Below are 144,179 nucleotides of genomic sequence, written 5' to 3'. Positions count from 1 at the left end.
TCATAAAGCTATTCTTGACAAAATCTTGAGAGACACTGCCGTTCCTACTAATCTAAACGTGGACCAGTTTCAAGCCATGGTGGGATACCTTTCCATTCCACATTCCCTTACATTCACAGAAGCTGATGAGGCCTTTGTAAGTCAGCCACATAATGCACCATTACATATTGAAGCCTTCATACACAAACATCGAATAAAGCGAGTCCTGATAGATGGAGGAGCTGGTCTAAATATCTGCACATTGAGCACCATTAAACAATTGGGATATTCCGATAAAGCTGTGAATTCAAAAAATCAAATCACCATCAAGGCATATGATGATGAAGAGCACTCATCCAAGGGCACAGTCACCTTACCTCTAAGAATTGGGCTAGTTACAAAGGATGTGGTTTGTCAAGTACTTGATCTTGATCTCACATATAATATATTGCTAGGATGTCCTTGGATTCATGAAATGAGGGCAGTCCCATCTACATATCATCGATGTATCAAGTTTCCTCACAATGGAGTCGAGGTAACAGTTAACGGCGATCCTAATCCGTTCATATATTGCAATAACTTGAGATCACATACTGAGACCATCATTCCCAGTAATCGTGAAGCTGTTTCTTCTTCGGCATACATTGATCCTGAGTCATTAAAACCTTCGACATCAAAACAAGGTGAACTTAAAGGCAAATTTCAGGACAAAGGCATGGGAGAATACACTTTAAATCAGACCATGTATTTACGACAAGTCATGAACTCTCTAAAAGAATATGGAAGGCCACATCCTAACAAGCAAACATTCATCATGACGCTCAAATGGGACCCTACTACCTTTCAAAGATGGGGCGAATTGGAAGAGGAAGGCTTATACAAAATGCTCTACAAAGACATTGAAGATGACACACAAGATCAGATCAATATACCCTGTGAGAAATATGGCAAAGGCTTCAAGATTATACAAAAATTTGGGTATGATGGAAAAAGCCCTCTTAGGTTACGCAAAGAAGGCGTTATGGAGCCCTTACAACCTGAATTGACTGTAAAAAGGGAACGCTCAAAGGGACTTGGTTTTCTGACTTCCAAGATCCATGCTAAAAGGACAGAAGAGGCATCACAAATCAAAATTGCCAAAATTCAACAAGAGGATCGCTATTCCACAGACTCCAACGAATGGGAATGGGGTTCAGACAAATCCTCCAGTGACTATGAGCTCACCGAGACATTCAGAGAGCCAGATGAACCCACAGAAGAGGAGGAATTTTATAACAAATTCAGAGTTGGTCAAGAAACAACCCATGAAGAGTCTATACAGTCCTTGTCTCAAGGTTCTAGGTTGAAATCACATAGGATGAGAACACCTGTTCCAGAATGCGCTACTAGTAATGATAATTTGGATTCGTTCGTGATCAAGACTGATGAGGAGAGTGCCATCGATGACCTCAATAATTACCTTGACATACCCGAATATAACCACATCTTCACTCTTAGCCCCGCTAACTTCAAAGACATTAACGGCCTTCCCCTTGTTCATCACCAACTCATTGACTGGGATAATGAAGGCCCTGCACAGTTGGATACATTCCAAAATGATGAAGCTTTTATTGATTATCTAGGCATATGAGATGATCTTCCCCCTGGAGACCATAAAGCGGGATACACCATAGAACTCAATAGCGTGGCATATTTTGGTGAGGGTGTCGGACCTTCCAGTCGCAAAAATGTGAAAATAAGAACAAATCAAGGGTCTTATGGCGAAAACCACACTGTGGCGCTATCTGATTCCAAAAAAGTAAAAAGAAAGGACGTATCTGAGGGTGAAAACCTCTCTGAGGTGCCCGAAGATGGAAGGCTCGACATTCTCCCATCATCATATGAAGAAAAATCATCCATGTTGGTAGAAGAAACTATCAAAACAAACATCGGTACAGAAGAGGTTCCGCACAACATATTCCTAGCTCAATCATTGACAGGGTCCGAAAGGTCAAAATTCATAAGTTTCTTCAAAGAGCGACAAATCAACTTTGCATGGTCATACGCTGATATGCCCGGATTGGATCCGGATTTGGTAATGCATCATCTGACGGTCAAGCCGGGGGCAAAACCAGTAAAACAGAAATTAAGAAAAATGCATCCACAAGTGGCATTACTAGTCAAAGCAGAGCTTGAGAAATTACTCGATGTCGGATTCATACGCCCAATTGATTATCCAGAATGGATCTCTAACTTGGTACTTGTCAGTAAACCAGCTCGCAGCATCAGAATTTGCACAGATTTCAGAGACATCAACAAAGCTTGTCCAAAGGATGACTTCCCATTACCAAACATTGACTTGATCGTTGATCTCACAGCAGGTCATGAAATGCTATCATTAATGGATGGATTCTCTGGCTATAATCAGATAAGAATTGCACTCGAGGATCAACACAAAACATCATTCACTTGTCCTTGGGGAACTTTCTGTTGGAATGTCATGCCCTTTGGGCTAAAAAATGCAGGTGCTACATATCAAAGAGCTATGACTACTATCTTTCATGATCTCATGCATGTAACTGTGGAAGATTATGTTGACGACCTCTTGGTCAAATCAATAGACAGAAATACACACTTGGACATACTTTCAGTTGCCTTTGATCGGTTGGAAAAATACAAAGTTAGATTAAACCCTAAGAAATGTGTCTTTGGAGTAACCTCCGGGAAACTCCTAGGATTCATTGTATCCAAAAGAGGAATTGAAGCGGATCCAGCAAAAGTCAAAGCTATCTTGGAAATGCAACCACCAAGAAATATCAGTCAACTTCGATCCTTACAAGGCAGACTCCAGTCCATACGAAGATTCATAGCACAACTGGCGGATAAGTGTAATCCTTTTCAGCACCTGCTACATAAAAACATCAAATTCAAATGGGATGACAACTGTCAACAGGCTTTCCAGACGCTCAAAGACTATCTCCTAAATCCACCAGTTCTGATGCCACCAATTCCAGATCAACCACTGCTACTATACATATCAGCTACTCCGACAGCACTAGGGGCACTCTTAGCACAACAAATTGCTGGGGGCAAGGAAAAAGCAGTATACTATATCAGTCGCACATTGGTGGGATACGAGCTAAACTACACACCAATTGAGCGTGCATGTCTCGTCATGGTCTTTGCTTCACAGAAATTATGACATTACATGCTCACTCATAAGACTAAGTTGGTTGCAAGAATTGATCCATTAAAATACCTTCTCAATAAAGCAACACTTACTGGGCGACTGGCCAAATGGGTAATGATATTGAGTGAATTTGACATCAAGAATGTGGACAGAAAAGCAATAAAAGGACAAGCCATCGCAGATCAATTAGCAGATGCTCCCATGATAGATGATGTTCCTTTAAATTCAAAATTTCCAGATGAATCCATTTTAACAGTGTCACATGCAAAAGCCATGGCAACTGTACTTCGATGGCTCATACACACAGCATGGGGCAGGAGCTAGCATCCTCTTTATAACTCCTCAAGGGGATTCTATACCAAAATCGTACCGCTTATCATTTCCTTGCACTAACAATATAGCGGAATATGAGGCATTAACAACAGGATTACGAATTGCAGTTCAATGGAAGATCCAGAAATTTCATGTTTTTGGAGATTCCCAACTTGTTATCCGTCAAGCAACTGGTGATTATCAAACAAAAGATGAAAACTTAATTCCTTATAAACAAATGGTGGATAATCTGAAACAGCACTTTACAGAGCAGAATCGCGCCGCAAATGCCATGGCTACAATTGCTTCATTGATTGATTTACCTCCAAACGAGACCCGCTATGAGTTCTTGGTGGATAACCTTTTAGTCCCTTCATATGAGATAATGCCTACTAAGATGATATGTGTTGTCGGTCCCGAATCCCAGTTATATGGTTCCATTTTCACATACCTACGCGACAATACTTTACCTCCTGATCTATCAAATAGCCAATGTCGTACTTTCATTCGCCAATCCTCTCGATATGTCATTTTAGCTGATATCCTATACCGGCGAGGTCTAGATGGCACTCTTCTTAGATGTCTAGAAAGCGACGAAGCTCAGATTGCGTTACGTGAAGTGCATGAAGGGATATGTGGTCCACATGCTAGTGGTCCTACCTTGGCCAAGAAACTCATTAGGACTGGATATTACTGGCCCAATATGGAAAAAGACTCATATCAGTTTGTCAAGAAATGTAAGCAATGTCAAATTCATGGAGACCTCATACATGCGCCAGCACAAGAACTACAACCACTTGCATCTCCTTGGCCCTTTTGTCAGTGGGGACTCGATCTCATAGGCAAGATTCACCCTCCTTCTTCCAATGGTCATAAATTCATTATCACTGCCACAGAGTATTTTATAAAATGGATTGAAGCCGTGCCTCTCACACAAGTTACGAGAAAGCAAATTGCTGCATTCATCCTTAACTATATCATTTGCCGATATGGTATTCCGGTTTCCATTATCACTGATAACGGGCGTCCCTTCAAAAATCAAGATGTTCGCGAACTCTATGACCGCTTCCATATTTCCCATCGTTTCTCCACACCATATTACCCCCAAGGTAATGGCCAAGCTGAGGCGTCTAATAAAACAATCCTTAAAATCCTCAAGAAGACAGTTGACGATGCTGGCCGTAATTGGCATATCCAACTCAATCTTGCACTCTGGGCCTACCACACAAGCGTCCGTACACCTATAGGAGCTACACCCTATTCACTAGTCTATGGTTCTGAAGCCATCTTGCCTATTGAGGTCGAGTTACCCTCTTTACGGGTCTCTTTGCAAAACATCATTACTGATGAAGACTACAGGGTCTCTCGCTTACAAGAACTAGAATTGCTAGATGAACGGAGACAAACTGCTTTTAATCATCTAAAGGCTTACCAACAACGAATGAGTCGCAGCTACAATCACAAGGTCAAGCCTCGCACATTTGAGGTAGGTGACTTGGTTCTCAGAGAAAACCCCAAGAATCAGCAAGACAGAGAGAAGAAGGGCAAGTTTGAACCAAACTAGCTTGGTCCTTACATCATCACAGCAGTATATGGCTCTGGGGCATATCAGCTCTCAACTACAGAAGGTGAACCTTTGGAGGATCCTATCAACAGCATGCACCTTCGCAGGTTCTACACATAGCTCGTCGGAATATCCTAATTCAAAAATACAAAAAAATCAAAAAATTCAAAAATACAAAAAAATTTATAAAACAAAAAAATCGTTACTTGGTGAAAACCTGGCAAACAGGCGCCTTGTGACACAAAAAACATTGAAAAATCGAAAAAAGTAAAGAGAAATAATTTCGTCCAACGGTGAAAACCACTTCGGTGGCACCCTGGGCAAGTACCATGGTGAAAACTGGGTCACCAACGCCATGCGTAGAGACATTGCTCCTCCCTCCTTCAGGATTCATTTTCATCCTTCACTTTGCACACACTCACAACCTATTCATCCATAATAAACTTACCCATTCCCATCATGGCTTGTTATTGATCTACCTAAGATTGGTTAGCCATTCATAATAAACCTCCCTTTTCACATCCCTTTCCATCCATAATAAATCAGATCCTATCTGTGGCTAAGGCAAATCCTACGTCTAGTGATGGGTGTGGAACTAAGAACATCACATGTTTCAAGGAGTACAGTTTCTTCCAGCTTTCTTCAATCTATCCGGGCACAATTCGCAATAAAGCAACATTTGCATCACAGTTCCGCAATAAAGTTCCATCTTCTTCACAATAAAGTATCAGTTTCATGGATTCAGTCAATTTTAGATGAGACACAGCAGCAACAATGGGTTTCAACAGATCAGATCTTTCAACAGACTTAGACAACATATGGTTCAGTGCTATCTATCCTTTCTGTGAAAGTAAACATTGTGACCACAATCAAATAGACTTATACAAGTGACAAGAGACACTAAACTTGAAGACTACAGTGGATGTTGGTGTCGAGTCTTGGTTTTCTTTTGATTTTATCTTTTGGTGACATGTCTTTTAGCTTTTCTAGGATGTCTTTGACTAGAGATTCTATCTCTAGGATGTCTTTGACTAGAAAGGCGAGGATGGGGTATCGTCACCTATTTGCATTTGCTGTCTGTGAATTGTCTCTTAGTAATTCTATGACTTGTCCAAGGATATGAAGACACTGTGAGTCTAGTATGAACTGGGGCATTCCTTGTTTGTAACTGTCTTATCTCCATGCAAATAGGTACAATGACTTTCTGGGTCGAACATATGCCTCGATTGTCATAACCTACTTGCCATAATAAAGCTCAATGATGATAACGCACAAGAAGCTCTTTCACTTTCATATCTTATGTCTTCCATCCCCCTTTCTCGATAGACTTCCATCGTCCTTCTTGAGTCCGTGTAGCCTGCTATCACATGACTGAGTATAATGACACGCCAAAAATATTTGCATTTCATGTAGCTGCACCTGCATTACCACATATAAGCATTTCATACATACATATAGATATCACAACTGCATCACATCCTACACACAATACCTGTTAGCACAATTTACATTTGCATTATCATATTCATATGCATTACATACATTTACATTTGCATTGGCATAACATTTTAAAACATAAAAGAACAAAAATATTGCATTACATACATATTTGCATCCATATCATAAGCATCACATAAGAACATCTCATCACATAGGTACACATGCATATAGTTGCCGCAAAGATGAATCATCTCATATATATATATAAAGTGTCATGATACAATGATGTCAAAATCATATGGCTACAATCACCCGCAGGTGTCTACAATACAAAAGAATGGTACAACATTGATACAATGGGAGCCCTCTAAGGCTATGATGAACTCCCTCCCTCGGAGCCGCCTGGCCTCGATGGAATCTGAGCCCCTGAAGGACCCACCCCAGGATCATCCCGCCTGCCCCCTCTATCTGGTGGTGGTGGAGGACCCATAACCCCACTGCTAGATGCCTGTCTCCTCCGACTCCCTCCCGTAGCTGTCGCTGTGCGCGACGGTCTATGGAAGCTCCTCGCCCGCTGATCTGCTGGCACTGCACCGTAGTAGAGGTCCCTCCAGTATCCAATCTCCTCTCCTACTCGCAGGACATATGCATAGCCTACCCCTGTGTCCTCCGCCGCCTGCCTCCCTGCCCTCAGCGCTGTCTCAGCCTCTGTGTAGCGTTGAATCACCTGATCTCTCTCCCGCTCAATATCCCTGAGCCTCGTCCTGAGTCGGTCTCTCTCCCTCTCCAACTCCTGTATCTCATCTGCCTGACCCTGGCAGATCTCCCTGAGCTCAATCAGCTCATCCTCCTCTGGATCCCCACCCTCTGCCTCGGCCTGTGGCTCTCCCTCTGCAGGTGCCTGCCCCTGTATAGGTACCTGTACTGGTGCCTATACAGGTACCTGTCTCTGTGCATGCCTCTGTCCCTGCACCTGTCCCTGTCCCTATCTCTATCTGGGATCCTGTGCTACTGGTACCTGTAGGGGTAATCCACCGTGACCCCTCACCACCCGAGCCTGCCGCTCCTCTCCACCCTCTCTCTGAGGTGCAACTTGCCTCTCTCCCACTACTCCCCTCTGCCTCCGTCGGCCTCTACCCCCATCACCTCCACCATCATCATCATCATCTCCTCCTCCATCTCCATCCAGTAGCTCCCCTGGATCTATCAGTCGTGGGAATGGATGCTCCGCCCAATATGCTGAATACTCAGCATCCATCCCAGCATCGTCGACCTCTGGCCACATGTCCCAGGGTAGAGGTATCATCTCTATCAGCTGTGTCACTGCCTGATCATACGACAGTAGCGGCCCAAACTGTGCTTGATCCCTGACTGTACGGGCATACATACTCGAGCCTCGTGGCATCCTCTGAATCCGGCCAAACTGTCGGCCAACCCTGTCCACAAGCTGCCTCTCTAACACATAGGGCGTCCGCCCAATCAGATACCTGCTCCGGAAGGTGTATGGCAACTCCAATGCGTCATCCTCCCACTCCTCGCATCCTAGATACGGTCCCCAGATGACTACATCAATATCATCCAGCACTCGCCGCCAATGCTCTAACCTGCCAATTCGCAGCTGTGAGGTAATCATGTCGTACAAATAAACAAAGTTGCGTCCATGTCCCCTACCTCGGAAGTGTATCGGCCTCGTCACTGGCAGATGCTCATAGGCCCAAACTTGCAGTAGTGTCACCCTGCAACCCAATCCAACTGACCCATGGTATACAAACTGGTGAAGCTCATAATATAAGTGGGCCAACACACATGGTCCCTAAGCATATCTGGTGTGCTGCGTCACCAGTGTCTCCAATGCTCCACCCCAGCCCACTGCCAATCCCCGTGTCGCCCTATCCGGACACAAGAACCCACTAATCACTCCAATCACAGCTGGCAATGCTAACCCTGTGGCTGTCATGGTGTCCCATGCCACATGACCAGCCCTCATCTCTAGGCCGGGATCCTAAAACACCCATCTCAATGCCTCTCTGTCACCATCTCGATCATATGGACTCAAGTCTCCATCAATCGGTATATGCAGAATCCTGTAGACATCCTCAAGGGTGACTGTCATCTCACCCATCGGCAAATGGAAAGTGCATGTCTCAGAATGCCATCTCTCGGCAAGTGCATTCAACAGTCCCATGTTTGCTCGAAACTCAGGCACATACAGAATATGTCTCAGACCCATAGCCTCAATAGTAGCTCTGTCCTTGAAGGTCAGCTCAGGTCGCAATCTCTGCGTCGACGGGAATCTCTCCCGTGACTCCAGCATAGGCAAGTACTCCTGCAGTCAAGCAAATTAATCATGTCAGTCATGGTGGCATTCACTGTTCATCACAAAATGCTACTTTTTATCTAAATGCATATGGTTATCTATCCTAGTGACACTCATTGTTCATCACAAAGTGTTACTTCTATTCTAGTAGTACTCCCTATTCATCACAAAGTACTACGTGTGTGACACTCCCTGTTCATCACAAAGTGTTACTCACATTTGCACTCCCTGTTCATCACAAAGTGCTGCTCATACTTTGGGGTACTCTCTGTTCATCACAAAGTACTCTATCTTGGTACTCACTATTCATCACAAAGTGCCTTGATCTATCCTAGTCTTCCTAGAGGACCTGCTTGAGTGTATCCTCTCAGCAGCTTATCCAATCGACAGCGTATGTTCATCACAGAACTGTCGATTTGACCTAGAAGACCAAACTTGCATTTTTTTTAATACAAACGCGCTTGACTGACACAAACGCGCCTACAGACTGCACAAGCGCGCCTGAAAAACACAGACACGCCTGTAGGACATAGACGTGCCTAGGCGGTGCATAAACGCGACTATACATCGCAAACGCCCCTGCACATCGCAGACGCCCCTGCACAACACAGACGCGCCCGCATTCGACGCAAATGCGGTTCCAGACACAGACGTGCCTGGCACCGACACAGACGCGCCTATCGGACACAGACGCGCCTGGCACTGACGCAGACGCGGTTGCACGTTTTCAGACTTTTTTGGTACCCTATTCCTAAGTGCATTTATTGCTCTAACTAGCATGCATTAATGACAAAAATACATGCGTCAAAATACGAGGAGGTTTGATGGTACTTACCGGCTCTCCTGCCTCTGCTGGCCTCTGGAATCGGCGAACGCGGTCGAATCTGTGAACCAAAGTCATCGCTGCTGACTGCTCTTGCTCTTTTCTCGCTCTACACTTTGATCTCGTGATGGTGTAGATGATAATGAGGATGTCTTTTGCCCGTGGTCTATCTTATAGCCTACCCTAGCGCTCGCCTTCATTTTCCAAGTCAATCTTCATTATCCCGTGACTTTGTCACTTTATCTGATCAGTCCATTCTAGCCTTTCTTTCTTATCGAGAGATTGTCTGCAATCTTTTCAGACATTTTCATCCAATCTCTCGAGGGGGCATATCATTCCCATTCTGGGGCAACTTTGTATCAGTTCATCTTATCTTCTTTGAAACAACGTGACAAGCCGCATTATCTCAAAGAGGGGCAAAATGTAGACACCCAAAATTGTCATGTCTAATTAAATAAATATTTTATTTATTTAATTATCTAAGCCTAATTCTTCTATTAATTAAATAAATCCTTATTTATTTAATTAATTCATTTATCCTCTTCTAGCCTTATTTCTCATTTAAATAAATACATTTATTTATTTAAATTATCATTTTCCTAAATTAAATAAATATCTTATTTATTTAATTGATCCCACTTCTTCTATTAATTAAATAAATCTTTATTTATTTAATTAATTCATTAACCTTTTGTACCCATGACACATGTCATTCATCTCTTAATTCATACACTACCTACCCCTCTTATTATTTTATTATTTCTTCTACCTACCCTCTAATCATAGCCGACCTCCTTTTACACCTCTCAATCTTATCCCTCCATTTCATATTGTGTCTTCTATTTAAGAAGATGCTTTCTTCATTATCAAACCCTAATGAATCATCTTAAGGACTTGACTACACTAAGATTCTACTTGCAACCACATTCCGTTCTTTGTTGAGCTCTTGTGCACATAAAATCTGAGAGCAAATATATCAAGCAAGATCAATGGAGATAGGAAGGATGGAGATCAAAACCCTATTGGACATGTGATGGTATAATCTTTGTGATTTCATTTGATTTGCATTGTCTTAGGTAATCTTCATATGTTATGGTGGATCTTTGTTGATTGTTAGGCTAGGATTTTGTGGTTGAATTCATTTAGTCTTTCAATTTTGTTATTATTGTTATCCATTTTCACCATATACAATTGCCAATCAAGTTCACTGTTTGTAGTCAAACCAGTTCAAGAAAAGTTTTTGTACATGTACTGATTCACCCCCCCCCTCTCTCAGTACCGGTTTGGTACTCACTGTTCATCATTGTGTTATCAATTGGTATCAGAGCATCCTCCAGGTCCTCTATGTTGTAAGCTTAACCGCTTGAGGGAAAGATCCTATTATAATGATGAAGAGGGAAGGTCCAAAATTCAACAGAGATAACTTTAAAATATGGAAGGACGGAATGAAGATATACATCAGAAGAATGGGTGCTCAACATTGGAGCTATGTTGAGAATGTTTATGTTATCCCTACCAGTACTCTCACTGATGACCAAAAGAGAGAGATTTAGGAAAATGGGCAAGTCATGGAAGCCCTAATTAGTAGTTTATCTGACATTGAGTTTATTGATGTCCAGGATAAAGAAAATCCCAAAGAAGTATGGGATACTCTTGAGAATATCTATGGCGGTGATGAGCATGTGAAACAAGCTAAGGAAGAAAGCCTTAGAGGAAAGTTTGAAGACATGCGGATGGTTGATGGAGAGACCATTCAACAATATGGAATAAGAATCAAAACTATTGTTGGAGATATCAAGAGTGCAGGTGGTAAAATGGAAGATTCCACTATTGTTAGCAAAAATTTGAGATCCTTATTACCGGTGTATGCAATAAGGGTTGCTGCTATTCAGGAGTTGAGGTCAATAGACAAGACTAAGGTGTCCCTAGACTCCATCATCGCAAATTTGATAGCCTATCAGCTAAATAGCTTTGATGGCAATGTTCAGAAGACTGAATCAACCTTTAGAGCATCTGCTGCACCATCTAGAAAAGGAAAAGAAGCTAGTACCAGTGGCAAACCAAGACAGAGCAGAGAAATGGATGATGAAGAGATCCTGATGGAATTTGAAGCTCTTCTTGCCAAGAGACTTCCTAAGGGAACTGGTAAATACAGAGGTAAGCTTCCTTTGAAATGCTTCTCTTGTAACTGGATAGGACACATTATTGTAAACTCTCCTAATGGTGATAGCAAGGACAAATAAAAAAAGTAGAAGTTCAAAGGAGGAAACTGGAGAAACTTTTTTGTAGCAGTTGATGAAGGTGTCATTGATGAGGAATCAGAAGATGAAGAAAATAGGGATATTGTGTTTGTAGCAATCAAGGAAGATGTGTCAGACAAGAAGGCTCTTGTCTCCTGCTTTGATAATTCCAATGAGTGGATTATTGACAGTGGTTGTTCTCACCATATGACTAGTGACCGGAGTAAGTTTCTTTCTCTGGAAGAGTATGATGGTGGTGTAGTTTGTTTTGGTAATGATGCACCATGTATAGTCAAAGGCAGAGGGTCCATCTCTCTGAATGGAAAGAGCAGTGTTGACAATGTGTATTGGGTAGAAGGTCTAAGGCACAACCTTCTAAGTGTTGCTCAACTGAATAATAATGGACTCACTCTGTAATTCAAAAATGGAGTGTGCAAAATCAAAGGAAAGAATGGTGAACTGATGGCTACCGGTATGCAGACCAAAGGTAACCTATTTTAGATAAATGCTAATGTCAATACATGTCTTATGGCTAAGTTTGAAGACAACTGGATATGGCATAGGAGACTCTGCCATGTAAACTTTGACAATATTGTGAAGGCCAGTAAGATCAAGGCAGTTAGAGGATTGTCGATGTTGAGCAAACTGGAAAATCCTTTGTGTAGAGAGTGTCAACTGGGGAAAATGTCTTCCTCAACCTTCAAAGGTAAATCTTTCACTACAGACAATTTACTTGATCTTGTGCATACTGATTTGTGTGGACCTATGAAAACTAGGAGTGTGCAGGGAGATAGGTATTTTATGATTCTTACAGATGATTGCTCAAGAATGATGTGGGTCACATTCTTGAAGGATAAGTCTGAAGCCTTTGGAAAGTTCAAAGCTTTCAGAGCACTGGTAGAAAAGGAAAGCAGTAGAAGAATCAAATGCCTTAGAACTGATCAAGGAGGAGAATTCACTTCTGGTGAATTCAATAAATATTGTGAAAAGAATGGCATCAAGAGGGAACTGTCTACCCCCTGGAATCCACAACAGAATGGCTTAGCAGATAGGAACAACCGGAGTGTGGTTGAAGTGGCTAGAACCATGTTAATCCAAGGAAAGGTTGCTCACACCTTTTGGAGAGAAGCGATGAGCACTACAGTCTACACAATGAACCGGGTACTCATCAAGAAAGGAAAGGATAAGACTCCTTATGAGTACTGGACCGGTAAGACACCAGTGGTAAGCTACTTCAGAGTGTTTGGTAGTAAATGTTATATCAAGAGGAGTGAATATCAAAGCAAGTTTGATGCTAAATGTGATGAGGGAATATTCCTAGGGTATTCCACAAAGAGCAAAGCTCTCAAATGTTTCAACAATAGGACTCGGAGAATTGTTGAAAGCATCAATGTTAGGGTTGATGAAAACTCTGAGAAACCTGAGGAAACTGGCAAAGAGTATGTAGGAGATGAACCAGTAGTAACCTTCTGGGAACCGGTTGCAAATTAACCCAGTACCAGTAATTGTGCTCCTACACCGGTGGATGCTAATGCTGATGAAGATGAGGATGAAGAAGAAAAGCAAGAGGAATCTGTTAAGAATATACCTAGGTATGTAAAACTCAATCATGATCCAAAACAGATCATAGGAGACAAAGATGCAGGAATTCTTACTAGAAGAAAGGTCAAAGAAAACTCATGTATGGTCTTTGGATTTGAGCCTAAATCATTCAAAGAAGCACATAAAGATGAAGACTGGATCAAGGAAATGGAAGAAGAACTTGACTAGATATAGAAGAATGGTACATGGTCTTTGGTACCCAGACAGGAGCATAAAAATGTCATTGGAACCAAATGGGTCTTCAGAAATAAACTGAATGAGGATGGCACAGTGGTAAGGAACAAAGCCAGACTAGTATGTAAAGGATATGCCCAAGAAGAAGGAGAAGACTATGGAGAAACCTTTGCTCCAATGGCAAGATTGGAAGGAGTTCGTATGCTCCTTGTATATGCAGCTTTTAAAGGATTCAAGGTATACCAAATAGATGTAAAATCTGCATTTCTAAATGGAATACTTGAAGAGGAGGTGTATATAGAGCAACCAGATGGGTTTGCCCTATCAAAAGATGGTGACATGGTGTGTAGGCTACATAAAGCCTTGTATGGATTGAAGCAGGCACCTAGAGCATGGTATGAATGCTTGCACTCCCATCTTGTGAAGATTGGATTTGAAAGAACAAGTGAAGACAATAATATCTACTTGAAATTAGAAGGAGATCAGATTCTGATCTGTGAAGTATTTGTTGATGACATAGTCTTTGGTGGAGATGACAAGATGAGTCATGACTTTGCAGATGAGATGAAAAAGGAGTTTGAGATGTCACTCATAGGGGAGATTAAGTTCTTTATCGGACTGCAAATTCAGCAAATGAAAGATGGAATCTTTATTACATAGTCCAAGTATGTCAAAGAGGTGTTGAAGGCCTTTGGCATGGAAGACAACAAACCGGTTGGTACACCAATGGTGAGCGGTTGTAAACTATCAAAAGAGGATGAATCAGCATTAGTAAATGAGAAGGAATACCGATCAATGATTGGTAAGTTGCATTATGTAGTGCATAGCACACTAGGCATTGCACATGCAGTGGGTATTACCGCTCAATTTCAGCAAAGCCCAAGAGAATCCCACTTGGTAGCAGTCAAGTGGATTCTTAGATATCTGAAGGGAACTATTGACTATGGATTATGGTATCCATACAATGATGATTTCAATCTGAAAGTGTTCACAGATGCTGATTGGGCTGGTAATGTGGATGACCGGAAGAGCACAACCGGTGGTGCATTCTTTCTCGGTGGTAGACTGGTCTCATGGATGAGTAAAAAGCAGAGTTGTATCTCTCAGTCTACAGTAGAAGCAGATATGTTGCACCTTTTATGAATTGCACCTAGACTATTTGGATAAAGCATGTATTGAATGGCTTCAAAGTTCTTGTATCTGAACCGGTAAGTATATTTTGTGACAATACAAGTGCAATTAACATTTCCAAGAATCCAGTTTTACATGCTAGAACCAAGCACTTTGAACTCAAGTATCATTTCTTGAGGGAAAAGGTTCGGAACAAAGAGGTGGTATTGGAACATGTTTCCAGTAAGGAGCAGTTAGCAGACATATTCACCAAGCCTCTACCGAAGGCTACTTTTACCTATCTGAGAGGTGAATTAGGGGTGATGCCCCTTCAAGAGGTAATCTAAAGGTTTGTGCTCCACATCAGTCGGATCTTACTTTTCTATATCTTTTCAGGATTGATGTGTTGAAGGATGCTACTCCTCAGGGGGAGCAGTATAGTGGAAAAGGGAAGCTCGTGCCTCCACTTTGGCATTGTTGTCAAAGGGGGAGAAGATGTGAAGTGGAAAAGATATCTGCAGTATTAAGGAGAAGATGTGATGCAGAAAGAGAGATATCTTTGTATATTGCCATCAATGCCAAAGGGGGAGATTGTTGGCATATGTGCAGAATATGTTGACATGATGATATTGTGTTGTCATTGATGTCAATATGTTGAAAGAATGAACCGGTAATATGCTAAAAGAGAACAGGTAATATGCTGAAGAGTGAACCGGTAATATGATAGAGAGTGAACAGGTTTATTGAAGTTAAGCAACTAGCAAAGTGAGCTGGTATAATGTTGAGAACCGATATATGTGCAAAAGGTAAAGTGGTATGTTTGTCCAAGTGAACCGGTATATGGAATTTTTTCTATCAATGTTTAATATGGTATGACTACCGGTTGGTAATCTCAGCTTCAGGGTTTCTAGTTGAAGTGTTTTGAGCCTGTGTGATTCAACTGATGGCATTGTGTGATGAGTTAGCATTATAATGGAGATCAGATCATGTTGCCATGTCAGCCTCGTGCATGTGAAGGATCTTGCATGAAGGAGATTGATCCTATCTACCTCGGGAATGTGCGAAGTCTCTACAAATGGTGGAGAACGCGTGATGGGTTATCACCTCCAAGAAGCGGTGAAGAATGAACAATGGAGAATGTCTTGAGATTTGTTCAAGACCGTTGTATTCAAATGCAAAGTGTTCAATGGTTAGGATTGAACCGACTGAATTGCTCAACCTAAATGTTAAGGGTTTAGGGTTTATGTTACCGACCTATCTGTCTCCTATAAGGTTGATGTTGTGTTTCATGTTGAAGTTGTTGGCAAATGCTGTGTGTGTGTCTAAGTGCAAAGATATGCGATTCTTGCCAGACCAGATAAGAGGATTGATACCTGCAGAGTGTGTATGCAGAAGAAAGGAACTAAAGCGGGTCTGCATTGGCATTGAGTGCTATTACCAAATCATTGTAATACCTGTTGATCTCTAATCACTTCAACAGTTAGAAAATCCCTTAACAGGGTAGCTTTAACCAACTTGTTGTAAATCCTTTAACAGGGTGACTCAAAGCCATTGAGTTCATAAAATCCTCTAACAAGGTAACCCTTAACAGGGTTTAACCCTTAACCGGGTATTCTAGCCATCCCTTAACTGGGTGATCCCTAACAGGATTGGTTCCTAACAAAACCTGTTGTAACAGTCTTTAACCGGACTAGGCTTCTAACAAAGCGGACTTCTAAAGAGTTCAAAAACAGCTTGCGGGTATTCATCCCCACCGTGGTTTTTCCTAGTTGGATTTCCATGTGAAAAATATGTGTGTCATATGTGATGTCTTTTTCATGTGATGCTATGTTGCTTTCTGTCAAGCGGTGAATCATGTTGATCTAGCATGTTATTATATTTCTGATGATAGAATATATGTTTATGCACAAGGATAATGTGGAAATAAGGGTGTAGTTTGTGTGGTAAGATAAGTGTTTCCGATTTATATCTTTCACAGTCTCATTGTGCTTAACCGGTAGTATTTTGGTTTATGACCAGTTTTAGTGATTGCGAGTCAAGTTCACTATTTGCAATCAAACTGGTTCAGGAAAAGTTTTTGTACTTGTACTGATTCACCCCCCCTCTTAGTACCGGTTTGGTACTCATTATTCATCATTGTGTTATCATGCACATGAAACTACACACAAAAGCTTCCATTCTCTGACCAAAATACATACTGATAATCTCTAATTAATTCACAACCGAAAATTCACATCTCTTCTATATATGTATCCATCACTAAAAGGATCTCCTTAAATATCCTTCTATCTTCCACCATGTCGGCTTCAATGAAAAGTATTAACCTATCGACTGCCAGAACATAATGAATTTCAAACATAATCCCAATGATCATGTCGGTTACCATAAATTCCGTGAAAGAAATAATCGAGGCCATAAGATCTCCTAGTCGAGACCTAACCATTATCGGGTTCCAAATACACATTACCGAGATCAAGACTTAGCCGGTTGTGAAGAAAAATGAATATCGGTTAAGTGTAATGAATATCGATTAACCCAAACAAAGAATATGTACACCTGAAGATGAGTTCCCATGAGTTGCCATTAATGACAACCCAAAATTTCATTAACTCTTACTGGATGAGTGTCAATTACCAACAATCTCTCCCTTTGGCATTGATGGCAACACTCATGTGAAAAATGGTGTTGTCATTGAATCTGCCTCTGAATCTGCATGACCTTCTGATTTGTACAAGAATATTCATATACATCTAATGCTCCCCCTGAGAATTATATACATTTTTCACTTTATTCCTCCCCCTTTGACATTAATGACAAAGTGGGGTGCCCACAAAGAATTATGTACAATTATAAACATGTGTCGGTTCTATACAAGTTTCAAAATGTCTGCATACATAGTCTTCAAAAATGAAAAGTAGGTATCCCAACTATTCTAAAGGGAGTCAAGAATGGAGATGAATACATTCAAGATACTAGCATAATACTCAATTTCTTCTGATATAGTGGGATCCTCCTTCTGCATATTAGAAATACACTCAGTCTTATGAAACAACAAATTATCTAACCAAGGACCAATAAGACTCCGGAGCTCATTTGCTCTCTTTATTATGTTGTCCCTATCCTTCTCTAATTTCTGAATTTGATCCATGACTACCAAAATTGGACCATCTAAAGAACTTGTAAGATTAACTGTCGGGTTGTAAGAATTAGAAATCCAAATCAAATTGTTCCTACAATCTGACAGTTGCTTGTCTATAGGGGCTGTGAACTAACCAAAATCTAGACAATTCTTATATACACTACCTCCTTCTGCCAATGTTGCATCAATGAATTGCAGGAAAGTTTGGAGTTTCTCCTTGTCAATCTCAATCATTTGCAAAAATGTTAGCTTTTGGGCCTCAACAATTTTTTCCTTAGCCCCAATCAATGAAATTTTCAGTAAAGAATCATAATGCTTAAGAATAAAATTAATAATCTCCTCTAATTTACTAGATGAGCTTGCACTCTCTTGTGCTTGGAAATCTGGTACCAACCGGTTCAAAACTTCAAAACTGTGTTCAATTAATTTCCTGTCTTTTGAATCTTCCTAAGCCAACTCCTGGGTTGCCTGTGCTTGAAGTGTCGCTGCCACCAAAATTTTCTCAGCCGGTGAGATCTTGTGGTAGGGTTTGTCAAAACTGATAGAAAATTGTGACAATTTCCCTTTGGCTATGGCTTAAGTGTCAATTGCTAAGCCAGAAGAGACTTTTGTCACAACTTCGTTACCCTTGTTTGTTGGAGATATAACCTTAGAATCCTTTAACTCATGTGCATTGGTGGCTTCGCCATTTGGTGCCCTATCTGGATCCTGAACATCCTCTACAACCTTATTATCTGTATCCTTATCTACATTAGCCTTTGTATCCTCTACATTCTATACATTATCAGTCGATGTATCCTCTGCTGCAAAATTTGACTCACTAATCAGTACAATGGTAGCTGATGGAATGCTTATTAGACACAATGCACCATTGAGAGGGGGGGTGAATCAGTGGTTCTCAATCGTTTCCCTTTAATAATCCTATGTGTGCATACCGGTTATTAGATCTAACTCATTGCAGGCTTACTGGTTAGTGGGGAGACTAATCACAAATGCATTCACGCAAAAAGGGACATCACATAACACCATCATATACAAGGAAAACCCATGATGGGAAAAACCTCGCTAAGAAATGTTGTTGAAGACTACTACTCCAATGCAGCCTCACAATGAATCTTTGATTACACTCTTTAGGGCACCAACCCAAGGAACACCAACCCCTAATTTAGGGAACCAACCCAAGGAGCACCAACCCCTGATTTTAGGGCACCAACCCAAGGAGCTACAACCCCTGCATCGAGCTACAACTCAGTGATCTACAAAATATATCATCAATTACAAAAGTAATAACTTGTTACAAGTTAATCTTGCAACCACTACATTTAATCTCTCTACCGGTATCACCCTTTCTCTCCCTTATCGATTCTCTATTCTTCCTGTTACTCTACCTCTCTTAAGCTTTCAACTAGATCACTATCTTCTGCTCTCTACTACACTCTTCTGCTACTGCCTTACTAGATCAATTCTATCGGTTACCTTTCTTCTGCTTGTGCTCTATTGAATCTCCTCTTCACTTTCTTTGCACTTCAACACTCTCTACTGTCATCCAGCTGGTTCTATCATAGTCATTTGGCTTCACTGATACTCTCTTGCAGCTTGCTGGTTTCTTTAACCTTACTGGTTAAACCTCTACTAAAACCTATTGCAGGTTATCTCCCTTTTGCTTGATCTCTTTCATCCTCTGTAGATATCACACTTCGTCTACTTCCATATTTAGCCTTTGGCATTACTTGGCAACTTCTCTCTTTGAGGCATCATAGAAATTATGTCTTCGGCCTCTATATTTATGATTAGACATTCCCACCAAAAGTAACATTCGAACTTGGTGCCTTAGGGTTTCTCCCACGGATCACGAGGAACATCGAATCTAATCAGATCTCCTTCTAGAGATCGATCACCTACAACAAATAAATCAAGGTTTGCCAATCTTGTGGCTTCTAATACACATTTGCTAAGTTTAGCAAACATGGCCTTGTATGTCGACCTGCATCTGTCAAACACCATAAATGGTTTGATGATTTTCTTCACCAACTTTGATCTATATCCAGATATCTTGCATCAATCAGTGCACTCCATGGATCCAATCAGATATGTCCTGCCTCGAGCCGCAACCCTTCTGCAACTTGACCCATAACAGTCACAATCAACATTAAATGTCGACCAACTTTGCAACAACCTCATCGCCACGACACTTCACCGACCTCTACGAGCTTTTCACTTCAACTCCACATGGCATCCTTGTTGATATCCATCTCAGCTTAGATCTTTGTGTTGGTTCATACAGGATCGCTGATCAAACACACAACTTGTGCACACCTACTAGACATCTAACCCTACTGGTATGTCTTCTCTTAGCACCTTTGTCGACATCCACCTTAGCTCACTATGTTGAACCAACATGGTCACCGACCAATATCACACAATTGATGTATGCTTCATACTATCGGTCCCTTTTTGCCTACCGGGTAACCTTCTTGCCTTCTCCTTCCTTGTGCCAGTGGATCTTGTCAGCCCGGTCATCAATCATGTCGATCATCAGCAACAATCTTGGATGACACATCATGTGCATCTTCATTAGATTGAGATCACCTCACCTTTGTCTCTCTGTCCTCTTGAATGTATGTCGATATTCTCCTTGTTTACCGATTTGCATGTTTCTGTCTTCATACCGATAGTATGCATGATATCTTCATGCCAACTATCTCCATCTGTTTGTTGGCATTTTGTTGTCATTGATGTCAATTGGTATGGGATGACTATCGGTAGAACAAATGTATGTGCAACACTGTTATGAAGGAGTACAAGATGTGCCTTGTGTTGCAGAATACCGGTAAGGTAAGGAAGAGTGATCACTGGAGTCATCGGTACACAAGTTAGTGCCCGACTTGTGTGGATGAGATGGAAATGTAAGGTTACTGGTACCGTCACAGTGTATCACTAATAAGAAGAGTATGTCAACTGGCAAGTGAAGTGTTGACAATGAGCAGAATGCTTGGATAGTGTTTGTGATGAAGAGGCAGAATGTTACCTGAATCACATCAACACCGGAAGAGAAGAATGAACAGGTTACCGGTATGTTGTGAGGTCGTAGAACAATAGGACTCCCACTGGATGAAGATGTAATCACCATGGGAAGAGATGAATGACAGCGAATGTTCCCACACCGAATCACATGTGCCTATTTGAAGATGTGCTGCACAAACAAGGAAGTCACATGAGTACATTGCAGAAAGAAGATGGTGTCACTCCACCGGTAAGTGGAACTTATCTCCTATATTGCAGCATTTATCACCAAGGTTTTTCCCATATTGGGTTTTCCTCGTACATACTAGTGTTATGTGATGCCCTCTATGTGTGTTTGCATTTGTGTTGGTCTCTCCTCTAACCAGTAAGTCTACATTGTGTTAGTTCCCATAACCGGTACTCACATCTAGGTTGTTAAAGGGAAAAGTTGAGAACCACTGATTCACCCCCCTCTTAGTGGTACAATGTGCCTAACACCGTTATGCATCTGTGGCAACACCACTTTCCATCTGCATATCGGTAATTCCATGTGTGCGACTGCAGAGCCTCATTTTCATTTGACTGATTCTCTTCTCAGCCGGTTTTCCAAGAAGGCAAACTCACCATCTTAACTCTTCCTTTTCTGCCTTGGTAGCACAACATGTCTTCTCATGCTGAATTAGTGCACATCTCTGAATATATCCTATGGAGGCTTCCTCATCTTCTACATTAGTCATCCAGTCTATTACTGAAGCATCACATACTCTGTTACTCTTCTCTTCATCGAGTGGGAGTCTTGCTATTTAACATCCAACTCTTACTGGTGGACTGCACATGCTTCAACTCTGATGTTGATGTGATTCTTGTAACATTCTGGTTGGCAACCACTCAAAGCCAACACATTACTTTACCGGTCATCATACCATACCAGTCTCCAATGCATACCAACAACACATGCCAACACTGACTTGTGTATCGGTGACCTACAATACTTGACTATCATCAATGACAGTAATGTCAACACTCTCTCATATTGTTTGTATCCTTCTATACCAGTTGACATCGATGACAACACAATGCCAATAGTGCTTGTCGGTTGCTTAGTATCTACACTTGGTTGTTCTGTATCTACCACTTGCTTATCTTTTGGCAACTGAATATTCTAAAACTGAACAAAATCGGGACTTAATTCATAACCCAAACTCAAAAGAATCATTACCCAAATATCTATTGTTTCCTTCCAGATCTCCTCAAACCTTTCCAACATAAGGTTGTTCATTCTGTGCTTAGGATTAAATTCAGATGAGTCAGTTTTATTTATTAGATCTGCCATCTCTAAAGGGGTTATTGTTGGACAGAAATTAACTAATTTTTTCTCTTTTATCTATTGGTCCAGAGTCTGAGCATGTAATTTTCTAGCCTCTAACTTATCATACAACTCCCTAGGTATGATTTTCTCAAGTTCAATCAATGCCCTACTAGAAGAATCAAGATATAAAAGAATTGCCTCCTCAATTTGTGTCTTATCCTTTTCATCGAATCCATCAAAGAATGAAGAAATATTATCTAAGTTGCCATCATTAATAATTTGATGAATTATATCCCGAGCATCCAATTTCTTCTTAATGGTTCTTTTCTTTGCTTCTGGTTTGGGTTGCTCGTTAGATTTAGGTTTTTGCTTATGTACAATTGTAATTTTGGGCTTCCCAGGAGTCTCCTTAATAGGTTATTTCTTTTTCTCCTCCCTCTTCACCCTCACTACTCTAGCAAAAACTCCTTTCTTCTTAGGAAATTCTTTTATATCTTCATCTGATTATGTTTCCTTAGAAGAAATAGTCATGTACTATCGGGTAGCCTTCTGCTTCCTTTTCGTAGACTCAGTTGGTTTAGAACGAATAGGCTCAATGGATGATGCTTTATGAGCTTCCCTTTCCTCTTTCCTCTTTTGCTTCATCTCTTCTTTCCTTTGGGCTTCAAGGATTTTGACTTTCTGTTCAACTTTTTCCCTATCATGCCCTTCACCTATAAGTGTTTCAACTGCCACCTTAGTCATCTTCTTTCTAATTGCCAGTGCAACCTGTTCTTGGTGAACCTTTAGCCCTTTTCCTGGGTTGTGCCAAATTTTTCTTCTTTCTCATCTACTGGTGCTTGCAGCAAGTGTTGTGCATAGGCATCCAGTGTGGCTTCGTCCACCTCATACCCATTGGCATGATCCATATTATTTTGGTTTAGATAACTTCCATCATGCATTCATCTTTGTTAACCATAAAACATATTGTATCCTTATACTTTTCTACTATAGAATTTGGAATTCTAGATCTATTTTTATTTTTTTCTTGGAAGGTTTTGAAAAATGCCCATATATTTTCCTTACTTATCTTGTCTCCTTGCCTATCCAAAATTTGAGCTAGTTGAGTAGCTATCGAGTGGTCAAAAGCCCATTGAATCTTCCCATAACCAGGAATAATGCCCAAAAAGTAAAATACTAGACAGATAACAAAAGAGCCATACCAGAAAGTCTTTTTCTTGTCTTTCTTGATTTTCTGGAGGTTTGTCATGAGCTCTTTCAACATCACAGTGCAGAGATCGTAGTGTGCATACTCCTTTACCATCTAATGAGCAATCAAAATATTGTTGCCAAAGACAAAGTTTAGCTATTTAGATTGATAGACCTTGTAGCCAATTATCATCATGGCAAACTTGACATCAATATCTCTTACATCATCAACCCTCATTGATCGTCCATCAAAAGTTGCGTCAGTAAGTTTGTTGAGCTTTGTGTTAGAGAGCTTGCACCTAGGGATGGGTACACCTCCAATCTTGTGTAGACAAGTGATGTTCTTGATCACTTCTTCTATGATTTTGTATGATCGGTCCAACAAGATAAGTTCCCCATGAATACAGCTCAAAATGTATCTGACCCATTCTGCCTCATCAAAAGTGGGAAAATCCATGAGCTGCGTGAAACCCTTCCTCTGCAAGTGTGCAAATCCTGGTTTTAGCTAGTTGTTGGTGATTAGGTTTTCTGTGAAAACATAAGACAACTCATATCCTCCGAGCTCCTTAATATTGCAATGAATCTATGCCCTAATATCTTCAGTGTGAAGAATACCATAGCAAATGCTCGAGAATGATCCCAATGGTTCATCCAGGAGGGATTTGAAGGGATGCTTCTTAAAAATTGGATGGGGGCGGTTCTTGATTTCCACCACCAAAGGAGTGTCAATGCCGGATGATGAAGCCATGATAACCAAATACTGAAACTAGGGTTTCTGCAAATGAAAATACCTCAAGATGCTGTTGGGAGATGAGATTGCTTTTGAAAGAAAATTCTTGCACAAATCTCCTTGGACTCTGAATCGCTCAGGAAATCACTCGTCTGAGTGCTCGATCGTCATGTCAAGAAAATCACTTTACTTTTCCCTTTTATCGCCATTAACCCTAATTTTTCATTTTCATAAATGTTGTCAGTTAGGCTGACTGGTTCACATAGTCTGCGAGTAGGTTCTGGTAAACATCTAAAATTTCCTAAGTACCCATCCACAATCAGAATTCTTTGACTACAGATCTAATCTGGGGTATTTGCATGATCTTCAATGATTTTTCTACCGCCAAGGCAGAGTGCCTTAGTTACTGGTTGTGTTTGCTACCGATGCAGGACCTGATGACTCTACCGGGTGTTCTACCTATGGTGTATCTGATCTTCTTACCCATATTTTCTCATGTTGTTTCCTAATGTCTTCCACTTTTTCCTTTCCCTTCTCATCTGCATTTCCATTATTTGGTGGTAGGTTCTTACTTCTGCAATATTTAGCAATATGTCCAATCTTGTTGAATGCATAATAGACAATATTGTTCTTCTGAATTACTTTGTTAAACCCTTGATTTCCTTGATTTCCTTTTGATCTGCATTGGTTAGCCATATGTCCAAATCTACTACATGCATGACATCTTACATTTCCAAGACTGGTGAATGATGCATCGTTCTGATTATTCCTATTTATGCATTGACTAGCTATATGACCATCTCTCTCTCTCTCTCTCTCTCTCTCTCTCTCTCTCTCTCTCTCTCTCTCTCTCTCTCTCTCTCTCTCTCTCTCTCTCTCTTTTCCCCTTGGGATCTCTCTATCATTGGTATTTACTTTCTTTCCATCAACCACTCCATCCATATTTTTATGTATATATTCCAAGACATAGAGAGAGAGAAAGACATATTTGAAATTTCCAAAATGAAACTACAGTTGTCATAATGCAAATCCATTTGGCACACACCAAATTTAGCGCTCGCCTTATTTGGCATATGCAAAATAGAAATGGTGTGACCAGACCTTAAGTTCGGCATGCCAACCCTATTTGGCGCATGCCATAAGGCCCGATGGGGGCCAAAAATTTTGTTGTCACTTTTTCTATCCCCCATCTTGGTGCACTTTGTTGAAATCAGGGATCATTGAGAGTGGGGGTGAATCAATGAGCTACCGGTTAAGGAGTTTTCTGACTTATCTTTAAACCACCAGAAGCATAAACATGAAACTAAAATACAAAAACAAAAAATAACCAACCACAAAATCATAACACCGGGATTTTATGTGGAAATCGAAATGGGAAAAACCATGGTGGGATTTGAACCCACAATATTATTCTACTATGGGCAGTAGCAAAACAATATTACAATATGGAGAATGCGCAAGCATTCAGGCAGACTGCTTAGAGCTCACTACTTAAATACAATAAGGGCTACAACCCCAGGAGACTCACTGCCTTACTGATCAGTTACAATGATGAAATGTAATGGAAGAACTCCAAAATAGAATCTAACAAATGCCTAGATCAGTTTCGGTTAAGTGCCAAATCTCTAATTGTATCTACTCTGCAACTCTACTATGTTTCCTATCTCAGTCAGCTATCAGATCAAGAATGTGCAAGTGAAACTGCACTACAAAGGATTCTTTATCACCACTCACTCGCATATCAATAATACCACACACCAAAATATCTTCTACAATGGTCTTGTATATCCATAGTCACAAAATAGATCATTCACCAAGTCGGCCTGCTAATGTAATGTGTAGTCATATGTCAGCTTGACTGGATCACCAAATTGATTATAAAATGATGTCTCTATGCCGACCCAATCATCCTATACGTGATTGATGACACCGCAATCACCAGAAAGCTTCTAGACCAAACTGCTCCATTCAACTTAAAATACCAATTAACTGGCTACCAGTTGACGTCCGCTTTCGGATATCAAGATTCGTGATTACCATATGGGAATCTCATGAAGAGTTTTCATCAATGACAACCCTAAACCATTAATGAAGCATCAGAAGCCACTGGGTGAGTGTCCATTGCCAAAAATCGCCCCCTTTGGCATTGATGACAACACTCGTGAAAAATAGCTAAGTGTTGAAAACCTATACTCTAGATCAAAATAATTTCTAAGGCTCCCACTTAGACAAAGAATTTTGAAACCTTTAATTACACTCTTCTACTGTACATTTTTCACCTTTACTCTCCCCCTTTGACAACAATGCCAAATATGGGGTGTTCTCTAAAACTTATGTACAAAGATATTTACCGAAGGCTTTACAAGTACTTAAAGACATAAAAAAAAAATGATCTTCAAAAATCCTAGGTGAGTGTCCCACCCACTCTTCAAGTTATCCAAAACTGTGATGAATGCACTGAATGTATATGCATGAATCTCCACCTCCTATTTAGATGGAACAGGTTGACGCATAAACTTCATACAATCAACCTTATTACTCAACATGGTGTCCAACCAGGGGGCAATCAAATTCTAGAGTTCACCAACTTTCCTCAAAATTCCGCCCTTATCCACATTAAGGCTTGAGATCTGATCATTGAGAGCCATTATCCCCCCTTCTACATTGATGGTCAGAGCTACATTAGGATCAAAGGACTATGAAATACCAGCAAGTTTACCCTAGCAAACACTTATTTGCTTGTCTATGTCTACTGTAAACTTTGGCAAAATTAGACAAGACTTATATATTTTACCACCTTCTAATAATGCATTTGAAATAGTCTGCAGACTTTCATTCAATCTGACTCTGTCATTTTCTATCATTCTTCAGAATGTCTGCATTCTTACTTCTTAAATCTATCTAATAGTCGCTTATTAGTGGAATTCTTAAAAGAATCAAAATTTGTATTTACATTGTTAATCAATTGAATTAATTTTTTGGAGGGGCTAGAATTAGGATCTAACTATACACCCGAAGCCACCTTCTATAACACATCAACAAACATCAAAATCAACTTTTTGTCCTTGGACTCTAATTTGACCAGATCCTGACTAGCCTGATCGTGATCAACATCTGCAAGCATGAGCTTCTCAGCATGAGACATTTTTCCAAGATCTAGAGGACCATCAAGATTGATAGAAATTTGGGGTAGGGTCCTTATGACTTTGACTGGAGGAGTGTCAATTGTCGGATCAACAACTCTCTTCCCTTTATCTACCTCTGCATCACACACTTCAGTCTTCTCAAGCTCCTTCACTTCAACACTATCCCCTTTATCTTGTGCACCCGTGTTGCCACTTGGTGCAGTATCATCCTTTTTGAATCTTAGGGACTACTTCAGTACTCTCAACCACCAAAGGATTAGCACTAATATTGCCTTGATCTTCCAGATGCTCCTTGGTCTGAGTTTCACCCTTTTGGTCACTGGAGACACCTTCCTATACTTCTGGATGGGAAGTTTGAATTGCATCATGGTACAAGGGGTTGTTCTTCATTATTTTTCTCCAGCTATCCCCAGTCTCCTTCCTCACCTCTTCAACCCTTCCAATCATCAACATGTTCACCCTATTTCTACCCATGAATTCCTTTTTGTTAGCTTCCTCAATGAGCCTTTTGGCTTCATCTTGAGATCCATAGGTGCAAACATTAATCAATTCCCTTTCTTTCATTTCCTTATCAATTTGGCTAGTAGTCAGTCTCCTTGCATCAATAATACTATATAATTTTGCTAGAAATTTTTACTAGGTATGGAGTCCCCAGGGAGCTAGTAATTGATCAAGGGCCACAATTTACTTCTACTTTAATAACAACCTTGATGAATGACTAAAAAATTCATCATAAAAAGTCAACTCCATACCATCCCCAAGCCAATGGCCAGACAAAGGTCACAAACATGTAAATTGAGGCCATTCTCACAAAAATAGTAGGTCTCAATAAGGACTAGGCATCTAGGTTACCTGAGGCAGTCTGGGCTTATAGAATAACATGGAAGACAACTACTGGCTTCACACCATTTGAGCTACTTTATGGCAAAACAATTGTTCTTCCAATAGAATTTGAATACAAGACTTTGTGGACAACCCTTGACTTGGATGTAGATATTGCTAAAGCACAACAAGAACGTATTATGCATCTTAATAGCCTTGATGGATATAGAAAGCAAGATCTCCATCATACAGAGTTCATCTAGTAGCAGCGGGCCTGATGACATGATAAGCATATCATAAATAAGAAATTTTCCCCTAGAGATTGGGCACTGTTATATGAATCCAAATATCAAGATACTTAGGGCAAGCTACAGACACGTTGGATGGAACCATACGAAGTTGTTGAAGTCTTTGACAATGGTGTTGTGCGACTCACCATAATAAATCCGATCCATTTCAAGTTATTGGTAAACGGACATAGGCTTCACTTTTATCACAGGCCTAGTTCTAAATAGGAGTTCTTGCAGCAATTCATGGATAATCCAAATTTCAAATTTGCTATAGGAAACTTTGGTGGGCTTCCTAGTTCGCCACACGTTGAATAAGGTTCTATTTTCCAACTTCCTAATAAAGTTTTCATGTCCACATCGAAACACTTTCTTCTTTCTTCCGCCATCATTCCACCTCGTCTATATCTTTCACTTTTTCATTCGTCCTCATTTTCTTCAATTCTTTGGCTTTGTTGTTACACTGCATGCTTATCATCACTCACATCAACACTGGTAATTATTACTTATTATGTATAACAACTTCAGTTACATGTGCACATATTTTTGTACTTATTACTCTTAATTGAATTTAATATGAGTTATTTCCTTATCATTCCTTAATATAATTTATTTTCCAACTTGCTTGTATTGACATCCATTCCCATGTGTGGACCCATGTGAAATTTTGGTTTGGGGGGGGGAGTTATTTGATGATGTGTTTTTTTTTTTGCAAAGTGCGAAGTAGAATTATGCAAATTCGCACATTAGTCACCTTCCAAAAAAATTTATTTTGATCTATCCTAAGCTTAGAGTCATGCTTTTCCTTTGAAATAGCTTTCTTGTCACCTTGTTGTCTTCAGTTTATACATGTGATAAATGAAGTGCTATTATTAGCTTCGTAATATGTAAAGATTAGGGGTAGCAAGTTAAAAAAAATATTGTTAAGCTTCAGAAGGAAGGGAATCACCTTGTGTTAAGAGAATATCGAGTCTTCAGAAATGGGAGGACCACCAATCAGGCATGAACTGGTAGACCATGAACTTCTTCTTTCAAATTTAGACTGTGAGCCAGTATTTTAATCAAGTGGGTGGTTGGATTTCTTTCTGAAGCTCGACAGTCTTGACAATGTCACAACCTATGAGTTTGTATCCACATTTCAAGATAGAGAAGCCATGGTACGAGGGGTCAAAGTAGTAGCCACAAAAGAACACATAGCTGAGATAACCGGACTACTTGCAGTTGGAGAAAAATGCTTAGACACCTTTGATGCAAGAACAACAAGGGTTGAATTCACACTTCTGGGGGATCTTGCATTAATGGTTACAAGACAGGGTACAAGTAGGACATCTCTGCCAGAAGAATGGGCTCCTTGAGCAGTATACATTATTAAGTATCTTATCTGTGAGGGTTGTCAATCTCTTCTACATGTTGTACATTTTAAGCTTCTCTCTCATCTCTGCCATGGAAGACACATGAATGTTCTGAGTGTTTTGTACCACATGTTGAAGAAGATGTCTACGGAAACACAAAAAGGTAGGGAAAAATTTGTGTCCCACCATTGTTTGATTAAGTTATTAGTAGAGAGAAATGTACAAGAAACAAACCCTGGGTTATCTTGGGATAGTATTCTTAGAGGGGAACGAATTCAAAATTTAGGGTCTGTATCTCGACCCAGTACTTCTAGAAAGAAAAAGTTGAGAAAATAAATATCAAAAGCCTCCTCTTCAAAAGACCATAATGATCAATCTTTTTCTAGAAAAAGATGCAGAGAAAACATAAACCCTAGCACCCTTACCCCCTTCTAAAAAGAAGAACGAGGAGTTTGTAAAAGTTAAAACACCATTAATGGAAACATCTAAGGAGCAAGAAGAAATTTTTAAATGCAAAGGGTGTTTGATGTTGAAAAGGATAGTCCTCCAAGACCTAAATCCCATAAAAGAAAAACCCTCATCCGTAGTTTCTCCTGTAGCAAAAGAAAAAATAATGTGTTCCAAACCCTTTGATTTGCCTTTAAGGCATAGTAACCAGAATTTAGGAAAATCTAAAAGAAAAGTAAAGATAATTCCCCAGCAAGTGGTTATAGAAAGTGAAACTGAGTCAGATAACAATTTTGTAGGAGAATTGGTAAGGATGATGTACAATAAACCACCATCCAGAGTTCCAACTCCTCCATCTCCTCATTATTTTCCACTAGAAAATATAGGCATGAAGAAGAAAGAGGGGATAGATCTAACTGTTAATCTGAATGTGCGATTGCAAGATGGTACTCGATTACGAACTGAAGGGATGGTTGGTTTGGATAATCTTGTAGCTGCTATAGAGCAAATGGCTTTTGTAAGTCAACAAGAAATAAGGATGCACTTACCAATTCCTCCAACATTCATGTGACCATAATTGTTGTTTCAGATGTACCAAACAATTCAAGAGGAACGTGAAACCTGGTAACAAGAGAAGGAAAAATTACAAAATGAAATCAATAGGAAGAATAAGGTAAGGAAATTCTAAAATTGAAAGCCAATTTGGGAGAGGTCATGGAGTTAGTCCCTCAAATTGTGCAATGTCGGCCTCCACCCAGAGAATATTCTTTATACTTAAAAGAACTATATCTTTCTTATCAGTTATCAAGGGAGTTTTCTAGTTTATTTTCTTCTCTGCTAACTCCAATAGAGTTTTTATGTGCATATGAGACTTCAAATTTTGTTGACAAAAACTTACTTGTGAGTTATATTTGCATAATTATGTAGTTGTAGTTGACACTCATTAGAACCCTTTGTTATACATTGGTGATGTTCAGCTCAAGGCATTCATGTCTTACATCCAAAATCAAAATAGTTGGGGGCAAAAATTTAGGCAATACAAGGATCTGGAATTAAGTTTTCCATTGGAATTAAGAGCTGAGACGTCTGACTCAAACAATGTATTATACCAATGGAATCAGATTTTAAGTGACAACAAGAATAGAGACCTTATTTGACAAAAAGGGAACAGGTGTATAGAGAATATGAAGCAATGGTTAATACTTTAGCAAGCATGGTGTTTGGATACCTTACTCAATGATGGAATGGGTTGCTAGATGAGTTAAAGCAGTGGGAACCAGACTCTCTGCAAAACTACCATGCAATGTTGAAAAGGGTAATCGGGTACATCCAATTGGGAAGATCATTGCAGGAAAGGTGGATTCCTCTCATATTTCACCCTCCACTTTTACTATACCCTGTTCCAAAATGGAAGAACCTTTAGACATATGAAAAAGAAGCTGAGGATGCCAATTGGAAAGAAATAGAAGAAAATTAGGGTTTTTATTGGGATCCATATGTTTAGGCTACAGGGGAGACAAAGGTGACAAATTTCAAAAATAAAATATTTGAGGAACATGCAAATGCTTGAGGACAAGCATTAGTTAGGTTGGGGGGAAATGATGAGTCATCTTTTTAGCTATTTTATATGAATTTTATCTTATGTTAGATTTGTCATTTTGTGGCTCAGACATTACGGTTGAGATAGATATAAGCCTTTTTGTGTTTAACCTATGAACTTTCCTATCTATTAAACAACCTTATAAATGATATATTAAATCATATATGTTGTGCCTATTAAATTTTGTGTATACATCTGGAGGAGAGACCAAGTCAACAAAGGACATTTGTTGTTGATTCAAAGAATTATAGTCCTAATCAAATAGAATTGTTGAACCAGTCAAGCCAATAGTTGATAACTATCACAAATCTCCTAGTTGTGGTTGATGTAGTTGTTGCTTTAGAACATGTTTCGGTTTGTTGAGGAAATCTAGAGGAAATCTTGGCCTATATTTGTGCATGAGACTAAGTCCTAGAATGATTCATTCTTCTATGCTTTTATTTCCAGTAAAATCCATCCTCCTAGTTTGTTGGAAGTGGATCGACTGTGTAGTTAGTTAGTTGTAGAATCTCTTATAAATCCATCGGTTAGATATGGAGAATGTAATGCAATTTTATCTTACTTGAGCACCGAGTGTACTTTGTTTCATAATTGAAAATAATAAAGTGATTTCAGTTTTGTTATATTCACTGTCAAAAAGTATCAATGTGTTTATGATGCTTCTATAATCTTTAGATTTGGTTAAGATTCTGGAGGCTCATTAAAGTTTTATGAATTTACTTTTAACACCAGTCATATGATTTGAACATCCACATTAATCAACCATTCATTCTTATCTCTTCTAGCATGAAAAGCATTAGCAACAGTCTTAGAGATATCAAACTTAGGAACATCCTTTTCTACCAAAAATAAGCAATCACCATCCTCATAATCTGATTCATCATCTAAGATACCAACATCATCCTTAACATAATATGCCTTCTTATTGAATTTTCCCTTAATTTCCTTAAATTTTTGTCTATTTCCCTTTTCCGGACATCTAGTTGCAATATGACCAATCTTACCACATCTAAAACATTTAAAGGTTAACATAACTTTGCATTTGCTAGTGCCTTTCTTCAACTTTCTCACAAATTTTGTTTCTATCTCATCTAGGCTCTCTTCATCATCCAAACTATCTTCGAATGCCTTGAATGTGGTTTCTGAATTGTCTTTGTCCTTTCCAAATTTCCTTACTTTGAATGCAGTCAGGGTGTCAAACAACTGCTCTCTGGTGAATTTTTGTGGATACAAAGTTTCTTTAATCATTGAGATCTTGTCACTGTATCTTACTAGTAATGTCATCAAGATTTTGTCAATCACATCTTCATCATTCAAGGTGCCTTCGAGTTCTTTTATCTCATTCACTATGGTATTAACCTTCTCAAAATAGCTCACAATATCTTCTCCTTCTTCCATCTTCTCCTTCTTCCATCCTCGGGTTTTCATATCTTCTCTTAGTTGTTAACCTCTTTGTTAGCTTGACTCTCTCATTCCCTTCATAGATGTCTTTCAACTTTTGCCAAGCATCATGAGTAGTATTCAAAGAGATAACCTTAGTTAATTCAGTTTTTGATAATGCACCAAAGATAACATACCTCACCTTTTCATTTTATTCATAAGCTTGAATTTCATTTGGAGTGTTAAGACCATTTGTTGGTAGAAAATACTTAGTCTTTATAGCCTTCCAAGTATTGTATCCTAGAGAAACCAAATAACATCTCATCTTCACTTTCCAGAAGCTATAATTAGATCCTTCAAAGATAGGAATGGATAACTCGTGTGCCATCGGATCAGGATCTACCTCAAGCGGTTAAGCTCTATATCAAGGAACTACAACTTTAATACTGCGAGGGGGGTGAATCAGTTGATAATAAAAATTTATTTTAACCTTAATACACAAATCCAGAGTAATTAACACAATTATCAAAGAATGTGAAAGCACATGCAAGATACAGATCAAACACAAGAAACACCAAAATTTACATGGAAAACCCAAAAAGGGAAAAACCACAGAGAATGCTAATTCTCAATATATAAACACCAGTTAAGGTAATTTTTACAAAGGATGGCTCACTGCCAAGGTTCTCACTGCCCTGAAAGTCTCACTGCTGGTGGGCTCACTACCAATGAAGAAAGAAAGATACAGAGAATCCACCACAAAAACATAGTCTGCATTGTTGGAACTACTTCCAATAAAAATTCGCAATACTATACTCACACAACAACTAGATTTCTTTCAATCTTGCATGTCTTCAACACAAAAAGCCATATCTCAACTCATCAAATCATATTACTATAAAAACTATCTCCGAAAATCAAAATTCTAAATGTCGGATGAGACAAAGATCTAAAATAGGTCTTCACTAAATATTCTGGTGGTGGGAAGGAATGAGAAGTGGACCATATCACATTGTTCCACGTCGAACATATCAAAACACTACTTACATTACCAAAGTTGAACCCAAAATATATCTGCACACTATACATCCTCAATATCGGATCCAAGTCCTCAATCTTCAGACCAATCCGGACCCAAAGATATCTCTGAGAAACATATCCTGAGATACCAAACTCATCCGGTGAAATCAAGAAATCTCTAAGCGTACAACATACCTTAATCAAACACTTATGCTAATCATACCACATCTAGACCTAATTCAGACCAAAGGATTTGACATCAATGACAACACATAGTGTAATGCTAACAAAGAAGTTTTCAAAGACATCATCATACATTTGGATTCCACTTCCTACTAGTTCCTATCTAGATTGAGAAGCATTCTTGCATTTGTACTTGGTTTATCTTTTTCCCAAGGGGAGAAATGTTGTTTGTAGGCATTAGACTATGTTTTTTCTTCGAGAGCTCACTATTTCTGTAGGACATTATACATTATGGGGGGTGCTATGTAATCTCTCTCTTTGATTCCTATGGAGGGATACTTGATTGTATATGCATCATGTATGTAGTCCTTGGAGGTATCATTGAGTCCTCCATGCATTATCATTTCCTATTTTTTTATTTTCTCTCTTTTGGAGAGGACTTTTCTCCAGCTAGGATTTTCTCCTTTTCTTTGTTTGTGAGAGTTGCATTGATTTATACATTACCTAATCAGTCCTTGTTATTAGGACTCATTCATGCTTGTATCTTTGCATTCATCTTAGATTTTTTAGCTGCTCCCTACGTTCATCTTAAGGGGGGTGTTTGAGTAATTAAGACATTATCTAATTATTCTATTACTTAGGTCCTTTAATTAATTTACTCACTTAAGCTAAACTTAGTTGTTTTTTTCTTTTATTTAATTAGGCTAATATTAGCTTAAGTTTCCTCATTCATTATGATTGTGACACTTGGCACTAGGTAATTTAGTCTTCCTCTAAGGTTGCATCTAGGGTTTTATCTATGTGCCTTTATAAGCATACATTGTATTCATTGCAATCTATCCAATTACTTTAGAGGTTAATCTCAATATTAGATTTTTGTATAGATTAATCTCTCTCAATGTTGTATAGTATTAATCATATCTTTTTATCTTCAAATGTTATAGGTGTTTTGCTTGCAAGTGGTTCATGGGCTTGTGGGGTTGAATAAATAACTCCAACAATAAGTAATATATTAGAGAGCTATCGTGTGAAAATAATTAAAAGAAGTAGCCTCAAAATTATTAGGAAGCAAAGCTAAAAGGGTAGAGTCATGAGATTAGAGAATTTACTTTTGAGTTTGAGATTCACACACCACATCCAAAAGGTCTTTTTTCAAAATATCCCAAAATTATGGGAAAAAATAAATTCTTGACTAGGAGACTTACTTTTCTTCATTTGAAAGATAATCCTTTTTAATTCCTCAAAAATGATGGGTTCCATTAGTTGATGATTCATTTCAAAAGTAATTAATGAGGGGATATAATCTAGAATAATGGTTTCCTCCTACCTTGAAACTTGAACATTTTCTTTAAACAACATAGGGAAATGAGAAATAACTTCATCATTAATTTCTTAAATTGAATATAACTAAATACATTGAGAAGAGATAAAAGAGGAAACATTGCCACACCTCTCACATTTAATTGAATTATATAAATGAGGCTTTTGATCACCCTCCTTGAGTCAAGTGATCTTGGATTTTTTCTTCTAAAAAATCTCCTCTCTCAATTCTCATTCATGAAGCCCCTTAGAAAGAGAAACTCCGAGCCTATAATCTTTTTGTAGTGTGTCCAAGTTCTTTTATCTAGAAAGTAATATCATTCGATTTTTCTTACACTTATTATTTTTTATATCATTCAAATTTTCTTGCACTTATCGTTTTTGCCCAAATAATATTACCAAACTCAAATTTGTTCTATTGTTACCTATTAAAATTAACAAATTGAAGTCTTTTAAAGAAGGAATACATTACATTACCATAGGAAGGTTTGCCTTGCAATCACCAAATTACCATAATTTCTCTAATTGATTGGTGACAAATCCACATAAGTTGAAACTTAAATAGTGGTTTCTTACGAATTGATAAAAGAGAGGAATCAAGTTTAATGGGTTGATGATTAGAGCCACATAATTACAAAATTTTATAAGTAGCTATCAAATTATCCCTAATCCAATCAGATGATACTAGAAACTTTTCAAGATGTTTTGAGATGGAAGTTGCACCACATCTTCTATTATTCCAAGTATAACTACCTCCACTTGGTTTAACACCCACCATACTAAGAAAACAAATATTTTCACAAAAAAAAAAATGAAGATGATCAAGCCTATTCAAGCCCTCGAGTTTTTCATCAAGAGAAGAATAAGACTAACACCACCATTCAAAATCTAAGGAACAAAAGCAACTGTAAAATAATTTCTTAGAGCATTTTAGCTAGAGTTATGCTTTTTTATAGAGAAATATGCTTTTCTATATAGAGTTATGCTTTTCTATCTAGAGTTATGCTTTTATAGCTTAAATTTACTTGGTGATACTTTAGTTTAGCTTTATTTAGCTCTTTCGTGATTTACATTAGTTCTCCTAATTTTAGGATTATGACATTTCTTGCTTTCTATTAAACAAGCATTTATGCATTGTAATCTTCATTTTGTAATCTTTTCTTTTGGGGAATATAACATTCATTTTGTTGCTCTCATTTGTGGAAGGTGTTCTTTGTATGTTGTTTGATCTTGTAGGCTTGTGTTGCAAAATTCAACATGGTATCAGAGCCAAATATTTTCTTCAACATAGTATCAGAGCTCGATCTTTACTTCTAACATGGTATTAGAGCATGGATTCAACAAACCCCTTCTCAATATTTGAGGGTTTATTTTTTTAAAAGCATTACAGGGTCACCAAGTTTGCCTTCTTGTGTGGATCTAGAAGTGGATCTATTATTTAAGGTGAGTTTTGAAGGTCAACAAAAAATCTAGGCACTTTGGAGTGAAATGAACATCACCATTGTACTCAAAACGCCTAAAACCCCTAAGATTGGTTTTCGTTTCATCAAAATCTGAGTAGTTGAAGTTATAGGTCAATTTGATTAAGGACACATTTTACGAGGCACAAAATTTGTATGGTCGTACCTGCACCTACGTCATCCTATACTTGCATCATAAATTTTAAAAATTTTCTTTTTTCCTAAAAATTTTTTCTTTAAAAAATTGTCCTTTTTTGGAATTTTTTTCATTTTCCTTTTTTGAAAATTTCTATTTTTAGAAACCCTTCAAACCTTCAAAGTGCCAATTGACACGTAGTTGAATTTTTTGGCCATATGTTGGTCATACAAAGTTGAATTTGCACAAACAAGATATCATAAGAAAAATGGTTTCAACATCGATCTAGTGGTGTAAGTGATTTTGTTAAATTTTGCTCCATTTTTCTGCACTAGGTCTACAAAGTTAGAAGTTTAGTTTTGTGCTTGTGTGAACATATCTTGCACATCAAGACTCTAATTTTTGAAATCCAGATATCATTGGAAAGGTGGTTTAGTTCTCTATCCAAACTTGCATCTATTTTTTCCATACTTTGGACTTTGTATTTTTTATTCAATCTTTTGTGTTTTCACTTTATGATTGATTACTTGGTCATTTTGGCTCTTAGAAATTTTTTGTTTGTGTTGGATGGTTTCTTTTGGGTTGTTCTACATGTATTTCCAATATTTTGCCCTATTTCGACATTTTGAGCATCCTATTCATGTACTTCTTTGTTTGTAGATGCACTGAGATAAAGTGTCACTCTTGTGTATTATTTTTGGGGATTTAGTACAATTGTTGTGCCTTATTTTGTACATGCACTGTATTATAAAGTGTCATGGGGGTTTGTGTAGTGTCTTTTATTTTGCCATCATACCTGAATCTAATGAGTATCCCTCCATAATGACATTAAATCCTAGAGATTCTTGTCACATACATGTGTGCATTGATTGCATACCCTTTTTCAATTACAGGTACTTTCTTGTGCATATTTAGATGTTTTTTCTCCTTCATGCACTGCTTGGTGACACATAGTTTCAGTCGACCTATCATCTCTCTCCATTGTTAGCATTATGGGGGGGTTCTATTATTGGTGCTAATGGTTCCTTGGTTTCACTTTGGAATGAGATACATATTCAATATTTGTTTCTATGTACTATCTAGATGTGGTGACTATATTTCAGTGAGATGGAGATTTTAAAATATAGACACTCTTGCATTCCAATTTTGTGGAGGCAACCTTCCATCTTTTATTGATCAGTGTTCTTCAAACTATTAGCACTTGTATTTTTTACTAGTAGTTTACTCTTGCATGGTTGAGTAGTGTTGTTGGGGTCACTTGTGCAAATTCACGTGCCATGTATATCTTTGATTGCTAAATGTTTTGTCTTTGTTTTCCATCTGATTGTTCAATAGTGTCATTGGGGGCAATCATGTAGATAATTGTCTTCTTGATCCTAATTGTCATCCTATTTTTAGAGGAGTTTCTTCATTCAACACTATAGTAATTATCATTTGATAGTTGTCTGCAACTTCTTCGTGGTTCAAAAGATGTTCTTCAAGTTCCTATTCTTTTGGGACATTCACTTGGAGGCTTCTTAGACCTTCATTCTCCTTTTCTCTCTTTTGGAGAGGAGTTTTGCAATGCCCTCCAAAATACCCTAGAGAAAATAAAGCAAACTAACATACTAATGGAGATTTTTTATATAAAAAGTACATCTAATGCAACACATATCATCAACTATGCAATATAGATTAATCATCCATTAACACATAATCTTTATGAACATGAAACATATCACATACACTCATAAATCAATTATGCAAGCAGAATTAAACATAACAAATTATTAATACCATCTCCCCAGGGTGTCTCAATGTCACTACTTACTACCATCATAAGCAATAACAATCTAACCATTTCCATTATGACACTTGACATCCTTAATCATAAATCAAGCACATATGCAATACACTTAGTTCCTATCTTTCATGATATGCAATCTACTTAACTTTAACCCAATATGATATCCTTTTCTTTTAAATGCATCATTAAACCTTTCCTTCCTAAGATTCATTTTAATCACCAAAATCCAAATGTACCTAATCCTTATCCATTTCTCCTATCGACATGATCACAATTCACTTGCAATGATTATCCATTACATAATGCATAGACACAATTTTCCTTACTTAACTAATACTCCCATATCTACCCATTATTCCATAATTCTAGCATGATCATTTTCCTTTAATCTAATTCCTAAATGCATGATGCAATAATCATAAATTCCTTCGTTAACCAATCATCTTAAATGCTATACTTAACTTTATATCACAACCATAAGTTTAAATTCCATTAACATCTACATGATATTGTTATCAACTACATTTCCTATACTACAACAATCCTACTTACATAGATTCTTTTCCACTTTTAATCTACAAGCTCATCTAACAATCATATCAAACATGTAATGATAAACACATAACAACAGATCGAATTACATTATTTCCAATAATTAAGTAGTATTCGAATACCTTGAGATGCACCCAAGTCTTATTCTACTACTAGAGTCGTAACCTCATCCTACATTAACTAAAACAATTTAAATCATTTCCTTAAGGTTAACTATTCATCTTACCAACTACCCATTCATTCTTACAATTCAGAAGTATCCATTTTTCAAGAGTATCAACCTTTCAATAAGAACATTCATTCAATATTTGCATGTATCCATACTCAAAGATCATCCTATTGCAACATAATTAACTTACCATTACCTCATATAAATATTTCATCTTACTACGAGTCCTAATACTTATCCACTAAATGAAAGCTAAATAGCTACATTTACCTTATCATCTTAATTACCATATCTGATTTCCTATTCTTTTCTATCTTAAACAAGAACATAAATTCCTATTACATGACCTTGATATCAAAACTCATGAATCCCTTTACAAACCATTACAAGATAATCTACAACATATCTATTAACGTGAATTGCATTTCATTACAAATATAATTACATTTCAATACATCTCAATATCCACCTTACAAATTATAGGCCCATTCCTAAACATCATCTACTTTATAATTACATGATCATTTCAACAAGAGCACAACTCTCCTAATACATAGTCTCATCTACAACCTCCACAATATGACTACATTACATAACCCATGATATTAATCACATTCATCCGCTACATTAATCATCCATAAGATGCAATGAAGAAGAATCCACATCCATGCATAAGAATCCAATGAGAACATCCCAATGGTAGAAAGACACCAACCACCTGACCATGTGGAACCAAAGGAACCACCCCTCGTGCTAGGAGATGACACAAGGTTCCAACACACACTCTAGACCTAAGCTGACACCAACTTTTAAAGAGGATCACAACAACACGTACACAACAACCAATCACGTGACAACCACAAATAGAAATTCCCAAAGGCATAACAATATACAAGGCATAAATACAACAAGCAATGACACATGTAGAAGCTGAGTGTCATCACATGCTATCCTCAAAAATATAAAAACGTAACCCTTCAAGGCATAACCCTTATAGACATGTGGAGCCATCTCAACCTATGAGAGAATCAAGGGAGTTTGACTTGCCACCACAATGGCCTTTCCAAGTTTATCCTAAAACATCCTCCCTAGGATCAAGTCTTGGGGCTCAACTATTAATTCTTGATTAGGTGAATCCTAATTACCCAACCCATCTAATTCATTGTTAATGTTATCACTTGTTTATAATAATAAGTAAAACTTCCAATATGCCCTGGCAATCTAGATGAGAGGCTTATCAACTCACCACATATCTCTCATGAACTTTGTCATCACAAGGAAGCCCACTCCCCCTAGCATGTTCCAAACAACAATAACAATAAGGAAACTCTAATTTAACATTCTATAATGATCCATAAACAACATCACATAGTCATGAAGTATCCATAAACAATCCAATGCCAACAACATCAATAAACCAACAATGGGCCTCATATAAAAATAGTGCATCAAAAGCCATATCAAAATCAATCAAAATCCACTATAATCATAAAATGAACATCAATAGTAAGGCACATCAACTTACGAGACCAAGAGCAACAAATCTGTTCTCACAAAATGGCTTATCAACAAGTTGGAGATGCACAAAACCTCTATGATATGGCTTATCAACATATTGAAGCTTAAAAATCATCAAATGGCATCAAATTAGATAAAATAAAATACTAGAAAACATAACAAAACTTCAACATAAGTCTTTGGTACAAGAACAAATCTAGAAAACCAGAACAGACTGACAAAAACTGGACAAAACACATACTCTGAGCAGTTTAGCGCATATGTGATGCAAAACAACACATACCTTATGTTTTGCAGTGCCTTTACTAAGTCATACATCGCCTATGACAAATTAAAAACTGTATCCATTGAGGGATATAGCGCATATGATAATTGTTAGCGCATTTACAAAAACATTCAATGCATATGCAAAAACTAACAGTGCATATGATATACAAAAACTCACAAATACAAAGGAAAATATCGCATATACAGAAAGTTATGGCGCATTCATTGATTTAGAGCTTTTGCTCAAATAAGTTACATACTCAGAAAATTTTGCGACAAGGAATTAAAATCGAAGGCACAATGATAAGGTTCGAATAAGGGCTCAAAAGAGACGCCCAAGCAAAACAACGAGACTAGTATAAACATATTATAAAACCGTAATCAATAATGAGAGTAAATACAAATCATAGCTTCACCACTCTTGGCCTTATCTCTCTCAGGAAAAGATACAGAGAGCACTGGCCGACTCGAAAACACTTCCAAGATCATGAAAGCGCGATAAGGTTCTCAGTGCCAATGCAAATCCAAACTCAAACACAAGTTAAGAACAAAATCCATAAAGATAAATTCACAGAGCCGTGCGTTCATGACAAAACAATAATCACAAAGTATAAATAAATTTGACCCATAAAATATTTAACCTTCAACTATATAAAACCATAGAAATATATTTCCCATGCTCCCAAAAAACAATCTTTTCTGCAGACATGGAGAAAACAAGATTCAAAAATAAAATGCAAAGGAAAGATCCTCCAACCTAGAATTTGAAGTGATGGAAAGGAAATCCGATGAAGTGCAAATCAAATCCAAGCAAGCTTGAGACAAAATTCTTCAAGCTCCAAAATCCAAAATGCAACGAAATCTCCAAAAAGGTAACATGACACAATACACAGGCTACCAAATATAAAGGAAAAACCATTCAAACCCTAGCCTCAAAACCGACCAATCAAAATAAACCAAGATAATATAAAACTTACCTACCCAACATTACAATATATTTTATTTCCCCAATACATATACAACCAATAACAATTAACAGTAGGTAGGAATAATAATAAAACTCATTTACCCTTGTAGCAAGAGGATATTGATAAAATAATATAAAGTATTATTTATCGATGCGCAAAAAATAATAACCATGCTCTATTGAATATTATGGGCTAATAAATAAAATAAAGCCAAATAAAGCAATTGAACAATTAAATACAAATAGCCAAGGCTAATAAAATAAAAGTCAAATAAATAAATATAAAATAACCAAAGGTTTAAAATTAAAAACCACCAATAAATATTAATCAATCGTTAACATATAAAAGCACTATTCAACAATAAATAATAAATAAATAAATACATGAATACCATTTAAACAATAAATCAATAATAAATAAATAAACATTAAATCTCAAATAAATAAATAGAAGCCATTAATAAAATATAAATCAACATTAAAATATAAAATCACTATTAAACAATAAATAAATAAATAAATATTATTTAAACAATAAATATCAAATAAACAACAAACCAATAAATACCAATTAAACAATAAATCGATCAAATAATAATTAATTAAATTAAACTATAATAATAATCCACCAATTAATTTAATCATTAATACACTATATAAATCAAACATTAATTAATTAAATAAATAATCACATACTCACAAACCACCAAAAGACCACAACTCAACTTACTAACATGGCGAATCACGCCAAGACCACTGACAACCAAGGTAGACAACTTAAGCCTAGAGTATATGAGGGGAACACATGCCATCTCCGACAACTTGCCATTGGGATTAAAGACACACTTAGACCTGTGGAGCTAGGTGGAGTCGATGTTTGGTACTTGCAAATCCTGCATCCACCATTCCACAATACAACATATACAATAATATATCATAAATAAACACGCAAGTGATAGTGAATCACAATGCCACATTTTGCTCGCAATGAGTGATGTGACATCATCCCTATCCTGAAGACAATCATAGAACAACCAAACACGTCATAACACCAACTCATCACATATAATCAAGAAGTAGGGTTCGGATATCCATAATAACATCAAACCATGATCAATATAATCCATCAAAATAGAAATGCATATAAGATCTGTCAAGCATATGTCCATCGTATCACATGATCAATAATAGAAGTATCAACATCCACATATGTCATTAAATAACATATGTCCAAATAATGTCTAGAATCTCAATAAGCATCTAAAATACAAATATAGTCATAATTATAATCCAAAACATCAAATAGAAGCCTAGATAAGTCTATCATGAATGAAACAAAAGACAGGTCGAGGAGGGACACTACAAGTTTTCTCCCATTGAGTTTTTCTCCTTTTCTCTTATTATGAGCTCAATCTTTTATATACATAGGTACCTCATGAGACCTTTAGTTGTCAAGGCCCATTCTTACATTTAATGCATTTAGAGGTTTTTACTTCTCCCTAAGTTTCACTTGAGGGGGGGGGGTTGAGCATTTTAGCTATAGTTATGCTTTTTTATGTAGAGTTATGCTTTTCTAGCTTAAGTTCACTTAGTGATACTTTAGTTTAACTTTAGCTGAGCTTTACTTAGCTCCTTCATGCTTTACTTTAGCCTCCTAATTTTAGGATTAGGGCATCTCTTGCTTTCTATAAAGCAAGCCTTTATGTATTGTAATCTTCATTATGTAATCTTTGCTTTTGAGGAATATAACATTCATTTTGCTTCTCTCATTTGTGGAAGGTGTTTTTCATTTGTTTATTGATCTTGCAGGCTTGTGTTGCAAAATTTTGTGTTGAAAAATTCAACACAGTATCATAACCAAATCTTTTCTTCAACATGGTATCAGAGCTCATTCTTTACTTCTAACATCAACAAATTGAATAAGTGACCACGAAACATCCTTGCCAAAGAAATCCATTGGAATGTAAGCATTGGAGAATAAAATCTAATAACCGGATTAAAAAAAAGTACTAACCAAAGATAAATAATGCTTATGGGACAACTAATAAGAAGGTGTAACTCAATGAGGCTCCCACAAATAACTAAACCACCTATAGAACCTTGCACACTTATACATTGCGATTGGATATCTTTCAACATTAAAACAGACAATGTCACATTTCCTCCACAAATAGTTTGGTTTCTTGAAGGAAGATAATATTAGGTTTATGATTTAAATAAGATCTCGAATAGCCTTTTAACGATGACAGTACCCACACCCATATCATTCATGAAACAACTATCATTTTTGGAGGAGGGAAATATGTAATCCATGTTATGAATTAACACATATTCAATCAATGATTCTTTTGTCAACATCCTCTCTTCCTAAATATTTTTCTTCTTTTTAAGATTCTTTGATTGCAAACCTAATGGGGTAGGAGTTTTATTTTTAGAGCTAAAACCATTTATAGCTCTAGTAGCTATAACTATAAGACAATCAACATATTCATCAACATCGTTAACATTTTGAATAGAAACCATAGCATTCAAATGAAGCCCAACTAAATTAGTCAAATGATTTCCTCTAGACTCTTCTTGAGATAACACATGCTTAATATATGAATTTTGGAACTTTGATGGTAGAGGCTAGGAAATATCAAAGAAGAATCATGTCCTAAATATATAAATTTTTTCACCTAAAGAAGAATCAGTATGTTCAAAACTTTCTAGAATATCGAATCTATTACTTGACCTCCCTTTGGAAATTCTCTTTTTTTTGTCATCTAATGGTCCCTCCTTTATTACGAGATCACACAAGAATAAACCCATTGAAGTTAGACATATAAAAAATAGTTGGGGATTTCCCTTTCCCATTTATATTAGCCTACACCCTCAAAACACCTTGCTAGGAACAGAGAGCCTTAGAAACTTGTTTTGGACAATTTCATTAATTATGCCCATAATCATGACAAAGATGACAATGAAAATGAAGAACTTCATAATCCACCTATTGACTCCAATTCATATTTCCCAAATTGATCTCCAGTAAATCCAACAAAGGATTATTGAGATCAATCTCTACAAAGATGCAAACATAAGTGGTTACCTTTCTCTCAAGTATATGATTCTGAGGCCCAAGAGTCTTTTTAATAACTATTGTAATTAAGTGAAGATTCTTCAAAATTCTATAAGTAGTCAAAACAGATGAACCCATACTAGAAGTTACAATGGAACCTCCTCCAAAGAATCAAATCCAACATGCTAATGTTCAATAAACAAACTCGTCTGATTCTGAAACTATGACCCTCCCTCTAACACCTTATTTCTATCTACCATTCTTATGAAGACAACAAAGAAAAAAACATTAGCCACTAAGACAACCTCCATATCCCCCTCAAGCTACTAGTGGCTATGGAGTCCAATTTTCGGAGAAAGGCAAAGTAGCTTTAAAACCCATAAACTTACACATTAGTGCATGCTCTAATAAAGAAAGCACATCCTTGATTGTTGAGTTAATGATCACAATGAGTTGTTCATCCATCTATTGCAAACACCCATGCAAATGAGAGTGAGTCCCCATTCTTTTATCATGCATAGCTTGCATGAGAAAATTTATTGCATTAATATGCATAGAAGTTGAATCTTCATTAATTTGAACATCATCTTTAAATGCAAACAACAAAGGTCATCAAGACTCCCACTAGAAACATCGATAAAAGATCAAATTGCTCATGCAATAACAAAAAGTTATGAAAAGATATTCAAAAGCTATTGCAAAATCTAGTTTTGTCACATGCAACAACATGCAAAACCAAAATTCGGAGCTAAGCCCTTGAGCTGAAACTCTCCTCAATCAGAATCATGTCTACCATCACTTGTTAATTGCAATTGTATAAGCCCTTTTAATACTCATAACTACACATATTCCTTTACAATTTATTTTATATTCCAATATCCTTGTAAAAATATATCTAACTACAGTTGACATAACAAATAAACACTATTACGGTACTCAATAAACATAGTGATGATAAAGACGCAAATTAGAGCAATCATAAGAAACTTTTCAAATTTCTCAATAAAATTTTGGGGACAGTTATTTAGATAACTAAATATATATATTTAAAGTAGTTGTTTTCGATAATACCTATATTAAAAATTCTGATACCTATACTTGTAATGACCTGCTGACCATTTTGTCTGCCCTATAGACATTTTATTTCTAAAACATCGGCACCTTAATTTGCTACTTAATATTCTCAAAAACCAAATTAACACTATTATCATTTCTAAATCTAACCATATTCAGCAATTTTTTTCAATCATACAAAACAGTAAATATAAACACAACTGTGGTATGTTTAAACACGCCAATGAATATTCAACAAGCACACCGCGCAAACAACTCCAAGCCTCTTCTTTTCCCTCCCACTATCTTGTCCCATCTTAATGTCGTTTTCCTTGACAGATTACATAAAAAATTATTGCATTTGCTAATTTTGAAAAAAAATCCAGCCATACCCCTCACTGCAATGCACTTCTCCCCTCGCTGCCAGACAACCATCATACGGACAACAATATGCCATTGTATCAAACAACCCCCTTCATTTAAAACGATCGAAAATAAACACGAAAGGAATAGAAGCCTGTTTCCGTGGTCAATGGCTGCCTCCCGTTAAGCTATTATTGACTTTAGACCTGCAACCTCCCTCCGCGCTTGACTTTGTCTCACCCTTGCCCTTTTACCCTCTCGGTCAAAATCCAGATTCTCTACAATAATACCACTAATCTCATTACCTACCACTTTCATTTTGTGGGCCTTTTGACTTTTTTAATATTTTTTTCAATTAATAATCTTTAAGCTCACTTATATCCTTCTTCCCTTATTTACCCACAATCCTAATATGCCATTTGATCCTTCCTGGATTGGTCGCAATACATGTCGATAAGTTTCAGACATTTGGGCTTTGCCAATACTGTCTTATGACGAAAGAAAACACTAGGATCTGTGATTACTACTATGTTAGAGAAATGGGTTTTGAGTAGGATCATGAATCAGTATGGGAATTCAGTTGTAAAGAGGCATGGTTTGCTTTTGGGTGGATGACTGTGCCTGATCGGTTTATTATCAGGGGCCCATCCAGCTTGCTTTTGGCATTATCAAGGTAATGTAATATATCCACACTTTATGCTGCAATTTTTTTTTGTTAAGTTAATCCAACGTAACGTTGTCATAGAGATAATATGTGGGTTTGTATACGCATATGATTAAGATCAAAGCTGGGTAGAATTACTTTATTCTGATCAATGAATTCTCTATTGATTTCAAATAATGGGAACTTTGGTACGATTAAGCTCTGCGAGGGGCTGCGTTTTCTGATGTGGGTTACATCAGTTTATTGGGGTTAGGTTCTATCAGGGGATGATTCAGTGTGATTGGAAATGGCTACCCTAAGCTGTAGAGTAGAATATATAAGTTTTCTATTTGTAAATACGGATTCTCAATCAAAAGATCAAACCTGGGTCTCCAGCAAGGTACCCACCGACTTTTCTGTTTATTCAACTTCATATCTACACCCACAGAGTTGAGATAGACTTTCACCAGGATTAGTGAGAATGGAACTCCTAACTTCATATAACAAGCGCAGCTGTTGTTTCCTGAATCACAAACACACTTTCTATGGTCTAAGAATTGAATCTGCTCGTTCATCTGGCGTCTGAGCTCTAGCAGCTTAATGCCGCATGCATTCCACTGCAGAATTTCTCAGCATTTGATTTAAATTTCCCACATCGTAAAAGTACGGGTTAGTGTTTAAGCCTTGAGCCTAGCCAGCTCAATATTAAAACCAGCTGGGTATAATTCCTTGATTCAAACCAATTAATTCCAATCATTTCAGTTTTCAGATGAATAATTAGTTTCCCATGAGTCAAGGATGAAGCTTTGCCAAAAATAAGTTCTATAAGGGGGGTGATTTTCAGATGTGGGTGATATCTACATAGTGGAGTTAGATCCTTTCTTTGATGTACTCACGTAAGATTTGATATTGCTAGCATTGGCTGACAACTATTACAAACTAAGGCAGTGGTCCCATGGGACTCTATCATAATTTTTTCAACAGTTGCTTTTGAGAAAAAACTTGGAAATATTTGAAGCTATGCACTTGTCTGCTCTTCCATAGAGCATTGGAGAACATTACATTCAAACTTCTATTAGAATTTTCTGGGAAAAAAATAACACAAATTATGCCATTTGGCCAAAACAATGCTCTTTCTGCTGTCTGAGAAGATGTTGCAAACATCCAGCTGCCTCTCTTCAGTGGCCACTCAAATTTTTCTTTAAAATATCTCATGCCCACTCGTTTTGAATTAGAAGATTCTATATATGTTGCTGCTTCGTTATTTCAAATATTTAATGGAATCATCACCCTAAGAAAAATAGGAGCAGCAGCCCCACTCCATGAGAATGGACCTCACAACTTGCAACTTTGTGCTCGTTGAAATATTATGGCTGAAAGTACAAATTGTTGTCTTTGGCAAGGTACCCACATTAGTTAATACCGATTCACACACACCCACCCACCCACCTACCTAACCACCCACAGAGACACAGAGTCACTAACATTCTTATGGTAAATTTGCTACAGTATAATGTAATGGTTACATGGGTGGTTGGTGGGGGTGGCAAGGGTTAAGGGTTGGAGAGTGGGAACTTCTGAAGTTCTGTATTTGGAACCTGCTTGCAGTTATCTTGCCTCATGGAGTGCACATTTTGGAACCAATACTAATTAGTAATTACCAGAAAAATTTCCTAGAAAAATATTATCAGAAAATCTAGACCACAAGTAGGTTGCTATTTGGGAAAAAAACTTTTCTAAGCAACCAGTGGCTCCTGCAATCTTCTGACCCGTCTAAGATTTCTTCCTAAAATGTAGCCGGTGTGACTTTTCAGAAAGTTATCACATAATTTGCAGTTTCTGAAATTTTCATATTTCACGGGGCCAAATGCAGCATAGGAACAAGAGTGGTAGTCCTGTCCATGGAACCCCACCAAAAAAAAAACCAAGAATTGGTGAGCATGAAACTCATAACTTCATGTAATGAGAAAAACCATCCGCACTAATCAAAAACGAATTCACTTCATCCATGTTCACAATAATATTATCTCAGGGGCAAAACCCATTGCTATAGAGATATGTAGGTTTTCTCATCAGGGTCCTTTGGACCTCAATTCGCCATCTTTATTATTCAATATGCATAAGAATTCTTGTAATCAGGTTGCAATAACTTTCATATGGCACAAAATAACCTTAGGTATGCTGCATTAATGCATCTCAAGGGCTTCACTAAACTTTCTTCTGCAATATTAGAGTCTCCTAGGATAGGTAGATATGACAATATTAACTTCCCATGGCAATAAGCCAACGTGGTACAGATACGTGTTCCTTTTCCTGACTGCTTCTACTAATCAAACCATCATCACCAAAATCCTTACGATTATCATCATTAGCCAATCCTTACCATGATAAATAATACCAAAATTGTAACCGTAAGTAATGCAGTCCTGGTTGGAGTAACTGCAACGGGTAGGCAACATGGGCAGCCTAACACACATAAACAGGCAAAGAACTACAACTGTAAATTAAAAAGTTCATAAAAACAACTGAAATTACTCTCATGGTCTGAGCAGCCTCGAAAACCTTGTCTATGATCAGCAACAGGCATGCAGGCCAGTATGGCTTTTTATGTCAGCCGATCAAAATACAAAACTGCTATTCTAAGATCAATATGCAATAAAAAGGTCTTCCGATTTACACTACCTGGAATGGAAATGTTCTCCTCAAAACAAAGACTCCACTGCCCCTCTTCTGCTGCGCCGCAACCTTCTCTTATTATTATTATTATTTGTTTATCTCTGATATATTATGTGATTATGGTCTTCTAAAGATTCTACAACACACTTTTTCCTCATCGCATCACCTTCTTCTCAATTTTTGTTTAACTTGTATCTTATTATGCGTTTGTGTGTCATGGGAAATATTTTGAATCTGCCACCTTCACAACTGAGGCTGCCAGGATTAGGAGGTAGCTGCAGTGAGCTGGGGCTCTAACAGCTGTGTGACTATTCAAATTTTCCTTTTGGATATAACAACTGAATAGGACTAACGCCAAAAGATAATCGCCGCTGGCTGGTGAGATGGGTTTTGAATCTTCTTCACTGAAATAATTTTTTTTTAAATGATAAAAGCTGGTGGGTCTGTTGTAACTTTTGTGGAAATGAGAGAGAGGGAAACCTGCATTTGAAATTGCAAGCTGCTAGACTATGTTTGGCCCCTAGGAACAACAAGGAAATGGGCATTAAAAGATGAAGTCTAGCATCAGAGATCTCAAACACAAATTAGAACCTGCATCAACACAAAATTCAGAAATGAAAAACCAGAAACTTGTTAGAGGAAATTTTTTTTTGGGTGTGCAGGATTGCAAGAGCCCGGAATGCTCCTGCATTAAACACTCCAAGTAGATGAAAATATTCCATGAGTCTTGCAGCTCATGAACATTTGAGAACTTTTGGAACTGAAAGTCCACATTTGACAACATCAGATGCATGCAGCTAGGTTGCTTAATCTGTTGATTTATTCCGCCATATGATCAGACATTACTTGTACCCTTTCCTTCTTGTCTTCTTGGCTATGTGGAAAACAATGATAGCTTCAACTTCATCTCTTTCTTTCTCGGGCAATTGCTGTTCCCATCCTTCCCTCTGCTCATTGGGATCTGCATCTTCTTCTTCACAATTTTACCCTTCATAATAACGGTACAAATCAGCAACGTTAAAAATGGGAGAAATGTATACACCTTCAGGAAACTCTCTCATAGGCATTTGCTGTGAGCTTCCTTAAGACTGTACATGGCAAAATCTTTTTCTACTTCTGCTTGTTGTAGGTTCCTTAGGGGAACCTATCCTTCCTCAAATGAGCTAACACAAGATCCCCAACCTGAAATCCTCACTCCTTTCTCTTAAGATCGGTGTGCTTCCTATATTTCATTGTACTTATCTCCAATTTTTTTTTGACTTCCTAGTGCACCTCATGTATATAATCAATAAGTCTTCTGCAACTGCACCCTTTCTGCCTAAATTAGAAGTGTTCGTCAAAGTGTTTACCACTCTTGTGCTGTACCCAAACACAATTTGGAAAGGGGTTTTGGCTGTACTTCTATTTATGGAATTGTTATAATCAAACTCAACTTGTGCTAAAATCAAATCCCATTGAGTGGGCTTCTTTCCAACTAAGCATCTCAGAAGATCATCCAAATTTCTGTTAACAACCTCTGTTTGCCCATTTATTTGAGAATGATAGGCTGAACTGAAAATCAATTGTCTCTAAATAGTAAATTCCTTCACAACATACACCAAAAGTGGCCCTCAAATTTGCTGTCTCAATATGAGACTATGCTCTTTGTTAATCATTTAATTTCTTTCATGGGATTGTGCCATCTTAGAAAATCTATTTACATCCACATAAATAGAATCATTACCTTGTTGTGTTCTTGGCAGCTCAAGAACGAAATCCATACTTACATTCTCCCATGGACTTTCCAGAATAGGTAAAGGCTGATATAATTTGTTGTTTTGGCTTCTCCTTTTGGCATGTTGACAAATTTTGCAATGCTGCACGTCTTTACCCATCTTAGGCTAATAATAGTTCTTCTCAGCTGTGCTAATGCCTTATCCACTTCAAAGTGACCAACCAACCCTCCACTATGCTTTTCCCTCATTAAATTCTCCCTCATTGATCCTTGTGGAATACACAAGCATGTCCCTTTGAATAATAGTCTCTCCTTGTATGGTGTTCTGTTTTGGTCCATTGGACTCTTACATGCAGTCAATGCTCCCTTGAAATTTTATCATATTCATACAACTCAGCCATGGCATCAAAATCAGTGACTTTTACTCTTATGTCAGTCAACAATAAACATCTCCTACTCAATGCATTTACTACTCAGTTAGATTCACCACTTTTATTTTTAAAAACAAATTGATAACTTTGCAAAAACTCAATCCATTTCATATCTCTCTGATCAAGTTTACCTTGTCTGTTTATGTACTGTAATGCCTAATGATCCGTGTATAAGATAAACTCCTTTGGTGGAAAGTAATGCCTCACTTCTTAAATGTCTGAATGATGGCATAAAATTCCTGATCATAGACATAGTACTTATTCTTTAGCTTCATTTAACTTTTCACTGAAATAGGCAATGGGTTTTACTTCTTTGGTTCAAACTCCTTTGATTGCTGTACCACTTGCATCATAATCCAACTGAAACACTTTGTTAAAATTAGGTAATGTCAAGATAATTTGTCCTGTTAGATTTTCCTTCAAGAATTGAAACTCCTTTTTGCTGTTGTTGCCCATTGAAAATTAGACCTATTACCCTTCATGTTCTTTGTGATAGGTGCATATATGTTGTTGAAATTTCTGATAAACTTCCTATAGAAGCTTGTTAGGCCATGAAACTCTTGCCCCAAAAGTACTTTTTAGTACTGGAATCTACAGTGCCTTTTACCTTTTTAGGATCTATCCTTTGGTTTTCCTATGAAATAACAAATTCTAGATACACAAGTTCCTCCATAAAATTACACTTTTTTAGATTATCAGCAATTTTTTTTTCCAGTCTCTGTAAAACTAGTCTTAAATGTTCCAAATGATCGTTTGTCTTGCTGAAAATCAAAATATCATCTAAATAAACAATCACAAACTTACCAAAATAAGGCTTTAGCATCTCATTCATCAACCTCATGAAAGTACTGGGTGCATTTGTCAATTTGAATGGCATGACCAACCACTCATGCCACCATCCTTGGTCTTGAAAGTGATTTTCCATTCATCTCCTTCTTTAATCTGAATCTGGTCGTATCCACTATCCACTCTTCAAGTCAATCTTTGTGAAATACTCGGCTCCATTCAGGCAACTCATTAAATCATCCATCTAATTTAGTGGAAACAGATATTTTACTATATCTTATTGATGGCTCAAGAATTTGAGCACATTTTTTCATTCTCCATCCCTTTTAGGTGTCAGTATTACTGGTACAGCACAAGGACTGAAGCTTTCTTTGATCAAACCCTTGTTAACAGCTCTTAGACTTTCCGTTTTACCTCTTCATTCTCCACCGATGTTATTCTATATTCTGCCTTGTCTTAATAGGCATGCTCCGAAGATCAAATCCACCTGATGACTAATGCTTCTTACGGTTGGTAACTCATTTAACAATTCTTGTGACAAAGTATTTGTATAATGTCCAAGCAACCTCTTCACTTGTAATGGAATCTCTGCTTCCATGACTGCTGTTTTTATTTCTGCAGGTTTAGGAATCATAGCAAAACACATTCTTTCTTCTTTTACATCACTTAAAAACTGTTTTCCAGAAATCAAACAAACCTTTGGACCATGATCCACTTCTACTCTTCTATTCTCCAATGGATTCAACATGCATTCTGTTCCACCTTTGATGATGTTGTAGGTGTTCTTGTCATCATGGATATCCCTCCTATCATACTGTCATTGTTTACACAAGAAAATGTGACAACCATCCATAGACAAAATAATACATAATATTTCATTCTGATATGCTCCTATATGAAATTCAACTAAGCATTATTCATTTTATAAGAAGTTGTTGTTGTCTTTGCAGCAAATATATCATGTATCGTCTGGGATGTGGGATTCTTTTCAGCTTCAACTTCTCCACCACTTCCCTAGATATTAGGTTATGTGTGCTCCCATTGTCAATCACAATTTTGCAACACCTATCCATGAAGTTGCATATAGTCCTAAATTTTTATTTCTTTGAGCTGGTTCATGTTTTTCCTTCTTTGATTTCAATAATACCCTCTTCATCATGATCCAATCCCCTTGCCTAGGCTCTTCTGCATGTCGAGATTGTGCTGCATATTCTTCATTAGATTCAATCATTTAATTTCTTCCATGATCTTGTTGTGCTCGTGGGCACTCAAAGGCCCTACAACGAATTTCACCACATTGGTAGCAAGTGAACTCTCTACCTCTTCTTCTTCCTTTTGGAGGAATTTCTCTTCTCCTAGTATCATGATTTTCATTGTCATTTTGAGAATTGCTAGACTCCCTCTCAATATTCTGCTTTTATTTTTAAAAAGTTGTCCTCTCCCCCCGTAATTTCGTACTAAACTCATCTTGCATAGCCATGCGGAGTCCATTGATGTAACTTGCAACTTTTTCCGCATCATCCTCTATATGGCAGGTTCCAATGTTGAGCCGGTAAAACTCTTTGGTATAAACTTTGACACTCAGCTCCCTTTGTTTTAGGTTTTGTAATTGCTTAATCAAATTCAGGTGGTAATCTGCAGGTAGAAATTTTGACGTCAATTTTGCCACCATTCAATCCCACAATCGAATCTTCTATTGCCCCTTCCTTTGTATATCCAAATATACTTGATCCCAACAAAGGGATGCATGACTCTTCAACTTGGTACTAGCAAGCTTCACCTTCTTTGGGTCTTTTATGGATTCAAATTAAAATTACTTATCCCTGTCTGCAATCGAATTCACAATCTCTTCAACATTCAAACTTCCATTCTAGCAAGGAGGATGTATCTGTGGTCAGTTTGCAATAAGAGGCATAGCCTTGATAAAGGGCTCATATAATCTTCTCCTTGTACAATTGGTTCTTCTGTTGCTTCTTCATCTTCACTCACATTTTCTACAGGTAGACCTGTCCTTTATGCTGTTTCAAAGGCTTCTAACTTCCTTGCCATTGCCTTCAACATCTCTGCCACTCAAGCATTACCATGAGCCATATTTTCTTCTCAACCCTCTGCAGTCATAGGATCTGCACACCTGCAACAAACTCTTCAGGGCCTTGAAGATCAATTCCATGGCAATCCCACAAGCTTAATCTTGCTCTAATACCACTTAACGCAATCTTGATTGGCATATTTGCAATGGGTAGCCAACGTAGGTAGCCTGACACACAAATAGGTGAAGAACTACAATGGTAAATTATAACAGTCCATCACTAAAATTATAGTCTTTCATGAGCTGAGCAACTGCAAAAACCTTGTTTATGATCAGCTACAACTACAAGCCAGTTTGGCTTTTTATGTCAGCTGATCGAAGTGCAAAACCGCTGTTCTAAGTTCAATGTGCAATCAAAAGCTTTTCTGATTTACAGTGCTTGGAATGGAAATATTCTACTCAAAACAAAGACTCCAATACACTCTCCTACGACCTTGTCTTTTTTTTCTAATTTTGTATTTACCTCTGATATGCTATGTGAATATGGTCCTAATATAGATTCCATGATGCCCTTTTTGCTCATCGCATGATCTCCCTCTCCTTTTTCTTTTACTTGTATCTAATTATGCCTTTGTGAGTCGTGGGAATGGTTTGAATCTGCCACCTTCATAACTGATTTCACAAGGATTAGGAGGTAGCGGCCATTGGCTGGGTTTGTAGCAGCTGTGCCACTGTTAAAGTTTTGCTTGTGGATTATAACTGCCAAATAAGACTGATGCCAAATAATTATGTCTGCCACCGGCTGGTGAGGTGGGTGTTGAATCCGCCATACTTAAATTGTTATTTTTTTAACTTGTAAGAGGTGGTGGGTATTTTGTAACTGCTGCAGAAATGAGAGGGAAAGCTGCATTTGAAACTGGAAGCTGCCAAACTATTTTTAGTGCCAAGGAACAGCAAGGAAATAGGTATTGAAAGATGAAGTCCAGCATCACCCAGGAAGGAAATCTCAAACACAAATCAGAATCTGCTTCAACACAAAAATCAGAAATGTACATAAAGAAAAAAACCAAAAGTTAGGAGAAAATCTATTTGGGCATGCAGGATTGCATGAGCCCTGGATTGCTCCTGCATCAATAAGTGCATGCTCATATTGAAAGCATTCTGCACCATCCTTCAGTAATAGGAATATGGTAATGCTGACCATTTTATTCATTGTTGAATTTATTTGATACTGGGAATACTTTAATGTGTACTGTCTGGAACACATATATTTAGATGTAAAACACCCACAAATCATAGTTACTTACCGTGTCTTCCATAGACAGTGGAACCCAGCAAAGTTAGGAACATAAAGTTTTTAAAGCCCTGCTGTGTTGAGGGCATCTCCTCTAGGCATCTGTTTCTTTATCCAGGGCACTGACCGAATCAATTCTTAATTCAAGATTATAATTGGTAGCTAGAATTAGATTCAATCCATGCTATCTATTGAAGACAAGACAACATGAGTTTCTTCATCAATAAAGTTGGACAGAAATTCTTTCATTCCCAATCAGTCCACTGTTAGTTCATCATTATGATTCAGTAATTGCACATGGATAAAAGCTAAAACATTCAACTAATGCATGTTGTCATGACTGTCTCAATTGTTTTCTTGTGGATGGTACTCTTATAGGATAGGCAACTATGGCAAAACAAGATTCTTGTGGGAATAATGTCTCATGCTTCCCTGCTGCCAAATTCATGTGTCATTGGTCATCCACTAAACACTATTTTTGCTACATGGTTTCAGGTTGTCTATTAATTCTGTGCAATCAATCAACGAGAGGGTTTTTTCTCTTGGTCTGGACAAAGAATGCTTCCAAGAATTTGAAGGAAGATGATTTTTTAATTGATATTGTTGACATTAAAAAGGAGGGTGAATACCCTGAATAGTGTATGATCATCAAAGGGAATTGATATCCACAATAACATCAAGAGACATGCAACAAATTTTCAACAATCTCAAGCAAGTAAGAAACACTCTAATAACTAAAAAGTACTAAAAGGCGTGAATGCAAGTTTTTTGAATTTTGCTATCCATGTCTTCACGTAGTTACTTTTCATGTGAACTGATATTTACATTTTCCTAGTGTTCTGTGGAAAGCAAGTTGCATTATGTGAATATTTCCTGTAGGCTTGCATTGTTCTCTTTCCAAGTATGTCTTCCAATGGAGGTTGGGATCCATTTACGATATCTGCTATAGTCTCCTATATTTAATGTGGATGTTTTCTCTCCCTCTTTCTTCTTGTCCGATGTCTGTAGATTTCTTTTCATTAGTAAACTACTTTATTTTGCTAGCTTTTTCTGCCTTCTCACCTTGATCAGATTCCCCTTTCTACATTGTTTGATTGTAATTGACTACCTGGTTACCATTCTCTCCTTCCTTTTTATATTGATGTACCATCTACTTGACTTGGTCCACTTTATGCACTACTGGCAAGTCCAGTAAATTTTTAAATCATCTCAGAACCCATACAATAATTTCCTTTTTCGCATCCAGGATCCCTTCGTCATTATATTGAGTTTCCGGAACAGGTTCATTCCAGTTTTGCCCTTTTGCTTTCTAGCCTTTATCTCCATTGTCCATTGGATCAGCTTTTGTTTATGTTTTCTTGCATTGGTTCCCGATCACAAATTTTTTCTAATGTTTCTCAAATCCCTCATTATCTGTTTGGACATTTTTCTTCACCTTTTGAGGATTTGGACTTGTTTTGCCTGCAGGTGTTGTCATATAAGATTAGCTTTTGAAGATCTCCCAACTTTAGGCGTTGTCATAAAAGATTAGCTTTTGAAGATCCCCCAACTTTAAAGTCATTCTATTGGGAAGTGGCTTGGCAAAACCTTTACCATGATATGGTTTGCATGTCTCACTAGCCTTACAAATTGAATTTGCAGTGGCTTCGAAAGCATATCTTGATCAAAATTCCTGGGCTATAGCCTACATTCTGATCTAGACAGGTGGTACTAAAGGCAATTCTGCATAGGCTTAAACCTGGTGCCAATATTTTTTGAGAAGGCCAGGATTTCTTAATAAACACGGCCCTCTAATACTTAAGCCCAAGTCATTTACCATGATTTTTCCATTTCTTATTGGCCCATGCATGCAAATCCTCTAGAGACAATGGCACTTTGAGGAAATGGATTAACAGAGTAGTTCCATAGAGAGAGTAGAGACCATAGTTCAAAAACTTGTGACTTGTCAAAACTCAACAGATCCAATTTTGACTTGTTCTTGGTGACTTGACACAACTTAGCAAATTAGAAAAATAGTAAAATACCTAAATTCCTAATAAAACCAAAATTTCATGCAAAATCCAGCTACACAATGTGTCAAATTAAGGTGTATAATGTTGGGCAAGTGTTTTCTATCAGATTTGAATTAAAAGAGAGTAGAATATTGCATCAAAATGTCAATACAACAGCTAATAAATATGATATGTATTATGATAATTGAAGATCATCATCAAAAATTACAATTCTATGCAAGTTACAATAATTTACATTTTTCTCTTCCCCATTTACATTCTGATGATTTTTTGGGTCCTACTCCTCACAATTGGATGTGGCTTCACCCTTGAACTAGAAGGCAATGATTCCTCCTTAGGTTCAACTTCATCATTTGCCATGATGTCATCCAACCCAATGCTTGCTGCTTCTGATGCACCCTCCTTTTCTTGCCTCCCAAAATCAGATACCTTTTCTTCCATAAACCTGGGATCCTCATCCAATGTAGTCTACTTGTTTTATGGATTAGTGTCATCCAAGTCATTTGTCTCATGAGTAGTCATGCTTTTCAATTTTTTTGTGCAAATTTGAAATTTGTATTGCATGATGACAAGGTCATTAACATGCTTTTGTGTGAATGGCCTCAAACAAGCTTTAATTGTACTTGTTGACGTGTTTTTTATGACCGCGTCTAACACAGAATAAAGTTGCCTAAAGGTCACTTCACTCTCTCTTGATCAAAGTACGATTGCATGCTAAGATTGCAAGAAGTTCAAACAATTGACTCCAAGGTTCCTTCAATGCGTGGACATGACTCAGTTGGCTGATGTGTTTGCTGGTAATCCAAGGGGCCTTACGTTTGCATCATTCTTTCACTTCTTTGTTGTGGTTGGAACTCCATCATCGAATATGACAATTCTGCGATGCTACTGCTTCGAATGGACTAAAATGAACTGAAAGTAAAAGGGAAAGGGTTTAGAAGGATCTAAATCTACTCCTAAGGGCAGTGATAACAATGAATAGTGCTCTGGTGGACAAATTCCAAATAAACCAAGCTCTGCTTCGCCAAGTTTAACTACAACTCCGCAAGAACCGATGCAATCTTTTGGGGATGCTAGAGGATTTTCAAATCGAGAAAGTACATTTGAATACCCAAAACGGCGCAATCCAAACGACTATCCACAATCGAACTTAGCATGAATTTAGGGGGCTCAGACTAACTTTACACTGCAACTTACAATCAGCAAGATGCAAAAAGTATGAACCATGGAAATTCATCCGACACCATTACATTCTCCATTGAAATCAAAGCACTATACTACTTCTACTCTAAGTGAGGAAGGTGAAACCATGCAAGTCTTGAAAAAATAACTTAAGTGGACACCATCAGAGAACAATGTTTCACTGTTATTATCCCAAAACCTATCGCAACAATTTCATACAAGGCTCCCTCCTTTTACAAATGAGGAGGGTCACCCCTTATATAGGCTTCAAGCCCTGGCTACATGCAAAACCCTAATTAGGGTTTTCCCTAAAAGATTCTCCACACATGATGCAACAAGGTGGGAATCTCCAATTAATAACCCATCATGCCCATATACAATTAATTCAAAAGTACCCAAAATAGCATCCACTGCACATTAAATGCACCACCTCCTTCAAATTCGTCCAAGATGTGTTGAATATTCATCCATGCAAAAATCACCCCACTATGTCATAAATGATCCATCATTTCCACATGCGGCGACTGCATGCAAAAGGAATCTGCCATAAATTCAACATGCAATGACCGGGTCGCCATTTGGTCAAATATTCCGGTAATGAATGCGCCACTCTATTGCCATGTGTTCAATAGATCCTCGCCATGCAAGTGGACCCCGCCGTCGTATATCCACTCCTGCACATCTGGAATTGTTGGAGAGGGAAAATTCGATTCAGGAAGAATTTTTTTGAAGTCTCCTCAACTTTCCTTGCTTGAAGAAGGTTTTTCATCAATTCTGCACATTTCCTATTTTTTAGGAAAATTTCCAAATTAGGGTTCCACGGTCCAGGAGAGAGAAAATTCTCCTACGAATCCAAATCTGTAAAACTTTTGAAATTTGGATGTGATTTGATGCCCGAGAATGGATTTTTTCAAATTTTTCCCTGGAGGGGAAATTTCTTGTTCAATTCATCTCTGATTCCTTCCTTGCCTTAGAAATTTTATGTTCAATTCATCCTTGGGTGTATTTCTTCCTTGCTTGGAATTTTGTCCCGAAGGAAGGAATTTTCAATACTTAGCCAAATTTTCATCTTTCCTGGAATTCTGTCCTGAAGGAAGAAATTTCCAACACTTAGCCAAATTTTCACCTTTTTCAGGAACTCTGTCATGAAGGAAGGAATTTCCAACACTTAGTCAATTTTTCACCTTTCCTAGAATTATGTCCTGAAGGAAGGAATTTCCATTACTTTGTGAATTGTCCATATCTCCTTTTCAACATCCCTATTTGTAGGGATCTTCCTAAATTTTAGGAGTTAGGTTCATTGAATGGGGAATTTTGTCCCGATTCTGAATCTATAAAAATTTCCATATTTGGCCAGAATTTGATGTCTAAAAATAGCATAACTGAAAATTCGCCCGAGGGGAATTCTGCTTTTTATTCCTCCTTGAGTCCTTGGATTCTGTGCCTTAGGCGAAATTCCAATTCTTTTAGCTCAGGTGAAATTTTCATTACGCCCATGGATTCATGGATTTTCTTCCTGTGATTGCCTTCCTAGTTTCAGCGCCTCAGCCCTGATTTGGGCGCATTTTGGCCATGTCCATGGAGAGGTGGATTTTTCCACTTGTGAATTCATTCTTGGTTTTAGCGCGCCAGCCCTGACTTGGGCGCATTTTGGCCATGTCCATGGAGAGGTGGATTTTTGCACTTGAGAATTCATTCTTGGTTTTAGTGCCCCAGCCCTGACTTGGGCGCATTTTGGCCATGTCCATGGAGAGGTGGATTTTTGCACTTGTGAATTCATTCTTGGTTTTAGCGCCCCAACCCTGACTTTGGCGCATTTTGGCCATGTCCATGGAGAGGTGGATTTTTTTCACAAGTTCCAGGCTCTTTGTCGGGATATAGATATGAAATATAACATTTAAGTATAACTTTAAGTTATATTTCATATATATTGTCAGGATGTTTGAGAGTGGTTTCAGGTCCATAGGAATCATAATGCAAATTTTGGATTTTGGAAGATCTTCCGAATTTCCAGACTTAGTCAAATTTCAGGCCATTTTCGGATTAAGATGACATTGGTGGATTGATGTGAATTTCTGGACTTGGATGATTTTGCATGCTTTCGTCTTCTGGAATAGGAGTTCAAAACCTAACCATTTTTTTGACCCAAATTGTCTGCCTTCTGACTCTTCCGGATTTAGAAATGGTCTTTAGGAACGTTCAGTCTTCAGCGTCTTCAGAGATATTCAGCTTTCAGTGTTTTTTTGTGAAGATCCTGTCAAAAATAGATTTTCCCAAATAGTAAGTGTTTCAAAATGTCAAGGTTTGGGCAAAATAGGTCAGAAAAGAACTTACTAAAAATAGAAACTTACTAAAAATAGAACTTGCTAAAAATAGTAAGTTTGATTTTTGGCAAAATTAGACCAATTCGGGACTCAGAAAAATCCCTAAAAAATAGGGACTTTTTAAAAATAGAAAGTTGCTCCGTTTGGGCTCAAATTTTACTGGGAGCTCCCTTGAAGGGTCTTGATTCCAGTCGTATGTTCAGTTTTTCCAAAACCCTAATAGAAACCCCTAAAATCTAGGACAAAAGGTAGAAACCCTAAAAAAGGACAAAACAGGCCCTAGACTTAGCCGAATTTGCTCAAACAAAAGGCAAACTTGACCAATATGACCCCCAAACACTTGCAAAGCAGAGAGATTGACGAGACTGCTGCGAAAAGACCCCAAAAAACGCAAGCCAAAAGACTGGGAGGGCCTAAAAAGTAGGGGGTCCCCATTTGCAATGGGGCGATGTGTGAAAACGTCACAACAGTACTCACATCCGTGAATGCTACAAGGTTGGGCCAAAACTTGAAGGGCTGGTTTGATAATTTGAGTTTCTTTTGCTTCAGTCTTCCCAACAATTAGTTGCAAAGAAGACATGCATGGATTTGTAAGTAAAGAAATAAATGTACATGCCAAAGATTTAAAATTTTGGAAGTTAAGTGAAGTGAAGACTTAGATTTTTTGTTTTTGGTGCTTTGGTGTTCTTTTTGAAGCAGCTAGTGGTGAAGAGAAGAGTCTCCCTTGAGCAGCTTGTGTTTTTTGCATCTCCTCCATAATTAGGTCCTTGACCTAACTTTAAGCGGCATCCTCTCAATGCATCTTGAGAGTCTGTGCATAACCTTCCATCAACATCCTTGAAATCATTTCAGTAGAAAATTTGGGGGTTGATGCATGGGTTGGTGAGTTCTACCTCTGATCAATGATGTTCCAAATTGGTTCAAATTCTGCTGTTGTCTTCCTTGTAATAGTTTTGGACAGCCTCCTTGTCCTTGTCATTGGTCTCATAAATGTAACCCATCTGGTTTTACTCTCCATCCACCATGCACAAAACCTTGACTAAAGGCTTTGATACCTCCAAACAAACTAAAGTTCCACTAAAATTATAAATAAAAAAAATCGAACAATTTCTTGTAATTAAATTAGAAAACGTGAAATTAAAACATACAATTTAGAATATAAATCGAAGTTTGAAATTAATTTGATGATCTTTGCTGCTCTCTTTGCAAAGACATTAGCAAACATTGTCCTTGCATCTCTCTCCACATCAGCCTTTTTGAATAATAAAAATATAGTATATACCCATTGTTGGCTCTTAAGCATTTGTTTCAAAGTTGCAAACCATGTTGCACCTGCTCATACTAACTCTTTCCCCTTGCTGTGTTCTCTAATCAAGCTAAGTACCCAAGGGTGTCTGTATATATATTTGGTGATGTTCTTCTCAACTTCCACTACTTATTTTACCCATGGAAGTTTCCCTATGTCCAAGAGAATATCAAGGCAATGGGCAAGTGCAAGGGGTCCAAAAAAGTGTTGGGTGTCTTTCCTTAAGCAATCTACCGGTTGCCACATATGTTGCTGCATTATTTATTACAACTTGTACTACATTTTTTTATCCCAACCTCTAACATGAATTCCTCCAACGTTAGACTTGAATTGTCTTTATTTTTTGCTGTGTGAAGCATCTATGCACCTCAAGAACACTATCTCTTCATTTGAAGCTGCTAGAAAGTTGCTAAGTGTGCAATTCCTTCCATTTGCCTACAATTTGCTAATATGGTGCATCCATATTTGTGCCTCTTTTGCTCGTCCACAATTGTTTTTGCATTTGCACTGTATTCTGGAGCTACAACTTATGTTATGTGGATTAAGCTCTCAATACCCTTTCCCTGCACTTATCACCCTTTCCCTGCACTTATCAAGTACAAGACTGAAATTTTCCAATATGGGCTTCTCATCATGTTGAAAGCAAGGTTGTTGTAGAAACAAACATTTGCTCAAGCTATGTTTGCTTCCTCATGCTTGCCCTCGTTTGAAGCTGTACCTTCAAGCTAAGATTGCAATCTTGGCATGTTTCATGGAACAAAAAACCTTGTAACTAGATTTTGTTGCATCTTGATGAAGTGAATGTGCCTCAAATATGTGGAGCATGACTGAAGCCCACAATCTTAGTCATGTCTACCTCAGTTTCCCATGGCACGTTGGGATCCACCACCCTTGCAATGGTTGCTTTTGTTTTCCTCCTCTCCAAATTTTTTTGGATCGTCAAATCAAGGTGCACTTTCATCTTTTGTTCTGCTTTTGACTCAAACGTGGGATGCAATTTTTTTGTCATGGGCTGCAATGTATGCTAGGTGGTACTTGTGTTGATTGATGCCTTTATTCATCTTCAAACCACAATAGCTGCAAATAAATATTCTCCAAAGTCAGTTTTGGTACACCATGCTTCCAAATGATATCCTTTCCTCCAATGAGTGGGCTTCCACTTCTTGATACCATTGAATGTGAAGTGTAAACCTTGGCATGGATAAAATCAGAAAAGCATGTTTAATTGCAGCAATTTAAATACAAAAAGCTGAATTTTTTTGAATTGAATATCGATTAAAAATGTCTTGCAGCAATTTAAATACAAAAAGCTGAATTTTTTTGAATTGAATATCGATTAAAAATGTCTTGCTCCTATGAGCATCAACATTAGATCAATACAAGCTCCTTATGAGCAAAAACATTAGAAATCACCTATGGAAGACCATGAGTCACCACTTAGGAATCCACTTTTATTTAGAAACCACTTTCATATTAGAAGCCACCTCCGGCAGACCAAGAGTCACAACTTAGAATTCCACTTTAGATGTTGCTATGGGAAATTGAACTTGGGTCTCCACAATGAAAAACCAACTTTTTAACCAATTAAGCTCAATCCCTTGGACAAAAGCAGCATTAATTCAAATTCATATGAGACATGATTAAACATCACTCACAATTTTAGAAAAGATTGTTTTTACTTTAGGTGCCCTACACTAATTTAAAACAGTATTTTTACTACTTTGAATGCACGTGGAACATGACTAAACACATAAGTGAAGAGTTTACTAATCTAGAAATGTAAAAGAAATCTGAAAATGTATGGAAAAAAACCTGGAACTCAAAAAATTTCACAAATTTGCTTCCTCAATTGGCCTTAAATTACCCTAAATTGCTCAAAGGAGACTGCAAACGCTGTGTGAGAAGAATGGAGATCAGATTGGGGTTCAAAAGAGAAAAAAGTTGTGTTTGAAGTGTGTCTGGGCCATGTCCTGCATCTGTGTCACAGTGGGTGAGTCTAAACTGCAGTAAGTCTGAGGCCAAGTTTCTGAGCTGGTGATTCAACTTGTGAGAATCGTGGGTTCTCTACAATTTTTTAAACATATTATAGACATTCCTTATAATATCGTTTTCATCTAGACAAATTATTGGATTCTCCTCCATAGCTTGCATATATGAATTTCTTTCCCTCAATACTTGATTTTCTTTTTGCTTTTCAAACTGTAGCCATGGTTGTCTCCAGCTCCTTAACAGACTTAGTCACTTTGGCTCTATCAACCTTTTGTTTGAAAGAAGTTCCAAGGAGCGTTGAAGATTCCTGCCTCATGTTCTTCATTATGTAGGGAAAGAGAATCATCCACCAGTATGAATCTGTGCACAAAATCTGAAGACAATACCCCCATTACCACTTATCAAAACCTGAGTAGGACTCCATGTCTCGTCCAATTCTTTTAACATTTCTAGTAGCTTCTGGATTCTGTTCTTTTTGATGATTTGTAAGATTACAGTCTCTAATTGGTTGGAAATCAGTGCAGCTGCTGTGATTGGTTGTCTATTTGTCTTTTGGTTCTTGATGCATGACATGTGCTTGATACTTGTTAGTAGTTGAGTTAGAACTATCGCATACAATGATTTCCATTTTCTTGGGATGATCACTAGTGCAATATTTTTCTTGTCCTTTATCTGGTGATTTTGAAGGCAAAATGATGATCTTTTGCATGATAACTAGTACAGAAACTAGCCATGGACTGGACTGAAATCATTATTTTTGCTCAAGTTCTAAGTTTTCTGACTTTCTAACATATTGCATCTTACATGCTAGTGGATATGCTAGTTGTGAACTGAGAGTGTTAGAAGTGTCGGCAACAGTTATCTTTTTCCAGTTTATTATAGAATTTTGTACTTTACCTGTAAGATTCTTTCATTCAATTAATATATTTTTCAGTATATCCAAAGAGAAATATGTGTAATAGTCCTTTGAACTGATTTTGAATATTGATGCCAAAATAAAAGCCATCAACTAAATGGTTTCTTTACATTGTGTGGAATCAGGCAGCAAAGGAAATAACAATTAAACAACAGATAGTAGCAGACGAGCACGATTATTCTTCTTCTTGCTTAATTCTCTTGGGAATGCCTATGGAAACCCTGCAGCAGTTGCTAAGTAATATGTCTCTCTCAATACAGTTACTTAGCTCACTGGGTGAGAAGGCAAGGTCCAATCGGTCAAATTGTCATAACCTGGTTAGTCTGTTGAAGCTCTTAAAACCTCTATGTGATGATCTTGGGAAATCAAATATAGTAATGACAGGACAAGTTACAAGAGCGCTCGAAGCATTAGATGCAGCCTTGATTAAAGCAAGGGATCTTGTGGAGAGATGTGGGCCAAAAGGTAGCAAGATTTACATGGTATGTTATGATGGTCATTTGTTCTGTTTATTGTCATAGCTTTTCTGAAGATGCCTTTGCTTTTCTATGGTTTTTCATATATTCTTTTTGGAACTATTGCCGCTTTTGTGATTTGTTCGCTTGGATGGTTGAAGTATAAATATACAAACTGATGAGGAATAGGAACAGTCCTGGGATTAACTTTGGCATTGATTCTGTTGTTTACCATGAAAGCATGGTTCAGGATATTTAATCATATTTTCAAGCTGCTGAATATGGGACATTATTTCCTAGTTCCACATCTTTAATCTCTCATTTACCTTTTTTTAGGGGGAACAGTGTTTGGATTTCTGAGACCACTTAATTGGATCAGGTGCTCTACTCTTTATCATTGATACCAATGAAAGAAAAGTTTTGCTCTCTGACTATGGTTTTACCAATTGGAACATAAATATGATACTTATAAAATCCTAAATAGGAAACCTTTCCAAGTAAATACTGTAACTTGCAATAATTCAGACAGGTGAGTAAGAGGTAGATGATTTCTTGAATAAAAATGATGTGAAATATTATAAACTGGCTGTTCAGGTTCTTACTATAAAGTTTAAAAGCCTCAACAACATGTAAGTCACGGCACATGCATCTCACATATCACTTAGAAGAGGACAGGTTTTAAGAACCAATTTGCTTTACATTTTGTAGATCACTCATGATCTGCAAAAAGTATATTGACTTTCTAGATTTTAAAAACTCAATCGACCTTCCTATGGGATATGGTGGTAAATGCCTTGGTTTTGCAGTTCATGTTTTCTCAGCTTGTTCTTATTTTGATTATTTTCAAATTGTACTTTTCCAACTTGTTCCTCTATCTTGGTAAGAATTTTCATTGCTCTTTTCCAACTTATTCGTCTATCTTGCTAAGAATTTCTTCTTATCTAGGTTTTGTCATTGCCATCATTTGATTTGTTCTTTATAGTAGCTTGTTTATTGTTCTGAGAATCTTAAGTAAGGCATCAAACTCTTTGAAAGTTTTGGCAGCTCTATATTTCCAACCTCTATAAATTATAATCTTGCATTTAAGAAATGCAATTTTGCAATATTTGGTAAATATTATAATCTTGCATTTAAGAAATGCAATTTTGCAATATTTGGTAAATATTATAATCTTAGCTATAATAGCTACAGTTTTTGTTCATCTATTGTCTTTAAATTAGGTCGATAGTATTTTAAAATTTACCAGGAACGTTGAATTGCTTGGTTTTTTAAATTAAAGAAAACTTGTAATTGCCTATTTGACAACTGTCTGTCAGGATCAAAACAGTTTCAAGGAGAAATTTTCAACTATTATAATGTTGTTTTCTCTCTTCAGTGTTATATACAGATGGGCGTATGCTATTTTTGAGATAGCTTGTCAGTGCTTTAGTATCTCCAGAATTCCAGAATTCTCAATATAGTCTCAATTTTATAATGTCTTATTTCAAATGCTGTGTTGGCCCACCATCAGAAAGACACATTGTGCATGTGATAGCTAAGATTCTATCCTTTTTCATCTCACTTTATCTGATTTATAGGATAGAAAGATTTGATGTAATGTCCCTTTCCGCAGAGTAAGTGCAGGAGGATTAATAAGCCTATTTAATTCTTGTAGGCTATATTTGTGACAAGGGAATTAATTAATATAATTATTTAATATTATCTGTCAAAGTTTATTGTAAGGGTGTTAAATTTTTGGTGATCAGATTAGATAGACAGTAAATCAAATACAAATGCACAGAATATACCCTGGGAAAACATTCCTCTTGAAGGTGAAAAATCCAGCAATGAATATGTCTTTATTATCTCAGTTATGTCAAGAGACTTTACAATGATTTTGCTTCACACTTGAAGCTATATATGTGAGTGGGAACGATACACTATAGAGAATATACAATCTGCTTGTACAGTTGATTCTCAAACTGCTGTAGATAGTCTTCTATCTGCTGTAGATGAATGTCCACCAACTGCTGTAGAATCTCTCGAACTGCTGTAGATAGTCTTCTATCTGCTGTAGATGAATGTCCACCAACTGCTGTAGAATCTCTCGAACTGCTGTAGATAAACTTCAGGGAGATACACTCAATATGAATCGATCTCAAGACGTGCAGGCTACTGTCTGAGTTTCCATGATCTGCTGAAGATGTGTGTGCGAACTGGTGAAGATGTGTGTGTCTATCTAAGGAGTAAAGACAGGATCATTATATATATCTGCTGATGGATGATAGTCTCCAAGAGTTGGCTCCTTTCAAAGAGACACGACTTCACATAGAGGTGTCGCACCCTTCTAATAAGACATGGTGGACTTTCACCATAAGTCGGCCACCTATGTTACCCTGAGTTTCCGGGACGGATTTTTTTTTTCCCATAGTAGGGGACGGCAGTGGGGACAGCTATATAAAAAATAGGGAAAATTTAAAATATATAGGGAAATTTTAAATATTCGTATAAAAACATGGATAAAGCATGCTTATATACGTTATGAAACCTTAACATATAACGTTTGTGTTAAATAATTTAAATTGAGAGTTTGCATGAGAGTGGAAGTCAAACAAATAATCAAAATTCAATCATTAATTTTATGGGACAGCCAAAGTATGGGTTTCCGAAAGTTTCCAAGTTTCCAGAACGTCCCTGTTTCTGGGACGGGTCAAATTATGCCGGAAACGCGTCCCCGGGTAACACTGTCGGCCACTTAACAAACATTTAATCAAGGCCCAATCGGTTATACACATACCGATTTAAATAAAATTAGTTTGCTTATTAATCATGTATATAAGAATTAAACGAATAGTGTATAAAGCATGGTGACAGTAAATAATCGGTTTACCAAATATGTAAGGGTGATAGGCCATTCACATATTTGGTCTCAGTTAGTCGGCCTGTAGGATTACTACCGATGCTATATATATTATCAACACTCCCTCTTAGCTAGGGAGGAATCCTTCTCAATCTCTACGAGTCACATCACCTCATCGTGATGACTAACTCAATGACTACACTCATGTGAATGAAGGAAGCTTATCACCTCATCGTGATGTTTGACCACAATGGCTACTCCCATATGTGGAAAGGAAAATATATCACCTCACCATGATATCAACCATCATGGCTTCTCCCATGGATGGTGTAAGAATAGATATCACCTCATTGTGATATCAACCATCATTGGGAGATCATCACCTCACAATGATGGTAAAATGCACAAGTGTTCATCATTGTGAGATCTTCACCTCGCAATGATATTCACCATAGCTCATCCCAGAGGGTGAACACACAAGTACAAGAAAATCACCACGGACTCTCTCACGTGATGTTGTCATGGCATCACACACATGCCATCCACCATGACTCATCTCAGAGGGTGGAATTAAGGGCTTTCACCTCAAATCTCTCTCAAAGAGAAATGCATTAGCAAGAGCTTACACTTTAAACCTGTGTTGCATGGGTACCCGTACCCAACCCCCTAGAACGCATACCAGAGACTGGTACGCGTCTCCCGTACCGGAGACCCGTCAAGAGACGTCTCTACGCGTAGGAGACTCCACGTCAACGAACCCTCCCGTCTCCACCCTAAATAACATGCGCAAAAGTCAAAAAGTTTGATGCGATGCATGGGCAGAAGCAAAAACCATCGATGTGAGCCCCATTTTCAGACATTTGTATGACATATTGATTTTACTCATTTCACATTTGTGTACTTAAACTTCAAAGTGAATGTTAATTCTTGTTTCGAAAGTTCAATGTCATTATATTTTCAGATTTTCTATAAATTATTAAATTATATTTAAAAAAATTTGGCGTCTCCAAGTACCCCCGTCTCCTATTTTGAAAAAAATAGCTATACCAGTACTGATACTAGTCTCCAACGTCTCCAAGTACCCTCGTACCCATGCAACCTTGCTTTAAACTTCTCTCTCAAATAGAAGAATGCATTAGTATAAAATATAAATAGATCAATGATGCTGAGGCTCAATCTTAGCTAGGGCTTCATTCTCCACCATACCAAGCTTACCTCGAAAGTACACAAACTTTATCTTGAAGAGAGGCTTGGTGAGAATGTTTGCCGTCTACTCATCAGTACTAATGTATCTCAACTGAATAGCATTCCTTTTCACCATGTCTCTAACATAGTGATACTTGATCTCCACATGCTTTCTTCTGTCATGAAACACAGGATTGATAGAAAGATTTACACAACTTTGATTATCACAATGGATAATAATAGGCTCTAAGGATTGCCCAAACAATCCTGCAAGAAGCTTCCGAAGCCACACTGCTTCTCGTGCTCCCACACATGTTGCAATATACTTGGCCTCTGTAGAGCTTAGTGCCACTGAAGATTGTTTCCTGCTGTACCAAGAAATCATGGCAGAACCCAAACTAAAACAACTTTTAGAGGTGCTCTTCCGATCAGTGACACACCCTGCCCAATCGGAATCAGTAATATCCATGCAGCTTCAAGTCCACATCAGAAGAATGTCTCAGGCCATATCCAATTGTGCCGCGCAAGTATCTCAGAATATGTTTTGCTGCAACTAGATGTATTTGCTTTGGATCACGCATGAATTGGCTAAGTGCACTTACTGCATAGCAAATATCTGGTCTAGTATTGACTAGGTACATCAAAGACCCAATCATCTGCTTGTATAGTGTAGAATCCACTGGATCTGAAATAGCTGTAGTCTCTCTTCACTTATCCAAGTTGGTCTCCATAGGTGTGGACATGGATTTACAATCCATCATACCAAATCTCTTTAGAATGTCAATGGTGTACGTCCCTTGACTCAGAATGATCCCATCCGATTTCTGCCAAACTTCTAACTGAAGGAAGTAGTGCAATAAACCAAGATCCTTCATCTCAAATTCAGAAGCTAACTCCTTGCATTTGATAATAAGATGATCTTCTCCAGTGATAAGTAAGTCATCAACATAAAGAATTAGGATTAATGCTTCCCCATTAATTACCTTGAAGTATAAGTTTGAATCGGCATCATTCTTGGAGAAGCCCAAGCCTATTATGTAATGATCGATCCTTTTGTACCAAGCACGTGGAGCCTGCTTAAGGCCATACAATGCCTTCTTCAGCTCGCAAACATGAGACTCCTTCTCATGTACCGCAAATCGTTCAGGTTGCTCAATATATACTTCTTCCTCAATTACACCATTTTGTTGAGGATTATAGGGAACACAAAACTCCCTCTTAATTCTAGCTTCAATGCGAAAATTACGGAAGTTACCGAAGGTGTACTCTCCTCCATTATCTGATCTCACAACTTTGATCCTCTTCCCTGATATGTTCTCTACTTGAGCTTTGAATTCCTTAAATCTCATAAGTACCTCTTCAGATTCTTTACTCTTTTGTATTCTTACCCAATGCGCAACCTTTGCAAGTGCCTTCATGCTCCTGGTTGAGTTTTGGAAGGCCTGTAACCGTCTTCTCCATTGTAGGTAGTGCACGAAAGTGAAGGTGACCCAATCTTCTATGCCAAATCTCACAAGTACTTGATGAGTCATGAATTAAGGCTTGAGGAGGATGAGTGCAAAGTCTATAAAGACATCCATGACGAACTCCAATGACTTGAGCCGTCTTGATGTTTGATTTCTTTGGCCATGCAAGGACTTTGCCATCTACGAATGCAATTCGATATCCTTTGTCTTCCAAGGCTGATATGGAGACAAGATTTCGCTTAATTCCCGAAACAAATAGTACATCATTCAATTGCAAGGAAATGCCTGAATTTAAGTGAAGAGAGGAGGTCCCAACTCCTTTCACGGAGTAACTAGTATCATCTGCAATGATCACTTGTTCATTTGAATTTCTCTCCACCAAATCATTTAGATGTCCTCTAAATCCGGTAATGTGGCAAGATGCACCACTGTCAATTAACCAAGTATTGTGGTCGGTAGGCACATTACTTGAAAGGGCTGAATAGAATATGAATCCATCTGAATCCTTTTGTGGAAGAGTCTCACCAACATCTGCAATGGAAACTTGAGGCATAGGCCTAGTTGGACATTCCTTTGCGTAGTGACCATATTTGTCACATCTAAAGCATTGGATTTTTGAAAGATTCTTCCTTCGTTTAATTCGTTTTCCTCAAAGGCAAGCATAACTCTAAACTTCCAAGAGATGAAGTTTGATGCACCCTCAAGTCTGTCGACTTTAAGTCCGTTCACCATCTTGACATTGATAGATGTAATCAAACTCGAAGGCAATAATGGAGGATAACCCTGCTTCTATGAATCTGATCTGATCTTTTCTTAAGCCTGCTCTGATACCATGTTAAATTTTTGGTGATCAGATTAGATAGACAGTAAATTGTTAAAGTTTGGATCAGATTAGATATGTGAGTAGTTTTTTTATTTTAAATCTTGGTTCTCACTAAACTATATGACAATGAACTCTTGAGTGCAGGTTGCTGCACATGTGAAGGGAACACAACTTAATGCATATTGTATTTGAGAGTCTGCTGAATGAAGAAGATCGATATCTAAAAGGTTTGCACTTTGGATTACTGTACTTACCTATTAAAATCGAACTGCACCATGATATATACCTTACGGTATAGGCATGTCAATGGACAGACATGCCTCTACGTACGGTATAGGCATGTCAATGGACAGACATGCCTCTACGTACGTGGAGACATGTCGATTACGGTATAGGCATGTCAATGGACAGACATGCCTCTACGTACGTGGAGACATGTCGATGAATAGACATGCCTCCACGTACGTGGAGACATGTCGATTCATTTGAGATGTCTCTATACCGAAAGTAATGCAAGACAACGATTCTCCTAATCGTTTGTTTTTCGGTTGACAATCAAACAACGATTCCTCTTAATCGTTTGTTAGCAGTTAACGATTCTTCTAATCATTAGTTATTACTGTTATCTGCAAGTAACGATTTTCATAATCGTCTTTGAAGGGAGATCGACTAAAGTCGGTATACACAGCGATAAATATATATCGAACTATTTACTGTGGAGGATCGATTTATATTGATCATTTCATTTGATCAATATAATCGATACTTATATAGATACGGATCAGCTCGCTAGGCCTTTCAAATAGTAGGGGCCCCCAGCCCCCGCCCAATTCGGCTGGGGGTAGGGCGAGCAGTAAATAACTATACCTCTGCACTCGATAGTTGTTAGCAGAGCAGACAATAGGATTGGAGGCGAAAGGCAGTCCCGCTCGAAGGCTTGGCCATTGGAATCGATCATACCTCAATGAGTTACTATAGTTGTACAGTTCAGCCCCTTATAATAGCAGGGAATTCTGGAGGGGAACAGGCTTAGCCGGGAGCAGGCTATGTATATATTCATATCAACAATAATTAGCATTACTTATACATATGAGACTACACCGACTGAAGCTATAAAACATCAACATTAATCAAATACAAATGCACAGAATATACCTTGGGAAAACCTTCCTCTTGAAGGTGAAAAACCCAGCAATGAATATGTCTTTATTATCTCAGTTATGTCAAGAGACTTTACAATGATTTTGCTTCACACTTGAAGCTATATATGTGAGTGGCAACAATACACTATAGAGAATATACAATCTGCTTAGACAGTTGACTCTCAAACTGCTGTAGATAGTCTTCTATCTGCTGTAGATGAATGTGCACCAACTGCTGTAGAATATCTCGAACTGCTGTAGATAAACTTGATGGAGATACACTCAATATGAATCGATCTCAAGACATGCAGGCTACTGTCTGAGTTTCCACGATCTGCTGAAGATATGTGTGCGAACTGCTGAAGATGTGCGTGTCTATCTAAGGAGTGAAGACATGATCATTAGATATATATCTGCCGATGGATAATAGTCTCCAAGAGTCGGCTCCTTTCAAGGAGACATGACTTCACATAGAGGTGTCGCACCCTTCTAATAAGACATTGTGGACTTTCACTACAAGTCGGCCACTTAACAAACATTTAATCAAGGCCCAATTGGTTATTCACATACCGATTTAAATAATATTAGTTTGCTTATTAATCATGCATATAAGAATTGAACGAATACTGTATAGACTTAGAGCATGGTGATAGTAAATAATCGGTTTACCAAATATGTAAGGCCGATAGGCCATTCACATATTTGGTCTCAGTTAGTCGGCCTGTAGGATTACTACTGACGCTATATATATAATCAACAAAGGGTAATATTATTTAATTAATTTAATAAGTGTATAAAGTGATTTTAAAGGTTATTTAGATAAATATTTTAATAAAGATACTTTATTATTTGCCGGTTTAAGCTAAAAATTAAAAAGAGAGAGAAAACTAGAGATGTGTTTAGAAGCTTCCCTAGTTGGTTATAAAAGAGCACTGTGGGACTCATTTGAGATATTCTTGGTTATTTTATTATACTTGTCTAGAGAGCTTCATGGAGCTTGTAACCCTAGGATAAAAACCCTAAGGGTTTGCTGGTTTCAGTAGTGGATCTATCTGCCCTAGCCATTTGTTGAAGATATCATTTCAGGTATTTCACAGTGCATTCAGCATTATAGATTGTCAAGTTTGTGAAGTCTCTATTGCAGACAAAGTCGAGTTAGAATATTTTGCAAGATACATATGATTTGGATGCCTTGAATATATAAGAGGTACAGTCGAGTTGAAGAATATAGTGCTGGGTGCCATTTTTAAGCAAGGCATCATTAAAGGAGCAGCAGGTTCAGCATTAAGCAGATTTCTAATGATCAACCTGCTCCTAGTTCGTATTGCCATTCCTTGGCTCAAAACCTCATAGGAAACTGATTTATAATCTGCAAGGGATGTGGTCTTACTGCCAATGAACTTCCTTATATTAAGCACCATCCATCTGAAGGTTAATGCATGGGTATAACCTGGACTTACGAATGAAAGAAGTTGAACATGGGTCATAATGGAAGCCAACACATTATCTTATTGCTATCTGGGCGTGGATAAAGCTAAGTCTGAAGCTAAAGAAGGCGATTTGGAGTATATATTGCTGTGCCTTGCTAAGTGTTGTCAAATATATCTACAGTTTGTAATTTGAGGGAAAAAGGTCAGATATGGTATTTCTATACATATGAATGACATTAGCTGTTGTTGAATTTGTACTAAGTTCAAGAGGAAAAGTACATTCTTTGTGTATTTCTGCAGACTAAATGTTATACCAGTATTGTGATTTTATCTCAGAAAATAGTATCATTTTTGTTCTTGTCCCTTGCACTTGAATATGAGTTTTTGAATGTCATTGTATAAACCTGCAAATAAATTATGATATAATTTTCTACTCAAACTGAAACCATTTTCAAAATCACGAGCAAGAAAATTGTGACACAAAATACTCAGAGGAGGACTGAAATTTTCTGAGAAAAATTAGAAGGGAATTGTACAGTGGCGTCAGAGCTAGTTTCCTTCCAGTCTATGTTTCTTATGAGTGAAAGAGAGCAGAGATACATTCGCAAAGAACAGAGAAAGTGGCAGTCCCCACAACTTCCATAAGGCTCAACTAGTTTCGGAATACTTTGTTTGCATCAAGACTCATTGTCAAGCAGTGGAACAAGTAATTCTAATCCTCTAGCAGGTGGTGAACAAAGAGAAGTGAATATGGGCGATAAAGACACAAGAGAAGATCCTGCAATGAACATTTTAAATATGTTGGTTAGGGAACAGCATGAAACAAATCGGCGCATGGCATAGTTGGTGGGTATGATGGCTCAGCAATTTGGGGGCGGCAGCAACAGCAACAACAACAATAACAATGGTAGAAACAATGGTGGTAATAATGGCCAAGGGGACAATCTAGTAAATAACAAGGCTGCAAATTATCTATAATGTCCCCATTTTTAGGTTCTCTTGTAGTGCAGCTGGTGTTGGCTTTTTGGGTCGGTGTCAGCATGATCAAAGGAGTATTTTGATGTCACTAGTGTGTTCAGACAGATTAATGGAGATGTACGACACTTTTTGGAGTGATTTTGAACAACTTGTCTGGAACTCATTGTTTTTGTTAAGTGTCAATTTGGACATCAATTGGCCAGTTCGGAGTTTTGGTAATTTCTATTTTTGGCAATTGATCATAGCTTTGGTCAACTCTTAGTTTCAACATGTAGTATTTTCAGTTTCAAGGTTTGGATAGTTTTGGCTATTTTTAGCATATGCTATTTGGGGTAACTAGTCTCAGTCTCAGCTTTTCCTCAGTTTCGGAGTGCTGAGTCTGCAGTTTCTGGACTCAGTGAATTTCCCAAGGCTCTATTATGTTTATTTCACTTAAATATTTATAAATTAACTTTATCACTTAAGTGAAATAAAGTGTTCAAAATGATCCCCTTGGGCCACGCCTAAGAAGTGAACAACTTAAAGTTGTTTCTAAGTTATTTTGTGGGTCCAAAATAGTGGACGCCAAGGCTAAGGTGGGTGAAATAATATTTTAAAATTTTTAAAAGTGACCACCATAAGGAGATGTCAAGCATGAAGGAGGATTAAGTTAAAAATAAAAGATTTAAATATTATTTGTGTTAAAAAGACGTCAAGCTTGAGGAAGAAAACTGAAATATTAAAAAGGGCTAAAGTTTATTATTTTATTACGAGTTGCCCTAATCTGGTGTTGCCTCAACTTTTCATTGAAACTCTATGTAATAGAGTTTTGGCTTTCATTCTTATGTTGAATATTGTGAAGATACAAAAATGTTGTTGGAATGAACTTGGAGTTCTTCTGAAGATTGTTGAGGATGAAATTTCTCACTAGTTAGCTTGGTTTTGGTGGGGAAAGATTCACTCTAGCTGGTTGTGTTCTCTAGTTTGGATTTTTGATCATTTGGCTTGAAGTTTGGAGAAGGGTTTGTAGTTGATGAAGACTTGTGAAGTATTTTGATGTGGGTATTGAGATTTTGGTGTGGTATGGTCTTTCTTAGAGTGCTGTTCGAGTTTTGTGATGATTGAATGAATTTTCAGTGAGTTAATCCTTATTTTCAGAGATTCAAAGAATCACATTATGGCTTATATCTTATTGTATGAAGTCTAAATTGTTCTGGGTACCATTACAATCTTCCTTCCATAGCTGGGTGATGGAGATTGATATATGATATGAGGGTTTTCTGTGTTTCCTGATTTTGTTTGCAAAAATCGCCTCAATTAGGGTAGTACAATGCCTTTAATCAGCACGTGGGAAAGTAAGAAGTTCATATCTTCCATTTGAAGCTGCAAAAAGGGCTCATTGGTGGAGCCTAGGTATACCAGAGGTGGGTTTGAAAGCTTGTAAGGATTGGAGGTGCAGAAAATTATTGAAACAATTTATTATCAAATCGCCCCTACTGCTCCTGTCCAATTTTTGGAATGACAGAAAATTTCTGAGTGCTTATTCTTCATCTAGTTTGGGATTTTGATGTCCAAGAAGCTGGAAGAATCTTGTGGAGATAGCTAAGTACTAACCACCACTCCAGCCCTTTAAAGAAGGGTAAGGAGAATGTATTGTTGAATTAAGTAGGTGTGAAATACTTCTTCAATGGCTCAATTACCAGGTCTGCAATTTTAATTGCATTCTGATTTTTATATTGTATGCTTGTGCTCACTCATGAAATTAAAGTGAATTTGCTGTTCTATGCAATTGGTTTGTATTTTCTTCAAATGCAATATTTCCTATGAATGTTCTTAAATGGTGAATCAACTTACAAACCAAAGAATCAGCAAACAAACATATTGGCATTTCATTCTTGCAAACGTTTTCAAAATAAATAAATCAGTTTTGAACATTTCATTAGTGTACTGTAATAGCTAATTCTAGACCTCTCATGCCTATCTTTGTTAGGAAATAATGCATTAAACCCACATTCATTTAATCCATTTCCTACATAACCCATGAGAGAAAAGCATGCATACAAGCTTACAAAATCACCATAATGCAAAGATCAAATCATAGTTGAAAAACTCGGACTCGCCACGGACTTGGCAAACCAAAAATTTGGACTCGGACTCGTGAAAGACTCGCGAAAGACTCGGCAAAAAAAGAAAACTGTAGTTTTACAAAAAAACATAAAGAAATTAATGCATTTAGAGAACATAAGAGCCATAATTGAAACATTACACGTCATATGATCAACAAATGCGTAATATTTGAAATTTCATCATTCATACTGATAGTTTCAAACTTTCAACTCTAAAATGTATAATACCAAGATTTCTTCAATGCTAATTATGTTGTTATATGGAGACTAATCAGACTCAGAGGTTAAATTTTCCCTACTTCCATCAGCGCAGTTTCCCCCTATATTTTTTGACGGGGGTTTGGGGGTAGCGCCCCTTGCGCGCTCCCTATCGCGATACAGGGCGGGGTCAAGGGGCAGCGCCCCGCGAGGCCAATTTTTTTTTATTACGCAATGCAAGGCGTCGGGTGTTATTTTTCTATTGGCCCACGTCCAATTAGGGTTACCTCTTAACCCCCCAAAAAGTCAAAAAGGGGGGGGACTTATGCCAAATGAAGGCAAAAAAAACGAAAAAAACTCATTTTTAAAGCTTGCCTGATGGTTTTTCTGGATCACGTGAGTCCATCTGAAAAACTCGCGAGTCCGTGCAAAAGACTCGCGAGTCTTTCAAATGGACTCGCTAGGACTCGCCTCGTGGCTCCCATCTGTGGCGAGTCCACGAGTTTTTAAACTATGGATCAAATAGACAATCCACAAGATAAGATATATCTTGGGAAAACCCTCATGAGGGAAAAACCTAGCCTCCAAAAGCATCCATAATCCATCATATTAATCAACCATAAAGCACATACAAAGTTACAAATACCCTCGAACCATCAAGCCCCCTAGTGCAATCCCATGTGTCCAAGCATGAATCCACACATTCCATGCCATGCTCCACAAATGCAATCCTTCAAAGGATTCAATACAATGACATCTCCAAACTACCAGCCAACCTTAACCATTAAACATGTGCTTGCTTTTATAGACCGAAGCTCACACAAATACAACTAGTGGTAAAGTAAAACCATGTGCTCACAACTAACCTTTGACCCTACATTTAATATTGAGTACCATGTTTTCTCTTTTTAAATATCTTTCCCAAATATTAAATAATTACAATATAATATTACAATGTTGATACAGTATCACAGTGGCCTTGAGAATATTCCAAAGGAATCTTTACATGTTGCACGTCCATGTGCAACATCACATAATAAATAAATATTACAATTATAAACATAATTATGCAAGGTGTACAACACCTATTTACCAACATTCTCCCATTTGTTGTATACATTGCGTAAGGGTCAATCAATGCAATACATCATCATAGCCATACATTAAACCACATGAATCTCCAATATGCTTTTGTGCACCATCAATATACCTGCAATAAAACCAAGTCACCACCATCTCAAGCAAGAACTCCTCTTATCCTCCAACATGCCAACTATGGAAGAAAAGGAACAAGCCAAGGTGAAGAGGCACCAATGCATTAACACAAGCATAAAATCCAATGTGATAACAAAGGCTCCAAATTGTTGTCATAAAGTAAAAACCCACATGATCGAAAATGACATCCACAACACATGCCACTACATCCAGCCATCCATACCTCCTAGGTTTAAAGAACATTAGTAAACTCATGCCAATATCATATCAACCCATAAATTGCAATCAAGCTCCCTGTATCAAAACTTGATAATGAAGTACATACATATTTAGGCACTCCTATTGCATGGGTAATACCAAATCTGAAATGAAGCTCAAAGCATATCAAGTCAACCAATAATTGCTCATATCAAGGTGGGATAAGTAAATCAAAACATGTACCAAGAACAATCCCAATGATCCACACATACAACCCAATAGCTGCATACTCTCCCACAATATGTAACCATCCTCCGAAAACATGAGAGAAAACATAGAATGAAGAGAGACAACCCGTAAACCATAACCTGTCTTTCTATCAACACCTCAAATAAGCAACATTGTGCCAAGTATGATCTCCTCCAAAATATCCCAAATAAAAATCCATGACAACACCCAAATCTTCGTTCAATCTCTTAGACTAAACAAACATAAGTATCATGTAATGCCAACATGGATGTAAGCGTCTCATAACCAAGAAGATCGAACTCATAATAATCATTCCCAATGAAGGAAATTAACCCACTAAACCACCTCCTAAAATCCTCACAATGATCTCATAATAATAACATATGCACAAGGAGATAACCAATGTTATATATCTCTCAAAATGAACCCACCGAAACTAACAAACTCCATAGCACAAGATCCATATATATGAAAGATAAGCATAAACATAATGCACTTGAAAGGAACAATGGGCAATACCTCTAAGTAGTATACCGTCGAGTAGATCAAGAGTGGCGAATGAGAATGCTCATCAAGCTATCCAAGTCATCATGACTCACACTAAGAACAATCTCCTCTCAAGTCTATACCAAGTGAATGTTCCTTAGACTTCCTGTTGAAACAACCAACCATTTCAACACATATCTCTAATCAAAAGAGAATACCAACATCACCTACATCTCCATGAATCAATGAGCATTTGTAACCAATTAATCCATGCCATTTTCCAAATGCAACATAGCACCATCGTGAAGTATCAATCAAATGATCATATACCCAATACAAAGAGAGCCATTGAGATCAATGTCAAAGCTCCAACCATGGAATCAGGAACATAAACATGACAACATGATCTCTTCATCTCCTTCTACAAGATCACATGCTCCATATGAATGAATCAAATGACTATACCATGCCAAAACTCTAAACTAGAGTCAAGAGTATACCATGACATAATAGTAACCATGATAACATGTCAAATGAAAGCTTGAACCACACCTCAACCAAAGATTCCAAGAGTCCTCCATGGATCCAAGATGTCAACCATCCTCAATCATCATGAAGATAACCATCTCCTACTAGTGTACCCACAAATATGAAAGAATCTTTTGCAACAACAGGAACTAAGAACTCCAACATCTGCACACTAAAAAGATCATCCACCATCCAATGGTGAATCCACATCATCTCCAACTACTCCCATCGAACCGTGATACCGAGTCACACATGGCATTGTGACAAGCATCTAAATGAAGAACATCTAGGTCTACACACATACAACTGAAAAGTCAATAACATCAAGCGTAACCATGAACTCCAAGCCAAGAAGATACATACAACCACCAACAAACTGCCAATCAAGAATCAATCCTATACCGCCAATACATCATTGTCAAAAGCTCCCACTAAAAGTGTAACCAATGAATAACTAAGCTATCATGACATCGTGATAAACCACATGCTACAAGTCCCAACACCAACTCTCTAGGTACTTATAAACATCAGCCATCCTCTCATCGCAAAATAGACATACCAATGCAGTGATGACCACAGACAAGGTCAACTAACAAGTATGCACCAAAATGAATCAAACTTTATAGATATAGATAGTCCACATCTAAGCCATTCCACTGCATTTGAATAGGTGATCAGCCCACACAACTGCATAATTCGTATGTCAAAAACTGAAATATGCAAACTTATCTTCACATTAGTAAATTGCAAATTCAGATATCAAAGAGAATAATCCTGTAGACCACATGACTCAAACACCAAATCAACATTTGATCTGATTTGCCAAACATGTCCACAACCAAGTACCATAGTCAAGGAACCAAATAAGCATCAAGGAGATAATCAACAACCTGTAAACATCAAACCAAATTACCACTAATATGACTATGTCGTGTCAATGCAAAACATGTACTTGCATAATCATGACACCATAATCATCACCAACACTATACCTGCACTCAACTATCACCCACATGAATTTCCAAGTCTCAAATCATGTCCAACCATGTCCTCAAACTGAGAACGACCTGTGTACTTGTCACCATACCATCAAAGTCTAACTTTGAAAAACACTTGTAAACATGTACCAAGAAGCACCAACCTGATAATCAGTTGTAGGATCATAAATATCTTATAAAAACATGTACTTCCTCAAATTTTCACCTCTTTATTTGTTTGGATGCTCACACAATCACATCTCGAATCATAGGCACCTACAAGTGATCAAACAAGTAGACAACTCTTCATATTCATCAAATTGATAAAATAACAACACCATTTTGTATTAGATTGAACATGCTCTCCAACGCCTATTCGAAATCAAGAATCCGATTCCATATGCAGAAGTTATGACCAAAATCATGTAATTAAGAGCATTTGGCTTCCAGGCTCCAAGAACATGTCAAAACGATAAAATTAGGGAACCAAACTTGTACCATGTCGTAGTGCTCGTAACCAGCTTTCCAACGAGTATAGGAAGTCGAAAATCTGATTCTCTAGATGAAAGCTATGCCAATTTGAAAATAACAACTTATTTGCCCATATGCAATGCTCCATGGTGGACCCTACTTTATATTTTCACTTTAATTTTCAAAGAATTTCGAAATTACCTCATAATGGAACCCGAATATCTTTTTCAAAACAGATTTTATTTTTAATTTAAAAGCAAAACGGTGGGTAGGGGTGATTATATAAAGAAATGAGTGGTTTGATTTTTATTTAAATGATTTTAATGTATAGTGGGCCCTTTTTCTAAAAAACCTTTCACATGCCACTTGTCCATCATTTCTAGTGGTGGTCAAAACTTCTATTTTTGTTTGGCAGTAAAAAAAGACAGGTTGATGGGACTTCAACATGATAGTCCGTGGAGTACGGGAAACTGGGTGGGTACATTAAAATTTATTTCCCAAACCTTTTTAAAAGGCACCCACCAAAATGTTTTTTTTAATTTTATTTTCAGGTACAATAAAAATCTGACAGGTTTTGTTTTATTATTTTTTAATTTTTGATTTTTCTATAGACTAAGATTGACGGCCATTACTCGACCAAAATAGGGCAAATTATATATCAAAATTCATCGCTTGACCAACTTGGATCCAATGGGGAATTTCGTTTTTCACCAGACACTCGGCCAAAATAGGGCAAATTATATATCAAAATTCATCGCTCGGGCAACTTGGATCCAATGGTGAATTTCGTTTTTTACCAGAAAGTCGTTACTGCAAACTTCCCCTCAAAGCCCTCATTTAAATACATATCCAAAGGAAACTCAATTGACCAAATATTTTCCAAATCCCAAATCTGCAATCAACCCATCATAACAGTAAACCCAGATACCATATATTTGCAATAAAACAAACGGCAAGTGTATTTCTTACTTTGTAATGTCTCAATCCTTTCTTGCATAGCCATGGCTTCCACTCAAGCTAGGGTTATAACTCCAAATCAAATATGATAGTTCTGATACCACTTGTTAGGAAATAATGCTTTAAACCCACATTCACTAAATCCATTTCCTACATAACCCATGAGAGAAAGGCATGCATACAAGCTTACAAAATCACCATAATGCAAATATCAAATAGACAAGCCACAAGATTTGACAAGATATATCCTGGGAAAGCCCTCACGAGGGACAAACCTAGCCTCCAAAAGCATTTATACTACATCATATTAATTAGCCATGAAGCACTTACAGAGTTACAATGAATACCCTCTAACCATCAAGCCCCCCAATGCATTCCCATGTGTCTAAGCATAATTCCACACATCCCATGCCATGCTCCATGAATGCAATCCTCCAAAGGACTCAATACATTGACATCCCCAAACCACTAGCCAACCTTAACCATTAAACATGTGTTTGCTTTTATAGACCCAAGCTCACACAAATACAACTACTAGTAAAGTAAAACCATTTGCCCAAAACCATGTGCTCATAACTAACTCTTGACCCCACATTTAATATTGGGTACTAAGTTTTCTCTTTATAAATATCTTTCCCAAATATTAAATAATTACGATATAATATTACAATGTTACAATACATCACAATGGCCCCGAGAATATTTGAAAGGAATCTCTGCATGTTGCACATCCATTTGCAACATTACATAATAAATAAATATTACAATTATAACCATTATTATGCAAGGAGAACAACACCTATTTCCCAACAATCTTTTCCCCTAGGGTCCAACCACAAGCTGAAAATGAACCTACATTAAATGATTTGCAAGATCAATTCATGTAAGATTGGAGGGATGCAGATGTAGATTTTTCAGGCTGAGATATCTTTTTGAGATTATATGTACCTCAGAATGAAGCATAGACCTCATAGGAGTGGAAGAGCATATAATAATGAATTGTAGAGCAAGGTTGGCAAACTGACTCTTCCCTCATATGATGAGTTTGGAAAGACAATAGCAGGAGCATGGGTACAGAAAGAAGTGCCTATTTCCAACTTAACCCCATGGTGGAAGATGAGGCCATTAAATATGCTGCTATTCACCTAGATGATACTGCTCAAGAATTGTGGCACCACAAAATGATTACGATGGGACATGATTAGATTACCTTTTATTCAGAGTTCATTGAGAGGCTCATTGATAGATTCATTAAGGACCCAAAACTACATTTTGAGGAGTTGGCTTAGTTGAAACTGTAAGGGGCTGCTGTCTCGGGGAGATCAGTAGGCTTCTGGGGTTGTAAGTCCCTTGTTATTCTCAGTAGGTGGAAGTTGTGGTGATTGACAAATGGTTAATGCCAAGCTACAGTTGTGTGAGAATTGGACTAAAAACTTATATATGGGGGTCGGTTGAAAGAATAGCCGAGTGCCAGGAGTGCACCAAGGTGGTCTGCGGTAGACACCTCCTCCTAGGTGTGAAGAAGAGTAACCCTGCCCTCTAGTCTCAGGGAGATAGAGGTCCTACATGGACATTAGGGGTGAAGTAGAGTAACCCCGCCTTATCATTGGATGGTGAGGTTTACTGGTGGATGCATTCTCATGGTCCCTATCTCAGTGAAGCGGAGTAATTGAGCCAATGTTGGGGATGACTCCCGAGGAGTTGTCTATGACCCGAGGACTAGGGAAGCGGAGTACCTAGGCTCTTGCGAGAAGGATGATCGTGCAATGGATTGTCCCGGTTGGGGAAATGGAGTACCCAAGATCTTGTAAGGGGGATGGCCGTGCAATGGGCTATCTATATCGGAATGTTGGAGCTTGAGAGTTGGGCAAGCTACGTGGGTTGAGTTGCAGAGCTAGAAGTCCATGTGTCTTGTGGAACAAGTGGGGTGATGTGCTGGGCACGCACCTAGGTTACCTGAAGTGGGATTTGCATTGAGATCCGGGATCTCAAGGCGCTGGAGTGGGGGTCGAATGTGGCAGTAGGGACCGGGTTCCGAAAGTGTGCTCATGCTGAGCCGAGCCATGAGGCGAGTCCAAGAGGGTGACGAAGATGGATGAGTTGCATGACCGAAAAGTGGACATGGTCCGTAGGCGAGTTGTTCTGGGAGCACAGCCGAGTTGAAGGAGAGTTCAGCGACCAAGGATATTGGATTGGATCATGGAGCGAAGAGCTTGGTGCCCAAGTAGGAGTGCAAGGTGTTTTGTCAGTCTAAGAGACTTAGACTGGGTGTTTGCATGGAGTTGGTTATTGTGCATAGGATGTACAGGGAACCGGGTTCATCAGTGAAGCCATGTAGGCATAGGCCAGGGGCCCAAAGCAGTGTGACTTGGAGTCCTTGTTCAGGAAGTGGTTTTGAGTTGTGTACTGGGTAAGTTGTCGCGGGCTCACGAGAGAGTCAGTGGTGCGCTAGGTTGAGTTCCGAAGGAGACAGGGTCTTTGTGGATCAGGAGTCTACATGAGAAGCTACCGCCAGGGGCGAGGTGCAGTGGTATCTGTACCGGTGTTTCAAGAGTGGACATTGATCTAGGGGCAGGAACTTGTAATTGGATGCTTGGGAAGTATTCGGGGTAGTGACCAGCGACAGAGTTGGAATTGTTTGTAGACAGGGCCAGGGGCTGTCTCTTCATAACAATAAAGCTATCTATAGCCCCAGTATTGTGTTCATTGCGTGGAGATGGACAAACAGGAAGCTAGCTCAGGGAGTCTAGTCGTCTCATGAGATATGTTTGTTGCTTGAGGGTTTAGAGGAGCTGAGGGAGGCCAACATGGGGCGCTAGTGTTGTGGGAGTACTGGGCATGCTCAGGGAGTGTGCAGAGTTGGAGCCGGAGGACTTAAGGAGTTTCGGCAAGGGTCAGTGATAGTAGTTAGGGTCTTATGGGGGACTCAAGAAGACAAAGGCATAGAGGAGACCTATAAGCTTGTACCAGGGGTGCAAGGATGGTGCGACAAGACAGTGCTAGAGTAGAGTCAGGGACTTGAAGGGAGTGCTAGGAGCATCAGGATGAAGGAAGCCTGTGAGAGGGTTGGCATGTACTTTATTCCGCATGGGTGTGTGTTAATGTGGTCAGGTGGTGGACACTTGAAAAGGGATGGCGTAGTCTGGGAACAAGAAAGGACTTGTCTGCAATGGAAGTCGTGAGTAAGGTTTGCCAGTGCCGCATGAGGTTGGACCTCCTTTGGAAGGAAAAAGCTTGTTTAGGCAGCAAGTCGGTCTAGCCCCGTGACAGTTGGTATCAGAGCATAAAAATTGGCGGGGCCATTTAGATGAGCTGAGGTAGCTGGGCTATCAAGTGGTTAGGGGAAGACTGCGAAGGCGGATTGTGGTTTGCAGTGTCAAGGACAGGTAGACTAGGGTGGCTAGCAGGGCGTGGTCACTAAAAATGTGAGGCCAATCCAGGTAGGGATAAGGATGGTGAAGTCCGTGGCCGAGTTCCATGAGTGGTAGTCAGCTGGTTGGAGTTTGTGCCTGGGGCCGAGTTCCATCGGGAAGGGACTGTGCTAGTGGAGCGCCAAGGGATCAGGAGTGGATCTCTTGGTGGGGAAAATCTTGCACAGGAAGTGCCTTAGTAGTTCGGGTGGAGCGAAGTAGGCAAGGTGTGAGTCGGTATTGAACTGGGTTTAGTGCTGGAAGTAGTCGGCAGGGCCACAAGATTTGACATGGCAGTGTCCAAGGGCAGTGGCATATAAGACCAGTCAAAGGATTAGGAGCTGCGAGGAGCAGTGTGGTGTAGGGTCTTGTCAAGGACGGATCCGAGGTGAAATCGAGTTAGGAGCTGCGAGGAGCAGTGTGGTGTAGGGTCTTGTCAAGGACGGATCCGAGGTGAAATCGAGTTAGGAGTTGCGAGGAGCAGTGTGGTGTAGGGTCTTGTCAAGGACGGATCCGAGGTGAAATCGAGTTAGGAGCTGCGAGGAGCAGTGTGGTGTAGGATCTTGTCAGGGACGGATCCGAGGTGAAATCGATGGAGCTGTAAGGTACAGTGTGGTGTAGGGTTGTGTCCGAGACATGATCCGAGGTGTAAATTTGGTGGCGTAGCAGGTCCAATGGTGGAGAGCCAGTGAGGGGCCAAGTCACAAAGGAAGTCAAGGGAAAGAGGCAGAGTACCTTGCCCACATTGGATGTGGTTTGCAAAGGCATCGGGCACAAGAGGTTGGCTAGCTTACAAATGGGCTTCTTTGGGTTGCAGCACCGAGGGCGCAGGGCGTTCCGTGGACAGTGCGTCAGTCAGGCAAAGTGGCACAATGGATGGAAGTGAGTTTACTGAATGTGTAGGATGTAATGCAAGAGTTGGGTGTCTTCAGGGAAGTGCACCTAAGATGTAGGATTGTGTCTGGGACATGATCTGAGATGTGAAATTTGTGGCGAGTTAGGTTTGAAGGTTGGGAACCAAAGATGGGACCGAGTCACAGAGAAAGTCAAGGGAAAGTGAGTACCTTGCCCACATTGGATGTGGATTGCAGAGGCGTTATGCACAAGAGGTTGGTCGGCTGAATGATGTTGGTAGTTTCTTTGGGTTGCAGCACCGAGGGCGCAAGGCGTTCCGTGGACAGTGCATTAGTCAAACAAAGTAACACAACAGATTGAAGTGGGCAGATCGAATGTGTGGGATGCAATGCAAGATGGGTGTCTTCAGGGAAGCGCACCAAGGCGGACTCATGAGGTGTGGGTTTGCAAGAGTACACCAAGGAGGTGGAAGTGGTTGACAAGTACCAGGAGGATCATGTGTAGCTAGAGGTGGATCAACGAGAGTATGTTGGTTGTTGTTCTTTGGTTGAGTTGTTGGGGACAGGATAAGACGCTGGGTGCACTGAGGTCAGTCAACAGGCAATCAGGATGGCACTACAGAAAGGAAGTTGAGAGCTGAAAGTTGAATGTGCGACTTGGGAAGTCAGTTGGGTGTTGTGGTCAGTGGAGTATGTGTCTTCAGGGTGGCCAGATACCAGGGGCTTGCACAACAGGGTTGGTGGCAGGCGTGTCTTTCAGTGAATGCTAGGATTGGATCCGGGAGCAGTTGAAGTTGGAAGACAAGGGTTTCATTGAGGATGGCACTAGTGGCTGAGTTGAGAGGTGAGCATGGTTTGTGGTGTTTTGTCGTGTTGCGGTGCAAACGGTGGAGTCTTGGAGATGTAGAAGCCGGTATGGGGCATGGTGCAACCGAATATCACAAAGTTGTTTCACGAATGTTCAAACAAGGACAATCAGCTCAGTGGAAGTCAAGGACTGGGTTCTTGCAATATGTTGTTGAGTCGGGGACTAGCAGCAGAGATCAGTTGGAGGCAAGGGAGCGTCTTCACAAGATCAGTGCGGAGGCAGTGAGTTGGACTCAGGGGGTTGCTGAAGCGAGTTAGCCATGCATGGGATTCATGCAAGTGAAAGTACAGTATGGGGTATGCTGGCAAGTGTCAGCTATGTCAGGGACAGAAATAATACAAGTGCAGGGCACAGTGAATCCGAAGTTCACTTTTAACAGGTCCTAATGTTGCGAACGATGAGGCTCGGGTCGAATGGTCCGGCATTGAGGACGTCGCCTGTTTTAAGTGGGGGAGGATGTAAGGGGCTGCTGTCTCGGGGAGATCAGTAGGCTTCTGGGGTTGTAAGTCCCTTGTTATTCTCAGCAGGTGGAAGTTGTGGTGATTGACAAATGGTTAATGTCAAGCTATAGTTGTGTGAGAATTGGATGAAAAACTTATATATGGGGGTCGGTTGAAAGAATAGCCGAGTGCCAGGAGTGCACCAAGGTGGTCTGCGGTAGACACCTCCTCCTAGGGGTGAAGAAGAGTAACCCTGCCCTCTAGTCTCAGGGAGATAGAGGTCCTACATGGACAATAGGGGTGAAGTAGAGTAACCTCGCCTTATCATTGGATGGTGAGGTTTACTGGTGGATGCATTCTCATGGTCCCTATCTCAGTGAAGCGGAGTAACTGAGCCAATGTTGGGGATGACTCCCGGGGAGTTGTCTATGACTCGAGGACTAGGGAAGCGGAGTACCTAGGCTCTTGTGAGAAGGATGATCGTGCAATGGATTGTCCCGGTTGGGGAAATGGAGTACCCAAGATCTTGTAAGGGGGATGGCCGTGCAATGGGCTATCTATATCGGAATGTTGGAGCTTGAGAGTTGGGCAAGCTATGTGGGTTGAGTTGCAGAGCCAGAAGTCCATGTGTCTTGTGGAACAAGTGGGGTGATGTGCTGGGCACGCACCTAGGTTACCTGAAGTGGGATTTGCATTGAGATCCGGGATCTCAAGGCCCTAGAGTGGGGGTCGAATGTGGTAGTAGGGACCGGGTTTCGAAAGTGTGCTCATGTTGAGCCGAGCCATGAGGCGAGTCCAAGAGGGTGACGAAGATGGATGAGTTGCATGACCAAAAAGTGGACATGGTCCGTAGGCGAGTTGTTCTGGGAGCACAGCCGAGTTGAAGGAGAGTTCAACGACCAAGGATATTGGATTGGATCATGGAGCGAAGAGCTTGGTGCCCAAGTAGGAGTGCAAGGTGTTTTGTCAGTCTAAGAGACTTAGACTGGGTGTTTGCATGGAGTTGGTTATTGTGCATAGGATGTACAAGGAACCGGGTTCATCAGTGAAGCCATGTAGGCATAGGCCAGGGGCCCAAAGCAGTGTGACTTGGAGTCCTTGTTCAGGAAGTGGTTCTGAGTTGTGTACTGGGTAAGTCGTCGCGGGCTCACGAGAGAGTCAGTGGTGCGCTAGGTTGAGTTCCGAAGGAGATAGGGTCTTTGTGGATCAGGAGTCTACATGAGAAGCTAACGCCAGGGGTGAGGTGCAATGGTATCTGTACCGGTGTTTCAAGAGTGGACATTGATCTAGGGGCAGGAACTTGTAATCGGATGCTTGGGAAGTATTCGGGGTAGTGACCAGCGACAGAGTTGGAATTGTTTGTAGATCGGGCCAGGGGCTGTCTCTTCATAACAATAAAGCTATCTATAGCCCTAGTATTGTGTTCATTGCGTGGAGATGGACAAACAGGTAGCTAGCTCAGGGATTCTAGTCGTCCCATGAGATATGTTTGGTGCTTGAGGGTTCAGAGGAGCTGAGGGAGGCCAATGTGGGGCGCTAGTGCTGTGGGAGTACTGGGCATGCTCAGGGAGTGTGCAGAGTTGGAGCCGGAGGACTTAAGGAGTTTCGGCAAGGGTTAGTGTTAGTAGTTAGGGTCTTATGGGGGACTCAAGAAGACGAAGGCATAGAGGAGACCTATAAGCTTGTACCAGGGGTGCAAGGATGGTGTGACAAGACAGTGCTAGAGTAGAGTCAGGGACTTGAAGGGAGTGCTAGGAGCATCAGGATGAAGGAAACCCGTGAGAGGGTTGGCATGCACTTCTATTCCGCATGGGTGTGTGTTAATGTGGTCAGGTGGTGGACACTTGAAAAGGGATGGCGTAGTGTGGGAACAAGAAAGGACTTGTCCGCATTTGAAGTCGTGAGTAAGGTTTGCCAGTGCCGCATGAGGTTGGACCTCCTTTGGAAGGAAAAAGCTTGTTTGGGCAGCAGGTCGGTCTAGCCCCGTGACAGAAACAATGGGGTTTAATGGACACCTACATTGCTGATTTCCAAAGATTATCAGATTGGTTATTGATCTATCAGAGTGGAGGTTGATAGTACTATTTATGGATGGATTAGCAGACCCTCTAAGAGGATGGATAAAAGGTCTTAGTCCTAGCACTTTTTAGGAAGCCATTAAGAAGGCCTGAATCATGGATTTTGCAACTACAAAGAATAAATTTCAGTCTAAGGGATTCTCATCTCAAAAGGAGAAGGGTTATTTTTTTCTTTCACGAGTGCCCTAAGAAAGACATATTAGATGATGAGGTTTGTAATGAGTTGTGTAGAAAGTAATTATGTTTTAGCTGCAATGAACCTTGGGAACCAAGTCATAGGTGTCTATGGAAAGGCAAGGTGCATTATATCGAGGTGGTATCCGATAGTGAGGAAGAAGAGAAATCAAAACACATTCAAGGTGGCAAGATAGTGATTCAAATGATGAGTGGTTGAGAGACGAGGGACAATAAGCTAAGGGGGTGAAAGGTTGAACTATTGCTTCCATCTCTGATAAGCCTAGATTCAATTATTTCAGAGTGCATGGAGTATTGTAAGGGCAACAAGTGACAATGTTAGTAGACATTGGGTCTACTCACAGTTTTATAGACTTTGCATTGGTAGCTCAAACGAGGGTATAGATGAGGGATTTAATGTCATGGTAGTAGATGGATATAACATTGCATGTTTATGGTGGGTACCTCAATTGAAGATTACACTTTGTAACTACACTATTATTGATGATTTCTATGTGGGATACTAATGCTATCTTGGGCATGTATTGGTTATATTCCCTAGGAAATTAGTCTTAAAAATTTTAGGCAATGGAACTAAAATTCAAAGTTGATGGTAAGGTGGTGGTGGTATTGAGGGGCATGTCCACCGGTGCCCCCAAGATATTTCAGCAAAAAGAATGAATGGTATTCTTAGATATGGTGACATAGCTTTGGGCAGCTTAGTGTTTGATATCCACTAAGGCCCATAATGGCAATCCTAAATATTATCACACAAACATTCAAACAATGTTGGACAAACGCAGTTTGGTTTTTTGTGAGATCCCTCGAGATAGAGGATTTGAGCACACTATTCAATTGGAGGAAGGCCCTAAGCTTTTTATCACCACTCCTTATAGGGACCCTAAGAAGTTCAAGGAGGAAATTGTGAAAGACATTAAGGAGTTATTGGACATGAGGCACATTAGACCCAACTTGAGTTCGTTTGCTTCTTCTGTTGTTGTGGTGAAGGATGGGACCAAGAAGGATGTGCATTGACTACCATGCCTTTGATAAGAAAGCAATTAAAACCAAATACCCCATTCTTCCCAAGATCGACGAGCTCTTAGATGAGTTGCATGGTGCAGTTTATTTTTCAAGATTGATCTTAGATCCAAGTATCACCAATTTAGAGTCAAAGAGCAGGATATTCACAAAACAACTTTTTGGTGTCATTATGGGCACTATGAGTTTTTGTTTGTGCCCTTTGGGTTGACTAATGCTCCCGCTACTTTTTAGTCTTGCATGGATCACATGTTTAACAAGCAGTTGCAGAAGTTTCTACTAGTGTTCTTTGACGACATACTCATTTACAGTAAGACATCAGAGGAGCATCTAAAGCATTTGGATGAAGTATTGGGTATGATGGAGGCACAATCATTATATGCCAAGGCTTCAAAATGTGAATTTGGCATGACAAAGGTTTTGTACTTGGGTCACATCATCAATGCTCAAGGGGTTCAGGTGCATAAGGAGAAGATTCATGCAATTATCGATTGGCCACCTTCGAGGACACTCATAGAGTTACGAGGCTTCTTTGGGTTATGCGGTGTAATGTCCCCTTCTTAGTGTTGATGCATTCGGTGGTCCATTGGCCTATTCCGGAGACCCGTAGGCTATGTGGAAAGGAGAATTAGGGTTTCCATCTTTTGTGGAGTTCTGCTCGAGCTTGTCAGGGTTAGTCAGGAGGGAATTCTTCAGTTCTGCTTGTGGTTTCCTGGTATGTTTTCCATGGACTTTAATGTGGCATAACATGCAGTTGACTCTTTGGTGAAATGTGAACTTACTATTTTTAGTAAGTTAGGGTTTGGCTGTTGGGATGGTACAGTCTTACTGAGCTTTCCAAGCTCTTTCTCTGGGTGCGAATATCATGATTGTCAGAGCAGTATTTCATGACTTACTATTTTTAGTAAGTAGCAGTTTGGGCATTTCTATTTTTGGCAGTCTTGGATATAGTCCCGATCCAGCACAGTTCGGTGGTCTTCATTGCTCAACTTCATCCTTGATTTTTGTGATAATCAGTATTGGAGTTATAAGTTATTTAATTAAATATTATTTCCTTATCCTAAGGTTTAATATTTATTTTATTATTGATTATTGATATTGGGAATTGTGCATAATATAATTTTTCCCCAAGTCTGCCTAGGCGAATTATTTTGTGTTAAGAAGGGACGCCTAAGTGAATGTGGGGACTTTATTTTATTTAACAAAATATACTTTCATGCCAAAAATCGTGGTCTTCTTCCTAGGCGTGTTTTTGACTTGGATATGGCGCCATTCTTGGGTCCACCATGGGGGAAATGAAACACAAATTTGAGGGGGAATTTGGAGGCATTTGAATTTGAATTTCAGCCTTGGAAACTTATTTATACAAGTGCTTGGCCTCTCATTTGATCATCAAATGAAAATATAATGTTATGCTGTCTGATTGATTCCAAGGTTTTTCGAGGGTGAAAACCTCCTAGACTTTTCAATTGCAGTTTCGAGTGTGAGATATCACTCCTAGCTGAGGCTCTATTTTGTGGATTTCGTGGTGTTCTTGGGGTTTGCGTGTGAGGATTTGAGGAATTTGGGTTGCTGCTGTAATTTTCTGTGTTGTTGGTGTGTGATTGAAGCGAAGTTTCATTCCTACCTCCTTGCCTGTACGACCTATCATTCTGGGTATTGGCTTGAACAACTTCTATGCTATTGGCGATGTGATTTGTAAGTTTGCAGCCTTTAATTTGGAGTATTTGTTTTTATGTTGCAAATCGTACTTTCCAGCTTGGGTGTGGGTTTTTGGGAGTACATTGGGTTGCGTGCTTGGTATTTTTGGGGTGTGTAGGAGCTCTATTTCAGTTTGTTCTTAGTTGCTTTGGTTCTTAGTGTCAATTTGGGAGTGATTTGGGGTGATTTGAGTGAGATTTGAGTGAGATATGAGCATTTTAGTGTGATTCAGTGCTGCTGGTTATGCATTTCCAGCCTGCTGTTATTTGTATCAGATTTTAGGAAGTTGGTGTTGAGCTGGTTTGGTGATATTATTTTCTGCGATTCAGCATTCTCTTCTATTCTATCATTCCTATATTTTGTAAGGTTGAATAGTAGTACTATCAACCAATTTCTGAATTGTAAGCATTCCTGCTGAACAAGTGGAAGAGGCAGGCTTGCTGCCTATTTTCTGGTATTTGTAACTTAGTCCTCCCACTGAATAAGTGGTCAAGTGATTAGTTTTTGTGTATTGTCCTCCCGCTGAAATATGCGGTAGAGTGATAGCTTTATATAATGTCCTCCCGCTGAAATACGTGGTAGAGTGATTGGGTTCTAGTTTCTTGTTGTTTTCCTTGGCTGGTTTACCGCTAAGAAGTTTTGTTTCTTTCCTGCTAGGTAAGCAGAAGGGGCTGGCTTGTCGCCTGTGCATTGTAATTTTCAGTTATTGGCATCTAACAATCCCTGGAGCACCGTATGCTCTCACCCTCCCAGATTGGGCTCTTGGTGAACAAAAGGTGGAAGGGTTCCCTTTCATTAGTTTGGATTATTTCTCTAAACTTAACGGGTTATGGTGTTTATCTTGTAATTCTTATTGCCAAAAAAAAATAAAAATTAAGGGAATATTACATGCGGTTACTACAGAAGGTTTGTTAAGGGGTTTTCATAATTAGGAGCACCTCTAACGGATTTTACCAAGAAAGGAGCTTTCAGATGGACATACAAGGTTTAGTGGGCATTTGAAAAAGTCAAGGAGGTGATGAGTACTTGTCTAGTTTTGGCTTTACCGGATTTCATTTAGCCCTTTGTGCTAGAATGTGATGCTTCAGGTGAGGGGATTGGAGTAGTGCTGATGCAAAATAGGCACCCCCTTGCATATGAGAGATGAAAGGTTAGGGAGACAAATAGGCTCTATTCCATCTATGACAAGGCGATGCTTGCCATCATGCGTGCATTGGCGAAGTTCAGAAATTACTTAGTAGGTGGGAATTTTGTCGTCATAATAGACCATAACAACTTGAAATACTTCCCGGAGTAGAAAGATTGGAATGAGAGGCAACAAAAGTGGGCTAGCAAGATACAAGCATATGATATTGATATAGAGTATGATAAGAGAAAAAAGAATATTGCTATGTTACCCTAAGTTTCCGGGACGGGGACGACAAGGGACAAGGGTACGTGTTTTCAGGACAGTGATATTTTTTGCCAATTTTGGTGACGGCTAGGGGATGGCAAAGGGGACGGTTATATAAAAATAGGAAAAATTAAAATATATAGGGAAATTTAAAATATTCATATGAAAACATGGATAAAACATGCACATATGCATTATAGAACCTTATAATATAAGAACTAGCAGAGTTCTTATGGCAAATTTGTGTTAAATTGAGAGTTAGAGTCAAATTGCTTATAGAATTCATTGTCAAAATTCACTGCCTATATACAAAATTTATGGAGACATCAAAAACAAAACCGGGGACGCATCCCCAGGTAATGTAGGAATATTGTTGTTGATGCTCTCTCTAGAAAACCCACTACTTGTTCTCTAGTAGAAATTTCAATGGATTGGAAGGCTCACCTTTTTGTTGAGTTCTCCAAAAACACATTTGCATGTGAAGTGATGGATTGGATGCGAAGATTCAGGATGATATGTATAAGGTGGTAGATGATGTCATTTGTTACAAGGACAAGATATATTTGGTCCCTAAGTCTATAAGCTTAAGGAGAAGATTTTGAGAGCCATCCATGATACATCTCTGGTAGAATATCCAAGATACTCAAAACTTATAGGCAGGTCTGGGAGAGGTTCTCTTGGAAGGGCCTCAAAGATGATGTCTTGTGTCATGTTAGGGGATGCATGACTTGTCAATAGAACAAGTCAGATGTCATGCCCCCGCCTTAATTACATTTTTCCACACCGTCCTTAGGATGAGTTCATATATATATATAATTCAAACAATCGTCTTACTTGTAAGACTTCACGATTTTCTATGGGAATCAATAGATTAAGCCCTAATTATCGTCATAAGCAGTAATGAGAAGGCAGATCGATGCATAAGAATATACAACGATCCTTATGTAAGTCAACACGACAGCAGATCGAAGAGTTCATTAGATGAGCAGTCAGCTTAGACAAGACTCTCTTCCATCATACAACGCACTCTCGACAAGGAATAGTACCCTGATTTGTCAAGGCAAAGCATGGGTTGTTAAGGAGCATAACAATAATTGATTTAATTAAGGAAGGGGCAAAAGATATGAAGGGGTGTTACTTCTGAGAGAATTGTGACCAAATAAAGACACAACCTTCCACCGTCTCTTAGAGGATATATAACCAAAACAACATGTCAATTGAAAGTGGATATATCACACAATTTTATGATTATAAAAGGATACATAATATATTAATATAATGGTAGATCATTATTATGACAGCAGATTGTTATGCTGTATCTATCCCAAGAACTACATGCTTATTACATAAATATTATGCCTGAATACTAATAGGAATAAGGTTAGATATATGGCCCATAGTATAGCTGTTACTTTTATTCTTATTTACACATATAACAATATTAATAAGATTTATATTCGTTAATTAGATTTATATGACAAATTGCTTAATTTTAATTGTTTACACATTCATAATACATTAGAAGTTAGTGTACTCATAGCCCATTCCTTAATCATTCGCTATTGGCCTCATGAGGATAGGTTGGTTTTGTTAGGGAGAGGCGGAGTAATACCTCAGAAGATAGGTAAGCCCAAGATGGGATATGGATGGAGTCCCGAAACCTTGAGGGAGCCTACTTGTAGATTGGTTTCCAAGCGCCCTATGACAAGTAATTCCCCATCTTCCATTAGGGTTGATGATTAGGAAAGAAGTACGGATTGGGGTGTAAGAAGAGTAATTATCAAATGTACTATGAATCCTAATTGTTCCTTAATTTTAATAATCTGATTTAAGACGTAATCATCCATAGCATAGTTGAACTACTCGCCACTCGGCAAAACTCGCCAAGGCCTGAAAAAATAACTTGGCAACTTAAAAACATGCTTAAATTTAATTAAAAATGCATTTTTTTGCAAAATTTAATGAGAAGATGCATCCAATGAGTCAATACATGAGAACACAAAAGAAACAAGCTGATTCTAGATATATTTAAATGCAAAGTGTCTACAAAATCACATCCTCATGAGGAATGCTGATGGCTGGAAGCCTCGAAGCAAAATAGTAAATAGTTTTTGTAGAACCAAAAGTAAATACATCATTACAATTACAACTTCCTCTTCCCAGCTCTAGCAAAAACTAGGGGAGAGGTAGAACTAGAGGGTCTAGTCCGAGAAGTCTACAGTGGGTGTGACTGTGCCTCCTCGCTCGGTATGGCTGGCTCGTCCTCCATCCTGGATGAAGCTATGTCTCCACCTGCTTCTGGCACTGGCAATGACTCCTCATCCTCATCCTCTTCCTCCTCAATGTCATCCAGCGTGAAACCAAATCCACCCCCCTCCTCCTCCATAGCCTGCCTCTCCAAATCAGTGATGTCATCCTCAGAAAACAATGGAGGGTGCTCCTGTGATGTCCAATCACTGTAAGGATCTATATCATTCAAGTCAATTGGCCCACCTTCTACTTCCTCTACCTTCCTTTCACGCAATCGAAGATTATATTGCACGAAGAGAAGGTCATTGAGGCGTTTCTGCGCTAACTTGCTCCTCTTCTTCGTGTGGATTGCTTGAAACAAGCTCGAATTGCGCTCACAATTGGATGAACTACAAGGCTGGCATAAGATTTTGAGAGGCATAAGATTTTGAGGGCAAATTTTTTGAGATGTGGGGTGTTTCCACCCCAGTTTTGCCACCAAGCATTTGCAATTTTTTTTTTTTTGAAAAGTTAGAAAGCAAAGAGAAAAGAGAAAACATAATTTATCAATTTATCAATCACTTTAGATCCCAAAATCCAAATGGCAAATGTTATACCTGGGGTTTGAGTGGTTCTTCCTCTCCTAGCCAGCTTTGAAGAGAATAGATTACCCATTGCTTCCTCATAATTTTGGAGTTCGCCCACGATGAGGTCTCTCTCCTCAACATCGGGTACCATCCTCTGAATGCATGTAGTGAGGTCCTCCATGACCTCTCCATTAGCATATGAGTAAGAACCCTCAAACTTAAAACGAGGGTTGAGGAAGTACCTTGCTGCATGAATGGGTTGGTGAAGTTGATTGTTCCACCTCTTATCAATAATCTCCCAAATGGGATCAAATTTGAGCCTATCCCCCTTGTAGTAATTTCTGATAGACTCCTTGGCCCTATCCATGGCCTCATAAATATACCCCATTGGGGTTTTATCCCCATCGATCAAGCAGAGAACTCTAACCAAGGGCTCTGACACCTACAATTGAAAAATACAAATTACAAAAATATTAATAATTAATTAATGAAGTTACAAATTAGTAATGAGAGACTTGAATCGAGAATAATTAAAAATTAAAGTTTTGAAGTTACCTTCAAAATCTCTGCAGCCCTTTGTGCAAATTGGCTGTCGAAGACTATGCATGCGACAACCTCTCCTTCAGCCTTCTTTGAATAAGGTGAGTTTAGCCATGCTTCACTCACAAATTGGCTGTCGAAGACTATGCAAATTGGTTGTCGAAGACTATGAGTTTAGCCTTTGTGCAAATTGGCTGTCGAAGACTATGCATGCGAGAACCTCTCCTTCAGCCTTCTTTGAATAAGGTGAGTTTAGCCATGCTTCACTCACAAACTTTTGTTTCAAAGAATTCAATGTAGCAAGAATGCTTTGCAACGTCAAGAAAATCGTTGCAAACCTTGTGACACCAGCTCTCACCAAATCTTTCCCTTGGGTGTGCTTTCTCATCAAATGTAGAAACCAAGGGTGATTGTAAATATATTTCGTGATCCTCCTTGCATCTTCCACAATTGGAGTCACCCACTCAAGTTTCCCTATGTCCTCCAAAAGAAGGTCAAGGACATGTGTTGCATAAGGTGTCCAAAAAAGAGTGAGGTGCCTCTCTTGGAGGATTCTATCTGCAAAAGAAGAAGTTATTCTTAAGAAAGATGCAACCAAAAAAAACAAAGCCACAACAAGTGAAAATATTGCTACAGGTGATAATTCATAAGGATTCTACCTGCTGCCACATATGCTGCTGCATTATCTGTGATGATTTGCAGCACATTCTCTACTCCCACCTCCATGACAACGTGCTCCAACATTCCAACCAATGTTTCTGCATTTTTCACCTTACTGGAGGCATCGACCGATTTCAAGAACACTACATTGTCCTTGCAAGCAACCAAAAAATTAATGATGGCGCGGTTCTTGCCATCTGTCCACCCATCAGAAAGAATGGTGCAGCCATATTTTGTTCATTCATTTTTTTGGTCCTCCACCACTTCTTTTGCCCTAGCAACTGCATTTGTTAGCAAACCTACAAGAACAAAGTGAAATTAGGTCTTAGTACACAATTTTGATTTAATAAATAAGAAATCTAAAAAACAATTAAAAATAAAATCAAGTGGATTATTTAGTAATTTATTAACCTCCCACTCAAATCCTTGCGAGAAGGGGCCTTGTACCCCTTTCATGCAACTGTCATTGCGGTCACCAAATTCAGCCAATAAGGATTGTGTGCCACATTGAATGGAATGTTGTTGAAGTACCAAAAATCAGTTGCTGCAATGTCGGTTTTCTCATGTGCTAACCTATTCCATCAAGTGGCCTCTAATGATGGTTGTACTCCACCTGGGCACAAAACAATCACCTATGGCCTTGATTGTGATGCAACAGTGCCCCTGCCAACCCCATGTACTCTACTAGAGGAAGCAAAAGCAATGGGCGAGGTGGTGGTGGGTTTGCGGATACGTGGGCCACACCGAGAGCCCACTATGCCCTCAAGTGCTTCTTGTTCTTCTTCAATGTCAATAGAAGCACCTTGAGATTCAGCTATAGTTGATCTCACAGCTAGCTTTACCTTCTCCCTTTGCAATTTCTTCTCTTCCCCAGCTGCAAGTAGGGCATTTATTTGTCTTTTTATTTCAGGATTGGTCCCAATGCATTCTCTAGCATCATGCTTGTCTATGCCTGCAAGGTGGTATTTGAGGCGGTTGATGCCTCCATGAAGTATTTTTTCACACTTTATGCAAATAACTGTCTAGAATCCGGTCCCTCATAGGCATACCTCCAAGTCGTATCTCTAGCACCTTTAGGACGAGTGCCTATTTATTCAGATGGGCATGGTTCTAGTGGCCAATTAGAACTTGCCATAAAAGCTAGCAAACTATCTAAATTAGTTAAAAAAAATTTAGACATCATTCAAAGTTTAAAAAAACAAAAAACTATTAGGGTTTGATTTTTTTTTGAAAACTAGAGATTCTTCAAAAATTTAGTGAAAATTTTAACAAAACTTGTCAAAACTAGTGTTAAATCTTGTTCAAATAACTTAAAAAGATTTTAGACTACTTAGGAATGATTTCTAATTCATCTAGATGCAACAAAAAATAAACATGTTTTAAAAAAGTATAGAAAAAAAAACCAACCAACCTGGGAATCTGATTTTTCTTGAAAAACCACCTCAAATCCCCTTTTAATCTACTTGGAATTGGCAAGAATAGCTGGAAATCACCTTGCAAGAGTGTTGGAGTCACTCTTCCCCCTTCTCAGCAAAAAACCCAAGCTAAAATAATGAAATGAAATCTGTTTTTGACATTTTTTGGTATAATGCTGGAGCGGCTGAGTTTTTGACAAAAACTCGCCAAGACTGAAAATTCGGCAAGTAAAAGTCAATATTACTCGCTGAGCTTGAAAACTCGGCGAGTTTAAAACTCGGCGAGTGGTTCATCTATGATGCATAGTAATGTATGTTAATCATTGGGACTCGGCAGCCTACCAATAGGGGACATTATATCAAGACACACTTTTCCAGCTGGTCTGCAATAGCCATTGCATATTCCAAAGTAGAAGTGGGAAAGTATATCTATGGATTTTATCATTGGTCTATTGAGGGTATAGGGTAGATATTGCATCATTGGGTAGTTGATTGATTGACCAAGTTTGCTCATTTCTTTACCATCTCATTAAAATATAAGGTACCACAAGTTGCATAATTGTTTTTCAGAGAGTTGTTCAGGCTCCATGGGTTGCCAAGAAACATTGTTAGTGATAGGGATAACAGATTTCTTAGTGCATTTTGATAGGAGCCATTCAGGTTAGTTGGCACTGAATTGACTCCTAGGATGAGTTATCACCCTCAAATAGATGGTTAGATAGAGATTGTGATTAAGTGGGTTGAGGTATAGTTGCGTAACTATGTTGTGGGTCAGCAAAAAGATTGGATTAGGTGGTTGCATTTAGGGGAGCGTTGCTATAACACCACCTATAACATGTTGATAGGAATGAATCCATTTAGAGATTTGTATGGCTATGATGCTTCATCATTCTTGGATTTGGCTTTTGGTGACAGGAGGGCACCTAAAGCCAAGGATTTGATTCAGGAGAGTTAGGACATCCTTAATTCCCTTAAGGATAATTTATAGAGTGCTCAAAGTTAGCAAAAGATATTGTAGACAAACATAGGGTTGAGGGTAGTTTTGAGGTAGGAGATTTGGTCTTCTTACAATTGCAGCCTTACTAATAGTCTTCTTTGAAGAAAAGTGGTGGAGAGAAATTAAAACCGCATTTCTATGGCCCCTATAGGATAGTCAAGAGGGTGGGGAAAGTGGCTTATGAGCTTGAGCTGCCAGAGAATAGTAGAATCCACAATGTATTTCATTTATCATGCCTCAAGAAGGCATTGGGCAGCAGATCACCTCTTCAATAGAGCTACCACCTTTGGATGAGTAGGGGTAGATTGGTTTTGGTACTTGATAGAATGTATATGTTAAGGAAAGGAATTTGAGGAGCAGGATGGTTAAGGAGTATCTTATTATATGGAGAGACTTGCCCATGGAGGATGCCACTTGGGAGTGAGCAAATTCTACAACATCCTAATTTTCAATTGCTTGAGGGCAATAAATTTTGGGAAGGGAGGATTGTAATGTCCTTTTCTGTAGAGTAAGTGCAGGAAGATTTATTAGCCTATTTAATACCCATAGGCTAAAGTCAAGAAAAAGGGAATTAATTAATTCAATTATTTAATATTATCCATCAAATTTTATCATAAGGATAATATTATATAATTAACCTAATAAGCATATAGAGTGATTTTAAAGGTTATCTAGATAAAGATTTTAAGTCACTTTATTATTTCTTGAGTTTAACTTAAAAATTAAAAAAGAGAGGGAAAACTTAAAAAGTGTTCTAGAATCTTCCCTAGTTGGTTATAAAAAGAGCATTGTGGGACTCATTTGAGATATGCTTTCTTATTTTATTATACTTGTCTAGAGAACTTCTTGGAGCTTTTTACCCTAGGACGAAAACCCTAAGGGATTGCCAGTTTTGGTAGTGGAACGATTTGCTCTAGCCAGTTCTTGGAGATATCATTTCAGGTATTTCATAGTGCATTAAGCGTCATGGATTGTCAAATTTGTGAAGTCTCTATTAGTGGAAAATTTGAGTTAGAAGATTTTGCAAGATACATATGATTTGAACACCTTGAATCTAAGAGGAAAAGTCAAGTTGAAGAATATAGTGTCTGGCACCTTTTTTAAGCTACCAATCCATAGAAGAAGCGGGTCATAAATTAAGAATTTATCAAAGGGGTAGAAATTTGATTAAACTATTGCAGCAATGGTGTCATGCCCTACCCAACTAAGAACAGATCTCAAATCCGACCTTATAAATAATGATCAGTTGGTGATTAAATAACAAGGCTGGCCATAAAAAAGGATTAAAATAATAATTAGCAACAACCATTTAATAGAGGGCTGACCTCATTAAAAAAAGACCATGAAATAATTATATTTGTTAGAGGGCTGACTTGATTAGTTAACCTAAGAAAGGCAACACTTAAACCATGAAGGGATGCATATTTTACAAAGGTAATGGTTTCCGTGAAAGGGTATGACTCCTTCCAAATAAGAGATATAAAAGGGAGAGCAATTGATTCCAAGAAGGGCATCAATCAGACAAGGGATTCTGAGATCTGAATTGAACCCATGAAGGATCAATCAAATGAATGGGAAGTAGCATTTGATCTGAAATCAGATAGGGAGCCAATAAAGAGCAGAGTCTGATTTTATATAAGCAGCCTAGAATTATTATGTAGAGATCGAACAATCAAGTAGTAATGAAGAATAAGAAATCGGAATATTAAGGAATAAATGAATTCAACAGAATGGAATAATCAAGTTCGAATTGGAGAAGAATTTATAACTGCAATTGAATTAGAATTTAAGAACAGCAGTCCATAATATTAACAGAAATATAATCAAATTGCCAATTTATCAAGGATTTAGGATAAGTAATTATTTATTGATTTTTGTAAAGCAATCATATATTAGAAATGGGCAAGGAAACACAATAGGTATGCAAGAGTACAGGTCTTGTCCATTTAGTGGATGCCATTGAGTTGGTTACTTGTGGGCACCCATTGATTTGGTTGCTTGTGGGCCAGGGGTCAGATTGAGTTGGCTGCTTGTTCAATGCTCTTTGGCTTAATTAAGGAGGATAGTCTCTCGGCATCCTATGGTGCCTTCCCCTCATGTTTCTAATATGGTTGAAGTGATAATGTGCATATTTACAATAAGAGTTTCATTATTATTTAGCTTCATGTTAATTGGTTATTTTCCTAAATTCAATTGCTATAGTGTAATTTAGTGAAAGAATACTTTGGTAAATAAATTGTATCATTGGTATTGTTATTTTTGGGCAAAATTCAGGTATATCCCAAAAGGGAACATTACACTGGATATGGTGAATACCCTTTGCAATGCACCTCTTGATTATGTTAGTCCTAGGTATGAAAAGGTGCAAACCACCTTATTGGCGAAGGAGAAAGCTTTAGTAGAGACATCATTGAGAGTGATCAAGGATACATTGCCCAAAACATCCATGTCCATCACTTTGATGCATGGAAAGATTGCAAAAATAGACCATTGGTCGATGTTTTAGTAGTGTCTCCTAAAGGGGTGTTGTTTTGAAGGCAATGGACTGTGAAGGGCAAGTATTGTCAGTTTGATTGTCAATATCCTCATAGATCCATTCACATGGCAGGGTTTGAAAATGTTGTCCAAGTCATGATAGACAACACTAGAAAATGTAGGGCGGTTGGGTCTATAGTGAAGGTTACATGTAGTCACAGTTTTTGGATATCATGTGTAGTCCAATCACTCAATTTAATAGTGCAAAAGATTGGCACACAAATTGAATGGGTCAAACAAGTCTACATGGAGGTCAAGGAGATTTAGATTTGTGATTGATCATATGTCATAAGCTATTCAGAACCTTCTCCAAGGTGGAGTTCTTGAAGGTAATTTAAATTTTATTTTTTAACATATTTTTAATTATTGATATGTGACGTATACTTTTATACCATGTTAGGTTGCTGAAACACGATTTGCATCTCACACAATTGTCTTAAGACGACTTGTGAAGGTGCAAGAGGCCTATGGTCATCAGCAACTTGTGGAGTGTATGGAGGCAGTCAAGCATAGAAAGAGCCCAAAAAAGTAAAAGCATTGATCTTAGATGATGAGTGGTGGTGCGTGGCGGGATATGTTTTGAATTTCATTGAGCCCATCATGAGCATGATTAGGTATGTTGATACTGATCGCCCATGTTTGGGTGAAATTTATGATGGACACTAGGGTGGAGAAAATAAGAACAATTTAGAGGCCAAGGAACATGACCCAATAGAAACATTTTTCAAAATTGTGCAAAAATTATTGTTGACTGTTGGAACAAGATGAATGCCTCCTTTACATCTCTTAGCATTTGCTTTGTTGCCAAAGTATTATAGCAAAGAGGTACTTTCATTATTGAGGAGGGTAGCACCCTATAGAGATAGGAAGGTTGCTATTGGCTAAGGCTACAATTAGAAAGATATATACAAATAAAGAAATCCAAAGTATTGTCTTGAGCGAGTTTGGCCAAGTCATAGCTTCAAAAAATTATGATGGCGGTACTCTTCATGATAAATATAGGAAAAGTCTGATGAGTGGTGGAATCTACATGATCAAGGCTCCATTTTCTTGCAACCTCTTGCAATCCAAATTTTCTCCTAAGTAGGTATCTTTTCATTTATTATTTTTCTCGTCTTTCTTTTGATGCTATCGTGTTATATATTATATTTTTATTCTATGATAATATAATTTTATGATTTATGATTTATGTTTTAACTTTTAACTTTTGATTCTTGAATTATAAAATTAAATACTAAATGCTGTACGCAAACTCAACATGCTGCAAGTTCTTCAGTTGAATGGAATTGGAGTACATACTCCTTCATACGCTCGGTCAAGCACAACCATTTGGGTGCAAACAAAAACTGAGGATTTGTTATCACACTCCAACCTTCATCTTTATCACATAATAAACCTGAAGATAATAAGGATGTGACAAAGAATTGGGATCTAACTCTCGAATGTGCTGATTTAGATGCTATAGTTGCACAACAAGCCTAGGCCTCTGTAGATGAGGTAGCTTTTGCACTTGACACAGCTAGTGGGAGTGGCAATCCAATGGATTCTGGTTCAAATGAAGTTGAACCAAATGTTGACCTTGATTTTTCTAATGAAGAAGAATATGAAGATCAAATATCGATTGTAATTTGAATTTTCATTGTGTAATGATGTTTTGAGACTTGAGCATTATCGTTTTTGCAAATTATGAATATGATATTATGAGGTACTTAAATATTCTATTAATTGGCAATTATCAATTTATGAGTATCATTGTTATAATTTCATAGTTCCACGGAGTTTCCTTACGAGGGGACATGGGAACGAGTTTTGAGGACCGGGGGACCAAGGGCTAAAAATTGGGGATGGTGAGGGGACGACAATGGAGTGGTGGTGGTGGGGTGGTGCTGATATAAAAATAGAGGTGAATTGAAATCTTCAAAGGCAAAGTTTGCAATATAATATCTCTATGAGTGCCCCATGAAAGGCAAACTAGTTTTCATGAAGTTAAAGGTTGCAATTAGTATGTAATGGCATGTGCCATATAACAAGTGACCCAGTGGTGTCCCCGATAGAGGTGACATAAGTCGTGGTGCTTTATGGGAGAACATTTCCCCCAAGTCCCCAAGTCTTGAAAACGTCCCGCTACAGGGGACACGGGTTTTTTGGGGGTGTACACATCCTCGTGGAACACAATATTAAGAATTTATAATTTTGAACCATATGTATTCTTGTAGTTGTACCCAAGGAAAAAAAATGCCATACTGTCATACTAGGTTACGGTTCTCGTACTTGCACTTTTACTTGAATTGACAACTTAGAGATGTCTGAAACGTCCTTGATTGCCCTTGGGATGACCAAATGTCATGTAGACATTTCCTAATGTTTTGTGCCAATTTTGGGAATGTTTCAAAGTTTTGGGATGAATTGCCAATGACTAGGGGACGACCCTTGCTGTCTCACTATTTTTGTAATGAGATGGGGAACAAGAATGCAGATTTAAGTGCCGGGGACATCTCCCCACGGAACATAATAATTTACAAGTTACAAACATAAATAATATAATTTTTACCTCATGGTGGACCACCAATTATAGTCAAGTATCTTATGCTTCACACTCTTTCCTTTACTTGTGTTTGCCTTTGCCTATTTACCACCCTTTGGATTAACCACATTAACTATAGAGATATTTGCACCCGAAGAATCCTCTGTAATAAAATGAAGTAGTTGGCATATCTAGTATCCACAAGTTTAAGGAATTCCTTTCTTGAAAATTTCTTGAAAAGATTGAGTAAAGTGTGGTGGTTGTAAATGAACATTTGCATATCTCTTGCTTTTGCAACTACTTTCTTCACCTGTTTTTTCTTTCTTATGTCCTTCAATGCATTATTTAATGTATGGACATAGTATGATGTCCAAAAAATATGCTTGTAGGCACCCTCCACTACCGTGTCAACTAAATTTCAATCATATGTTGAATTGGTGATCCCTTCTACAATGTTTGAAACCCCATACTCTTCTATGAACTCCCTCAAAATCTGAAATTGGAAGTTTGCATCCTTTTGCATCTCTACGGAATCAATTGATCTAGTAAAACAAGAGCCAATTGCAGATATATCTATGACATTCATGAATGGCTGATGTCTTATATCAGTCCACTCATCCACGATGATCAAGCAACCCATCCTTCGCTAGATTTGCTTAATATTTTTTATCAAAAAATTCACCTTTTAATGCTACTTATCATAGAGGGTGGTGTGTAGTCTATGTTCTTTGGGGTGGACATATGAGGAAGTGATGCTATTTTTTTTCAGCATGTTCTTGAAATAAAGAGAATGTGCACATGAAGTTGGATGGCATGGGCATAAAAAAATTGAGCAATTGAATCATTTTCCTCTTCATATGATTGCACATTCAACATCCCTACAACTTTCTCTTGCCTCTAATTGGTCTTTCTCTTTCTTTATTGTAGAAATCTCAACAGTTTGCAATTCTTGATAGCATAACAAACTGTATAGGTTCTATTGGCATGCCCTTAGATCTTAGTTCACTCTCCATAATTAATCTATTTACCTTGGCCTTCTTAGCTATGGTTATCTTTGGACAAATCTCAAACCCATGTCCTGTCATGTGCAAAAGGTGACTGAATACGTTGGTGTAGCTTTGTCTAAAATCTTTTTTCCCCAAGTGGCACCAGCAATGTCTACTCTCCCCACAATTTTTTGTTTTTTATCTGTCTGAAGCTACTACAAATTTCGAAAGAGTTTTAGAGGTTTTGAATGAGCACTTTGCATAAGGTCTTAAGAGGACAGAAAGGCATACAGATAGGTTATCATAATTCATAAATCTCCACGTCATCTATAAACATGGCTGATGAGAGATCAGTATCGGTATTGGAATGAGAGATTGATATTGGTGTCAGTATCCCTGATTTTGAAAAATAGGAGATGAGGGTACTTGGAGATGCCATTTTTTAATATGATTTAATAAATTATTTATTTGCTAACATTAAAAGTGAAAATATCATGACATTGAACTTTCAAAACAGAAGTACTTAACTTCCCCAAAAATCGTGGGCATGACCATTAAAAGTTGCCCCTAATCCTTGGAAAATATATAGGCATAATCATTACAACCACCCTCAACTTTGAAAAACCGTGGGATTAGTCATTAAAACTGTCGGATTAGGCATTAAAACTGCCTAATTTGCATACAAATTTAGTGCCTAGGAAATACACAGCACTGAATACATACATGGTGCAGGCATAGAGAGGATTATATACGTGGGTTTTACACTGTAAAACTGTATTAATCGGCAAAATCCATTGATTTTTCCTGTTAAAATCAATCTCTAACTGCCAAAACTGCATGTTTATTGGGTTTAAATTTCAAGGTGGTTAGAGTTTTAGTTGGAAACTCACGGAAATCCAGGTGGGACGTTTCCTTCAAGCAGGGATGTCTCTGCACGTGTTTCTGGTACGGGAAATGCATCCCAGTCCCATCTCCCTGCAACACAGTCTACAAAACTTCCATGTTCTGATGAACCCCCAATTCAGTTTGTTTGTTCCATGCCAACATTCTCACTGCTTCCACTGCTGCTTGTGTTGTTCGAAAAAATGAGAGTGCAAATCAAAAAGTGCAAACGAAAGAATTGCCTTAACTTGTGAACTTTAAATTTTAAAAATTGTGAAAGGGAGATTTATTTTTTGAAAAAAAGTATAACTTACCTTGCTGCTGGAATTGCATTCTCCTCTTCTCCTCTCTGTTCTGTCACTGCTCCCAAATATGAAAACACAAAAAAACTGAAATGTATTATGGCTGCATTTGTCATTTTTTAAAAAGAGGGCTGCAAGTTTAGTTTTAGGTTTTGGAAGGGGTGTGGGGGCATTGTGGGCTTCTCACCTCTCTTATTTAAAAAGAATGGCGAGTTTTTAATATTTTATTAAAATAAATGTGTTTTCTATCCAGGGATAGCTGGTCTCTGGATGACAGATAGCCATTTCCAGGATGTCTCTGTGTAGGTGGCATGGATAAAGGACAGATTGGGGATATTTCTGACATGTCCCCATGTCCTTTAAATATGACATGATGGGGACAGCCAATTACCTCTGGAGATGTATTTCTGTGTATCATAGGCAATAGAGTTAGCTTAATGAAAAAGCCTGAAAGAAAAGTATGAACGCTGTAAGGTGTTTGAGATGACGGACATAGGTTTACTGTATTATTCCCTTATAATTGATTTCTGACAGAAGGAAAAGCCTATTTTAATTTTTAGATTAAGTACGTTCAAGAGCAACTGAAAATAAAATAAAATTAGAGAGTAAGTTTCATCTAATGCAATGTTAGTAGAAATGGAACTTTTAGTCAATTCTGTTTTAAAGAAGCAAATGAATTATTATATAGGAAGTCAACTGAGGCTTCAGTTAAGCTCATTAAGTACTGTCCTAACTTTTGTTATGCAGTGAATGTAGTTTCTAGATTATGACTGCATCTAAGGCTTGCCACTGGTATGCAGTTAAGGGGCATTTTAGAGATGTAAAGGGGATTCTGAATTCTGGCATAGAGGTTGTATGGTGTGATGAATATAGAGTGGCACAGGGTGAGTTGTGTTGTGACAAGATATAGACTACAGCCTGCAGGTTATGCCTTTAGTTTGGAAGCAAGTGTAGTTTCTTGGTTCAATAAAAAATTACTCTCATATCTCCACATAAGAAAACTTATGGATCCATATTACTGTAACGTGTAAAACAATCTTGTTGATAAGGCTTCTTGGTGATTTGCTATTGAAGCACGGAGGACCAAGCAGTTGTCTTGTGACAATGGGAATATATTAAGATTGACAAATAACACAAATTTTCTTGTGAAGGAAAGTATGCTCAAATACTGTAAAACATTGGTATTTCATTCCAGACGATCTGCAACATGATGAAACTTGGTGAACTGTGCTACTAAAGATAAAACGGCTTCAGCAAATCTAATGAAATAGAAGTTCCGAAGTTCTAGAATAAAGCCCAGTGTAGCCATTCAAAACATAAACATGAGGCTGGGGGGATTCAGAATGTATCAGTCATCATATTGGTTTGTAATTTACTTTTCAATGTTGGCATCAAGATAGTAGTTGACAGTGCTAGGTTTACAACATTAAATTATCTTGGCATTTAGGATTATGACGTGGAAGTTTTGACTTGAAATATCTTTGAATATTTACTAATTAGCAAATAATGTTAAATGATCTAGGCGTTATAGTCAGTTGCTTATGGATATTGCAGTGATAGAAGTTGTGTTCTACTGCATTAAATGTACCAATCAACGTTGTACTATTAACTTCAATATAATGAAAGTTATTGTGTTCACCTTGTTATGTGAGTTTTTCCGCTGAGATTCAACAGAAAAGACTCATAGATAAATCTAACTATTCAATTGCATTTATTTAGATGTTATTTTACACTTTTTATTGCGATACTTGTTTCACTTAATTTCATAACTATTGCAAACTTAGTTGATTATTATAGCTCTGATAGATATGATTTAGCTGTTGAAATTGTATAAGATGCTCTATTTGCAAAGATCTGAGAATAATAATAGCAAAAATTGTGAGTAATTTATGGCTCACCATGTTTCCCGTACCAATTCAACCATCTTGCTGGTTTCTAGTCAAACCTGGGGTTTGACCTGTTAAACTCCTTGACATTTTTGAAAAAATTGGGAATAAGTCACAAGTATTTAAGGAAGTGCTTCTGGTTTTTTAAAATATATTCTTATCTATTTTCTCCCCATAATTACACTTAATTTTCTGATTATTTCCTTCTCTAAACCTGGGTGATTCAATTTGATATACTCTTTTGCCATGCTGTGTCAATGTTGTGTAAATGGAATGCTAATATTCTGAGAACTATTGTTTTCTTGGGTTGGGAAATGTTTGTTGCAGATATCATCTTACTACCATGGAATGTTGAATCTTTGGAATTTGAACACATGAAGTGGTTCTGATTTTTTAAAATATATTCTTATCTATTTTCTTTTTAATTCTATTCTTAATTTGCTGAGTTTTTTCTGCTCCAAACCTGGGCAATTGAATTTCATTTACTCTTTTGCATTGCTATGTTAATGTTGTGTAAATGGAATGCTACTGTGCTGAGACTATTGTTTTCTTGGGTTGGGAAACGTTTGTTGCAGACATCATCTTCCTACCATGGAAAAATCTTTGGAATTTGAATACATGAATATTTTGTTGTAATTAGTGCTGATGGTTAAAAGGAGAACAGTTGTATTTACATTTATATTTTCATATAGATAACTTTTGTTTGAGTTATTATGCGGATAGGTTCAACTTCTTCTGATCTAAGGGATACTCTTTTTTCCGAGTTTAGATTATCTGGCTAATTACTGTGCTGTTTGTTGTTCAGGTCTTGCATAGTGAACAGTTCCAGCCAAAGTTTGAGGGTATTTCATTAAAAATAAGCAGCATTTTGAACACATTGCCATTTGCTTCTTTACATCTTTCTGATCACACAAAATCACAGGTATTTTTTGTTTGATACACCTCTTTGAAATGATGCACTCTATATGAGTGTGTAGTGTTTAGAGTTTTATCTTTTAGCTTGTGCTTGTAAGAATACATAACTTGTAATGTGTTTCTGAGATTCATTAATATTTTCGTGTATAGGTTGAACACTGTGCACAGGAACTAAAAAGGGTAAAATATGCACGTGAGTCTTGTGATGAACAAATAGCAGCAGATATAGAAAATGTTTTGAGGGATCGGAGAGAAGGCCACAAGGTTGACAATGAGAAACTTAAAATGATTGCAGAAGAGCTTGAATTGATATCAAATCAAGATGTTTTGAAAGAGGCCTCTTGTCTGGAAAAGGAGAAAGAATATGCACGCACTGACAAGGACAAGCAGGAGGAAGAATACATCAATCAAATCATTGATTTAGTCAAACAGTTGTGCGATTACATGATTGAACTCAAGCAAGCCCAAACTGAAGCAGGAGTCCCAATCCCTGCAGATTTTCGCTGTCCTCTTTCCTTAGAGTTGATGTCAGACCCAGTGATTGTGGCTTCTGGGCAAACATATGAGAGGGTGTACATCCAACAGTGGCTGGATCAGGGTATGACAACATGTCCCAAAACACTTCAGACCCTTAGCCACAAAAATCTCATTCCAAACTACACTGTAAAGGCATTAATTGCAAATTGGTGCGAGTCTAACAATGTCCCATTGCCTGAGCCAGCAAAACTTCTGATCAATGTATCTCCACGAAATCAAACACAAAACATAGATTCTGATTCTGGCTTTTTGCCGACTACAAATAGTTTCATGGTCAAAAGCTCAGACACTGAAGCTTCATGTCAAAAAGAAATTTCCTCAGAAGAGTTTGACCTTGAGAAGGAAAACTCGGGGTTTTTGTCAAGATTCACTCCAGAACAAGGAGAAACAAGCACACATAGATCTTCTTTATTTAATGGCGAGCATCAGATACAAGTGTCAGAAGAAATTTCCAACCATGTTTCTGATCAGATACAAGGGCACAGCCGAAATGTCTCTCTTTCAAGTACTGCTTCAAGTCTAGATGATGGGCAAACATCAGCAGGTGGAGATGCCCCTGTTTCAGAGGGGAATACAGCTTTAAGTGACTGCTCTCCATACAGCAGTGATGTTTCTGGAGAGTTAGCCACACCATTGTCCAATGCACGTTCACATCGTAGTGACATAGGAACCTCCAGATTATCTGAAAGAGTATTCCCTGGTGGGCACATCCCAAATTTGTGGGGTCGACGAACGGAGGACCGGACTACTGTGCCTTCAATTTCATCTTCCACATTAGCTGATTCAGATGGTGATGTGTCAAGCATTCGTCTACAAGTTGAAAAGTTGGTAGAAGATCTACAAAGTGACTCTTTTGAAATTCAAAGGGAAGCTGCAGGAGAGCTACGTCTTCTTGCTAAATACAATATGGAAAATAGGATCACAATAGCAAACTGTGGAGCAACCAGGCATTTGGTTCGGTTGCTTAGCTCTTTAGACTCAAAGACTCAAGAGAATGCCGTGACTGCTTTGCTGAACTTATCTATAAATGACAACAATAAGACTGAGATTGCTGCTGCAGGAGCAATTGAACCTCTAATAAATGTTCTTAGGGGAGGTAATCCTGAAGCAAAAGAGAATGCTGCTGCAACTTTATTCAGCTTGTCAGTTATGGAAGAAAATAAAATTGCCATTGGGCAATCTGGTGCTATACCACCTTTAGTGGACCTCCTAATGAATGGCACTCCCCGAGGAAAGAAGGATGCTGCCACTGCTTTATTTAACTTGTCCATCTTACATGAGAACAAAGGCCGCATTGTACGAGCTGGTGCTGTTAAGCATCTTATTGAACTTATGAACCCTGCAGCTGGAATGGTAGATAAGGCTGTTGCTGTTTTGGCCAATCTGTCGACCATTCAAGAAGGTCGCGCTGCTATAGGTGAGGAGCATGGCATTTCTGCTTTGGTGGAAGTAGTTGAAATAGGGTCTCAAAGGGGAAAGGAAAATGCTGCAGCGGCTCTTCTCCAACTTTGTACAAATAGCAATAAGTTCCGAGCTCTGGTTTTACAGGAAGGTGCCATTCCACCTCTAGTTGCATTGTCTCAATCTGGAACTCCACGAGCAAAGGAGAAGGTGAAATTCAATCTCTACATGATTATTAAAAAGCCATATTATAGTGTAACTCAACTTCTGTAGTTAAATTGTATTGCTATATGTATCTGAACTCTATATGTTGTTGGATGTTCTAATGTAGGCACAAGCTCTTCTTCGACATTTTAGGGATCAGCGTCATGCAGGTCTGGGGAGGGGTGCTGACAGACACATGGATAGGCATTTTGATCGGATGTGATAGTTTTTCAAGTGCTAAATCTTCTTTCTGCCGCTCCTTCAGTCATTTCATTCATTGCATTACTGTTGGCAATGGTACCAACCTCGCCTTCCACCCAGGGTAGTGGTTTTCATCACATTATGCCTCTAGTTTGTTGTCACAGATGCCTTCTGCATTTTATTTACAAACCTTTTTGTTGTGGTTTCATCACCTCACAAATGATAACTGTTAGCAGTCAGAAACCTCTTGTATCACTTGATTGAAAAATTATTTCGAGGAAGGCCTTGCTACTTCTATCACGAGGGAGGATTATGTAGATGTCAAAGATATGGCAGATGGAACTAGTGAATACAATACAGTAATATACCATCATTGCCACCATTGTCGTTGCCACCGTTTATTTAGGGTATCATTTGATAATATTTTGAGCTTGAGAGATGTGCCAAATTTATCAAATTTGAGTTCTTAAGTGGATTGAATCTGTAGAAGCTTCGTGCTTTTAATTTTTCTTAGGGACAGTTAAAGGCCTTAGGTTGTTTAGTTGGTCTTATCTTCATTTCTTTGGGTTTCTATTTTTGGCAATTTGTTAAGAAATGTCAAATATGATTTATTTTGGTGGATTGGCTCCAGTTGCTGGTTTTCAGGCAATTCACTGGTTGATTATAAGCATGGTATATGCTTTTAGGCAAAATCAAGAAAAGGACATTGATTCAGGAAATTGAATCTGGGAAATACTGGAAATGCCTGCAGATGATTTATGAACTACACCCTTACCATTCCAGTACACTCCCTATCAGTGCACTGTATGTTCTATGCACGTGAATCCTCTCCTTGAGTTGAACATTCTCATGCTCAAATCTTTTTATAAAGAATGGAGCTTTTTGTACTCAAAACTGGTAAAGTTGTACTATATGCAATTGTGTTCTTTTCGTCTAAATGAATGAGATATGATGCCCTATTCTGTTAGAGGCACATTATATTCTAACTTTTAGAATTCTAAACTCTTGTATGATTGTAAACAATAGTGTGATTAATTGCATTTCCTGATGCCATGTGTATGTTTCTCAAACCATATTTCCTGAGAAACACAAGAGTTAGTGGATTCAATTTTGCATAGATTGGTATTATGTTAAAGACATGAATTATAAACCATCAGCATTTGCATTTATTCATGTCCCCAGTTTACCTTCTCTCATTGAGCACCATCAGGAGTTCGGTAGCATCCTGAATGATGTATTGGAGGCCGACCAAAATATTTTCTTTTAAGTTTTGTTAATTTTACTCCTATGTTCCACAGTCTGTTCCAGGGGGCACAAGGAAGCATGGGGATCCCTTGAATATCATATATTGCAACTAAAGGGATGGCAGTACAAATGTAGATATAAACGAATATCATATATTTCAATTTACATGCTCGATACTTCTTATGGTTTTTGATTTAATTTTGATCTTCTAATTTCAAAATGTTTTTTTGAGCTTTTTATCATTTATAATAATATTATTCAAGAATTTATTTAGTTTAAATTTTGTAGTATATTAACCTCGGGGACTAAACTGTCAACCATTTTCATTCCAGACAACCCAGGATAAGTTCCCTGTTAAACACAGGATTCATGGTTATAAGTCGTTCCAGTTCCAGACAATGATAAAATCAAGAGTAAATTCAGTTCTTTTGTCATGCAAGATCTAAATGCTTATTCCAGGGAAAAGTTTTGGTTCTGTAATGGAATAAGTTGCTTTAAATTTCATAGCACAATTTCTCAGGTATTTAATTTGTAGAAAGTTGCCCTTTTTATCATACTCATGAAATCCTGAAACTCATTTATAATAGTCTTGACAGTCTCACAAACAATTAAAATACCACTTCTAGCCAATATTTTAGTGAAGTGTAGTTAAACATTCTTCTCTTCGTTAAGTTTTATTTGCTCATTTTGTTCCAGTTACTAAGTAGGCTAATCAATTATAAAAATTGTCAATGCTTGTCAAAGCTTCTACATAACCGCCATTTGCATTGGTCATTTTCTTAATGCTTTATTTTCATGCATCTTATTTGGAGTTTTTGTTCCCAACTTTCCTATGTTGACATATAGTATTTGACAAGGTTTACAGCTGTGGAGTTTAGGATGAAAAAACGTTTTGGACTGTTGTAACATGTGGAATTGAATATTTTTTAATGGAAACTGAAAGTATAATGAATCCCAGTATTTGGTAGTTACTATGGAACATGTAATTTGTGTTGGATCAGTTAGAAAGAGTCATTTTGTTTGTTAAGTTCAAGACCTTAACTAAAGTTGGCTTATGCATGGAAGGATGCTGTCTAAGACAAAAAATAGCAAGGTTTGTCTGTAGCAGAAATCTCACGCATCAGATATAATGGATAATGTGTTAAAGGGGCTCATGCTACCAGGCAAGATCAGATTTATTTATCTTGTTTCAGTCATTTATTCTAGCTATTTTGCAACCACAACAAATGCTAGAATTTCTTCCATTTTTTTCTCATCATACTAGAATCTTGAGGAATGCTTATTACTTTTTATAAACTTGCGGTGATCTATGAGATTATCATTTTATTGATCTGTAAATTGAGATTATGCTTATAATGATTGAGATGATGATAATCTACAATCATCAGGAAAACATTTTAATTGCTCTCAAGTCCACTCCTTTCAACCAAGCATTTGGCTTCAAGAGTTTAACCTTTTTAATGGAGGTGATGGTTTTGGACAGTCTTTTGTCTTGTACTCAGTAGCATAACACAATCTGCACCTGAATACTATGCCTTCATAGTGCACCAATTATTTCCAAATTTTGGTGTCTAAACTGAGCTTAATTTTTGTTGGTAATTGTTTGAAAAGGTCCATTTCCACAAGCTCGAGGCCAAAACTGAAATGAATTTGTTATTGTGTTTCCAATTTACAAAGGGTTGGGAGTGCTCCAAAAATGCAATGGAAAGTAAGGGATACTAACTCAAGCTGCAATAGTTAAGAAAGTCTTTGTAAGGAGATTCAACTCTGGGCACCAGGCTTTGTCCCAAGACCAAGGTCCTTTCTAGAGCAATAGATCCCTATCTAGTCTGGAATCATACAAAGGTAGGCTTTGTCCCAAGACAAAGGCCCTTTCTACAGCAGTAGATCCATATCTATTCTGGAATCATACGAAGGTAGGCCTTGCTCCAAGAAAAAGGCCCTTTCTAGAGCAGTAGATCACCATCTATTCTGGAATCATAGATCACCAAGAAGAAACCCTTGGCACAAGGAGCGATGAAGATTTCATCTTCAAGGAAAGGTTGTCAAGTTTTTAAGATCCAATTGATTGGCTCCACCAAACTTGGTCAAAAGTTATGAAAAAGTGATGATCAATATGCGTGCTCTTTGTACCACTTTGTGATGGGGAAGAGCTTATGTTGAAACCCATCATGTAGAGGATCCAAGCTTGACTTTTTGGATTCACCATGGAGCAAATCAACAATTGGTTTATTACTTGTAGAGGTGTTGACACCAACCCTATAGTCACAGGTGGGAAGCTAAAGGCTTGTTTTGATCTGCTGCAACCTACTTGGGTAAGCAGAAAATTTGTTTGCATATTTGATGCCTCCTGTTGAATGGAGGATATCATTGAAGCTGGCTTTGTGAGCTGCCATTATAGAAGAAAAAAATTTCAGAGAAAAGCTTGAGCCGGTGCCACAAGAACCCTAGCAGAAGTGCTGTCATGTAGGGAAGGAGCATAAGGCATTGTAGAGTTAATATACACAATCTAAATGATTATCAACCTTGCAGAAAAACAGGAATCGCTTGCATCCCCTTATATTAATTGTGATGAAGTTTAATGCTGAACTCTCAAAAATTGGATTTATACATGGAGATGTGGCCTGAGGTGATACATAATTGGTCATATAGGGGAAGGGTACTAGTAGCTGCCCACCCTAACTTTGTCTAGGGTTTCAACCCCTATTTGTGCTGCCCTACCCACCTTTGGTGGCAATGACTTTTGTGATGGCTCATAGCTTTGCTCAAGCAACTAGGTTTGGTCTTGATCAACTTCGGGTGAACCACCTTGTTTTATGTGCCAAACTGTCCCTAGTGGTTGTTTGTGGTGTGCGTATGGTTGAAAGTGAGTATTTCTACAAATGTTGAGGTTTGGTGTGTTAATTCTCCAATTTTTGGCCTTCTTTTTCAGACTCGCACAACTGCGTGTCGAATTTGGAGGTCCCTTGTGGTTGGTAAGATTGAGCTTTTCTCCTATTTTAAGGGTTTTTTCATTGTTTCATTTGCCTTCTCTAAGGAGGAAAACTTGGTGTTGGGTCAACTTTGGGCTTGGGGAGAACACTCTCTTAGTCAAACCTTGGATAACCTCCTTTAACCCACTTATTAAACAACTCACTGTGTGTTTGGTGCGGGATAGAATTCTTTGGTAGGATTCTTGTTACAAGACCATTGACAACTCTATTGGTTGCTTTTTGCGGGTTAATGATTCCACTTCCTACATGGGGCGCTCTACTTTTGCTCGCATTCTGATGGATATTGACATCTTCAAGTTATAGAAAGGAAAAAGTGAACCTCTTCGATAGGTGAGTGAACACCAATCAGAGACTCACTATTAAACTTCTCCACTTAGGATGTGGGTAAAAGGTGTATGATTGTCTGGTACCCCGTAGATGACATTGAATGTGTAACAAAGGTCTTCTGACACAATTCTATGACACTCTGTCTAAGGACACATGCGTAGGTCTTAAACAACAATGCAATGTGTTGGCGTCTCGTACAGACAGTGTCATAGAGGCCATACAAAAAATGGACTGTGACAGAAATATGCCAAAACAATAGAAAAGCAGGAAATAATAATAAAATAGAGTAAGTATGACTATTTGTGAAATGACAAGAGAGAAAGGAAGAAAAGCCTCACAACTGGTCCACGTTTGAAGCCTCCAACTAGCTCCTCAGATCAACTCGACAACCTGCACACAAAGCGAACAAAGACGAAATGTTGTGGCTGTGTTTTAGAGGCCTACCACACTCAAAACCCCATTTTGGTGTTTCCACCTCCATGAACAACCAAAACAGATACATAGATAGAAAGATGATAGAAAACGATAAATAACGATACAATGAAGATAATCAATAATATGCTACGGAGATAACAAGAGAAAAAAGAAACCGATCACAAAAAAAACAAGAGAAAAAGGAAGAAGAAAACTCCCCTTCCACACCCAAGGCGAGAAGCTTGTTAGATGATGAAGGAACAGGTCTTCCTCGGAGCACGATAACAATGGTAGTATGAGAGAGCTGAGTATGCAACCAAAGAGAGATTCTAGACAAGCATAGATGCAAGAAACCGGTAGGGAGATCAAAATCATAGCTAGAGAGATTGAATGAGTGGCCAAAGACCAAAAGATGGGCTTCAAAGGAGAAGATATGCATGCTGGATGAAGGTGAATGTCGGTGGTCGCTTGTTGAGACATTATGGGCATCTTCTAGGAGTAGGCGTAATGCTTAAACAACTACCTTCAGGCTGTTAGATTTGCAAGACGTGAGCACAATGCACGGATGTCTCCATGACATGCTAGTGTCTACGAGTCAAACAGTCAATACGGTTGGGAAATGGACAAGGTGAAGGTTGACAAGGCTAGTGAGATGGACAAAAGGATAAAGTGGTCAAGTTCTCCAATCAACGTAAAGTGAAGACACTTATGTAGCATAAAATTAAACGAGGTGTAATTTACAACACTACATCTTGCCCCCACTTTAGCGAGAATATTATTATTATCGAAATGCGAGCTAAGGTATAGATTACCAATATTCAAAGGGGAAGCAAAATTCTTATCCATGCATAGATGCCCCCAAGGAAGAGTCTTGAATCTTCAAAGAGATGTTGCTGGGGTTGTTCCATCAAAAACATGTTAGCTGTAGACAAACATTTTAGGTGAAAAAGTGAATAACATGATATGACATGCACTGAGATAACAAATAACGATAAAGAGTTGAATGGATTTCGTCGATACGAGTAGCATGTCGTGCTAGATAGCCATATGATAGGGCAATTTTAGATAGAGTGGATTGGCACCCACAAAAGGTGATAAGATCTAGTGGTTTGGTCCCCACTAAGATAAGCAAGATAGTGGTTTATAGATTTCACCAATATGGGTAGCAAGTTATGTTAGATGTCTGTACGATAGGGTAACCTTAGATTAAGTGGTTTGGCCCCCACTAATAGGCAAACAAGATAATAGATTTTGCCAGTATGGGTAGCAAATTATGCTAGATGGCCATACGATAGGGAGGCCTTAGATCAAGTGGATTGGCCCCCACTAATAGGCATACAAGATGATAGATCAAGTGGTTTAGTGCCCACTAATAGACAAACAAGATCCAATGGTTTGACCCCCACCAAGGCAAACAAGGTAATGCATTATGCAGATATGATCATGCAAAAATGCAAAAAAAAAGTGAAAGCATGGGAGGCACCCCCCCCTTAGAATGGTATGTGCGAAACACGTCATTCTAAGGAGAAGAGATGTTGTGTCACGCCAACATAGTGGGATGTTTTTGTGAAATGCCATCTTGCAACAGATGACACATAACACCCACAACATCAACAAAAAACACGAGCACAAGGGGATCCGCTAATTCAATGTCATAACCCATAGTAGTGAGAAAAAAGATAATATATAGTTGTATATGGGTGTTTCATCATGGTACCAAACTTTGCAGATTGTATGAAGAAGGCACATGAAGACAGAGAAAATAAAAATTGGGTCAACATGGAAAAGAGCCTAAATGCCCCCAATGCTTTGCATCGTCCCCAATATCGAAAAACAATGTACAACAAACATAAGAAGAGGGATTTAAAAATAGAAGAAGATTACGACAGAAAATCCCCTGTTTTCAAACACCTATGAAGTGGATTAGGTCCTCCAGGAGAGCACATAACACATAAAGACAGATAACGTCTCGTTTCTAGGTACCAATGGGTTAACTTGGGTCCTTTGGGAGGGAACAAACATAAAGAAAGTAAGAGTGAACACAAGCAAACACACTCTAATATACAAGATAAAGAAAGAGAGGTGCCAACCTACTGGTCATCTACCAACAAATCACTGTCTACCCAATCTTGATTATATGGGGAGGGAGGTCGGGATCGAAGGGGGATAATAGCAAGGGGAGCGCCTATCGCTCACCAGAGTATCAAAACTCGTCGCGAGTCAGGTGAGTTTCCGGAGTTGGTGACTCGAGTGAAGCTCGATGAGTTTTGGTAGCTCGTGACTCGGACTCGGCAAGTTGAGTCAGGCGAGTTATGGACAAACTCGCTGAGTCTGAGCTCTAGGACTTGCGTCGCGACAGGTCACGTTTTGACTCGACCAGACATATTTTGGACATTGACTCCTCTCCGATCACTCTAGCGGAGATCGATCCAGAGTTTGAGTGGATCACTGAGTCTACCAATCCCGTCTTCACTTAGGAGGACCATGAGTGGGTTGACCAGGCAGATAGAGAGGCTGAGGCTGTGGCTATGGCAGAGGAGGAGGATAGAGCACGATCCGACACAACCACAACCGATGTTGATCATTGTGGCACCTCACAAGCGAAGACTATGGCTACTCAATCATCCAGGACCTACCTTAGATGCCTTTGTAGGAGGTAGACAAACTACTCTGAGGCTGAGGCTGAGGATGATCTAGAGCATGAGCCATAGACTTGTTTTTGTTTACAGTTACATATATGTTTGGGAACATTTGATGTCATGGATTTTATATACATTTGACAACATTTATAACTCTATATATCTATGTTTTCTATTTCCCTTCAGCTACAATTTACATTTCTATGCATGTGATGGATGCATGTTTATGTATGTGATCAAATTAGCTTCTATTTGATGATGTTATAGTGTCTTTAAGCTTTATTCAATAATGGGTGCATGAAACAAGTTTGAAATCGTTAAAAATATCTAAAATTTAAGGGTTTTTTTTATTTTGCTGAGTCACGAGTCGAGTTGGCCTTGCCGAGTCCGAGCTAAGTCCGAGTCTGGGAACTTTGGCGCGCACTAGCAGCAAGGGCTAATGATGAAGCAACTTCCACATTTTCGTCCAAAATCTCTCCTGGGTGGAGAGGGTCAACGATCCTGTAAAGATCATTGATAGTGCTAAGAGTTCCTCTAGAGAGTCAAACACACCTCTGATTGGAAGAGGCGGGTAATTCGGTCTGAGGTGGTAGAGAAGGAGCTGCACTTCCAGTCTCTAAAAGAGGAGCAAAAACAAACTCTAGAGAAGGCAAAACCTCCTCAACAAAGCAAACAGAGGCAGACAAAAAGACTAAAACTGAAATAGGCAAAGGCATGCAAACTGAAAGCACTGAAATTGATTTTGGATAATGGAACTTAGGTACAAGGCCTTGCTTAAACTTTTGCTTCGCTTTCTGTGGAGGTGAAGACCTTCGATCTACTGTAGCAGGTTTAAGGACCCTAGGAAAACTCTGATGCAAAAGTAGCTGCAAAGCAAGTGGAGTAGACATGGCTGCACTGGGAACCACCTGAGTGTGGAGCATGTTCACAAGCTGGGAGAAAGGAGGAACATCTAACATGTTCCTGAAGCGGATTAGGGGAGGAACATCTAACATGTTATTGGAGAGGATGGCAATAGGATAGAAGATGAAGCAGGAGCATGATCGTCAGGCTCCAAAATAGGCACAAAAACGGTAGGGACGAACACCATTGGTTCACTCGTGACACTCACAGTGGCTTCACGCTCATGTGCCATCACGCATCGATGACGCTTGCACTCACACGCTCATTGATTACGATGTAGATGGGGTCCAAGAACGAAAGTCTGGGGAGCCTCAACAACATCACGTTCCATAGGAGAGACCTTCAGAGCCATAGCCAACAAAGGAGAAGGCCCAACCGATGAAGCAGGAGGTGCAACTGACATAAGCCTCACACTCACAGCTATGGGTGCCCTTCCTTATTTTGCTCGAGCAGTTAGAGGAACATGGGGCAACTTCTAAGGTTGTGATGTGGGAGCCAATTTAGATGAGTGAGCACGAGGTGAACGTCTACCCTTATCATCCCGGGTAGGGCAAGGGATGTCAATGAGGATAGGAAACTCAAAGGGAGGGTGGGATGTGGACCGTGGTAGCACTGTGCCTTTCCTTTGTCTACATTAGGTACAAAAGCAAGAATGGAAGATACCATTGGAGGCTGCATGGTCCTAGGTGGACAAGGAGGCTTATCCTAAGGAATAGGTTTAACCTCAACCCCTAATTAAGAAGGAGCATAAGGTACTACCCGCTCAAGCACAAGAGTAGACGGGGTGGTGATAGGTGTAGGAGGCAAGGAAACTACAGGCTAGGTTGATGAAGAGGCCAACTCTCCCGTCTTGTATTTGTAAAATGCCTTATATAACAAATCTCCATAGGAAGTCATGCACCCAACTGGAGTAGGCCAAAAATGGTCTAAGGTAAAACCTCCACAAGGAATGAGTGGCTAAATTCTAGTGTCTTGGGCTGTGTGTATTGTTCTTTCATGAGGAAACTTCAAACATTTGTGAACTACTAAAGGGACTGCTTCTATGGCAATTAGCCAAGGGATACCTAGATTAACTTGGAACAAGTCCGATTAAGGAATGATAACAAATGTGATGGAAACCACTTTGGGCCCCACAATGACTGTCAAAGTGGTATTACCAAGAGGTAGAACATAAAGCTCATCATGTGTTGAGACAAAGGTACGACACTCATTGTACATCGCCCTATGCCAACCATTAATGAACAAAGCTTCCTCCGTGATGACATCAACTTGGCATGCAGGATCCACTATCACACCTGCAATAGTGTGATTGTTGATCTTGGCTGAGATGTATAACAAAGTAGGTTCCCCGCTATAGGGAGAATCCAAAGGTGTGAATGATATTTCCTTGTTTAGCATTTTCTTTCTAGGGGGTGATATAGGAGTGATAGTGACCATGTTGACAAAGGAGCCACCACCTAACTCAGGGTTTGGTGATGTATAAATGAAGTTAGACAATTGAAAGAAACATGAGATGAATCTAACCTAAAGATATGCAAGGTGGGTTCATGTCGGGTTCACCAAAATGTAAAGGGAAAAAGTGAACCTCTTCAATAGGCAGGTGAACACCAGTCAAGGACTCACTATTCGACCTCTCCACTTAGGATGCGGTACAAAGTGTATGATTGCCTAGTACCCCTTAGATGACACTAAACGTTTCATAGAGGTCTTTTGGTGCAACTTTATGACACTCTGTCTAAGTACACATGCGTGGGTCTTAGACGACAGTGCGACACATTGACATCTCATACGAATAGTCACTAAGTCTGTACAAAAAATGGACTGTGATGAAAACGTGTCTAAACAATAGAAAAGCGGGAAATAATAATATAACAGAGTAAGTACTATTATCTATGAAATGACAAGGGAGAAAGGAAGAAAATCCTCACAACTAGTCCATACTTGAAGCCTCCAACTAGCTCGGTAGCCTGCACACAAAATGAACAAAGATGAAAGGTTGTGGTTGTGTTTTAGAGGCCCGCCATAGTCAGACCTCATTTTGGTGTTTCTACCTCCATGGACAACCAAGATAGATAGATAGATAGAAAGATAATAGAAAAAGATAAATAACAATACAATGAAGATAATTGATAATATGCTATGGTAACACCAAGAGAAAAAGGAAGAAGAAAACTCCCCTTCCACATCCAAGGTGAGAAGCTTGTCAGATGATGAAGAAGAAGGAACTGGTCTTCCTCATAGCACGATAATGATGATCATATGAGAGAGCCGAGTATTCAACCAAATATAGCTTCTAGACAAGCGTAGATGCAAGAAACTAGTAGGGATATAAAAATAACGGCTAGAGAGATTGAATGAGTGACCAAAGACTGAAAAATGAGCTTTAAAGGAGAAGATATGCATGCTGGACGAATACAAATGTCAGTGGTCGCTTGTAGAGACATTACAAGCATCTTTCAGGTGTAGGCGTAACGCTCAAACGACCACCTTCACGTTGTCAGATTCACGAGACGCGAGTGTAGTGCGTGAACGTCTCTACGACGTAGTAGTGTCTACAAGTCAAACAATCAATACGGTCGAGAAAAGGACAAGGCAGAGGTTGAAGGGGCTAGTGAGATGGACAAAAGGACAATGTGGTCAATGAGTTCTCCAATCAATGTAAAACAAAGGTGCTTATGTAGCGCAAAATTATAAGGGGTGTAATTTATGACACTACACAAGCCTCTTCATGGGGATGTGGTTCTGATGGTTGTGGACAGGACTTGGAACCAACCTCTTGATTATGAGGGCCTCCCTTTTAGATGTCATTGATGCTTCTCAACTAGCTACTTAGATTTAGATTTCTCTCTCACGTGTTGGAATGGAATTGCTACTTGGCGGAAGAATGCTAATGGTAATCTCTTAACTATTTAGTCTCCCGATTCTTCATGGAATGATTCCTCTCAAGATGATGATGAGTCTTTATCTTCTAGTTTGGACTTATCAAGACTTGCGAATTCTATTAGGGACCCTCCTTACCCACAACCCATTTTTCATCAGCTTTTGCTATGCTCCAGATTCATCATGTGTTGAATGGCTACCATTAGCCTCACTCTCGATTTGTTGATAGGCCCCTTGAGAGGGTTTCTCGTCTCGAACCACCTGGTAATGTAATTTTGGATGATAGTATTGCTTGGATTGTTGTTGGTAAATAAAGGAAAGCTCTCTCCTTTTCCTCTTCCCAAACTCATAATCGAGTTGTGAGTGAAATGTCATCTTGAAGTGGGGTTGTTTTATAAGACAACTTTGCTATAAGTGTTCCTCTTTTTGTGCTACATATTAGTTGGTTTTGGCCTATCAAATCCTATTTCATTAGGCCTTTTGGTGGCTATCATTGTTTTGGGTTAAAAACTTATTACCCCTTGCTTTGCTTAAGGGATGGAGCCCTTTCAAAATCCATGCTTACCTTAATAAAAACCATGTTAAACCATAAATATTTCTTGGTTTATACTATATTGAGAAGTATTATAATTATGGATGAGTGTGTTTTCAAACCTAGGTTTAAGTTCTTGTTTGACAACATCATGACAATTGTTGTAATTACCATATGGTATTAATTAATCGTGTACATTTACTTTAAGGTCTTTTCAAGAAGGTCCAAGTCAAATATATAAGATGAAAAGTACTTGAGGACTTCCAGTAGGACTTATTTAAATATATCATACCTAGATTGCATCTAATGAAATAGCTTCTAATCCTGTCATAACAATATCATGCAATAAAAAATAATTATGCCTTCTTGTTTGTTCCCACTTTGTTCTTACATTTCAAACAATTGCCTCTTGCTCAATTTTGGAACCATCGGTGTCCTTTTTTGCAACTCCCAATGGCCCCACATAATTAATTTGGAAGTTAGTTCGTCTACATTTCTTGCACAACAATCGTTTCCTCTCCAACATGGGCAAGTGGAGTTGTTTGTGTCGCTATTCCTATTATGGTTGTTGGTTTTATACGACCTACATTTGGTGATTCTAGTGTTCCTACTATTGACATGTTGCACGAGGCTTTCAAATGTGCTTCGTGTCTTCGGATTAGTGGGTTTGTTGGGGCCAATGCTTTCGTTTGTGGTTCTTCCAATGGTAGCAATGGTAGGGCTCTTAGTTGTATCTGACATCTAGTAACTTGGATGAAGTGGTTATGGTGAGATCCTATGTACACATGGTCAACTTGCCCTCCTCCTCCTCCTCCCCCCCCCCCTCCCCTCTAGTTCTATTTGCCATCCCTAATGTGGAAAGGAGTGCTCACTTTCTTGTTCTCACTCTCTCCTCTATTTGTGGCTTGTGGAAAGAAGGTGGTTGATTTTTTTAATTTTTTTTAATGTTAATAGAAGTTTGATTTCTAGATTCACTAACTTTTGGCTTTCTCAAATTTGCATACACGAGCTTTGGATTCTTAGAGGCCTCTTATTGTGGGAAACATTGAATTTTTTCTTTGTTCAACAATTTCTTTGTCCCAAGCTTTCATTTTTTAGAGAACATGGAGATGGTGTTAAATGGTCATTTGTGGATCTGTTGTGAGCACTTGCTCTCTTAAATTGTAGTCTCCTTCATTAGATACTATGGTACAATCTCTTAGTGTTAGTCTAGTTTGGGAGAGGTTGCCTTAAATCCCTCTCCAATTTTGGGAAGATAATTGCTTTGAGGATACTAACAATTCTATTGGCCATTTTTTAAAGGTGGATACAACCACATCTAACATTGGTGCACCTTCACTTGTATTTTGGTGGATATCAACATGTGGAAGCTTCTTAACTGTTTTTTTTTTGGTCTCTATTTAATTTGCTACTAGGGTTTTGTCAAATGTATGTGTGTGCTTCCTATTGCTATTTATGTGTTGGAAAATAGATCCTAGAGTAACATGTTCATTAACATAGGTCAATCCTTCACCCATACAACATTAGAGATGTGAATGGGCTTGATTGATGTATGCAAGGAAGAGCCAAACTGTTTTGTACTCACACCTTTGGTTGAATTGTGTGCAATTGGGATTAGTTGAGTGTGTGCAATGAACATTGCTAATGATGCCAAATTTGAACAAGATTAACAAAATCCAAAAAAATCAAAATAGAAAGACATAATTAGAAGGTAGATCTTAGAAATATATGTAGAGATGAACATGATATTGAAATCTCCAATTGAATGGGCAAGACTATAGTGTTGCGTGCTAGAGACGAAATAGAGAACAAGAACAATTTGAGTAGAGGTCTGGGACTTGCCACCAAAACTTGGGGCATACTTGGGAGGATATAAGTGTTGGGAACTATAGTCCTATGGTTTTATGAAATTTAAAGTTCAATGATATCTATCATAGTCCACTTTCTTTTTTTGTGTGATTGTCACTATTAGAATTATCAAGATTTGTGGTTTGACCCACAAAAGAGAAAAATCTTGTGTTGTCTAGGGGCTTGCCTCAATCGGGTCCTATGTTTGTGTTCCCACATCCACAACAATAATGATGATGGTGATAAAGAGTGCGTATTGCAAGGGAATAAAGGCAAACAAATAACATAAATGCTAAAATGACAATGATACTATTGTGCCTTGCACTCACACGCCTTTTTTTCCACTTGGAAAATGGGACCCCCTTCTTTTAAGTTTCTGTAGGAGTTTTGTCCTCCTTGTGTTCCCTTTCTCCTTGCCCCTTTCTTTATTTTGTGTTTCCCTCCTTTTTAGAGTTCGAGCTTTAGGCTTTCATTGTTTCATTTTAAAATCCCTAATCCCTAATCTTTCCTTTGTTTTTTCTTTTTGGCCTTTGTATTCTTGTTTTGTCACATTGTTGCCGATTAGACATTGGAGTTATCTAGTTTCATTTTGTAAAATTGAAACACCGATGCTCAATGCCCAATCCCCAGTCTCTTCCCATATCTCCTCTCTAGGGGTACCAAGTTCACTTGGTGAAAGAGAAATAGGCAAACTCCTGCTCTTGATTTCCGATTTGTCTATCTTCTTACCTACCCACAACTTGTGATCTTGAACTACATTTATGAGGGTTGGTGGTAGGATGATGCATGCCTCCCTCCAGCTATAAAATCTCCTTTTGGGAATAATTTTAGATAATTCTAAGGATGACAAAGGCTATTGAGAGCTCTACAACCAAAGAGTTAGAAAAACCTTTCCCTTGAAGCAATTTAAATTGAGATTTCAGTGCCTTAACACGAAGTTGCCAAAGACCCTTTGGAGTATGCCTTTCCATAGTTTGAGGTAGGTTTATTTCATTCTCCTTATTTTCCTCCATTCCTGTCTACTATTTTGTGTCGTGTTGTGTTCAACTTAGTGGCTTTCAACACTATTTAAGTTGCTTCGCCCACTTGGAATCTCTTTTCTTTTCCTTTACTTGGATTCTCTTTTCTTTTCCTTTCTTTCACACCAAAATCCCTGAGTCAGTCCTCGTATTTCCTTGGGATTAGGTCGATGGTTGTTACAATGCTTTTGTTTTGACCTGGCTATTACCCCAACTTCAAGAATTCCCCACTTTTTAGTGAGAGACTTACCCCATAGGGTTTTCCCTAAAAACCTCAAATTTGAGTCACCACTCAATGGTTCAAATTCATGAACCTTTCATGACATCTTGGCGTTTAGAAAACCCAAGAAATTTTGAAAAATATAAGACCAATAGTTATCAAACCTCAGGAGTTGATGATTAGGGTTTTCAAATTCTAAGTTTTGCTAAAAGATAAATAACCCATGGATCCACAATCTCTAATCCTTGATGAACAATGACGAGATTTCAAAAATATAATTATTATAGGCATAGAACATCAAGGGTGTGTATTATCCTTGAACATTGTCTATAAAATTGAACAATGAAACCCCGATCCTTGATCCTTGATAAGGGGATCATCGCAAAAGTGTCATAAAAAATCATACATCATGTGTATGATTTAAATTGACCATAAGGTTAGGAAATTCAACATCAAGATCCCTAAACCCAATCCTTGAAATACCTTAGAGTTACAAATTCACCATTAGACTTTGGGGTTCAGACTTTGAGATGTTCAAATTTCATATGCAAAGGGAGTTGAAAAAATACAACCTGAAGCTCCAAACTTGATAAATATTTTTAAATGATATTCATGCACATTGGGCATTGTACATTAAGGATGTCAAGGTCACATTTCCAAGAGGGAATAACAAACAACCAAACTGTGACCCCAGACCTCTAAGAATCATCACTAAATACCATCAAACTTTAGGCATTGGGTATGCATTATCCTCAGTAAACAAAAAAAATTGAACATGGGATCCTTGATCCCCAATCCTTGACTGAGATAGTTTTAGGCTTTTTAAAAAAAATTTTTAGATGTGAAAGGTTGAATTATTGTGATATTGATTTATGCTTATGTTGAAATTCCCAAATTATTCTTGATGTTAGCTTAGCAATCTTGGCTAATTAGTGATGATTAAAATACATTTCTTCATCTCCTTAACACAAGCCTAGCTATCTTGTAGAGTATATCATGTCAAAGGAGGAGACAATGAATTTTCAATTAAAGGATATAACCCACCATCAAAGTTGGTCACACGAAATGAGATCATTGACACAGACAAACCTAGGAGATATTGACATAAAAGAGTTCCTAAAGAGGATGATAGATGAGAACAATAGAACTACCTAGACCACTGCTTTGGTGATGCAAGAGCATCTTGAAGAATCAAAGATCAAACCTAAAGATGAAGTAGTGAAAAAATTCCCTGAACCTTGCGAATGTTATGCAACATGTCATATAGTGGATATAGGGCTCAATAACATCCAAAGGGGTCTACAACTATCTGCATATATCTTTGAACCTCGTTCAAACATCCGGAGTTGATGCACATGTTACACCAACCATTGGGTTTGAGACCCAAAGGAGGTTGATGCAAATCATTCCTAGTGTTTGAATATGATATATACACACCTTGAGACTCATAGGAGAGGATAATTAGTATTTAGGGAGTAGTAGTTAGGGGAAGATAGATCCAAAAGACTTCTATTTTAGTATTTTCTCTCGATAAGCCTATGACAACTTGTGAGCCTACATGTGGGGCCAATGGAGCAAAAGTAACTACTATGTGAGGGCCTACGGGCATGTTAATTTCTCCTATAGTCAATTAAATTCATATTTCTATTCGATTCCATATTCTATTGTGTTTTTTGTGTGGTTTAGCGACAAGGATGGATTGTCCATTCTAGACCCTCCAACCTTGATTGCATTAAGTGGTATTAGAGCTAGATTTGAGTCCCGTGGAGGTATGCATTTTAGAATACCTTTGGTTTAGATAGATCACTGATTGGAGATAGGTTGGAGGTGTTGTTAAATGATCACCAAAGTGAGGCAATTGAAACCTTGGACCAGGTCACCAAATTGAGGCAGTCACACCTAGTTCAAAGGAAAGGATTCCACCAAGATGAATGTCGGTGATGGCCAATTTTATTGGAAGGTTAGAGGAGTTTATGGACATGATGAGATCCATGAAGAATCGGTTGGATGCCATGTAAGAGGACCAAAGGAAGGGCCTAAACCTAAGATCAAAAGAGGAGAGTGACAATGAGGAGCCAAGGGTACAAGATTAGGATGAGTATAGCCAAGAAGAGGAAGATGTAGATCAGATAAAAATGATGAAGGAAATCGCTGGGATCAAAAAGAGGTTGAGGATAGAAATTCCCAATTATGTTGGAACCTTGAATCCGTAGGAGTTGATCAATTGAATAATTGAGATAGATGAGTATTTCGAATATGAGGAGATTGAGGATCCAGAGTGAGCGAGGTTTTCCAAAACTAAGCTAAAGGGGCATGTTGGCATATCTTGGAAGGAAGTAAGGTTGATAGAAATTGAGGAGGTAAGTAATGAATCAAAAAATGGGATAGGATGGTGATGAAATTGAAAGGCCAATTCATACCTATGGATTATGAGTTAGCACTATTGAAGAAGCTTAAAAAATTTTGATAAAAAGAGAAGACAATAAAGGAATACATCGAGGAGCTCCACAAGATGAAGGAATGGACATAGTGAAGTCAAAAGAGAGAAGGTGACAGGGCACAATAATGGTCTTAGAACCAACAATCATTAGGAATTAATCTTGGTCTAGATGACCGCCATGGAGGAAGTTGGGAAACAAAAATTGGATAGATTTGGAAAGATTGACTCATTGCATTGATAGAAAACCTTATATTGAGAAAGACAGAGGAATGAGCCCTTTCTAGAGGGAGGAGAGAATGCCCATGGAAGACCCATATTGCAACCAAAAGGAAAGGGAGGACTATCATCGTGATGATGGTTACTAGAGGAATAGGAGAAGATTTGATTGAGGATCATTCCAAGGAATTTTTTTTAAGTGCGAGGAAGTGGGACATTGTGCCTTCGAATGCCACCAAGGAAGGTAAGAAAGCCAAGAGATTTTGGAGCTAGAAATTTCTATTCTAATGATGAGTGGGATGGATCATTCATATCCATGGGATATTTGGTAAGGGTACAATCATTAGTCATGAATAGAGCCCTATTGCGAAAGGAAGTTAGAGATGAACCAACACAGACAAGAAACTTGTTCCAGATAAAATGGAAGTCAAGAGGCAAGTGTTTCAAGGTTATCATTGATAGTAGTAGTATAGATAATTGGGTCTCAAAAGAAATGGTGCAGAAGCTAAACCTACAGAGGATTAAGCACCCAATCTTACATCAAGTTGCTTAGATTTAGGATGAGAACAAAATTGTGGCAAGTGAGAAATGCCTTGTCGGTTTTCAGATTGGTTCTTATTAGGATGAAGTATTGTGTGATATCATGCTGATGGATGTTTGCCATCTGTTGCTAGGAAGACCTTAGCAGTATGACTGAAGAACCATACATGTTTGAAGAAAGAACACTTACACCATAACCATGAATGGAAAGAAGGACACTTTGATTCCACTGGAAGAAGAATAAAAGGAAGTAGCGAGGATTTGTTTGGTGGATGGGAAAAGTTCCTAGATGGATTGAAGCATGAGAACACTTGTTTTCCACTCATCCCTTGGAAATGTGGTGACACAGATGTTGAAATCACCAACACAAAAGGAGTGGAAACACTACAGATGAAGGTTGTGGATTTGCTTGAAGAGTACCAAAACATTATGTTAGAGAACATTTCAGAAGGATTGCCACTAGTCTAGAGTATAAATCATCACATTAACCAAATACTAGGGGCACATTTTCCTAAAAAAGTGACACATTAGATGACACCAACGAAAAAATGAAGAGCTGAGTAAACAAGTCCATGATTTTTGGAATAAGGGATTGATTCGGGAGAGTCTGAGCCCATGTGTGGTACTTGCTATCTTAGCACCAAAAAATGATAGAGAATTAAGGATGTGTAGTAACTCGAGAGCTATCAATAAGATCATGGTCAAATATCAATTTCCTTTGCCAAGGACAAATGACATAATGGATTGTTTAAATCATGAAAAGTAATTTACCAAGATTGACCTCAAGAGTGGATATCTTTATATTAGAATCCAGGAGGAAGATGAATGGAAGAGTGCATTCAAAACCAATGAAGGACTATATGAGTGTCTAGTCATGCCTCTTGGACTCACTAACACACTGACCACATTCATGTGATTGATGAACAAAGTATTGAAGGAGTTATCTAATTGTTTATTGAGATGCCATTTTGATTTTTAGAGATGACACATCAAACAAGTGTTTTAGTAGACGAGGGAAGAGAAATTGCCGATCAACATCAAGAAATGTAGTTTCATGAAGATAGAATTGGTTCATATGGGACTTGCAATATTGGTAGAAGGGTTGAAGATGGATCTAGAGAAGGTGAGAGAAATAGTAGAATGGTCAAAATCAATAGACATTGGGGAGGTAAGACCTTTTGATGGTTTGGCAAGTTTCTACTAGAAATTCATTAAAAAAGTTAGTACTATTTGCACACTAATGACAAATATTGTGAGGGCAGATTGGAAAGAATTCAAATGGACATTTGGAGCATAAAGGAGCTTTTAATTACTAGAGAAAAATGTGATGGAATAGATGATACTAGCCTTATTGTATTTCAACAAAGTCTTTCAGGTGGATTGTGATGCCAATGGTAGTGCCATAGGAGCGGTCCCGAGCTAAGAAGGAAGACCAATTTCTTATTTCAGTGATAACTTAAATGATTCTTAGGGAAGGTATTCCATGTATGATCAGGAGTTCTATACCATAATTCAAGCATTGAAAAAAATGGAGATAGTACCTGCTACTGTAGGATTTTGTATTGTATATTGACCATAAAGCCCTCTAGTACCTAAACAATCAAGGAAAGTTGAACCAAAGGCATATGTCATGGGTGGATTTTATGTAGAGTTACACATTTGTCCTAAAGCATTGGAGTGGGAAATCAAATCGGGTTGCAGATGCATTGAGCAAAAGAATCCTAATGATACATATAAGGGTGGCAAAAATGGGATTTGATGAATTAAAAATTTTGTATGCAATTGATCCTAATTTTGCGGAGGCCTAGAGAGAAATCAAAGAACTAGTGGTGACTAATATAAGAAAGTGGTTGGATTACTTAATCCAAAATGAAACGTTGTTCGGGGGAAAATAACTATGTATTCCCAAGAGTTCAATGAAGAAGAATTTGATCAAGGAGAAGCATTCCGTAGGACTAGTGGGACATTTTGGTATTGACAAGACTACTGCCATGGTAGGTGAGAATTTCTTTTGGCCTCAACTCTACAAAGAAATTTAGAAGTATGTTCAAGAGTGTGAAACTTTTGAAGTGGCTAAGGGAGCTATCTAGATATTGGGTTATATCAACCTCTTCTAGTTTTAGAGAGACATTGAGACAATATCAATATGGATTTTTTTTGGGGTTGACAAGGAAGTATAGAGGACATGAATCAATATTTTTAGCAGTGGACCAATTCTCCAAGATTAAATATTTCATTACTTGTAAGAAGACTCATGATTTGGTACATATTGTTGACCTATTCTTTCAAGAAGTGGTTAGGCTGCATGGGGTGCCAAAAAGCATTTTTTCTAACTAGGATACCAAGTTCACTAGACAATTTTGGAGGACATTATAGAAGAAGCTGTAGATAAAATCAAAGTTCCATTCCATATTTTACCCACAAGATAGTGGGCAAAAAGAGGTTGTAAATAGAATCTCGAGGAACTTACTCAGATATTTAGTGGGAGACAAAACTTGAAACTGGGACATGATCTTAGCATAGGTAGAATTTGCATACAACTTAGTGAACTAAAGTGCCATAAATACACCATTTGAAATCACTACCAAATTGCACCCTAAAAGAGTAACTAGACTCCAAGACATAAAACCACATGATAAGAGGAGTGTGAAGGTGGAGGATTTTTCAGTTAATATGGAAACTGTCCACACAGAAGCCAATTGACACATGGAGGCCATGGATAGTAAATATAAGGAACAAATGGATACCAAAATGAGATAGGAGTTTGTGGTTGGAGATGAATTGATGGCACATCTACAAAAGTAGAGGTTTCTGATAGGCACTTATAACTTGCTGAATATGGAGAAGTTTGGAAATTGCAAGATTATTCAAAAGATTGATTCTAGGAATTATTATGAAGTAGAGTTACTAAAGGCATTGACATCTCACTGATCTTCAACATTGTAGATCTCTCCCAGTCTCATGGAACATGGGAAAAGGTTGATGGTACCAACTATCGCAAGTACCACTAGAGCAACTAGAATAGATTATGGATAGCCAGACTAGATACAACACCCAAAATAGAGATATAAGGAATACCCGACCAAGTCGAAGAAAAATACAATAGAAGTAGAAAAATGGATCTCAAAGGATAAACTTGGGTGATTCAGAGAACATTCAATAATGTGTGGGTCACACTTTTCAAATAACCTTGGGGGTTTGATGCAAGAGTACCCCAGAGAAATGAAGACAAAACTAAAGATGAAAGCATGTAGAACTTTCTTAAACCTTATGGAGCATGCACAACATGTCACACAATGGATATAGGGATAAACAACATCCAAATGGGTCTGCACCTAATCACATCTAGTTTTGGACCTTCCTCAAACATCTAGAGTTGACACATGCTATACCAATGATTGGTTCTAGGACCTAAAGAAGGCCAACATGGATAATTGCTAGTGTTGTAATTTGATATATAAGCACATTAAGACTTGTAGGAGAGAAACATCAATAGTTAAGGAGTAGTAGTTAGGGGAAGGTAGATCTAGACAACTTATATTTTTAGTATTATCTCCAAATAAGCCCATTGTGGCTTGTGAGCCTACATGTGGGGCCAATGGACTGAATGTAACTAGCACATGAGGGCCTACGAGCATGCAATATTTTTGAATTGATCAATAAAATTCATATTTCTATTCACTTCCATCTTTTGTTGTGTTTTGTATGTGGTTTAGATACAAGGATGGACCATCCATTCCATACCTTTCAACCTTGACTACATCACCTGGTCAAGTTTGGATTAGTGCAAGTAGCTGCCTTCCTAGTGTCCTTACAATTGATTGATTTAGTACTTGCTTGTGCCAAGAATTACAAGCCCCAATACAAGAGAATCTGTGGGCCTTTAAGAGATGTTGTTCTTGGAATTACAATAAACATGGTAGAAAAGGTATTGCAAATACCTCTTGATAGTGAATATTCCAAGATGGGCATAAAGAGAGGGAATGAGTATTACATAAACTATTCGAACATTGTAGAATACAACAACCAAATTCTATTAAATAAACCAAGGAAGGTGACTACAAAATTGTCCATTGTGATCCATAGAAGTATGCTCCATGAAGATTCTAAGGCTCAAGTCTAAAATCTAAGTAGGATTATGGGCTTGCCTAGTGAAAAAGAATTTTATCCTTGGATGTTGATGTTCATTAAAACCATCTTTGTTAAGAAGGTTCACATTGATTGGTGAACCATCATTAGTGAAAATTTGCATGAGCAATTGATTTTAGTGAAGAAAGATCTCAAGTTTATATGACATCCAACCTGATGTATCTACTTTCTACCGAAGCTACATTCCTAGGGCTAGATATAGTGGGTTATTTGTGGAATCCAAAAAATATAATATATAAACCTTACCCCCAATTGGAATTGGAGAGGAGTAGAAATAAATAATACTTGGTAAATGATGGGTTTAAATTTTTCATTAGGTTACTAGAGGAAGATCTTCCCAAGAGATTATTTGTAGATGTTGCAACTAAAATAAAGAAATTGGGACATTACTATATTCATTTCAAGACCTTTACATATATCATGATTGCATGATGGAAAAAGGTACCGATGAGGTTATGAAGGTATCCCTGTGACAAAATACTCTTGTTGGAAATTTTTGGGTAGATTGGGGAGACACATAAATTAAATGTCAACATGCACAACTCTTGCTTTATATTTTTCATCAAGAAATTAGTGCATATGTCTATCTTGATATGGAGAGTAGTAAGCTTGTAGAGACAGAGATCACCACCTATACTATATACCCCTTGTTGGTGACTAGGGGTAAATTTGATCCAATTTAGAAAATCAATCCAATTATTAGAGCATTTTACAAGCATGAGCCAAAAATTGAAGATCATTAGGCTAATTGTATAAATGAGTATGAAGTTAGAATCAAAGACTTCTACAAAATGTACTTTAACTTTTTCAATTTTGTTGTAGAGATTATGATTCTTATGGATCTAAAAGAAAATGGGAAGAGACTAAAACCTTTGTACAATTCTAGGGGAATATTTAATCTTACCATATACAATGTTGACCCCACCATAACTAAAGTTTAAAATATGGAGGAAACATAGAAATAGGTGGACCAATTGACCAAGGAGTGGATCAAAGCCCCAAATTCTATGATAGCCTTACCCAAAGTGAAAGATAGGCCGCTAGAGAATTAAGTGGAAGTTTATAAATATGGAGGATCATCCTCCTCTCAAGGGCATGAAAGACCTACAACTACAAACCCTCAAGGCAGAGAAAAGGGAACCTCCAAGGTTGGTGGATCATGAAATATTGCTTCCTCAAAAGAAAAACAAGGTTCATCTACTATGGTGGTTGAAGAGGTGGTGCAACCTAAGTCCAAAGATAAGTGAAAAGGAATTTATAAGGGGCCTTGTGTTAGGTCCAACTACGAAAGCTAATGTACTGAGAGGGGAGGGGTGAATTAGTACTTCAAAACTTTTCTTCAAAAACAATCTTACTGATAAACATAAACTGTGTATAGCTGATCTCGTAATATATAATGCTAAAATATAATCATAGAAATAACATTCATACACATTTCACTCCATAACTCAAATATTTTGGTTACGCAGAAACTCTTTTTTAGAGAGAAAAACTGCGGTGGGGATGGCACCCACAACTTCACTACTGCAATAATAAAGGTTGCTCAGTTAGAGCTACATGTTTAGCTATTTATGATAGCTTACCCTGTTAGGAGTATCAAGATCTTTAGATCTACCTTGCTAAATTATTTTACAAACACTTTTACAAAATGCTGTACCTGGTTAAAGGCTTTACAATTAATAGACTTTGTTAGAGTCTTTTACCCTGTTAAAGGTTTCTATTACAACTCAAATAATTTAATCAAAAATCTTTTACAAATATCTACAACTTTACATCTGAAATTTTATAGTAGACTCTATGTGCTCAATATGAAATTACCTTGCTCATAGCATCCCTCGGTAATTGATAAATCAACTTGGTGACCTCTTCTATATACTCTGTCCCTTAAACTGTTTTCTGAAAAACCTTCTCGGTGACCTTTGAATATCTTTGTCACTCTTCACATCTTATCTTCTCTCATGGTTTTCATTTTCAAATCATCAATTCATCAATCTTCCCTCTTCATTTAGATACTCAAATTACTCTGTATATATAGATCTCTGAGATGGTGATCTTGTTCATACATCGATCATACAAACATGTTTTATCGAATGAATAAACATAGAAATTATTTCATTGGATAAACTTCCTTAAAATCATACAAAATCTTTGAATGCAATTTCCTATGTAATAACAGTTTCCTGTTCTCGAATCTTGTAACACGTTTCCACATATGTGTCCAAGTTCATTAAATCTGGTAACACGTTTCCACTCGGTTCAGATTAACTTGGTATACCTTCTTTGCTGCTCAGTAGGCATAGGAACTTTACTCGGTAGGCAGCTTGGTATCTCTCATCTCGGTGACTAGCCTTTCTTCTGTAACCGACAGCCTTAGTACATACCGACTGAATATTTCAGTATTATTAACCGACTAGAGTATATAGGATGACTTTGGACATAAAACTAATGAGAACTTAGTAAATAGTAACAATCTCCCCTTTTGACATTAGTTTGGTATGTTTGACAAAACTCCTTTCAAAGTCATAACACAAAAGCTCTATACTTACAAAATTTGACTGAAATGACAGTATATACATTTGCTCAAATACATACTTCAAGTACATACTCTCCTTATCAATATGCTGTACATAACTTGATTTGCATGCTCCTAATATTCCATGCTCCCCCTATCAATTTCACCTGTACACTCAGTAGATAGTATAAACTTTGTACACTCAGATACTCTGTATACTCGGTACACTCCCCCTTTTTGACAAACATCAAAACTAGTTACCATTAGGTGGGGGCATTTGGTCAAAAATAGATTGATACTTAGTACAAGCGTCTTTGAGAGCGTTGGTAAGGTCATCCTTGACACTTTCCATTAAATAATTCTGAGCTGTAATATCAGTTGACAGTGAAATCAAACCATCTAAAGTGCTTCCCTCTGTTTGAGTGGATAATTGTGTAGCTTGGTTGATCTGCTCTTGAACGGATGATAAATGAATAAATAATGTTTGAAGAGTCATGATATCCATCCTTATTTGTGCTCTTCATTATGAAGTTCTAACTGCTGAGCCATAAGAGTTTGTAGTTTTGTATAAAAATGCTGAATAGAATTGGGCTCGGTAGTCGGTGTATTGGAGAGATCGGTAATCTCTTTTTCAAGGACTTCGGTCTTATGCTTGATATCTTTAATAAAGAATGAAAATGTACATAACTTCTGGAATAAATAAATAATGTGCTTGAGTTGAGGGGACAACTTAGCAATGAACCCAACAAGCTTGACTTTACCTATAGCAATTGCTTTTTGCACTTCTTCAATCATCTTGGCAGTTAGCTCTTTTTCTTTTAATTTGCTAAGGTATTTTGATGCGTCTACTCCTGATGCTTCTAATTGAGTGAGTAGTTCATCCTGCTGCATATGGATGGCAACATCTTTATTTACAGTAGCTTCAGGTAGCATGTCTGTCAATAATGCTTTGACCTTCTATAGTACTCGGTTCTTCTTCTAAATAGCTATATGTTTTTCCTGTTCTACTTTGGCTTTACAAAGCTCTCCCAATTCAATAAGTGCTTGCCCTTTTAGTTTTGAAATGTCAACATTCGGCAACACAATAGGCTATGACATATCTACCTTAAAACTGTGCTTCTTTGCTTTCTTCTCTTTTGATGATGATGCCTTCACTGGTTGAATGAGTACAACGACTTTAGAGGCTTGTTCTTCCTCAGTATGTTTCTCAGTGGAAGCAACACTTTTGTTGGTTTCTGTAGCCTCTGATGTAACCTTCGGTGTTTCCTTGCTTGGGGTATCAGTGGGAATAGTTTCAGTGTTTGCAGGTGCTTGAGAAGTTTGCTCGCCTGTGGCCTGAGAGATAGATTCACCTTGTGTAGCCTTTTGATCCTCTTTACCTTGTTCTGTTTCCTGAGTTTTCTCGGTTGTCACTTGTTGAGTTATTGGAGGATAGGACTTAACTTGTTCCAAGACCGATTCACTTGATACTAGTTTGGCATAGGCATTTCCCTCTATCATCTCTTCTTCTTGTGCCTCAGTGTCCATGACATCTTCATCTAGTTGAATGGTTGAAGCAGGATCTTGCTCGGTGATGTCAACTATTTCCATTTCACCTTGAGGCTCTTCAGTCTGAATTCTGAATATGTCTTGCCATTTTTCTTTAGTTTCCTTCTCTACTTCAAGATAAAGACCATTCATCATTTTCAAGGCCCTTTGCTTTACTTGAAAATTTGTCTGGTAGTTTTTCAAATGATTTCTTATATCATCTACCGACATGTCTGGAAAAAGATGTACGAAAACTCTTTCTCTAATCTGTTTCTCCGAGTCCATAGCATATTTCCATCTGTTGTCAATATGAGAGTACAATGCTTTTGGAAGAAAATTAGTTACTTCCAATGGAACTACTTGGAATTTGAGAAGTGTACACACTACCGATTCTTCTATTTGCCTCTTTTCTTCTTCTATTCGGGAGTCATATTTTACATACCTAAATGATCCAAATCCTCCATATTGTTTCAATTTTGCACAAAAAATGTCAACACTGTGTACATATTCCTTTGTGCTTTTAACAATCTGAAATTTATTTGCATCTTCAGATTCAGTGTCACTTGACTCCTTATTCAAAATGAGTCTTTTGGTCGACTTTCTATAAGTCTTTGTAACTTTAGGCAATTCAACATTTTTTTGCCTCTTACCGGGTGACACAACAGATGATCTAGAGTTAGGTCGCTTAACTGGTGGAGTCGGCGATACCTTAGTTGTATCCTATTTATTTCTTTTCAAAATTTTGCCCTTTGGCAACTCGGTGCTCAGTGTAATTACGGCTTCTTGAGCTTCATGTTCTTCCTCGATTATAAGTTGATCATTTTTCCTATCTACTGGCTTAGTAGGTGTGGAGGTAGAACCTTCAAATTTCTCAGTTAAAACTTTGATCATTTTAGTGGCTTTCCAGGTAGCCTTTGGTACCACAATACTCATTTTTACTTTGTCTTTTACCTCTTCATAGGTACCATACCTGATCTCGGTCGAGTGCCTTGGAAGTGCCAAAAAGGCATCTATCTGTTGTTGAGTAATATCAAAATCAATCTCACAACCCATAGGTGGTAAAGATTGAGTTCTGGGTTCTACTGCATTGACATAACAGTAGTCGGTGTCCACTTCAAAACATATAGTATCCTTATATTTTTCCACTAGCTGAGGTGGGATCCAGTACCTATTATGCATGCTGTCCTGAAATTTGTTAAAGTAATAATCCATTATCTCATTGAAATTATCACCTAGCTGATTGATAAAATCATTTATTTGATGGGTGATTGGTCGATATAATTCCCAAACGATGTTACTAATTGAAGGAAAGAACTTCTGAAAATAGAAGAACATACACACTAAGAGTGACCCAAACTTTAGTGTGTTAGCAGTGTTATTCTTCTTAGGTTTCCTTATTGTGTTGAGATTTTCAAAAAGGTTCTTCAACAATACTTCACATAAATCAACTTTCATACCCTTTTTCACAATTTTATAGGCCAAATCTACAGCTGCACACGGTACACTGTTTTCTCTTGTCGATTGGAAGAAACAATAACCAATGACTCTAATTGCAAACTTTAGTTCTGCATCAGTTACATTATTCAACTTGAGACCTCTGCAATCAGACTCAACTCCGGTTAAAGTTATCAATTCCTTCTGTGAAATCATCTTCTGTGCTCGGGCATGGTCAAATATGGGTTATCCAGTTATTAAGTGAATAATCTCCTTGGTGATCTTGAATGGTTGATCCTCTAACCACATAAAGTCATCATGCACTCTTCTCAAGACAAATTTGACCCATTGGGGTTTGAAAACTCGAGGATAGGTTAGGGCTTCGGTCAATCCCTTAACTTTGATATGCTCAAACTTACTATCCAGGATTCCATCGGTGCATAATTCATCATACATGTCCTTAATTTTGGTATGACCTAACTATTCAACACGACACTTAGTATAAAATCTGACATCTTCAACCAATAGAACCCTATCCGGAATAAGACAGAATGCAGTTTTCTCATTGGGTTCGGATGCCACTTTGGGAGGTAAGGAATACTTTAGTGAGGGCTTCTCAATAGTCTCAACTACAACGGGTTCTGCATCTTGGGAGCCATTTCAAACTTGGATTTCTACTAACGAAATAGCTTAGGGTTTCAACTAACCAGAAAACACTTTCGACTTAGTAAATATAATGCAAATATTCACAACTGATATTGACTGGTTAGCTTGCTTGAAAATGCACTTAAGATTGTGTGAAAATACCTTGAAATTCGCTTTGGAAATGTTTGATCACCTTTGATTCTCTTAACTCTGCTCTTTAATTAAAAACTGGTAAGTGTAAAATGACCACACAAAGAACTTTAAATACACCCTTTACCTTATCGAGCTTCGTGCAGTTAGGTAAGATAAGCATTAAATGCACTCGGTTCCACTAAACCAACTATCTTCCTTATATTCTTTTACAGACTAGACAGGTTTACTGCATTTACTGACTTCTTTGGTATTTCAAAAGACTAGATAGTATTTAAAAAAATGTTATTGCATCTTAGGTATGCAAATTTTGGAATTGTGTTCATGATTAAATAGGAACCGTTGACATCTAACCTTGAGAAAACACAGTCCCTTCATACCTTTATGATTAATTCGAAGTAGATGCACCTAACTCGGTAGGTAAGGTGCTTTCTTCATTATTTGACCCATTTTCCTTCTTTTTCCAGATTTTCTATAATTTGATTCTTATCTCTTCAGTATCTCCTCTGGGTTGATCTCTGCAATTGTTAGCCAAATGTCCAACTTTGTGACAATGAAAACATGCCATTTTAGGATTTCTCCATGATCTCCGGTTGTTCATTCCAAACCTTATCATAAAGTTGGCACTGATATGTCCATATCTTCCACAACATTCACACCATATCCTTGTATTGTAATCCCATGGTACTGCAGTATATTGTCGGTTAAGATCTATGTGAGTTCGGTAGCTTCTAGTATTTGCTTGGTATGAAGACCACATATAATTTTTCTGCTTAAACCAACACTTCTCGGTATTG

The 144,179-nt window shown here is 38.2% G+C and overlaps 1 protein-coding gene across 1 annotated transcript; it reads left to right on the top strand.

Annotated features, from left to right (window-relative positions):
- The first annotated feature begins 46,902 nt into the window (after window positions 1–46,902).
- LOC131070669 (U-box domain-containing protein 4) lies at window positions 46,903–115,735 on the top strand. Its single transcript, XM_058006259.2, has 5 exons — window positions 46,903–47,658; window positions 66,413–66,769; window positions 112,297–112,413; window positions 112,557–114,554; window positions 114,676–115,735. The coding sequence occupies exons 2-5, from the start codon at window positions 66,494–66,496 to the stop codon at window positions 114,769–114,771; spliced, it is 2,487 nt and encodes an 828-aa protein (XP_057862242.2). The 5' UTR covers window positions 46,903–47,658; window positions 66,413–66,493; the 3' UTR covers window positions 114,772–115,735.
- The last annotated feature ends 28,444 nt before the right edge of the window (window positions 115,736–144,179 follow it).

Source organism: Cryptomeria japonica, chromosome 5 (genome assembly GCF_030272615.1).
Source record: "Cryptomeria japonica chromosome 5, Sugi_1.0, whole genome shotgun sequence".
Classification (NCBI taxonomy): Eukaryota; Viridiplantae; Streptophyta; class Pinopsida; order Cupressales; family Cupressaceae; genus Cryptomeria; species Cryptomeria japonica.
Note: the sequence above shows the minus strand (reverse complement) of the source record. Positions and strands in the feature narration are given on the sequence as shown.

Bases quoted from the DNA above. Each gene is read 5' to 3' on its own strand.
- LOC131070669 (XM_058006259.2), top strand. From the start codon at position 66,494: ATGCCTATGGAAACCCTGCAGCAGTTGCTAAGTAATATGTCTCTCTCA. The intron at 66,770-112,296 runs GTATGTTATGAT...TTTGTTGTTCAG, and splicing joins AAGGTAGCAAGATTTACATG to GTCTTGCATAGTGAACAGTT. The intron at 112,414-112,556 runs GTATTTTTTGTT...TTTCGTGTATAG, and splicing joins CTGATCACACAAAATCACAG to GTTGAACACTGTGCACAGGA.